We start from the raw sequence: 124,557 nt of genomic DNA, 5'->3' as shown, positions 1-124,557 counted from the left end.
TGCCAACTGTAAAGTTTGGTGGAGAAGGGATAATGCTATGGGGTTGTTTTTCAGGGCTTGGCCTAAAATCCTCAGTTCTAGTGAAAGGAAATCTTAGGTCCTCAGCATACCAAGACACTTGTATGATCAGTTTGGTGTGGAAGAACTTGACTGGCCCTGACCTCAACCCCATCAAAAAACCTTTGGGATGAACAAGAACGAAGATTGCAAGCGAGACTCTCTCATCCAACATCAGTGTCTGACCTCACAAATGCTCTTCTGGACAAATAGGCAAAAATTCCAACAGACCCACTTCAAAATCTTACAGAAAACTTCCCAGAAAGATGGAAGCTTTTATAGCTGCAAAGGTGGGACCAACTCCATATTAATACGTATGGATTTGGAATGGGATGTTACAAAACTCCTGTACGTGTAATGTGTAGGTCTCCCTATACTTTTGCCCATATAGTGTATGTGACCATTGATTTTACCCTTTACCAAATTTATTGAAACTGATCACTACAAAATTCTAAGGGCCATTAGATGGCTAGTCACTATAAAACATACTCATGTATAAACATGTAATCTACCAGAATTAACTGATAATGACATATCACAACCTCTGAACACTATGTGAGAGACATATAGAATACAATTGTACAAACATATTGCTCTACCTTTAAACACCTTTGTTTTAGTTACCATTTTAATTATTTTTATTATCTACTGTTACTATTTCGTTACATTACTATTTCAGTAATACCTTAGAAAGAGAAATTAAGGAGAAATCCTACTAAAGTTAAGTCCAGAATGTGGCTGTAATTTAAAGGGGAAGCATTGCTTTCACAGCCACAAATGAGAGCACAGTTGTGGCTGTGCTTGGAGCAGCATATGACATTAATCAGTCAGGACAAGTCAGGCTGTTAGCAGGCCATGTGCCTCTTTTCTCTGCTGCCCTGGCTCTCTCTGTTTCACTGGACCCTCTACCTCGCAGTGTATCCTACAGCCTCATACATCTCTCTGCATCTCTGTCCACTGGATGAGTAATTTTCACACAGATATTGGTCAAGCTATTGTACAAAATATATATTTCATTGAACAAAGACCGGTGAGACCTGTTTACAGGATATTATTAGAACCACCACATTACAAGTAGGCAAATAGGAATAGAATAGAATAGAATAGAATAGAATAGAATAGAATAGAATTAGGTAGAGCAGAGCAAAATCAAATACAGCAGACAAATACAATAGAATAAAATAGAGGGCAACAGAGCAGAATAGAGTAGAATAGAATCTAGCAGAGCAGAACAGAATAGAACAGAGAGGACTAGAATAGAACAGAGGAGAATAAAATAGAATATAGCTGAGCAGGATAAACCAGAGCAGAAGAAAATAGAGCATAACAGAGTTGAACAGAATAGAGCAGAGCAGAATAGAATAGAGCAGAGAGGACTAGAATAGAACAGAGGAGAATAAAATAGAATATAGCTGAGCAGGATAAACCAGAGCAGAAGAAAATAGAGCATAACAGAGTTGAACAGAATAGAGCAGAGCAGAATAGAATAGAGCAGAGCAAGGTATAATAGAGCAGAAGAGAATAGAATAGAACAGAGCAGAATAGTATAGAGGAGAATAGAATAGAGCAGAGCAGAATAGAATAGACTGCCCTGAGATGGACTGGTGACCTGTCCAGGATGTATCCTGCCTTCCACCCAATGACTGCTGGGATAGGCTCCAGCCCCCCCACCCCGTGACCCAGAAGGATAAGCGGCTTAGAAGAAGAAGAATAGAATAGAACAGAACAGAACAGAGGGGAATAGAATAAAACAGAGCAGAATAGAACAGAGGAGAATACAACCCCATTTCCAAAAAATTTGGGACGCTGTGAAAAATGTAAATAAAAACAAAATACAATGATGTGCAAGTCATTTAAACCCTATATTTCATTGAAAATGGTTCAAAGATAACATATCAAATGATTAAACGGAGAAATGTTGCCCATTTTGAAAAATATATGCCCATTTTGAATTTGATGGTAGCAACACTTTCCAAAAAAATTGGGACAGGGGCAACAAAAGGCCTTGTTGTTAAAAAGCCTGGTGTTTAATTGGCAACAGGTCAAAAACATGATTGGGTATGAAAAGAGCATCTCAGAGAGGCTGTCTTTCAGAAGTGAAGATGGGGAGGGGTTCACCACACTGTGAAAGACTGCACAGGCAAATAGTGCAACAATTCAAGAATAACGTTTCTCAACGTAAAATAACATAAAATAGCAAAGGACTTTTGCTTTTCATCATCTATGGTGCATAATATCAATAAAAGATTCAGAGAATCTGGACTAATCTCTATATGCAAGGGACAAGGCCAAAAACCAGCATTTGCTGGCCGCACTGCATTAAAAACAGATATGATCCTATAGTGGAAATCACTGTTTTCACTGTCTGTGAAAACAGTTCGTCGCTGCATCCACAAATGCTAATTAAAACTCTTAAATGCAAAGAAGAAACCATATATAAACAGGATCCAGAAACACCGCCACCTTCTCTGACCCGAGCTCATTTAAAATGAGGCGAAGTGGAAGTGTCCTGTGGTCCGATGAATCAACATTTGAATTTCTATTTGGAAATCATGGACACTGTGCCCACCAGGTAAAGACCAATCAGCTTGTTAGCAGTGCACGGTTCAAAAGCCAGTATTCATGATGGTACAGGGGTGCAGTAGTGCACATGGCATGGGTGATGTGCACATCTGTCAAGGCACCATTAATGCTGAGCGAAATATACATGTTTTGCCAACATATGCTGCCACCCAGACGACGTCTTTTTCAGGGAAGGCCTTGCTTATTTCAGCAAGACAATGTCGAACCACATTTTGCATGTATTACAACAGCATGGCTCTGTAGTAAAAGACTCCGGATGCTAAACCGGCCTGCCCGCAGTCCAGACCTGTCACCACTGAAAACATTTGGCACATTATAAAATTAAAAATAGGACAATGGAGACCCTGAACTGTTGAGCAGCTGAAATCCTATATCAAACCAGAATGGGAAAACATTTTACTTTGAAAACTGCAGCAGTTGATGTCCTCAGTTGCCAAACGCTTACAGAGTGTTGTTAAAAGAAGAGGTGATGAAACACACTGGTAAACATACCCCTGTCCCAACTATTTTGGAATGTGTTGTTGCCATCAAATTCAAAATTGGCATATATTTTTCAAAAAACAATTAAATTTTAGTTTCAACATTTGATATGTTGTCTTGGTACTATTTTCAATGAAGTATGGGGTTATATGATTTGCACATCATTGAATTTTGTTTTTATTTACATTTTGCACAGCATCCTAACTTTTTTGGAAATGAGGTTGTAGAATAGAACAGAACAGATCAGAATTGAACACAGCAGAACAGAAATGAACAGAATAGAATAGACCAGAGCAGGATAGAATAGAGCAGAATAGAATAGAGCAAAAGAGAACTTAGCACAGCAGAACAGACCAGAATAGAATAGAACAGAGGAGAACAGAATAGAGCAGAGCAGGAGAGAATAAATCAGAATAGAATAGAACATACCAGAATAGAGCAGAGTAGAATTAAATAGAACAGACCAGAATAAAATAGAGCAGAGCAGAATAGAATAGAACAGAACAGAGATGAACTGAATAGATTGAAGCAGAGCAGAATAGAGCAGAACTGATTAGAATAAAGCAGAGTAGGATAGAATAAATAAATATATAGAATAACAACAAATATCGACCAAATCTTCAGAGTGGCCTGAGTGGACACTTTCTTCAGTAACCTGTCCATCTTCCTTCTTGCTCTTTTCTTTTCCCGCGCCGTCCCTCGTGGAGCTCGCGCTGCTGTGGGCATGCTCTGTGATGCTCTCTGTCAGATGGCAGTCTCGTGACCCGGCAGCGCTCACTGAGCATGCTCGAGCCGTGGTGTGTTGTCAGGGAGAAAGCAGACAGCCAGTCAGTAAAGGCAGAAATAAACAGCGACTATTACCAGACACAGCCAGACACAGGGACCAGACACAGACAAATAAGCACACAGAAAAGCCTGCTCATAATGACACTCTCATAATGACACTCTCAGTAAAAACCGCCGGGGTCGTTTTGAACGGTTAAAGGCGCACAAAATACGAAGAAGCGTCACTGTTCTGTCAAGAGGTAAGGCTAACATTCACCTACAGGGTGCTGAACTGAAACGCTCCTAATATTCCTCATAGCTCCTCACAGTCCTACAGACACAGGCATCGGTGTCGACACAGGTGCACATTTTTATAAAACAATCAAAGGGGCAAAGCAAAGACAATGAATGCACTGCCTAAATAAACGTGATATATTAGATGCTTTGGCTCTTATATAGTTAGTTAGCTGCTTTGTTCTTGTCTGCTCGAGCCAGTATAATAGTCTACAAAGAAAAGAAAAAAAAACCTAAGCATTTTTCTGCCAAAGTGCTCATCAAACATGTGAAATGCATCTCCTTCACACAGAAAAACATCAACTATTTTTGATTTGTAGGAAATTAAATATGGTTATTTAACTGATTTCATTGTTCACGTATGCCCTTTGTTTGTGTGTGCCCCTTTCTTATATGTTATACTGATAGAATTATTTCATGTCTCCTGAAATGTTAAAAAATCTGGCTTTTAACATCTTGTCAGGATGGAAATAAGATAAATGAATCAATCAACACATAATTTTCTCCTTGCGTTTCCACAGGTTGTTTTGGGGACAGCTTTACTGAATGAATTTGACTGAATGAGAGTAATCTTCAAGCTGATCCTAATGCCTGACCTCATCTGAAAGTCTAAGACAGATCTCAGCATACTGTTTTATTGCAAACTTAACTTTCTTATTTCCTTACTGGATTAGATGGGAAGGGTGACAGAGACTCTCGGGAGCTGAAGTCTATGAACAGCATGGTAAGGAAATCATAACTATTGACAAATATGTCAAACATTTCAAATTAATTTTATATTTTATGGTGTTTTTTCATCTGTTGTTCATTGGTTTCTTAAAGACATATGAACAATTATATAAAATGAGGAATAACTTGGATAATTTAAGTGAACATTGTAGATCCTGTGATCCTAGACTTAGGATGTCCTACTGACACACTCACCTCATTGAGTAGATTAGTCAGGCAGGCTGAAGCAGACCATCAGGCATCTACTGAAGGAATGGATGGGGGAGGGAAGAAGAAGAGAGCAGTTGAATCACAGAGGGTTAAGGAGACAGAGAAAGCCGTAGATGTGTTAACCTGTCTCTAACCTGTGTTGACCTGTCTGTTTCTCAGAGTGTCAGTGAGCAGTGCTGGACTGATGAGGATTCAAATGGAGACAGTGACTGTGAGGAGTTGTTCTACGGAGCACAGGTAATTCTATGGCAAAATGTTAAATATACGGGCAAACACACACACACACACACACACACACATATATATATGCTGTTGGCTGATTTTTTTTGTTGGTGCACTATTCTCAGTCCAGCAGTGACACTGAGATGTTTAAAAACTCCAGCAGCACTGCTGTGTCTGATCTGTGATGTGTGTGTGTGTGTGTGTGTGTGTGTGTGTGTATGTGTGTGTGTGTGTGTGTTTATATATACATATGCTGTCTGGTATGAATGGCTTGGAAAGGCAGTTCATAATTATGCCTAAGCATAAAAGAATAAATAAGGGTTTAATGGTGGAACATCACTGGCATTGATTGCAGTTTAGTCCAGGATCAGACTAAAAGGGAATTCCCCCAGTTGTTTCAGTCATTGAGAATTATGTAGAAACTGCATTGAGTCACTCAGAGTTGTTTGATGTGAAATGGTTTAGGATGCAGGAGTCGCAATGTCTATAGCACAAATATAGCCATTTTGTTTACAATTCAAAAAGAGCAGTGAACCTGCACATTCTGATTTTTTTATATGTAAAGCTGATAATGGTGAAAAAGTGAGCTTTATTTGGATATTAATTCGCCTTACAACACCCTGCATGCACTTCTCTGCCATAACTGAATTTTAAAATGCCAAAATTATGTCTCAAAACTATCATCATAAAACAGTGTCTTAACAACACATTCGTAATCATTTTGTGTGATAACTCTGATGTAGCTTTTAGAAGAAATCAACTCTTCTCTGGTTCCTGTCACCACCACTCTAAACAATTCTGATTCTAAGTGTCTCTAGAACAGAGTGTTTCACATCACACCACTCTGAATGACTTTGATTACATGTTAATCATTTGATTAATCAACTTTCAAAAATCAGCAGAATTCCCCTTTAATTCATGTCTGAGAAACCAACCCTATAAGAGTACTTATACATCACTCATATCAATTCTGTCTTGAAAAAGCCAATTCCTTGCATTGCTTATACTTCACTCATATGCAGAGCTTTATAACTGAGGAATATTCAATGCAGGGACATTATGTTGCTGACCTGTATTGCCACCCTCAGTTGGATACAGACGTTGGAGCTGTGAAAGACATCTACTCTGACAGTGCTGTTTCTGTAAGGTACTGAAAACATAAGATATAGTTGCTAAACTATATATATATATATATATATATAACACTGTTATTATTAATGAGCAGAAATTAGTCATATAGTTATTAAGGACAACCTTCACATACTTTGAGTCTATATTGCTTTTACCTATATTGCTCATTTTGATCATAATCGCTGTTATTATGGAAATTAGGTGCTCAACTTGCCCCCCTTTTTTAGGGAATATGAGACGATTGATGATGTTGACATTGACCTACACATCAACATCAGCTTTCTGGATGTGAGTTTTTTGTTTCATCAGATAATTTACCTCCAAATGCTTCTGTAAGAAACATGGAACTAATTTGAGAAAATGGTACCACTGCAAATCTCTTTAGTAGAACTAATCATCTGCTCTGTTCGACAGGAGGAGATAGCTTCAGCCTGGAAAGTCAACAGAACAGAACCTATCGTTTTACGCCTTCGCTTCTCATTATCTCAGTACCTAGATGGACCAGGTAGGAATGCACATTTGTATGCATAAATGTTAGTGGTGTAAAAATGTGATTCAACTGCATCAATTTTAGAATAAATTAGAATTTAATACAATAATATTCAGTAAAGTATGTGCTAAATAAAATTTTGATGGGTATTTTCAAATAAACCTCAAAGGAAGGAAAAATAGAACCTTGATATAGTCTATATTACACTACATCATTCATCCAGCCACATTTGTGGTGTTCTCAAAAATTGTTCTGAATCATACCAAAATAATCAAACTGAATTGTATCTTGGTGAAATGTAACATTTCATGATACTTTGATTCGTTTCCTAAATCTTAATAAAATCCAATCATTGAGGGGTCAGAAATTTACACCTCTAATAAATGTGTGTACACTGTACAGCCCCATTTGTTGGGACGTTGTACAACAGAAAGCAATGATGTGCAAATCATTTCAGCTCTAAATTGAATTGCAAGTAGTACAAAGACAACATATCAGATGTTGAAACTGAGAAACTCTTTTTGTTTTTATTTTAAATATATGACCATTTTAAATTTAGTGCCAACAACACGTTTCAAAAAAGTTGAACCGGGCAACAAAAGACTGGTAAATTTGTGTAATGCTAAAAAACAACTAGTGGAACATTTCACAGTTGATTAAGTTAATTGGCAACAGGTCAGTAACATGATTGGCAATAAAAAGAGCATCGAAGAGAGGCTTTTAGGTCTTTCAGAAGTGAAGATGGGGAGGGGTTCACCTCACTGTACAAGACTGCAAATAGTGCAACGATTTAAGAATAATGTTTCTCAAAGTAAAATAGCAAAAAACTTGGGGATTTCATCATCTACGTTACATAATATTAAAAGAGAAATCTCTGTATGCAAAGGACATGGACGTGGCACTGCATTAAAAACACATAATTCTTTAGTGACAATCACTGCATGGGCTCAGAAACACTTCTGAAAACCACTGTCTGTAAACACAGTTTGTACCTGTATCCACAAATGCTAGTTAAAACTCAAATATAAACAAAAACACATATCATGCAAAGACAAAATCACATATAAACAGGCAAATCAAAATGTGAAATTCTTTTTGGAAATCATGGACGCCGCATCCTCTGGACTAATGAGGAAAGGGACAGTCTTCCTTGTTATCAGCGCACAATTCACAAGTCAGCATCCGTGATGGCATGGGTGGCTTGCACATCTATGAAGGCACCATTCATTCTAAATGACACTTACAGGTTTTGGAGCAACATAGGCTGCAATCCAAACAACAACTTTTTTAGGGAAGGCCTTGCTTATTTCAGTAAGACAATGCCAAACCACGTTCTGTACGTATTAAAACAGCATTGCTCTGTAGTAAAAGAGTCCTGGTGCTAAACTGACCTGCCTGCAGTCCAGCCCTGTCACCCACTTGGGCACATTATGAAACGAAAAGTACGATAAAGGAGACCCCGAACTGTTGAGCAGCTGAAAACGTATACCAAACAAGAACAGGAAAACATTTCAGTTTCAAAACTACAGTAATTGGTCTCAATTTCCAAATGCTTACAGAGTGTTGTTTTTTTAAATGTGTTGCTGGCATCAATTTCAAAATGGGCATATATGTTTAAAAAAACAATAAACTTTCTTAGTTTCAACACTTAATATGTTGTCTTTGTACTGTTTTCAATGAAATATGGGGTTTAATGATTTGAAAAGGGGACCGGAGGGTGTGTGCCAACTATCGGGGTATCTCACTGCTTAGCCTTCCTAGGAAAGTTTATGCCATGGTGCTGGAAAGAAGACTCCAATCGATAGTCGAACCTCAGATTGAGAAGGAACAATGCGGATTCCGTCCCGGCCGTGGAATAATGGACCAGATTTTCACCCTTTCACAGATTGTTGAGGGGGCATGGGAGTTTGCCAACTCAGTCTACATGTGTTTTGTGGACTTGGAGAAGGCTTACGACCGTGTTCCCCAAGATATCTTGTGGGAGGTCCTCCAGTATGGGGTGCTGGCATTAAGTCAAGCTCGTTCAGTGTTAGTGTTGGTCTCCACCAAGGTTGTGCCTTCTCTCCGCTCCTGTTCGTGATATTCATGAACAGGGTGTCAAGGTGTAGCCGAGCTCAGGAGGGCATTATGTGTGGAGGCTGTAGGGTGGCGTCTCTGCTATTTTCAGATGATGATGTTCTTTTGGCTGGATCGCATGGATGCCTCCAGCGCTCACTGGAGCAGTTTGCAGCTGAGTGTGAAGTGGTTGGTATGTGGATCAGCACCTCAAAGTCTGAGTCCATGGTCCTAGCCCGGAAAAGGATGGCATGCCCACTCCAGGTAAGGGGAGAAGACCTGCCCCAGGTGGAGGAGTTTAAGTATCTCTTGCTCACGAGTGATGAGAAGAGGGATCGTGAGATTGGCCGCAGGCTGGGACAGGCGGCAGCAGTAATGCAGTCGCTGTACTGGGCTGTAGTGGTGAAGAGGGGGCTGAGCCATAAGGCAAAGCTCTCTGTTTACCGGTCGGTCTACATCCCGACCCTCACCTATGGTTATGAGCTGTGGGTAATGACCGAAAGAATGAGATCGCGAATACAAGCGGCGGAAATGAGCTTTCTTCTCAGGGCTACACTGTACTTGATAAGGTGAGTAGCTTGGTCATCCGGGAGGAACTCGGAGTAAAGCCGCTACTCCTCCGCATTGAGAAGAGCCAGTTGAGGTGGTTTGGGCATCTGATCCAGATGCCCCCTGGACACCTCCCGGTGGGGGTGTACCAGGCACGGCCCACTGAGACGAAACCCCGGGGTCGTCCTAGGACCCACTGGAGGGATTATATCTCCAAGTTGGCCTGAGAGCGGCTTGGGGTCCCCCAGAATGAGGTGGAGGAAGTTGCAGGGGACAGGGTCATCTGGGATTCTCTGCTCTCCCAACTGCTACCGCGACCCTATCTGGATTAAGCGGTTAATTATGATGAAGGAATGAATGAATGAACGATTTGAAAATCATTGCATTCTGTTTTTGTTTACATTTTGCAGTGTCCCAACTTCTTTGGAAACAGGGTTGTGTGTTGGCTACATATATTTGGTTTTCTTTTTCTAACTGAGTGCCAGGGCTGCACAATACAGACATAAAATGCGATGTTTGATAAACCTGTTGGATATAATGAGGACAGTATGAGAGGCAGTAGTAAATAGTTAAATACTATACCTCTGACTGGATGTGCTGCAAGTACTGACTCTTTTTTTGTTGTTGTGTGAACAGAAATCTAACTAACTTCTCCTTTAAGCAAATTTAAATTTAAGAACCATTAACTTAAAGCTCCTTTAAGTTAATGGTGCCCTCTTGGGAGGGATTTGTAGTGTGTGAAACATAAGTGAGTTCCAGGAGGTGTTTCAATCTCAAGCAGTCAAGATTCCCTGAACAGCTGTTTCTGCAGTCAGGCTGCAAATACGAATAATGTGTAGATTTATTTTTTAAATATAGGTATATGTATATATACCTATATATATTACCCTTGATATGATGCTTTTTACCACTGAGAGTGAGCATAGTCATCACGTTTTAAGCATTTTTACAGGCTAGTTGTTTTTGGGCTGTGTACCTTTGTCTTTTGTACCTGGCTGTTTAGTCTAATATTTAAGTTACTTGCTTTGCCTGTGGGAGATCAGGGTTTAAACCCAGTGAAACTTTTTTTGGGCTTCTATTGCCACGTTCCTGCCAATCTAGATAACATGTGAGATAATTTCTGTCATTGCTGCCCTTAACAATGTGTTCCTCGTGATACCAATAAAAATACGATTTATCGTGCATCCCTATTGAGTGCATGACGTCTTTAATGATGTGTACATGTCCAATTGTTTTAGAGCCAACAGTGGACGTGTTCCAGCCTTCCTCTAAAGATGGCTTTAATCTTGGCATACAGCTTAAGAGGTAAACATCTTTAATACAATTTATCCCTGTCAGTTTATTAACGAGCACCTGAGATATTAGTATTACTTGACTTCATTAGTTTATTGAGGTTGTGATTTCTTATCATTATTAGGGTTATTATTGTTTTGTTATTAATGGTAAATGTTTATTTCTTTCTTGCTAGAATTCTTTCCTCATTCATATCTAATCAATGGAAGCACCTCAGCAATGAATTTCTGAGAGCTCAGCAGAAGAAGAGACACAGCTGGTTCAAGGCTGGAGGAACAATCAAAAAGTTCCGCGCCGGCCTCAGCATCTTCACACCAATAGCCAAGTACAGTTTCAACTCATTGTTCTTAAAGATCAACACTATTATAGTACATTCAAGGGATCTCATACAAAACTTTTTAAATGAGATCTCTTGAATGTACACTAGCAGTCAAAAAGAATGAATCAGATTTATATATGTCATATTTACTTGATGTTTAGTAGCTGTTTTTGTTGTGCTTGAAGGCAAATATCACACAAAAAAAATGTGTAGAGAAGACAAATTCAATAACAATGGATTGTCTAATTATTTGATAATAAGTTAATAATAAGAATTTTATAAGATAATAATAAGAATAAATACATTTATTCTGTGATTAATTAATTAATATCACTGCTTTACAGCCATTACGCACATTAAACTCACTGAAGGTAAAAACATATATAAAAACTGTAAATCCCTGAAGTTCATTTAAAAAAAAAATAATTAATGTAAGAAAAGGTAGTGTGAGGTGGTCATCAAGACTGGAGAAGGATTAGTGAGGATATCTACAATATCGGTTTCTCTCTGTTTCTGCAGGTGCCCCAATGTTCCTCTGATCCAGGGCCCCGGGGAGAAGGGCAGGGCTTCCGGGCCGGAGCCAAGAGTGACTCGGCTGATGAACCGCTCAGTCTCCTGCACAATGAAGGTGCCCAAAGGAGAGTTACTCACTTACGCGCCTAACGGACAGGTGAGATTATTAAAACTAAATTCTGTAAATTAATGACACTGTACAAAAACGGTTTCTCACATTATAGCATAATGGCATTATAGCTGTCAGTAATGGCTGTTGAATTATGACATTATGCTAGATGCAAATGTTTACTAAAGGACACATGCTAGCTACATATTTCTATACGAGCACATGTAAAGAACACAAAGCCTTTCGTTTTATGATTGACTCTGGGCCTGGTTTGGAGTCTGTTGTTAATAGTGGTATGGTGCGTACATGCATATAACGTGTGCCATCTTGCTTGGGATGTTTCTTCAGAGTGTGGTAGTCCCTGGCTCCAGGTCCACAGTGCAGATCACCACCAAGCAGCTCATTGAGCTCTTCTTCTCTTCACAAGCTCTCCTCCACTGCAAGAGTATACCTACTCTGGAATATGGCTTTCTTGTACAGGTAAATTATAGATTTTTTTCTGTTATATGCATGTACATATGCATGTACGTTTAATGCAGTAAATCTGTCTCTTTAAATCTAGATCATGAAATACTCAGAGCAGAGAATTCCCACTCTGAATGAGTACTGTGTAGTCTGTGATGAGCAGCACGTCTTTCAGAACAGCTCCATGCTCAAGGTACCCACCTTTGAAAGAAATTTACAGTTGTAATTTTGTATTCTAACTGATTTATTAATCCCTACCGCTACATTGATTAAATATGAAAACTGGAGATTGAAGCTCTTTTATGTCCTTTATATCTTTGTACAGTGTGTTCAGAATTATCCATGTATTTTCAGCTACAATGCAATATATCTTTTTATTAAGTAGCACTGCTGCTCCAAATTAATTCATAATTGGTCCGTAATTGGTGTCTGATGAGTTACCTGACTTTCTTTTGCTGTTTTAGCAAACCACGTCATTTTTGTTTGCACACAGTTGTTGTGGTGTTCACAATTATTAAGCAAAGCTTGAAAATGGGCAGAAAAAGAGATCTTACAGCAGAAGAAAAGAAGGTAGTGAAAGCTGTATCTGAAAACTATGGAGAACCAGATTTGCCAAATTGAAAAATAAATAAAATAAAAAAAAATGACTTAGTAAATTAATATATGAAGTAGAATTGCAAAGAATAATGATGACAAATCTAAAAGTAAATAAATATACATAACAATTAATATATTAATAAATAAAATCTTACATAAATGAATATGTCTGCATATATATATATATATATATATATATATATATATATCTGCATTTATTTATGTCTATTTCGTAATTTCCCCTTCTGACTAATTTTTGTATTTATTTATTAATTAAGCTACAATGCAATATATCTAATTAATTTTATTATTTATGTTTCTTTATTAACATTTTTCTGTTTTTCTATTAATTTATTTTATTAATTTATTTCCATAACTATTAATTTCTATATTTATTTATTTCTCTATTTATTTTTGTATTTCCTTGTCCTTATGCTAATAAAGGGGCTGTCAGTGAATGATGTCACAGCGTCTTAATATTCCTATTGGTTGATCGATGTCAGTTTCTGTAGATCGATTGTACATGTCTTGCTCTCTCAGCTGTAACTAAGGACACGACAGTACCGTAATGGCTTCTTACAGCAGCAGACAGTCAGAGATCTGAGAGTCTCGGCTGATCTGACTGAAAATGAAGGTCCGGATTATGTACTCTTCCGTCTGGAGGCTGGGGGGACAGTTTCTCCATTTTGCTGCCTCTGCTGATTCAGAGGTCGACCACGTAGTGTTCAGAACTTTGAAGGAGGTGGTTCATCGTCTTTTTCTGTAAAATTCAGATCAAACTCAGACATTTGGACGCCCTTCTCACATACTGCCTGTGGAAGCCATCGACAGTTATTTGTCGGCAGGTTTGTCTGTCCGTGCAGTTCTTTATGGAGTGAAAGAACAGTTTAATTAGCTCTTCTCCTCCTGGTCTTGATTGCTAAGCCTCATTATCATATGAACGAAGAAATACAGAAATAAATAAATGAATTAATGAAAAAATAAATTAATTAATGAAAAAAAATAAATTAATACATGAATCAATGAATAAAGTGAACAATTGTTAAAAATATAGATATGGAAAAAATATAAAAATGGCATTAATAAAACAATAAATAATACAGAAATAAATGAATTGAGAAATATATAACTGCAGAAATTTTCAATTTGGCAAATCTGGTCCTCCATAGAAAACGCCTCAACACTGGAAATATCAAAGTTAATTTAACGTGATCATCGCACATTAAGAAAGTTTCTGCAGAAAACTGAAGGTGGTCGGAAGAAACGTGTGGAATGCAGTTCTTGGAAACTTAAAGCTCGGAATCTCTGTAGAATAAAAAGACCGGAAAAAGAATGAAAAAACATCTGTGTCTACCAGCAAGAAAATGTTTGAAGCCTGTGGATTGAGAGAAATGAGGAAAACAACTCGCTGTAAAGTTTTCAATGATATAGCAAAAGATGAAAAAAATGCCCCAGTTAACAAAAAAACATAGAGAAATGAGAATAAAATAGGCTAAAAATACATGAAGACTAAATTCTCAAAGGTAATATTTACTGACCAAAGCCATGCAACATAATAGTTTAGACCATAGACCACATGGTTTGGCTAGTGGCTGGGTCATGAATGGCAACAACAAGGCGGTGGTGTTGTCATGTCATAGGTGTCATCAATGATGAACTTATTGGCTCTTTTTGTGTGCAAGATGGAGTGAAACTGAACTCAGAGGGTTACTGCACCTTGTTGAAGCAACAGTTCTTGCCATGGAGGAAGGGTTGTAATGCAAGAGTAAGGAAAACACTTATGTTCATGCAAGACAATTGCCCCATCTCATGCTTCCCACTCGTGAATGGTTCAAGAAAAAGGGGTTTGCTGATGACCAGATTATGGAGTGGCCTACTTCCTCACCTCACTTGAAACTATTGAAAATTTCTGGGCAATTCTGAAGCAGCAAGTTTATTCAGGTGGACATCAGTGTCAGCCCAAAGATGCTCTCTGGAGGGCAATCAGTGATGCTGCAAAAAGTTTCAGCAAAGACACAGTAAAAAAAAACCTCACCAGTTCTGTAGATGAGAGTCTTTTGACTGTTTTTGAAAGGAAAAGATCCTACATGATATATTTGAACATTATATTCGATTTGTGAAATATTATTTTCATCTTGTTTGAAAATTGTCTTATTTTTATGACATTTGCATAACTTAACATAAATCTTGCTGAATTTCCACATTAGCTGACATTGTTTTTATGCATTGTCTGGCATAATAACTGTGAACCGTGATTTTTTTTTGTTGAGTTTTAAAAATAGGAGAATACACAAAACGGTGCCAAAACTCTGTGAAAACTGGCACTTGCATGATCATTCTGAACACACGGTATTTGACTATGTTTTGTTTGTAGTTTTTAATAACGTGTGCCTTGTGCTGTTATGAAGGTAAAGGCAAATGGACAGTAAATCAGACAGAGTATTTAGATTCTACAGAGTCTAAATATTACATTTAATTCAAAAACAATTTTCAGTTCCATACGTAATCAGTTTTAGCACCCATGAGCCAATAATGATACTTGTTTTAAAGTTGTAGACTGCTGATTGGCTATGTAACTTGCACTCTGCATGCATGTTATTAATGTCTTCACTTGTTGATTAGTCTGTAGTCAGTTACAGTCTGTAAATATGCCCATGTCCAGCATCTCACATTCATTTCTGTTTGTAATTTAAAAGAAAGTTTTTAAAAATATTTTTCAGCAGGCAGTTTCAAAATCAATGTATGGGTATTAGTATCAAGACTGATACTGGAAAATTATAAACAATGCCAAGCCCTATGTGCATGCAGTGTAGTTAGGTTATATTTGCACACTTTATCCTTAGATGTTTAGCACTGTGTGAAAGTCATAGACCACTCTTCATGTATTTAATTTACAGTCAACACAGCCATTGAATACAAGTAATTCATTTTTCAGTGTAACGTGGCAGAATAACTCAGACGCTTGCGGTTAAAAAGAAAAAAAAGAGAGTGAGGCTTTAATGTTTGAGTCGTAATCCAAAATCGTGGTCAAAAAACAGGCAAAGGTCAAATCCAGCAGAGGCAAGCTACACGAATAGACAAACATAAGGCGAACAAAGTCCAAAGGTCAAAGGCAAAAAGGGCAAAAGTCAAAAACAGCAAACAGAGTCGAAAACCGGAAAATCACAACAGACAGAAGAAAATACCGCTCAGTAGCTCTTGAATAAGAGGCAATACCTCACATTGAACTAGACTAAAAGCCCGGGCTTTATACTAAACTAATTATATGAGAACAGGTGTAACCAGTTAATACTCAGGCGACAGAGAGCGGTGATTGGAGCGAGGTGGAGGGCTGAGAATCATGTGATTCCCCTGGGGGTTCGGGGAAATGGAGTCCCTAGAGACCTTGGAGCCTGAAGGATGTGTGACATTCAGTGTCAGGAAAAAGCAGAAAATATATGTTTAACAGACAATTAAACAGAATCCTCAACAACTAATATCAACATTTTTCAGTATTTAGTGTGTCAACTCTTTGGCTTTAATACAGCTTCCATTTGTCTGCAGGGATACTTTTCCACACTTCCAGTTCAGTCTTAGAAGTTGGTGGCATTTTCTGCTTCTTGTTATGCCAGTTGCAAATGTAAACTCATCAGTCTGTTAAACCTTACTCCATATCTCAGATGTCTAGGTTCAGTGTTCTAGTGCACATTGTCTCCTTTTTTCACTATGTTTGGTCTTAGACATTGTTTTTAATGGCCGTTTTGAAAGGAAATTAAATGAATGAAGAGTGGCTCTTGCACAGTACTGTTTGTTAGAGATGGTGGTATTTTTTAAATTATTTTGTCTGTCTTTGCAGCCTGCAGTGTGCACAAGAGAACTGTGTGTGTTCTCTTTCTACACACTAGGAGTTATGTCAGGAGCTGTTGAGGATGTGGCAACAGGAGCAGAGGTAGCACGTGCACACACACACACACACACACACACACACACACACACACACACACACACACACATACTCGGATACTAATAAACCCTAAAATGTTTTTGATGTGTCCTACTGTCTTCATGAAACTCTTCCTAACAGATGTTGGTGACAGTGTGTTGACTTTTGAACAGGTAGTTGACTTGCTGGTGGCAATGTGCAGAGCTGCCCTGGAGTCTTCCCGTAAAAGCATTATCTTTGATCCTTATCCATCTGTGGTTGACCCATTCGACCCCAAAGCTTTGGCGTTTAACCCTAAGGTACAGGATGTGAACTGACATCATGACATCATGATAGTATGACAGTTTACATAAGACTAATAAAGCCAAATTGATCTTAGTCTTTCAATCTATAATTCATGCTGATCTCTCATGTCACCATGCCTGCTTTTTCTTAATCTGCTGACAGAAAAGAAGCTATGATAGGCTGCAGAAAGCACTGGACGGCATCATGTCTATACGAGAAATAACACAAGTAAGCAGTGCATGGAACAGTGACAGCATAACATATTTATCACTGCCTTTTGTTTTGAACCAAAGACTGATATCATACTGCCATGTCCTTACAGGGCTCATATGTAGAGATAAAGAAACAGATGGACAAGTTAGATCCACTTGCACATCCTCTCTTACAGTGGTGAGTGATACTTGATGAATAGTGGCATCTGTCAGCATGATTTTGCCTTTAAAGCCCCAGTGGTATGTGCTTCTTGAGCTAATCAAGTTGCTCCAGGCATTTCTTTTTCACAATTTGTGATTCTTTGTCCAAGAACATTAATTTTTATGCTAGACCTGTCATAATTGTTACATAATTGCCTAATTGCAATTATTTCCGTTGATTGTGATTGTGAATTGGGTGCATTTTCATCATTTGAGGCAAATACATGCAAATAAAAGAAAGCAGAAAACACATTTATTGAAACCGTCATGGGGCTTATGAAAACAACAAAATTTCTAACTTCTGTCTGGTGGCTGGCGCTATAACATTTTAGAGGGCAGCAATGAGTAATGTTTTTTTATTTGAGCTCAAGCTGTGTCTGTTTTTAGTTGGAAGCTACAAAGTATCAGCTGATTGGAATCAAGATAGCTAATCAGTCAATTTAGTCACCTTAAGCTTGTACTTAGTTACATACAAAAAACAATAAACGACAACCAAATTGTTAATTGCAATTACATATTCACAATTACATGATTGTGACAGACCTAACTGACACCTACTTTGCTTTATAACTTTATAGTATATTCATAAATTGAGCTGAACCCTGTAAAGGCTAGCTCCAACGGTCTATGAATGGCTGTTGTTAAATAGGCACGTTTGTAAAAAGGCAAATATTAAGCCATTGTTAAAAAGTCACATTATGTTTTTAGTAAGAATAATTTTTTTCCTCTCTTTACTTTGCAGGATTATATCCAGCAATAGATCACATATTGTCAAGCTACCCGTAAGCAGGGTGAGGATATTTGTCACACCGCAGTGTTGCACCCCTCTAGTTATTTCCAATTATTAGACAAACAAAGCCTATGAGAGAATTTATTTTCCTCTTTTTTTCTCTTTCTTTTGATAGCAACTCAAGTTCATGCACACTACCCACCAGTTCTTGTTGCTCAGTAGCCCTCCTGCCAAAGAAGCTCGATTCCGCACAGCTAGGAAACTATACGGCAGCACTTTTGCCTTTCAGTGGGTATATTCCTATGAAACCTGTCACCTAAAACTCACTTCGTGTTGTAATTTGAATTTTTGTTGTATGCTGCATTTTCTGCGTGGTTTGATGTTTATCTCTCACTTTCTGTCCATGCCAATGTATACCAGTGGTTCCCATATAGAAAACTGGCATTCTATTCTACGAAATGGACTAGTTAATGCCTCCTACACAAAGCTGCAGGTACAGTATATCTTACTTTGACTTTTTGAACAGATAATATGGGTGTACTGAACAATCACCTGATGGCCAGAAATCTGCAGATTATGTGTGTTGGTGAATGTGCATTCCTGTTCTCTCTAACACAAGCTGCATGGGGCAGCCTATGGGAAGGGCATCTACCTCAGCCCCATCTCAAGTATCTCTTTTGGATACTCAGGTAGGAGAAACTTTGCCTGTGGCTACACATCAGATCTGCTCTGTGTACTTAAATGAACAGTTTGGCCAAAAATAATACCATGGAGACAAACAGAAGGTAGTAGGTAGTCTGAAAGTATGTTCTTATTGCTTGCTCAAAATCAGTTGATCAGGCTTTTTTCAAATATAAAAATCTCCTCCTATAAAACGTTTATACAACTCAGACTCAGTATTATATAAATATAATACTGAGTTGTACCAAAAAGATTGAAGTGAATTGAGCTGTGATGAAATCTGAGATTTCATTATGCATTGAATCTTTTGTCAGAGGTCAGATATTTACACGCTTGGTGCTGACTGTATAGTGCTGTGTAGAGCTAACTGCATTTTTGGTTGGACTGTGTATTTAAAAATATGGATGAGCTGTGATTTATGCCTGCAGTTGTAGTGCCATTTGGATTGTTCTATTGTATATCATTTATTTTGGCTCCCCCTCCTGGCTTCCACTGATATTGCATCTTGCATATGTTCAGCTTGACACTGGACAGCTCTTAAGTCTGGGATGTGTTTGTTTTTGTTTAGGAATGGGGAAAGGACAGCACCACATGCCCACAAAAGAGGAGCTAGTACAGCACTACAACAGAGTTAACACCATCTCACAGGTATGACCATTTATGTAGATACTATAGCTCAGTGCAGTGTTTTCTTTGTTCTAGAAAATGAATTGACTTATTGGTTAAATTACTAGTGTTTTGGACTAAAGGGACTAAAAGCTAATAAGTGGTTTTACATTTCCTTTTGTACTATTTGATTTCTCCCTTATTGCAGAGTCACCCAGTGCAGTCAAGGTTTCTTCAGAGTCGGAATCTAAACTGTGTGGCTCTTTGTGAGGGTAAGACAAGAAAGGCTATCATTTTGTCTTCTTACCAAATCAGTATTAGTTCTAATTAGTCCTAGTATTTCCAGTCAAAACAGTCATTAAGTACAAGGTATTCATTTTTCAGTGTTAAAAAACACAGAAAACATAACAGAAAAATACACAAAACCTCCAACACTAAGTATATTTCAAATCTATCAGTATTTAATTTGTCCACTCTTTACTTGCTTGCACTCTACTGCCACTTTAACTCCTCCATCCTTCCAATCTTAAAACCAACGAGTTACAATTGTGTCCTCCCAACAAAAGCTGTTCCCACTGTCAGTTCTCACTGACATTCTGTCCTCCTTCAAACAGACACTGACATTCACACAAGCAACTACACAAACACACCTTAGCTGCCCTGAACATTTCTTTCTCATGTGTATCTAAAATGGTTAAATGAGGTATCTCTGAGGAAATTAGACCATGTGCATAAGGAAAGGGAAAGTCAGAGGAAAATAAAGGAAAAACAAAACTTTCCAAAACTCAATCTCTAAAAATGATACAATGTTATTGAGAAAATGAGAATCTTAACAACCGTGCAAGACCTGGTAGATGTTCAAAACTGTCACCATTAGATAAACAGCACTTAAAGCTTTTATTTTTGAGAGAGAGGAGAAAATCAAATTCCACTATTACTTCAGATCTGAAAAAATCCACAGGTGTTACTGTCCATTCTTCCACTGTGAGAAGACAACTTAACACCATGAGTCTGAAAGGATGTGTAGCTGGCAATAAGCCCTTACTGAGAAAAGGAAACAGACAAAAAAGAAGAAAAAAACACAAAAACTGGACACCTGAGATGTGGAGTAAGGTTTTTTGGACTGACGAGTCTAAATCTGTAATTGGGATTATTTGGATTGTGAGAAGCAGAAAATGCAATGAACTTCTAAAGACTGAACTTTGGAGGTGTGAATAAATATCCCTGCAGATTTCTGGAAAAACTAAATGCAAGTCTCCTGAAAGGAATGGAAGCTGTAATAAAGGCAAAGAGTGAAAACTCTAAATATTGAAAAAAAATATGTTTAGTTGTTGAGGCTTCTTTTCTGTTAAATATATGTATATGAATATATTCTCTTTTTTCCTGACACTGAAAAATGAATAACTTGTGCTTAATGGCTGTTAGAATAAAACTGCATATTTGTTTACTTGTTGTTTATATACAGTAATAACATCCAAAGACCTCCAGAAACATGGAAACATATGGGTGTGCCCCGTGCCTGACCATGTCTGCACACGCTTCTTTTTTGTGTGAGTTACATTTTAATATCCAGCTATATTTTAATACTCTGTAGACAAATAACCTAAATGATTACAGTTCCACAAACTGTAATCATACTCACTGTCCTGTCTGTGTTGCACAGGTATGAGGATGGTCAGGTAGGAGATGCCAACATTAACACACAGGAGCCCCGAATTCAGAGGGAGATTTTGCGAGTGATTGGGACCCAGTCAAGTTGAAAGCAATGCTCTGACACTGTGACAGATTCAAATCTGAGCAAAGAGTGAAATTACCCCAAGGTTACTTGTCATCTTGACGTTACTGTGGCCAAATTACAAGGCGGATATGACAGAGCAATCAATTTTGAGAGGGTTTTATTTAATGAGGGGAAAGTTGTTGTGTTTTTTTGTATTTTTTCTCTTCATATGTTCTGTGTTTTACGTATGTCCTCTGTGTCATTACAAATCAATGAATCAGTGGTGCAGAGGCAGTCATAAGTCCCTCCCTTACTTCCACTGGGGGGCTCTGTTGCCAAGTAAAAGCACGAATAATTCCAATGCACAAGTCAGCTTTATTTTCTTTTCCCATGGTTCTGATAACTCCAACCCAAGATGTCAGTTGAATTTGATAAAAAGGTGCTACAAAAGACATCAGCGTGAAAAGGGTGCTGAAGTTTGTATTTCTTGCAGAGGCCTGCTAACCACACTACAGTTATTATTTATAATAATGACGAAAATATGTTCATAAATATGTTCCAGTATTATTTGGGTGACTATTTGGGTGTATTCTTTCTAAATTGACATCAAGTGCTGTTTGTTTTCTGATTACTTCATTCTAACAGTTTAATCTCAGCAGAATGCTGTGATTTCCCTTGAGCCTTTTTCTTCCTGCTTTAATTTTGTCACTGCCCTTTGTAACAAGCTTTTTCTATTTTTGAAGCCAGTTTAAGTGAAGCAGATGATTCAAGTCACATTCCTGAAGGGTTCATGTTCTGGAGATGGTCTGTGTTTTTAATGATGATGAAGATGATGAACTAGATAGCAGAGGAACCGTCTTCTGCAGGTTACGATAATCACTGAAACCTGCTGCACACTTCATCATAATTGTTCAGAAGCTGAAACTTATGCAATATCTGTAGCATCAAACACCAACCACTCAAAACCTTAATCTGGACTGTGCAGCAAACAGACATGCAGTGTATGTGTCATCTTAGCATTCTCTTGGTGGATATGGACATACAGTGAGATTAATAATCATGTGCTTTGCCTCTGAGGTGAGGCTGTGTTTGTTGGATATGGCCCACATTTGTATGAAAACTCTTTTTTTCAATAAAATAAGAGCATGATACTGAAAATGACATCTCACTTGTGTTAGGTTTTGTGAATATTTTACACATAGCTGGTTAAGCTGTGAATGGTCCCAGAAGGTTTGTCCTTCCTCAGCATGACCAATGCGGTTTGGGCTCAATTAGGCTTTTCCTGAGGCAGAAACACATCGTTTATAACAGTGCGTTACCCCCATATGAGCTCCACATCTGCCTCCTCCTCCTCCTTCTCCTCTACAAACCACTTCCACCCACTAGGGCAAATTTGGGTGGTGGGGGGGTCCTCTGTTGACTTATGTCATAACAGTTATGAATAGTACTTCCTTTTTCTCCCTAATTATCATCATGTTCATCATTATTGCAGTATTATTGCAGTGTAAAATATTTATAACAACATGCAGATCAGAATAAGAATTGTAGTAACCCAAAAAATGTTATTTTATTTTATTCTTTTATAAGCAGTTCTTCAGACTTTTGAACATCCCTAGTTTTGAGTAGTTTTTATTTACTCCTTTCACTGTATATGAGGGCCCCGACATTTTGATGGATGTCCTTTTTTCCTAGGTAGTTTCCTTTCTTTCTCCTATAGAATAACCAATAGGTGACAAAACACAAAAAAATTGTTTCTGAAAGCATGAAAATGATCTCATTATTTAATAGAACATGTGAATAATCATACAAGAAGCTTTTTCTCTGTGCTCTGCTGTTAAATGATAGAATACCATAGGAAGGGACCAAATCTAATTAGGCTACCATAACTGTATCTAATGTGAATATAACCTCATATCCTTAAAGATGATGTCCATAGGATTAATATAGCAAACCCAGCTAGAAATCTAAAAACTAGTTACTTGTTATTACCAGCCTACCTCTGAATGCGTTCTCTTTTGCTTTACCACTACAAATCAAGGTTGAACAGACTTCATTAAATTTGCTGCTAAGGGTGTTAACACCCCATCAGAAATTCTTTCCAGTAGTCCCACAGGGGAAATTGCATGTTGAGAGTGGAAGTAAAGCATGAATGAACATCGTTCCAGTTTTTCATCAGCGACAAATTGCTTCAGTAAGGCTCAGAATTATTATTAAGCAAATGTTTTGGTACAGTAGGGAAAATAGAGCTGAAAAGTACAGATGACATTGCAGAGATGACAGTCTTGTACATCAGTATTAGAAAAATACAATATTTGTATTTTTCTAATACTGAACCCTTTAAAGCTGTCTTGGCATAAAATGTTAGGTTTCCTGTATAGTAAGAAGTATACAGTGCTTCTTTTCACTTTTTAACTTCAAATGTGTCTTTAATGAAAGTTTCAAGTGACGCTCCACTTAGAAGATTAATGCCATTAAACTAACTCAATTTTGACTTCATTTCCACAGGGCACTGCAATCTGCCATGCTTCCCTTTGAGACCTAATTTCCTTTTAATTAAATTAATAAGAGTTCTAGAGAAAGCCACTAGAGAGGGCCTGCGGCAGAGCCTCTGTCGTCTGCCAGATAACAACTGACTGTGTGCTGTCTGTAGCACTTGATAAAGAAACTGAAACAGTGGTTGTTAAAATAGGATGCTTTTAATCTACAGTGATGTATTAGTATTAGTAAAATAACAACAACAAAATAAGGGTTTAGAAGTGCTTTGTGCTATGTAAGTATTTGAGTAGTACACTTACTATAAATTTCTGTAAGACTGTAAGATGTTCCAAATGAAGAGTTTCATTCCAAAATGCCATATATCTAATTGTAACAATACTGGATATAACACATTTTTGAAAACAATAACAATAAAGGTTATATACCTTTACGTAAGATAGCATTGTATGTATAAAGCCCAGTCCCTATACCCTGCATCATGAAAGAACTATAATGGCACTTCAAATATTTATATTTATTATTTGTTTGTTTTCTAACCAGGGTAATCACTTTGAGCCCTGGCCAAGAAGGCAGTACACAAAAAAAAAATTGGTGGAGGCCAACCACTCATTTCATAAAGTTCACAGTGAGGAGTTGAATTTCTAGCACCTGTTATAAATCTTAATACAGAATGATGAACAGAGTCCAGTGAATGTACCGTCTTTGAAGTATGCCTACAAAAAATATCACCATAATCTAAATAGGTTAAAAGGTAGCTTCCGCTGGTTTTCTCATGCCTGTCGAGTAACGCAAAATAATAATATAACAGTAATAATTAAACCTAAATAAATCCCAATTTTAACTTCTTTATTAATTGATCAACATGCAAGACAGGTTATCATCTAACATAAAACCCAAGTATTTATAAGATGAAACTATTTCTACTGGTCTGCCCAGCTGTGTGCAAATTTTTGGCAAAGATGATCTCTGTATCAAGAGTAACATATATTTTGTTTTTTGATCATTATGAACTAGAGAGCCTTAGAGAGAATAATCAAAAAATGCTTCCTGTAAATTCAAGTAAGCCTCTGCTGGTGATGGAAAGGAACAATAGATAATGGTATTATCTGCATAAGTGCATATCAGCATTTAAAACATTATTGCACATCATTAATGTATATTGTGAACAACATAGGCCCCAAAAGGGAACGTTGTGGCACCCCGGTTCCAATAGCAAGCTTCTCAGACACAAAAAAAACATCAAAATGCACAAGCTGACATCTGTTACTTTAGTTATTTCTGTACCAGCATATAAATAACATTGTCAGACAACCCAGTACTAGCCACTCAGGACAATAATAATCTTGAGATTAACAGTGTCAAAATCAATTGATACATCTATGAATAGTGTGGCACATGATTTTCTACTATGAAGAGCATTAATTATGTCATTGAGTACTTTTGTGATGGGTAAGTTCAGATAAATCATCTGAAAACCAAGGATCATTCCATCCCACCCATGTTGAAGCGTTCTCTCTTCTCTCCTCTGTTATAATATATTTAATCCATCTTTCGTCTACACTATAGTGTTCTAGCACTCAAAGTCAGAATCAAAGTCAATCTCATTGTCATTCCTTCTCAAAACAGACATGAGTGAGGGGCCAAATATAGTTCCTTTAGGACACCTGCTACAACGAATACAGTAAATACAATATATACAAACAATAAACTATACAAACTCTCTAAAATAGACTAAACAACTGTAGGCACAGGACCCATCAGAGACTAAACTAAACAGTGGACAATAGGGTGGGACAAGATAAAATGACTTAAAACGTTTTTGAGTAGGGTGGGTTATCCTCAATGTATCCTAAATGTCCTATAATTATTACACACTGTTAATGCTAAGCTAATAATAGTAGTAGTCGTAGCAGCATGTAATGAGATGCAGTGATATGGGAATTTTTGGCCAATGCCAGTGTTTTTATTTTCATTTCTAATTTAGAGATTGGGACTCAATCAACTTGTGCATTAATATTAGCTTGTATTTCTATGTAGTTACAAATGCAGTAAAATTAATAAAATGCAGATATTTAGCACCAGCGAAGAAGACAACATGGGAAACATGGAGCTTTAAAGGCGAATGCTCTTTTATTGAACGGGCAGCAAGGGAGAACCGGCGCTCAGCACTAACCAAGCTGCTGGGATAGCGGGCAGGTTACCAACAGTTCTCCTCCATGATAGACACCAACCACCCCACAGCCCAACACAAAATAGCACAACCAACAAGCATGGCACTTTCCGAGAGCCTCTTTGTATGGCCACTTTACATGGACACATCTCACACACACTTACAGCAGTGCGGACAGTGTAAGGACGCCACAATCTGTTACATTCTGCAAATAAACAGTAATTGTGCATTAAAATGTTCAGAATTTCTCTGTAGAGGATGTGTGAACTTATCTTCACTTAGAACAAACAACAAAACATGTAATTTGACCAGGAGCACCCAAACTTTTGCATACTACTGTACATCAAAGATCAGTTTGAAATATCAGCTAAATCAAACCTGCTGTTTGATGCCAGTCATTTTTAAGCAACTTTCTGCTGATACCGATATTATTTTACGATATTATCATGTATCCCTAGTGATGTAAAGTGACTGTGTGCAGTAGATGGGGCGCGAGTCCACTATGAATCCATAAAGTGAGGCATTGACTTTACTTGATTCAAATGTATATACATTTATATATACAATTTCATTTTCAGATGAACAGATTGTGTTAAATCAGCACAATTATTGCCAAAATTACATACATTGAAATACAATATTGTGTTGATGTAATATATTTCACTCATATGGAAATGATGTACACATTTGAAGCAAGTCAATTCATTACATCACTTTTTTTCCAGTGTGTCTGACCTTATTTTCTGCGTGCGTGTGCTCGATGCTTCCTCTAGCATACAGGCGGTGGATTCTGTGAAGCAGAACTGCAGAACTGTGTGCCCTTCTATTCTCTGATTGAAATCATCGCCTCAAGGCTCGAAATGCTACGAGGCCATACGGCTCCGACAGTGGGAGAGGAGGATACGAAAATAGAACTGGCAGACGGGACAAAATTTGTCTGTATTTTTTTTTTTTTTGTATGTCACAAAAGAATGTGAAAAAAGTTTCTTCTTTGCATATAAACGCTGGCCATACATTTCAAAGACAGATGTTTCACAGCTGAAAATTGTTTCCTGGCTGTGTTGTACCTTCATGCTTGGCTGCTTCTGTATTTGAACTCTCTTAATCAGTCACGCATGTTAATCATTTGCAGACACACACAGATTGACAGGGGCTCATCAACACGACCCACTTAAAGGGGAATTCAATGAAGCTTGAAGAATGTGATGTTATTTGATGGGGAAAGGGTTTAATGGTAGAAACAGAGCGCCTATCCCTTTAAGAGGTCCCAATGTCTCTCTCCAATCCCCCCTCCTGCCCCCTGTCCCTCACAGCCATTCACATGCTTCTTTAATGCATTTTGGTGAACTGTGTTCATCCCACATGCAGTCTGCCTCTGTGAGAGGACACTTTGAACATGAACACAGTTACTGAAGACTGGGACTAAGCCAGCTCTAAGACAGACTTTGACAATCCAACATGATGGCCATGTGACATCTATATGCTGAAAAGGTAAATATATCTTCTCAAGATAAACTTTACTTGGTATTAAAGCCTGTGATTTTGTAATGAGTGACTTCATTTTTTAGCAAGTGTTAAATGAGTTCAGTACACCCTGAATTATTGTGTGAAATGACTTGTGTTTGAAATGTGACACTCATCTGTAATTAATTAAAAGATCGTATAATTAGCCTGCCAGAGCATCTAAGCCAGAACATTTATCTGTCAATCATCTTTAATCTCTTTATTCTCTGTTGATGTAACTGTCCTCTGAGAGAAATTGAAGCACGCTTCAAAGGCGATTTGAGTGAGACATTGTAAATGGGCTGAGTATAAGCAATGTGATCAGTTTGCCTGAGCCTTTTTCTGCACGCCAAAAGCTCCAACAGAATGGTGCATGAAGTGTTCTCTAATATCTCTTCATTTTCTTACAGCCATTGAACACAAATGAATGAAAAACTGACCCCTTATTACTTTTACATAAAGAACAACATTCCAGATGTAAGACAATAGACTGTGTGTTGCTTCTTCAAAGCTCAGAGTTAAGAGCTCTTGAGAAACTGGAGAACTCCCTGTTCATCAATGGCTTTTCAGGAAGTGTTTGAGGAATCATTTTCCATCCTGCAGAAGATAAGGATCTGAGGCTGTCAAGTATGTTCCTGCCCAGCGGAGAGCTAACATATGTCAGCAGGCAGTCTTCCACATCTGTTTTTAACATCCACTCCTCTGCTACAAACATGACTGCAAGTCCAAATGCCTGCTCTACCAAGCCAGGACAAGGAGGATTCAGAAAAATCTCTTCTACTGGAGAGCCGAGTGCATGTCCAATCCCAGGAGCAGGACCTGGGGTCCTAGAGATGCGTGTTAAGGAGGGAAGTAAAATTCGAAACCTTTTGGGCTTTGCTATGTCTCGTCTGCAGGGGGAAGGACACGTGGTTCCAGTGACTCAGGTTATGTTTACTGGCATGGGCCGTGCTATCACCAAAACCATTACCTGTGCTGAGATCGTGAAACGTAAAGTCCAGGGGTTACATCAAGTGTCCAAGCTTCAGTACAGGACAGTGAGAGAAGTGTGGCAGAGCCAGGAGGATGAAGTGGTTCAGATGACCGTGCTTAAAAATGTCCCAGCCATTTACATTCTCCTCTCCAAAGAGCCGCTGGACCCACAGGAGTTAGGATACCAGTCCCCTGCTGAGACTGGCTCCAGCTCAGAGGAACAGAAAAGTTTAGATGCTACAGAGGTTTCTGGAAAAAGACCCTTAAGTCCCAGCTCTCAGGCGACCCAGTCCAGCATAAAAAGAACACACACAGAACCAGCAAATAATTACTAGTCTAAAAGAATTAAATGGGAATCAACTTGTACAGCCTAAAACATGCACTTTTCCTCCATTCGGTCTTAAGTGAAATGAACACATATCTGTGTATATTCCACTGGTGTACATTAGGATTATTAAAATGCTTGAACAGGAAAGATTAACCCTCCTATTATCTTTGGGATAAATTTGACCCTATTGAATGTTTAATGTCTCTAAATAAATGACAGATTTTTTGCTTCATATTTAATGACTTTCTCTAATAGGGACAACTGGGTAAACATAAAATGAAAATGGTGATTTTTTTTTTTTTATGTCCTGCACACATTTTGTACTCATCAGTATTCCTAAGGGTCAGTTTGACCCCAGGCTATTTTAGCTGTATGAAACATATCAACAATTTACACACGCTTGTTTTGGTTGTTTGGATGATACTGAGGTTGCAATAACATGCAATTTTAGAATCTTCAAAAAACTTTAGGGCCCTAATCTAACACAACGACACCTGTAGCAATGTGAGAACCACCAATAGTTTATACCATATGGGGGAGAGAAAACAGAACTCCCATCACAACTTTGATATTTCCCAGAGGTTTTAATTGCTGGGGTCAAACTGAAGATAACAGGAGGGTTAAGGCAAATAAAACATCAGTAAATCATGTAGTCTTTCAAAATTGTTTTTTTTCCTGAGGTTTTCTTCAAAAGAAAGAACCCTCTGTGTCCCGCAGCACTGAAGCGCAATACTGACCCCTGCAGGATCTTCTGCAAATTGATGATTTACCCAAATTCATCCAGCCACCAAGTGTAACTTCCAAGTAATATAAGATACTGTAACTGTATATGTGCACTGACAAAATAAAAACAACAAAGTCATGCTATACTTCTCCATGGATTTGAGTCATTTGAGTTTGTTTGTGATAAAGATTTTTGTTTTTATATACCTAAACAAGAGAACAATTTACCAACTGTGATTAGACAAAGGCAAGACCAGTATGTAATTTTAAGAAGCTGCTAAAGATTATAATGTGCAAAAGTCAGAGACCACTCGTAATTTATTTAATTTTCAGACAAAATGGCCATTAAGTACAAGTACAGGAAAAAAACAGAAAACATATTTTACAGAAAATTACACAGAAGCCTTAACAACTAAACATAATATCTAATATTTCAGTATTGATTGTGTCCACTCTTTGTCCTCATTACATCTTCTGTTCTTTAAGAGGCTTGCTTTCAGGGATATTGTTCCACACCTTCAGTCTTAGAAGTTGCTGCTTCTCACAATCCGAGTAATTCCAGACACATTCAGTGATGTTGGTGTCTGGATTCTAGGATGGTCAGCCCACTGCTCTGAGATTCTGATTACCTTGTTTTTACTAACTTTCTATTAATTTATTGCCATTATTGCTACTGTTTAAAATTATTTTTACTATTGCTGCTTATTTTACTTTTGATGGGTACTATTATTTCCATTGCCTTTGTACTTTATTATTGATGTTTATTTTATTTTTTACTGATGAGTCTGTGTGTGTATATATTTGTTTTTGTTTTTTTGTATATTTATACAAATGCATGCACACACACACACGTCTATATATATACATATATATATATATATATATATATATATATATATATATGTATATATATATATATATATATATATATATATATATATATAAATCTATCTAAATATATATATAAATCTATCTAAATATATATATATATGTATATTTCTATAAATATATATTATATAAAGCTGCTCATTATTATTATTTATTATTATTATTATTGGGTGTCTTCAAATAAATAATAATTTGATAATATATCCTATATTTTATAATATAACCTCACTTTTAAAGCGAGGTTACTTCCTGTGACTGTGATGTAGTAGCCAATCCTAGAGCAGGGGGCGGGGTCTGTCGGAATACGGGTGGAGAAAAGAATAAGGCTCGTATCTGGACACAGGGCCTCAGCCTCCTCCTCCACTCCAGCGGTACTGAGCTACCGTCCAGAGTCCAAGTGAGCCGGTGTCCAACCCGAGATCATGTTCAGAGCCGCCCTCCGCCTTTCATTCTCCGGTGCCCGGAGTTTAACACGTTCACGACCACAGTATACAGGTAATTATTATGAACATACGCTCTGAATAAAAGGCTGTGTTGTGTCACTCTTGGTTATCTTACCGCGAGGCGAACACCTTCATCCGGGCGCCTGAATCAGAGCTTGCTGAACGGTTAGCTGGTTAGCCTGCATGCTAACCACAGGTAGCCTAGCGAACGTGTGTGAAGTTCATAGCTGGCTGGGCTGGTGTACTCATTTATAACCCTTGCTGTGGTCGTATCTAATGTTTAAATTAAGTAACTGTGCCTCTTTAAAAGCGCGGGATTTGGTCTGCATGTTAGCCAGCGCTACGCTGGAGTTTGACTGTGTCCTTGCAATGACCCGTTGAGGATCTCAGGCCCAGCTGATCTGTGCTAGCCTAGCTCACTGTACCGGTCAGTGTCCTTGTTCATTTATAAGTTTAAATGCGTTTTGGACCCAGACAAGTATTAAAACGTGTTTTAACTGTAAAGACGTGGAGAATCTCTTCGCTTCTAAGACACGCTATCATTATTTTCATAACTAAATGCGCAAATCTGACTTAGCCAGCGGTTTGCTAGCTGACTGACTACGTGCTCTGCAGGGAAACTGTAATGAACAGCATGAAAACCACGGGCTGCGCAGCCGGGCTGAGCTGAGAGGTTGACATTACTGCTGTGGCTAATGCTACATATAGAGCTCGACTCACTGACCACTGGGTGTCTGAGCAGACTAAACTAGCAGCGTTTATCACTTGTTATTCACGCTTAGTTACGGAAACTAGCATGTTAGATTTATTGTTGTTCATACATTTAGTCTTCATGTTGAAGTTTTTTCTGACCTGTTTCAGAGGTCAGCTGTCCTGAACTATGAAACCTCAGTAGGTCAGACAGAAAACACTGGTCAGGTTCCATCTGGACGAAGGAATCAGTGTCACGAGTATTGTTGCCCTTGACTGATACGTAACCATCAGGTGGACCTGCAAAATGGAGTTGGCATTTAATGCACCTGTGGGGTCTTCATAATACGTGTCTACCTACAAATTGATTGCACTAGTTCTTGAAATTTGGGATGATAAAGCTTTATCTCCCAATGCAATGCGAATAGCTACAATTTAGACTGTGGGAAAACAAATGGAGTGAACATGTCTTGGTCAGTGTTTTTAAAAAAAAACTGCAGGTGAAGGTACAACATATTATGCCTAGCAGTGCCTGTCCAATTATTCAGTTGCCTATTCATTTATTAAAGAGGTGATTCAAAATATTTCTGTAGAATCCAGAATTGATGTAGGAGAAACCGAAAAGGGACGACAGTAGTGTTTACAGATGATATCAGTCTTTTGTTCATGCTGCACTTCCTGAAATGCCCTTAGATAAAACTGTAATGGTATAATTTTAATTTTATTTGTATATGAGTGATGCAGATTGGGATTACTGATGCAGAGCATCTTCCTTAAAACTTATAACAAATTCCATACAGTCATTTCTGTTACAGTGTATATGTTTATATTTAAAGTGAGCCCCCACCCGCTTTGCCATCTTTATTGCTATTATGCGAGGGTGTTACTAACTAGGGAGGATTCGGGCTCATACAAATTCGCTAACCGTTCCATACGATAAGCACACATACATATTCAGCCTGTACCAATTTTCTAATCAGTATTTCAGCTCTCAGTGCTTTTTGAATGAGGTGCAATACAGAGCAGCCAGTCAGAACAGTGCTCATTTACAGTCTTAAAGGTACAGTGACAGAAGCAGCCTGTTCAATTCTAAGGATAAAAAGAGATTGAAAAACAATCATGTAAAAAAAATTGTGCATAAAAATCACACAAATGTCATGTTTCCTTAAAGGAAAAATGCCTGGAAAAAGTTTGAAAAGTTTGATTGTATGACCTGACAGGGTTGATGGGAACCCTGCCACCCTTTCCATGAAGTGAAGGCACAGTCAGTTGTACTCACAAGCTTCCAGCCATAGTTGATTGCCCTGATTGCTCAGAACCCAAAGTCCTGCAGTAGTAGAAACTGTTTTGAGCTGCTGTCGCCCCCGATACCCCTGCCATATCACGCTTAGAGGCCACAAGGCATAACCTACTGATAACCTGTTATTTTTTCCTACATGCCATAAACATGATATATATATAGCGAGATGTGTGCTGGCATCTATTTACGGTACCATGCCGTCTTTCATTCCCAGTGTGTAAGTGTGACCTGAATCCTAGCTTTAGGGTGCAACTGTACTGCTAAAAGGTGCTTAGAGAACAACATTTACTAAAGACATGCAATTAACATAGTATGTTAGACATTTTTAATCTTTACTCAGCAGCAGAAGAACAATGAGCTATACCATATGTACATTTCCTGCTAAACCTCAGTCAATAACATTTAAGGGGAGATTTTTTTTTTTGGTCAAAGGAAAAATTAATAGTTCATTTCACATATGTCCTGAAGTTTTATCTGCTGTAATTTTTCTTATCTCAGGCAAAACTACAAAAATGCTCCCAGCTGTTCCACACAGTGGCATGGAACTTTTTGAAGCAGGATTGTTCAAAGAACTTGCACTGGCAACAGACAGGAACGTGTCTTTTATGCAGAGTGGTGTTCACAATAAAGGCACCATTGTTATATCAATGAAGCAAAGAAATATAGCTCTTTCATTCTTAGCTTTCTCATAATCTGACAACGCAGGAACCAAGTACCTTAAAACACGAACAATGGTTAATGTTTTGCTCCAAACCAGGTTTGTTCCTGCAAGCCAAGAATTACGAATGTAGCTAGGCTAGCTAGCTAACCACACATCATATTAACATCACTGCTTAATTATACCAGCGTGCCGCTTGTCTGCAGGCACTGCCCACATTAGCCGTTTTTTTCCTTAAAAAAACAAAACAGTAAGACGTGTTTTACAATAAATATTTTACATTCTCAAATCACTCTCACATTTTAGATTCTGTGTGCTTTTCATATTATATTACCTGCTGTGACAAGAATGCTTTCAAAGGCCTGAATGATCACAGTTAATGTAGGATTTTCATGTTTTCAAATATTTTTTTTCTCAAATACATGCAACATTATTTTATGACTGAGTGAGTGCCGTTTCACTGATGTTCTCTTGTATTGTTTCCCGAACAGCTCCTCTAGCTGCTCGCTGCTACTCTCATGGCAAACAGGAGACAGACGAGGAGTTTGATGCCCGCTGGGTCACCTACTTCAGCAAACCAGATATTGATGCCTGGGAGCTGAGAAAAGGTAGGTTCTACAGTATTTCAGCAAATTCTATCTTTGACTCTTGAGGTCAGGTAATAGGCATTTTTATCCTCTAAATAATTCTCTAACTCTGAATAGTGAGTTATGATTATCTTAAGTTGTTTCATATGTTCAATAAGTCCACTTATTTGATCGGTTCTACATCTCAGCACTATTACAATTAAGGTTTACTTGTTCTGTTTGTTTGTTTTATGAACTGTGACATGCTTTTCAAGTTGCAAGACGTGTTTTACTTGGTTTTGACTCCCTTTATTGCTCAAAACATTTTACCCAGATCATCCTGATCATCCAGTTTTAAAATGTGTCACAGGACAAAATGCAGCAGTTCAAAGCACGTTTTCTCCTATAGTTTATATGTTGTATCGCACACAATCATTTCTTGGAAAAATTTAAAGCAAATTCTTTTGACCGATGATCAACCATCATTAGTCAGCAATTAGTTGTCAACCATGAAACCTAAAATTAAGGACATAACCCATGAAAACTGCTTTTCTAAAACGATTTGTTGAGCCATTATAAAATATTTGATATACCCAAACTTATGAGTGCACACATCCACTGATTTCTGTATTAAATATTATGAGATATTAAAAAGTGATACTTGGATTTTTATGGAATGTAGTACATATGGGTGGGAACAGGTATAACGTGTATATGGGGAAAAATGGCCCAAAACGATTTTAAAAATGCTCCACATAAGTTTTGTTTAAACTGAGAGGCTGACAACGAGTTATATATTCATTATTATATCAGCAAAAACTTAAAATTGATGTCAAATATTTAATGGGCTACTGAAGTTCTATATTCTTAAAGTTATTCATTCATTCATTCCTTTATTTATTACTGATTATCATTGGTTGAACAATTGCTTATTTTTCAGTTTACAGTTGATCAGTTAATCAGTTACATCCTAGTTCCAGTGTGTCAGAATATCACAGACATGATTGTGTGCATTGAAATGATCAGGGAACCTCTGTATATCAACTTGGAAATACTTTGAATGGATAGAATTCTTTGCCATTCCTTTGGAGCTCCAACACTTGATGTGTCACTGTGGTAAATGTTGCTGTTTTCTCCCAGGTATGAACACGCTGATTGGTTACGACTTGGTACCTGAGCCCAAGATCCTGGATGCAGCCTTGAGGGCCTGTCGGAGGTTAAACGACTTGGCCAGTGCCATCCGTATTCTTGAGGCAGTCAAGGTTGGTGGAAAAATATTTGAAATGTTAAATACATTTGGCATCACTATAGATGTTGTTCTATCTCTGTGTTAACTAGGGCTGGTCCTAACAGCGTTTTACAGGCTTGGAGTACTAAATTGGTATTTCTGAACAAGTACTCGAATACTCCTTCTCAAAATCATCCTTAAAAACAATAATATTTACATTTCAGAATTTTAGTGTGTTAGTTTTTTTTTGTAGTTCAAAATATAACCAGTGGGTGGCAGCAATAAACTAATAGTGTGTACCAGTCCCGGAGCATATGAACTGAAATCAGACTTGAAGTAAAGCATGTAGCATACCAAATGGTACTTGGATAAGAATCACTATGCTTAAATATATCAGATGATTAATCCAACTGGCTGTGCCTCCATAATATACCAACCTCTTACCACACTGAGTGTTTTTCTTATCGTCTGATAATTTACAGTGCTTTGAGGTGAGGTGACATGGATACCTGGCATGTATTTATGATGCATATGGCTAATCCAGTTATAATTTATTTTTAACATTGTCCTTTAATGATATAATGAACCTTTACTGATTTTCATATTTCCTTTAATGATTAAATGTGTTACAGTTAAGGCTACATTGTTGTGGCTTAGAAAGGGCAAAGCGCCCAAATAATAAATAAGGAAAAGAAGACCAATGTATGAACAAATACTTTAAATTATTCAAATTATTCATGCCAGCCCTGGCATTAACCCTTTTTTATTTTAGTATATAAGCTATGTGATTGCTGTTAGTCCCAGAGTTATTTTGCCTTTTATTATTTTGCACATAAAACATGTACCACAGTTTTATACATTGTCATCTGTACATGTTTCTTCTCTGAACTTAACATAGGACAAAGCTGGGCCCCACAAAGAGATCTATCCCTATGTTGTCCAAGAGCTTCGGCCCACTCTCACTGAGCTGGGAATCCCCACACCTGAGGAACTTGGCATTGACAAAGCATAGACGTCTGCGAATGTGGTAAGCATTTGCACAAACCAGTGCAGCCAGCATTGTTATCTCTTAAAGCAGTGGTGTCAGACTCAGGTCCTCAGGGCAACCACCCTGCAGAGATTAGTATTTTCTGTCTTCTAAACCTCAGTATTAATCTCATGAAGGACTCTGTAATTAGCCGAGTTGAATCAGATGTGTTGTGTCAAATGAGGGAGACTCCTGAGAGTGCTGTGGACACACCCTGTCTTAAAGGAAGCGTTGTGATTTGAGTCATTGTTAACATGTCAGTATCTCTCCTCTGTCTTTCCCTGCAGAGTCTTCTGAGGACCTGTTGCTGTTGTTGAGAAGGAGTGGACCTCTGTACTTGAAGTCTCTGCCTCATGTCATGATATTTGTGTTATATTTAATTGGCCTTTATTATGTTCTTTTGCTTGTAAAATATTGATGGACTTAATAAAGGGAGATATATCTTTACTGAATCCATTTGTCTGTTTGCCCAGAAGCTCTTGTTTTCGATTTACTGCCATGAGTTCAATGTCACATCACACATCACATGAGATAAATGACCCTTGTTCAACCCAGCAATTTGTTTTTCCACTAGTGGGAAACTGTAATATTAGTTTCAGTGCACCGCGGCGCCACTAGGGGGCGTAACGCGAGCGCGCTTTGTCATTAGTAGGCTGACGCCTAGAAAACAACCGGTGGTGGCAGGTAAATGGACACCTACAACTGAGCAAATGAACGTTTTGACTCGCTGTACACACTGTTAAGAATAAAACTCATTAAGTTCATAGAGGAGAAGAGGAGGAATGTAAGTTACAGTTTCTGAATGTGTTCAAACGTTCAGCATAAAGCCGAACAACAACGGGGCCACAGCCACGTATATACAAACAGCCGTCGTATGCACATTGAAGGCGCAGCAGGGCGGAGGGGACGCGCGCCTGCTCGTCGTTGCAGGCGGCGGGGCGGGGCGGGCTCTAGCCGGGTGTTCATCAGGGGGGTTTGGCTCTGGGTGGAGGAAAGGCGAGGGCAGTGGGAGTCCCTTGAACGGCACTTCGGGAGCTGAGGTGAGCTCAGGCAGGCATTTCCCCTCGGCTGCCCCCTCCCTCCTCTGCTTTTAAAGAAAAAAAAAATCGATTTTTCCCAGCGACCACCGAAAGGCTGTTGCACTCTTATCGGGGACATTAGACACTCGGGTGGATGCAAACATTACTGGTGTACTGCTCAAGCGCGGACAGCTTTGTGAAAGAAAGAACGAAAGCAAGAAAAAGGGGAAAGAAACATCTAGGAAGGAGGGATGGTGGACAATTCCAGTAGCGGTGGCAGCAGCAAGGCGCAAATGGTGAGTCCCGACTGTTGGCCAAGATCCACGTTTCGGCGCAGTCTGATAAGAGCTGCCGTGAAACTGGATTCCTGGCCCTCGAGCGAATAGAAAAAAAAACAATGAAGGGGTTTTAAATCGAGTCACCGGGGTTTAATGTGTCAAAGCGCTTTTACGTTTGTGTTTTTGTTTAGTTGTTGTTTTTTAATTAGCCTGGACTGGTTCGGCTTTTATGTCGCCCAAATCCCCACGGGACACGTCATGATTTCAGTTTTGTGCCCCCCACCCTGTTTATACACTTCTGATAGACCCTTTAGTTACTCCACACTACAAGTTCGTCGTAAATTGGCGCTTCTGTAAAACTCTAAAGCAATCTTTAGTCTTGTTTTGTGTGAATCTCTCTGCTCCGCCGCTGCCGGTCGGCCGGTCGTGCTCCGTGTTGGTGTTGGTCACATTTAACTGTTGATTTTGGACGTGCGCCATTACTTTGGAGCAGCCGCCGTTCAAGAGTGAGCGCAGGGCTTCTACAGTCAAACTTACTTCTGTACCCGAGTTAAAACACGTAATTCCATGAATTAAGTAGATTTAGCCGAAATAGATTATTTAGCTCAATGTAAAGCGACACGGTGTTTTGGCCGGAAATCCGGTCATCTTTGCCAAATAGCCACCGTTCGGGTCAAAGGACACCCGTGCATTTTAACGTTAGCTGTTAAGCACACAGATTAGCTTTCAGTGAACGAGGTTTAACGTTTTCTTCTAGTCGTGTTGGTATTTTAAACCAGGTCACTCTAAATTTTCGTATATAAGTAGTAAGTCTCGTGAGAAAACCAGTTTGTGTCTCTTGAGCGAGTGCTGGTGAGGTGAAACGTTGAATGTGAGCCAGTGTGTCTCAGAAACATAACCCACTGATTAAACTGCGAGCAGTAATGCTGATGTTATTTGTTCCTCAGTCCATCTTATCTCAGGACAGCAGCCTGGCAGGAGCCTTCTCTCAGGCAGCGCTGGGCGGTGCGGCCGGCATCAAACTCGAAGCAGTTATGGAGCAGCTCCAGAGGCAGCAGCAAGCCAAGCTAGAGATGGAGCGAAAAGAGAGGCACCTCAGGGAGGCCCACATTCTCTATGCCCAGCAGCTGGCCGCTCAGCAAGCCATCATGGCTTCAGCCAGGGCCCAGGGTGCACCACTGACCCCTGAGTTCTTCAGCAAGAGCGCCCTAGAAAGAGTTCCAAAGGGCAGCCAGGGGCCTCCAGCCAGCAGGGTTTCTACACAAAGCAGCGTGGACTCTGTTCGGGAGGAGAACGAGATGGACAGAGGGAGAGATTCTGCGGGAGAAGAGGACGAAGAGGATGAGATGATGGATGGCGAGGAAGGCAGCGAGGATGAAGAGAATGAGGGTTTGGAGTTTCTAAGGAAGCAGAGCCTTGCTCTCCAGCAGGCCGGTGTGGGAGTTCCTCCGTATCCCTTCCCCGTCTACGCTGCCTCTCCCTCGGCTGCCAAAAAGCGGGCCCGCTCACCCCCACCCAAAGTGAAAGATGAACCAGAAGACAGCCCATCTCCTACTGAACAGCACTCCTTCACCACACCAAATGGCCTGGCTGACTGGAGCTTTGATGAGTCAATCAAACAGGTTTGTGTTATGTCTGTATAAATGTACAGCTAATTGAATTGGAAGTGACACTGTTTCAGACTTCTTGTTTAATCAGGCATAAAAGTGTGAAAGTCTGGGTTTGATAGATTCTTTGACTTCTAAAAATAGTGGAGCCTTTTTTATGGTGCTATGTAGAACCAATGTTCAAAAGTATCTTTAAAGAAACATGTAAAACAGGTGATAAAAGGGTTCTATGTAGAACCCTAAAATGGTTATTTGATTTGCAAAAATAGAGGAACCCTTTGTGGTGCTGTACGGAAGAAGTTTCTTTAAAGAACCATATTCACCAGGTTTTTATCATAAAGAAGAGCCATTTATTCTTCCGGATGGTTCTTTGAGTGTTGAGAGTTCTGTACATAACCATTGCCTTTCCTAAGGAACCAATGAACCGTTTTTAGGGATGATGAGTAGATTTCAGATGCAAATTTCACTGTTATTCTTTAATTATTCACATGCATACCACAGCATACAGTACATTCCCCAAAGCAATATTCATAACCATGCTTCTGATTTACCCCTTTTCTACTACATAATCATTTTTCTTTTTTTCACCTGAATATTCCTTTCTGTTTTTTACACTGTTGATCTTTTGCTATGAGCAAAACCACATGTGATGCTGCTGTTTCAGTTTTGTTAGTGGGCTCCTGTAAGAGTCAGGTGTTGACCTATTATGTCTTTAAATACCTGGAAAGTGTGCCGTTCTGGCAGTCCGCCCAGCAAACTGGGAATGTCATTCTCTCTTTCATTCATTCTTTTTTTTCTTCCTGCGTTCTCACTTTCCCTCTGTTGTTCCTGGCCCGTGGTGTTTTCTTGGAACAGACACTTGGCAGCGTAATGCTGTCTTGGCTTCTGTCCAAAGAGGCTCGTCGTCAGGGCCGCCAGACAGAAAGCAGAGGTGTTGTGGACGCGTGCCTCCGCCGCAGGAGACCAGGCCCTTTGGTTCACGCTTATTGACGTGGCTTTAGAAGCTGACCTGAATGTGCTAATATTTTGATATTATAAAGTTTTAAAATTATGTTATGAGAGTGAGAGATGGTATTTTTCTCTACATCTTTTGTCTGAAAACTTTAGATATATGATCTCAACACATTAAACATAAACTGGAACATTAAAAGCTCTCAGACATTGTTAGCCTGACCGTATTACATTTGTAGAATAAGGAATACACATGCATTAGTGCTTTGTCAGGCACTGGTTTGCTGAAGCCTACATTGTGTAGTTTGTGCATGAGAATAGTTGATAAATCTGAGAGAATTGTTTTATTTTATTATTATTTTTTTGTCCTTTTTTGTCTCCTGTAGCTTCTAAAATCTTGCAACAAAAAGCCTGTTTGTTTTGTCTGTAGAACTGACCTACTTCACATTGACTTAAGTTGACTTGAGAATTACAGACTTACAGACCAGATTTGGCAGTGCTTTTATGGAAAAAAATCCCACACTCTTCAATGCAGTCATGGCTTCCCTTTCATTTTAGACTGTTAGATACCTATGAAGATGTAAGTTCTCTTATTTCTCATAAAGCTCAAATATAAGACACATCGGTATAAGTTTAGTTTTAGATGTAGTATTAGTGAGCACACAGCTGTGACGCTATCATGGAGGGCAGTGAGGCTCCACGTTGATGGGCAGTGCTCTTATGTTTTCGTCACACCCAAGCCACTGTATATTTAGAGGCTAATGATGTGTGTGTGGGTGTGGGCAATAAAATTGCCTGTGTGCACTCTTAAAAACTTGCCAGCTGGATGTGGGCTTCATTATAGCTGGAGACGGTTTGACTGAGGTAGCTTCCACGGCTATGTTTAGCGATCCTATACAAGCACGTACAGTCTTGGCTGCTTTTTCCTCCTTGACGTCTCAAACCGTTTGTCTATATATATATATATATATATATATATATATATTAATATATATATATATATATCATTCACCTGAGACAAATGCTCAGATAACATCCTGTGCAACATTCCTGCCTAAACAGCGCTACAGAATGTTTCACTTAGCCATTTTTTGATCAATTACACACTTTATTCCATTAAAAATAATGAAATCGGTTGTGTGTCTTTTTTCAGCAGTGAGCATGTTGTGCAGATTGGTTATGGCAGTGAGCACAGCAGGACCCTTTGGCCATGTTGTTGTAAGAGAGAGAAAAACTCTGTTAATGCATGCTTTATAGAAGTTTGACCTTGTGGCTTGGCTCTGACATGGGTGGAGGGGAATTTATTGTTGACTGAGAATTTCCTTGTCTCTCTTTTTGTTTTGCTTTCTTTTCATCTTCCCTTTCTTTATGTCTGCTCTTTAGTATTTAATGATGCTGTGCTGTGGTAACAGTATCAGATTGCAGTATGTGTGTTGGGGGGGGTGGTTGGGAGAGGGAAGGGACTAGTTTGATGGCACCGACTACACAAAAGAGAACAGATGCCACAAATGGCATTTTCAAATGAGGGTGGGGGGTTGGCTTTTTGGAGCCTTTCACACTTAAATGGATAAGCCTCAGTCAATCGGCAAACACAGTCACGCTCAGAGACCATGGTAATGTTTACATATAATCTTAGCAAATAAGGGAATTAATTGGCAGCATAGAGATAAAAACAAGTTGAAGCCTGCTTTGTTTATAGTCTCCATGGGGAATGACCTACTGGTTTACTGAAGTCACGTGCACACAGCTCAAGGAATAGCCTTTCGGTAATCATGAGATCAGGCATTTCATTATGTGAAAGGCTGTGTAAGTTTATTGATAAATTTAAGTGTTTTTTCATACCCAGACAACTTCAAGGAATACTCGGCAAAATGCAAATTATTCTCAGTGAGGCTGTCTGATTGGTTGTCACCACAGTAGTAATGCTGACTGATGTTTTAGAGACTACATGACCAACACTGGTAGCAAGCTCTTTTACAATACCCCTTTTGTGGTCACCTAGCATGCTAATCTACTATGATTAATGGTGGTTTAATCAGATTCAGTGGACACTGGACCATGTGTGTGCTGAATTATACCCAACCAGTGTTAGCTAGTATGAGGTTGTTGCCTTTTTTCTTTGGATTGTGTGTAATCCACCTTCATGACTGTCAAGTTATACATTATTTCTACCTATTTTTATGCTACATAATTTAGCACTAGTAATAGCAACAAAGTTGACACATGAATGCTTTGGCTGCATGTCACTGCAATAACCTTGCTTGGTAGAGTTTCAGTTTCTGCTGTATTTAATAGAGGCTGTAACCGAGAGTGGAAGAATTGTGTACCCAAAGACAAAAGGCCCTTTCAACCCAAGGCGTCGATGAGATGTTGCCATGGTCCCTCGTTGGTTTCATAAGGTGCTCAACCTTCAAGCTTTATTTTCACACCGTTGAAGACTGGGTGACTGAATGGCAAGCTTCAGCGGTCTTTCCTGTGGTTGCAGAATGATCTTGTTTGTCCAACAGTGTTGCATTATTTAACAGTCACCTTAGCAACACATCAAGCTTGTGCTGGCAGTACAAGCCAGCTGGGTGCAATCAGTTTCTGTGAGCGTATATCATGGTTTAGTGTTGCAGGAATGATTTGTCACATAAATTATCAGTCGGCAGAAGACCTGGCGCCTTGCTTGTTTGGGTCTGTTTTGTTGTGTAGCTCCTTGATTTACAGTGTAGCTCCTTGCATGTATACTACATTTTGGCCTGTCGCAATTATTACATAATTACCTGATCAGTCATTTGAGCTGATAGCAGTTTTTTAAGGCTGATTGCAATTGTTTTCCACAGTGGTTAGCTTTCAGTCATACATTTGCATCACTTCAAATAGAATCTGAATGCAGATGCGCTTTCATCAGTTGGGTTGGGGCAAATACATGTAATTAAAGATATCATGGACCTTACAAAAAACAAAAATGTTGTAACTTTTGACTGGTGTCATAACGCCTTTAGAGGGCAGCTGTGAGTAATGTTTGTTTATTTGAACTTAATCCATGTCCGTCTTCAGTTGGGAGCTACAGGGTACAGCTAGGAAGCAAGATATCTAATCAGCTATTTTGGCCACTTTAGACTTTTACTTGAATACAGTGAACAATAAAAGACAATTAATTTGTTAATCACAGCTATTTGTTTCTAAATTAATCCTCAGCTAAAATTTTATGATTGTGACAGGCCTGCCTGCCTACATAAAGTTTTTGTGTGGTATAAACCGCAGTTTCATGTCAGATAGTTAAGCTTCAGATTTCATTGACCATAAATAAACGTTTTCGTTAAGAGATTTTAACCACGGTTTTGTCTTTCATTGTCGTCAGACACCATCTTTGTTTGGTGGTCCATCTTGATGGAGAGTTAGCATTGGGCCTTATTGCATGACAACTCTCCTGGGTCCTATGAAGATGTGATCACTGTCGTCAATGTAAAGTGCAGCCATCTGTGATATAGATCAGAGCCTGTTCAGTTCTCACATTCTGCACCTTGTCTGTCTTTGAGACTGACGTTTCTAGATTCTAGGCTCCAAATGTCTCCACTGGAAACAATGTAACACTGTGGGGCAGATTGAATGAGTCATTGTCCTGGACTTTTTCAGGAGGGTAGCGTGAACTTTGTGATTGGGCAGGAACTTTAAAGCCTGGTATTTGATAGTAAAAATCTTTAAAGGCTTGGAGTGAGTATGTGAAGTACGGGAGGGGTTTGGTGTGCGTCTGTCTAGATTGTCCAGCCCCACCCAAAGGAAACATTCCAAGTGGAATTAAGAGTTCCTTCTCTTGAAATGGTGAGAATTCCCACCGGGGGCCTGTGCATGAGCAGAGAATAGAGGGAGTGGCTGTGCTGCAGTCGTCCTATGATTTGTGACCTTTTCTAGTCAATTTCACTCGACGTGACAAAAGTAGTAACGGAGGGGGGTGGTAATCGAGCAGAAAGGTAGATGGGGAAGGGAAGGGGGGGGGCTGCTTTTTATTTCCCTGTCCATTTCCTTTACCTCTCAGCAAGTCTAGAATGCCCCCCCCCCACAAAACCCCTTACCTTCAGCGCCTGTCCTGACCTGCCTGAGGTTGTTTTCTCTAAAAGGTTTGGGATCCTCTCACCTCTGCAGAGAAGTAAATAAAGCAAATTTACTTGGATTTACAACAAACCTTTTGGTCTAATTCTGTGGTAATATCCAATTCTGGACATTTTGACTTGTACCAGAAAAAGAAACTGGCACAGTTTCAGATAAACATAATGAACCGGTACTTCTCAAACGGGACACATTATACTCGAAGACTCACTAAAATATAGCCTACAGTAAAATACTGCAATAATTCGGGTAATTCCAAAAAAAATCGGGATCTTTGTCTAAATTAGGTTCAGTGTATATTGTCGACAGCAGAGTCCTTTAGCTGACAGTATATTTTACATTAGATGCAAAATATTCTAAAGCCTTGATCATCTGAATGTTATCTTGAGAATACCTCATGTCCTAATGATGGTGCTGGGCAGTGATGGACCTGTGTGGGCTGAAACATTCACACCTGTGCCATTTCTTTGAAAGACAATCTGTTTTGTAATGTAGCGCCCAGTCTGTAGTCAGCCAGTGGATATGACCCTTGCCTCAGGCCCTACTAAGGCTGTTTGGTTCTAGACAAGCAGCTACAAGCTCCTCCATGGGCCTTTGTCTCTGTTGTGGCTGTTCACTTTTATGTAGCCAGGGAAATGACCCTATTTGTTTAAGGTGAAATTTAGCATTACTACATCTTAAGTTTAGAGTTTATAATTTCTGCACTGTATGCTTTGCTGTTATTTGCAGTTTGCTGCATTTTATACTTTTGAGTAAATGTCCTACATTTGTTATGTAAGTCTTAATTGACTGTATCAAGTTTAGCAACTGCTTTCACATCGCATGTGATGGCCCTCAGCCAGCTAAGCACACTGCCTCCAATAAAGAGGGGATCCTTTACAAACCCCCACCCCCCCCAGCCCCTCGGCTCCCCAGCACAGCAAGGTGCTGAATAAATGATTCTCTGACTTTCAGCAGGGAACCCCAGGACCAATTATTTGATTTGGATAAAAAATTACAGAGGCCCCCTTTTAAGCCTGAGGGCGTATAAGTTGATTTCAGTGGTATGGCTCATGGAGCAGCTGTGCTACTGTATGAACTCTCATCACCGTCTGGACACAAATGTTCTAATCCGACAAAGGGAAAGATCCCTGTGATTATGGGTAATACAGTACTTTAAAAGGGAAAAACGGATCTATTCAATCATGTATGGTGTATATTATATTTTCTCCAGTTAGAACACAACCAGACAACAGAAATTATTTTTCCTAAAGTAGCACAGCTGCTCCATTGGCTGTGTCACTGAAATAAATATTTAAATATATCAGTCATTTCTTTCAGGACGTAACCCTATATCTTCATATTTAAATATAATTTGAAAACACCAAGTGCCTTTTATGTTGTGTAGACATAAATAATGAACCATTAGAAATAGTCCAAAATTACTTGGGGGTGACATTAACTTCCAGTATAAGCTAAGAATGTTTCTTCAAAACAAGGTTTTGTTCCAGCAGCGATGATATGGTCTTTTTTTCAGTTTTTTTTTGGTTTTTTTTGGGGGGGTGGGTGCAGCTTTGAGTACAGCCTAAATTACACTTTAAAGCTGAAATTTAGTGTTGGAGTGCCTCGTATTAAAATGTTTGACACCGATACTGGTTTTGCTTTGCATGCTATATGAACCTTCCAGGCGTTAGCATTATGTCAGCTCCAGACTGCAGGTTCTTCATTTCCTCTAAATGCAAATACTGGCCATGCTTTACAGCCCACTGTAATGTTTGCATTGACAGCCAAACAAATCTGTTGGATTTTCAAAGTTAGATTCTTCTTTGTTGAGAAAGAATCCCAACTACGTGTTTCTGTGAATCAGCCCAGTGTTTGTTCTTATCGTACTGGTAATTTTCTCGCCAGAGCACAAACTGATTTTTTTTCTGGACTGATTAAATTCAAAGTGAGATCTTACCCATGTTTCTGGGTGCTGCATGTGTGTGCTCTTAACCACACAAAAACAGTACACTAGCATTTGTGACATAAGGTGTTTGTCCTGTCTCTCAGAGTAATTATTTGGCATGGTCAGTTGGGCTATGTGAGTTTCTATTGAGTTGAGAGGGGGGGAGGGGACTTCATTTCCTCCTGCTAACCCAGATGGTCATCTGGTTCCTCCTCTTGGCTAATTTGCCCACTCATCAATCAGTCTTCTATAATATGATTAGTAAGGCCAAAGCCTGACCAGTAAGCCTGATAACAGCTTGCAGAGTTTATAAATGTCTTGTGTGTCAGATAATGTTACGCAATCTGTGTGTGAGTGCTGTGTTACCTCAATGAAAGAATGTGTTGGTAGTTGCCCGAGCACGAAGGGAAACTGTAATCTCTGAGTAAAATGTATTTATGAATACAGCTAAGGGTTCTGTTTGGTTGTACTGAGCGCAGCAGCATTTAATGACATAAATACTGAAGGTCCTCTTGAGGTTATATAGTGTATATGTATACATGCATCTGGACATCTCCCTTACTCACACATCACAATACCACACAGTGTGTCTGCCTTCCACAGTTGCTCCCCTGCTGAGTGGGCTCTCCTCTGGGCCCAGCTGGTGTGTGTTAGCTGTAAACTCTGAAGATCTCGCTCTCTCTCCAGCTGTGATTCACTTAGCATATTAAAGAGGGGGATGGAAGGGAACTCCTGTAAAAGTGCTTTATTACCTCTCTGCCTTGACTTTTCCAACTCCTCTCAGATGAGCTCTGGGTTGCAGGCTAGATGGCCCGTAATCAGGCAAAGAGTATGTGCACCAAGGGACCCTTAGAGTTTATAAGTGCTTTATGAGCTCAGCCACGCCAGTGATGCAGAGCACTTAAAGAAAGTGATCATCAGACGGCTAAAAACCAAAGTCACCAAATGTCTAAATAATTTTAAATTTTATGTCATGGGATCATTTCTCCTGATACAGTTGTATGCCTCTGGTCAAATGACATCTTTTGATGATTTTCTCGGTGAACATAAGCAAATAAGCAAATCCTCTACAAAGAGCTCACATCTGCGTGTTTTAATCCGTAGTTACTAGAAAAAATGAAACAGAGAATATAAGTTTATATATTTTATGCTATAATTGTTATATTTAATGTTTTTGTGTATGTTGTTGTTGTTGTTGTTGTTGTTATTTTATATATATCATTAAGAACAGCAACAATCCCTGTAGAGGATTAAGTAAGAAAAGCTAATGCATGAATATGACATGAAAATTAATGAAATGAGCTTGATTTTGGGGATTGAGAAATGTAGCTGTAACTCTAAGTGTGCCTGCAGTTAGAACTCAGAAACTCTAGAAGTTTAGAGGTCACCACTAATTTTCTGTAGTTGACTTTTCTCCTTTTTGTTCTCCCCAGCTTCTGACTCAAAGCCCTCCCTTCCTATTGTGTTTTTTAGCTTTTTTTCTTTGCTATACTGAGGTTGTTTCCTCTTCATCACCTTCGCTTTTGAAGCTAAAGTTGTCTTTTTTCTCCTTACAGAATGGTAATGCAAGTTGGAATGAAGAAAGCGATGGCGGGAGAGGAAGAGGAGAGGCCTCCAGGGACTTTGCCAAGGTAAACAAGAAGATCCAAGAGTCATGGCTGTTAGGTTCTTATGCTCTTATCAGTGACACACTGACACAGTTTCAAGTTGTTACCTGAAGGGCCTCTGCTGCTCTGTAACAAACTCATGAAAAGACAAAACTAAAAAATCTTAAAGAGCAGTGTTACATTTACACCTAACAAGCTGGCTTAGGCCTCTAGGTAATATTTAAAGTTGTTAATATCAAAATGCTACCAAAGAATTTAATGTGAGAGATTTATTTTAAATATTGTGCTATTTTGTTTCTTTTGTAGCTTTATGAACTGGACAGTGACCCTAACAGGAAGGAGTTTTTAGATGATCTTTTCACTTTCATGCAGAAAAGAGGTGAGAACAGTTTTTTTTTCTTTTTTTTTAAATTAACAATTTAAAAACATTGAAAGATGTTCATTGCACAGCTTATTTTAGATTTTCAGAATAATCCTTTTTTCGTGGCAGTAAGGTGCATTTTCTGGTTAATCCAAAACTCTGCCAAAGTGTGAGCACTCAGGGAGCTTGGTGCCTCTTACATAAACCTTTGCTATAAAATATTCCTGATATTTTCAAACTTCAGGATAAATGAACTGTCCCATCTGCAACAATTAGGAGGGTTATTCTATTGTTGCGGTGGCAAACGGAGTACGAATGTTGACATGCAATTAAAGTGGAAAATGTAGCCTATTATTCTGAGTAACATCAGTAAAATTGTAAAACCACTGACAAAACTACTGTATTCTTTTTACATTCTGTGTTTTCCACCAACATGTTAGTTTTAAAGTCGGATTGTATCAGAACATTACAAATGTTACATTTATTCATTTTAAATATTCAATATTTTGTCATTTTATTCAGTTTTAAAATCCTTTGATGTTTCATAAGTAACACAACTGACTGCAATCTTTCTGTGATGCATGAAGCTGTCAGTATTTTAGCCAGAGTTTCTCCTTTCTGGCGAAGGAGATTTCACAAACTGTGGACTTCTCAAAGATTTTGAGAGATCCATTGGAGAAGTATTACAAAAAGACCCTACTTTTTTTAATGTCATATGTTTCTTTAACACCACCAGCAAAAAATCTTGAGTAAAGATTGATCACAATACAATTATATTAATATATATTTAAAGTATTTTTTTGTTGATCAATTTAGGAATAGAGGAATAGGACAAAAATACACAGACATCTGCTAATTGTTTTCAGGTTGTGCGACAGCTTTCGCCAGCAAATGGTAGAATGACTGAGGTATCACAAGAATCTACCACTCAACACTGTTACACTTGAACTTAAAGCCATAATACCAGAGCTACACATTACCCAACAAGTAATGTTTTTAGACAAATGGCTGTAAAAACAATTATACTTCAGCTTTCTTTGACACACAATATGCTCACTACTCAAACGGAACATAATATAAGGCTAGCTTCTGAGAGTTAGTTGCTCCTCGACTTAGTTAAGTGGAATCATATGTCCTGAGTCTGTGTGATTGTCATATTGTGACAGTGAGATGAGTCTGCCAACGTCATCAGACAGGCTTAGCTTTCAGTGACACGGCTTGACGGGGCTGTTAACCCCTTCTGTAGGATTTAAACTCAACCAGATGGGGAGCTGTTTGTGCTGCTCTGCCAACCCCCATCCCTCCGTGTGTGTGGGTGTAAGTGGGGGTGTCAAGAAGTGAGACCTGATAATGGAGGGTGGACGGCAAAAGTGTGATCATGCCAAATGTCTGTCGGTGGGGTCCAATCCTGGTGATTAATGATGTTTGTTTGACTGCTTTAGTGTGAAAGACATGGCAGTTGAAGCAGACACTGTGACAAACTGAGATGGGTTTCTAACAAACCTCTATTCATAAGTCATCGTGTTGTTCCTGAAAACTCTCAGGTAGCTAAATTGTGGCCCACTTAAGACAGGAAGCCAAGGGCTGGGGGTCTTATCTGTTCCTTTTCCCACACACACAAAAGTGGCCAGCATGATGGTAGAAGTGTCAGCACATGAAGTTATGTTGCCTGCTTTGCCTGTAAATTAATTAATACTTCACATATTAATTAGAACAAGGAAGCAGTAATTACTTAAAAGGAAGTAATCATACTCTCAGCCCATGATTTGATCATTGATACTAGGTTCACTATTCAGTATGTTTCCAATATTTGAACATTTGAATGAAGGAACATGATGACTATAAATCTTGTTGTTGTAAAACTTGATGTTCAAAGATTGTAGTTGCATTAAATGTCATAGTTAATATAATGTATATTCGCCACACTGCGTTGTCAGATCTCCACGGTGCACATTGTCACACATTTCTGTGTCACAGTGCATTGGTATACCTCTAGTTACTTATTACTTATCATAGTCAAGTCAACTATCTTAAATTTACAATCCTGTTTCCAGAAAGGGTGGGTTGCTGTGAAAAATATAAATAAAAACAGAATGCAGTGATGTGCAAATCATTAAAACCCCATATTTATTCAAAAATGAACAGACAACATATCAAATGTTGAAACTGAAGTTTTGTTTTTTTGAAATATATGCCCAATTTGATGCCAGCAACACATTTCAAAACAAAAGACTGGCAAAGTTGTGTAATGCTTCAGAATAGCACCTGGTGGAACGTCTCACAACTTAAGTTAATTGACAACAGGTCAGTAACATAATCGGGTATAAAAAGAGCATCCCAGAGAGGCTGAGTCTTTCAGAAATGAAGATGAGGAGGGGTTCTCCACTGTGTGAAAGACTGCACGACCAAATAGCACTGCATTAAAAACAGACATGATTCTGTAAGGAAAATCACTGCATGGGCTTAACACATCAAAAAACCAATGACTGTGAACATGTCTGCATCCACAAATGCAGGTTAAAAAAACTTTGTGCATGTATTGCAACAGCATGGCACCATAGTAAGAGTCCAGCTGGTAAACTAACCTGCCTGCAGAATCCTCCAGACCTGTCACCCACTGGAAACATTTAGCGCATTATGACTCGAAAAATTTGACAAAGGAGACCATGAACTGCTGAGCAGCTGAAATCATATTTCAACCAAGAATGGGGAACATTTTTAACTTTCTTGGTCTCCTCAGTTCACAAACGCTTACAGAATGTCGTTAAAAAAAGTGATGCAACACAGTGGTAAACATGCCCCATACCAATTTTCTATTAGAGTTTAAATGATTTGTACATTGTTGCATTTTGTTTTTATTTACATTTTGCACAGCATCCCAACTTTTTTGGAAACAAGTTTGTAATAAATGTTGGTTAGAGTTCCGTGCAATAATTCAAAGACACAAATGGGTCGATAGATGAATGCGTAGGATGAGATGGGGTTTACACTAAGATATGGGGTAATGTAATTTTACCATTGTTTCTCAGTGATTTTAGTCCCATCCAAATTTGCCATATTGGTCATTTTAACCAACTGCGCGCTCCTGCGGAGAAGATTTTGGCACCTTTCACCAACTAGAAAACAAACCATAGAATTAACTGAAGATTATATTGATCCTGTGATGAATTGACATGTTAGTAAAATACTAACATATACTGTAGGGAAAAAAACAAGTTTGTACTAAGCATGGCAGCACTGTAGGAAGTGTTTGAGTTATTTGTGTCAAAAATCTAGCCAATATATTTTGTCATACCTCAAGTATATGATATAAACATCAAAACATGTAAATGACAGAAAAAAGCTTGTTTTTCTGAAGCAGTGTTGAGTGTTGACTGTAAATTCCAAAGCTGTTAACAGTGCTAATAAAACACCACATTCATGTAAGACAACATTCTTATCGAAGTGAAGGTAGTGTGTAAATTGAGTAGTCACTCGGTCTCTGTAATGTATAGTAAGATTTCTTATCCTGTGAGAATCAGTCATAAACAGTGGACAACCAGTGGTAAAATTGCATTGCTCCACTTCCACCTTGGAAAACTGAACCCGTTCAAATAGTACTCATGACAAGTAATGCTATAAGATTATATGCTTTAACAGCAAACTGTATGCTGAGCAGTAGGCCTCTGTCTCTTGCTCTGCAGTCTCTGCTGTAGGATTAGCAGACAGTGTCTGTGCAGTGTCATCAGCTATTTGCTCTGATTTCTTGTAGAAACACAGCTTTTTTCCACTGTTTGTTCTCAGTTGATCATTTCAGAAACTTGAACCAGTCAAGCGTTGCTTTCACACAGATTGAAACACATGCACGTGCATGCACACACACTTCACCTCGATACTCATGGGCCTCTATGCATTGTCCTACTTGTCAAAGTCTATGAAACCTGATAAGACTGGAGGAGCATAGAGGCAGGGGCTGCAGGCCAGTCGGGTGAGGGATGTTTGGAGTGTGTGTGTGTGTGTGTATATGTGTGTGTTCACAGGGGGGCAGGTGGGGTGGCCACTTGCTCGGGGCCTGGGCTGGATCAGATAGAAGTGGAGGAGAGGTGGATTAAGGGGCCCCCTGTCCTTCTGTGAAAGATTAATGAGTCCCTAAAATGTAGGGCCCCACCTTTGATATGAGGAGAATGACAGACAGTGGAAAAGAAGAGACAATGGAAAGGCTCGAGACCATCAGCAGGGTATGAAAAAGGGAAGAAGAGTAGATGGGGGGTGAAGGAAATGGTGACTAGATAGAAGAGCGAGAAGCATAGTTTATGAAGGAGTGCTCACATTGAGAGCCTGCAAAGAATAAAAAGGAAAAGTGTATGTAATGTTTCAGCGAAAAATTGATTCGATTCCAAACACATGAGGAAGAGATGATGGACACTAAAATAATAATGTGCTTATTATCAAAGCCCCCCACCCAGACAGATATAGACATGCTTTTTTTTGGTGTAATAAGGTATCATACACATTCAAAAATATTGTGGAAAATTTTAAATGAATTAAATTCATTAATTTTCATTAGCATGATTGTGTTCACGTACAGTATTGCCAGTCAAACAGTAGCCAGGTTTCCACCCAGTCGTCAAATTAAATTCAAACAAATAACTGAAATGTCCCAAAAACTGATGCAGATTGTGTAAGATAATAAAACATCATGTTTTATAAGAACACGTATGATAAATATGGAGTCTACGGATACATCTTTTATGTTGAGCAGGTTATTGTTGCTGTTTTGTTTAATTTTACAGACAGAATGCATAACTGTTCAAGAATTGTTCTTTTACTGTGGAATGTTTTTTTTTTGTCTTTGGTAAGGTAAAGTCAAGTCTTAACTTCATCAGTCCACCAATAGCTGCTGCCTGCTACTGTTTTACTGAACTTCCCATTCACAGTATGGCAGATATGTTTCCATCATAATTTTTTTTTTATTGGCAAAAAACATATAAGAGTTACACTTGTCTTTGTGGAGAGTGCAGTATAGAGTTATTCCAGTTATTTCCCTGCTGCACACAAGAGAATGGGAGCATGTATTGTGCTGAGTTAATGGTAAGTGTGGCATGTCCTGTTTGTGGACATTTTGTCTTTTGGCCCTCCTGAGGCTTGTTATTCTCCTTATGTGTGTTTATGACATCCTGCTGAATGCACTTCCTCTGTGTTTTTATGTGTTCTGCTGCTCCCCCGCCCAAAGCGCTCTACACTTTTATGGTGACCCACTTGAGATTTATGCTCAGAAAGACAAGAAGATCCCTCTACCTCTTTCTTTTCCTCTACTGTGCACTTTCTGCCTGTTAGTTCTGTTTAAAGTCCACAGACACAGGTAGACTGAGCAGTCCCACACTTTCTCACTCTCTGTTTCTTGAGTTATGTTTGTGTAGTTCAGAATGTTGGGCTTTTTAAGCCACTGAAATGGAGAGGCTGTAATCAAACACAGGCACTGTATGAGTGTCACACAGTCAGATGTACATATTGGTAGATTAACAGTGACGTTTATGTGAACTCAAACTGATATTTGATGTATTTGTTGCACTCTGGAAGAGCATAACATTTCACTGATGTTGGGCTCCTGCACTATTATTATAATAGAATTATTATGTGATAATAATAATTATTATTGTCATTAACAGTTAAGTCACAATAAAATTAGTTTTGCTAAAAAAAAAAAAGACATGAAAAAGTAAAAACTGGAAAATGCTTTGCCTTAATAATGCAACCTTAACCTCCTGATATTAGTCTACCGACAAGAACTGAGATTTGTGCAGATTGAGTTTACAGATCAGGTGGATCGAGAGTGGCAGAAGAAAATATTAATAATTTCTTCAGAATGAAAGGTGTTTGTCATCCACTTCAGAAATACTTTACAAAGCAAGGAATAGCCTCCGCAATCTCTTACATGTAGATGTTATGATAGTTTCCAGATACCTGTTTACACTGGGGGGCGGTGAGAGGATATTACTTATCGTGCTCCAGAGTAGATCTGAAATTTGATGTGGGCCATGATGTGATTGGATGGATGTGGTTCTGCTGCTAATGTGTCCAATTTTGTGAATTGTTTGGGTGTGTGTGTGGGTGGGTGTGTGTGTGTGTGTGTGGGTGTGGGTGTGGGTGTGGGTGTGTGTGTGTGTGTGTGTGTGGGCCCCAGACGCTGACATAGTACTGTCAGGCCATGTGTTGGCTGATGGGGCTCTTTTAGCAGTAATCCAGATTCCCTTCCTTTTGTCTAGGCAAAGGAACTGCTGCTCTTTATGGATTTTTGGATTATGATTTGAGGTTGCTGAGGGTCAGCATGAGCATTGATGCAAATGTGACCAAAAAAGTTTTTTTTTTCATTGTCAAAGCAAGGATTCTTTTATCGGATGCTTGTTACTTTGATCTTGCAGCTGTACTCTTTGACTGGCCTCTTCACTGCATAGATTTTTTTCAAGGCTACATCTGCAGAAGTGATTAGTTCTGTACTTATTTTTGTCCAGAGCATACCACCAAATGATTAATTTTACAATTTATATGTTGTAGCTTTTCTTTTTCATATTTCCTAGGTAATCTGACACTGGGATTTTCTGTTTTTTTGTTATTTGTTTAGTTATATTTTCATTTTTCTGCACCTTTGCCCTATCTTTACTCCTTGGCAGTTTCTGCTGCCATCTCTGTCTTCCTGTATCATATGATGGCTGCAGGCATGTGTTTTGTCTTTCACATGTGCAGCCAATCAGTGCATATTTTGAAGCTGCAGTGGAGGCTAGAGCCTTTACAGTCCAGTTCTGTAAATGTAACCTAACCTACACCTACAGTTGGTTAGCTTTGCTTTAAATCAACAGGAAGAGAGTAACTAAGTCATCCTTCCGAAGCGGCAGGATGTTGGCATCAAACTTGAGCCCCAGCAATAAGAAACACCTTTTTTTTTTAGTTTGCTGAGTTTTGTCGCATTGTCATCTGTGTGTGTTATGCAGGCTTTTTGGACAAAGCTCTCTGCTCTAGGTGATAACATCCATTACTCTTTTTTAGGGGGACATTCTTTAGTTTGGAACCCCATCAGAAGTTTATTTTTTGTGATATTATAAATGTGACCTAAGCTACAACAAAATAAACACTACAAATTCCGTTGTATTTTTTCCACTTGGTTAGTTAGTTGGCAGCTTTGTAGTTAATAGTTATTTGGCCAAACAGAAGGTTGTTGGTGTTGTTGTGTTGTTGTTGTTGGTGTTGTTGTTGGTATTAGAGCACAACAGAAATAACAGCAAAATATTTCTTCCTGCTAATTGACTGATGAATATTGGATCAAATACCACACTTAGCGTCTGCCTGGAGTTGCAGTCTTGTGCATACATAACTTCTGTCATTCCCGTACCATAACCTTACCATTTACTTAAAATTTTGGGTATGTTTATGTATATCAGATTTAGTCTTTTTAAAAATACATTTATTCTTGCAAATATATGTCACATTCTCTTGTACCGGCATCAGACTTCACAATCCCGGGATCAGCCTTTCGCTATGGTCACTGTGTCCGATTAGGCAATCATAGTACCATTAATTCGTACCATGTCTTGGTCAGAGACTGGCAACACTACAAGTTACAACACCGACCAATCATTGTTCACATTCTTGAGGCAGTTCATAAATAGTCAGAGAGCAGGGTCAAGAAATTGTCAATCGGAAGCGTTATGTGTGATGCTGGCAGTTTTGTGCTCTGAAAAGAAAGGAAAGGAGAAAAAAAAACATTGTCGACCTGTTCCGTAGTGTGACCAAGAGGACTGTATGGGCTGTCAATCCCAGAGAGATTTTGAGGTAACGAATGTGTTAACATATCAAAAACATTAAATAAATGATGGGTATCGAAAAAGTTTGCCTCTATGTAACGAGATGCTATAAACGCTTTTGCTATTTCTCGCCAGCGTGGTACTCCCACGAGGAAACGTCAAGGGCGGGGTTATTGTTGCCACAGTTTAACGAACCTTTCCTCTATTGCGTTGTTCCATCTGACAGTTCCGACAGCAACGTCCCTCTTTCTCTTTACCATGTTTACATATGTGCGCCAGGCAGCACTCTGTCATCCTGTTGTTTAACAAAGAACGAGTTGCAGGAAATGTCAAACTAGGCAGGAAAATACAAAAAATTCTGACATACTAGTCTTTTCATCGGGGTGTCGTGGGGCATCCCAGACATATGTAGCATCGAAGTTCTTTGATTATGTCACACTGCAAGACCCATTCATTGTTCCCAACCCTGATATTCGGGACCGCTGCTGAAAATTTGCTGGCTGTGTCAAAATCGAATTTGTGTAGTCTGATCCTGGCATTACCACATGCCGATCTTAAGAAATAATTCATTTTTAGTGCAGTTCTCTGAAGATATTCCCACATCTCTACATGGTTATTTGTAGTTTACAGTCGAAGTGCTGGAGTTGTTCTTGATACCTAAACACTTCTGATTGAAACATTCTATTTGGGTCTTGTACAATGTCTTTAGCCACCATATCATCCAGAATGTCTGATCTGGTGTGAGACCATGCATTTCCTGTGCCCCCTTCTCCTTTCCTTTCACTTCAGCCCTACAGTAAGAAAGGCAATCATTGTTTAGGCCAGAGTGTGGTATTTCCTTCATCCAGTCAGCATCGCAAGGGCCTGCTATTGGTTCATTAGAGAGTAAAGGCCTCTTAATGTGGGCAGCTGTTTCCTCCATATATAGGGCAGGGGTCAGATCCACTGACCTGTTTTTTACTAGCAGGACGGACAGAACAGGGGAAGGGAAAGCAGAAAAGAGGGAATAAAGTGAATAAAGTACGCTAATTCTACTGTAAAACATTTCTTTTTGTGAAGTTCAAACTAATCTGAGAAATCTTGAAACTGCTGTTTTGCTCAACTGTTGATAAAATTTTGTAGTTGCAATGACATTTGGATTTAGCAGTTTTGTAGAAAAATAAATGAACTTTTATTTTGTATGTCATCATTCTTTTATCTAAATCTTACTATGTCCGGAAGTTTGTCCTGTTTTTTTTCCTCTCTCTCCCAGGCTTGTTAGTTGTGACTGATTTGTTTAAGGCTTAGCAAGGTCAGGTCCTACTTGCGCTAACGCAGTCTGTCAGGCTGAGGGGGCAGTTCTAATCACAGCACCGCTCTGCCTAATGTCAGGGCTCACTCTTTCATGTCATTAACCTTTCCTGTTTTATCCTAATGTCTTTTCCCGTTCATGGCTACAGAGAGGTGATCAGTTGCTTTTAGATAAGTATTAGGCCTTAGAAAAAGTTTTCATGATGTACAAAGTTGTGAATGGCTTTTCCACCACGTGTGAGCAAGGTCTTACAGTTATGGAACATGCCACAAGCGTTCTCCCTTGACGGTACTACTTCACGTCCCATACTTTTGACCTGTTTCTAAATCCCTAGCATGGTGACCTGGGGTTAACCCGGAGCTTGAGCCCGTTCACTGATCGTTTGATGAACGAGTAATGTCGTCCCCAGCGCTAAATAACTCGTTTTCAAAGCAAGACCTTGCTCCTGTCTCCCCAGGGAGTGCTGGGCCCTGTCTTGGAAGCCATGCGGTTTTAAATCACTCCGTGCTCTCTGGGTAAATGAACACGTCATGCCTATTGGCATACTCCTGAGAGGGGGCTTCAGAGGCAAATGAAGGCATATTGCTCCTGTTAAATCCCCACAGAAACACAGCTCAGATTCATCTGCCTGATGAAAGAATAAGGTTAAATATCATGGTTTGATCTTCAGAGGTCCTTTTTTGCTGTCTGCGCTAGATTTATTCTAGAGATACCTGTAGGCCACATTTCATGCTAGTCACCCACTTGTAAGAAAACAGACATTTGTTAAAGTAGTCATGATGAAATAGCTCAGCTGTTAGGAGTGTTTCCATCATCTGAAATGTCTAGTGACAGCTACCATTGGAGGCTCCTTGGAGTGCTTTTTTTTCTGTTTGCTCAGGAAGCATCAGCCCCCCATGTGATTACTTCAGAAGGAATATGTAGTCGCAAGTGATATGATGGTGATTCATACAATTATAACATACTGTATACTGTTTCCTGCGACATCTACTCTAATATTGTGAATTTGAGAGGCTAAACTTTAATAGTAGAAAAGGGTCTGTTTTTGTTTTTTTTTTTGTTTGTTTTAATGGGCCTTTTGAAAATGTGCAATAAAAAGTACCAGGAATCCAAAATACAATTTAGGGCAAAATTCACACATGGCTGTCTAAAGTCATCTCATCTCCTGTTCATCCATGTGGATGTGTAAATGAGACGGGCATAATCCTAACCTCAGCTCACCAGAGCTATTCCTGTCTGCCACACACATTAATTGGTTTTGTTCTGGGATTGGAACAGTGTAGGTATAGGTACAGGATCTCCTCCATCCCTCTCTCTCTTTCTGTCTCTCTCTCTCTCTCTCTCTCTCTCTCTCTCTCTCTCTCTCTCTCTCTCTCTCTCTCTCTCTCTCTCTATCTCTCTCTCTCTATCTCTCTCTCTCTCTCCTCATCTCCCCACACAGTAACTGGGCTAACAGAGTGTGTGTGTTTGGATTTAGCGGACACAATCCCTCCAAATGAGCTTCATTACACGGGCCTATCCACGCGTCCCCCTGCTGCTAGCACTCACGGATTAAAAACTTGCCCCAATCCCTGTTCAGCTGGGCAGGGTGCGGAGCACCCGGTCTCACATTGAACCTTTTAATTAATGCCTGGTGCAGCTTCTTACAGCATTACCCCTTCCCTTCTGCCAGCCACTTTCATGCTTAGCACCGCAGCACTCTTATATACAGGGCGGTCCATATGTAATTTGACTGACTGCTTTTTTGCTTGTTTTTCTTTTTGTTTGTTTTGTTTTTGGCCTGAGTTTCAGAACCTTATGATTAAAGTAAAACCTTGACTATTTAATATAAACATTGACAGTGCTCTGTCAGGCCTGTGATGTGGCCACTGCTAACTTTAGTGCTTGTGGTTTTATTATTTATTTTTTTGCCTTCAGACTTGTCTTCAGTATGTGAAATACATGTCTAATAGCGTTGAGGCTCAGCCTTGAAAACTGCATGCTTGCCGTAACAGTTGGATCTGTATTTCTGACTGCTTCCTGCCGCTGCTGTTGGCAGTCACATCATCTATAAAACCAACTGAGCCAGTTTCATTGCCCCTTCCACCATGCTTTGGGTCAGGAGCAGTCCCCTCCAGATTTCCTTCATCTTACTCTTACAGTTTTGCCCCAGTACTCTGAAGAGCTTTTATGTACTTGAAGGAGAAAAGGTATACATGTATAATAGATTACATGGACAAAAAATGAAATTAGGCACATTTGGCGTTTGGCACAGCTTTCACAATAAGCATAATTTACCATGTGTAGAGCTCAAAGTACTAGTGGTGGCCCGGGGCCTGTGCCTTGACTAGGGAAGTACAGATAGGGCAGATGTGTTGATGATCTGACGGACATTTATAAGACATAGAAATTGGGACTACATCTACTTGGATTAGCCGTACAGAGTATAGTTTCTGTGGTGTTACAAATGCAACAAAATAAATAAAATTCAGTGCCATTGAACGCCTAAACATTCTCCTCTTTTCTGGAAACAGTAAATACTCATCAAATGTCACTTGGAAATCTAAACATCGTTTTTTTTTTTTTGTTTGTTTGTTTTTTGTTTTTGTTTTTAAACCATTATCTGTCAATACTGATATGATTCTGGTATCATTGTGTATCCCTTGTTTCAACCTGATGCTTCCCCTTTGGGAGGACTGAATGACGCCAGCACATCCATGTTCATTTACCAACTTTTCAGTCCGTCTGGGCCTGCGTACGTTATATGACCAAACAGCTTCACAGTTGGGATGGGGTGCTTGGTAACGTATATGTCAGTCCTGAAAGCTTCATAGTCATTAAAAGAAGGGGGCTCCACCCTCCACAACTGGCTTTACTGCCACAAGGAGAGACAAAAGCATGGAACAATATAGAAATCTATGCTACACGTCACATCACGAGCACTTCACAACGTAATCACTTCTTTAGAATTTAATCTGACTCCTTGTTTTGTCTTCAGGTACACCAGTGAATCGTATCCCCATCATGGCCAAGCAGGTCCTGGACCTCTATAAACTCTATAAACTCGTGACTGAGAAAGGAGGCCTGGTAGAGGTGATCAATAAGAAAATTTGGAGAGAGATCACCAAAGGCCTAAACCTCCCCACATCCATCACCAGCGCAGCCTTCACCCTCCGCACACAGTAAGGATTAAAAAACTTTAACTGTGTAGAACACACCGTCATTGTCCCTAAGGCCCATTTGGAAATGTTTTGTTACAGGATCTATATAATTACCGTAAGGTCCACATTCACTCTATATTGTAATCCATAGTCAAATGTTTTGTCATGAACGTGTTTTGGTGTCTTGGCTGTTGCTGTCCACTCAGCAATGTTCAAAGTGTTTGTGCTTGAATTTGTGCAGTATCCTGATCTGTGTCCTTGTGTCCTCGTGTCCTCTCTAGGTATATGAAGTACCTCTACCCATATGAATGTGAGAAGAAAGGGCTTAGCTCTCCTGGGGAGCTGCAGGCCGCCATCGATAGCAACCGCAGGGAGGGCCGACGCCCTGGCTACAGTAATAGCCTCTACCGCTTCTCTCCCTCGCCGAGTGGGGGTGCCCCCCACCTCCTTTCCCCTCCCAAGATGCACCTGCCTGCTTCTGGACACAACGGCCTGCAGAGCACACCTACTCCAGCCCTTAAAAAAGGGACAGGTAAATGCGGCTGGATTTACACGCTGGGAATACAGCTTTCTCTGTTGAACAGCTTTGTTGGGCAGTTTAAAACCCCTGTCACAGGTCAGGCTCCATGATGGCTCACAGAACCAACAAGTAACATGATAGTTAAGCTTGCTAGTACCTAACACTGCTAGCTACTTGCTTTTGGTATCGACAACACAGTACCATGAAACTTTCAATTTAAGATAATCTGACGTCAACCGTAAAAAGTGGATAAAATCACACAGCGTGGCAACTTACAGGTGGCTGTTGGGATTGTGATGCCAATAAAATTGAAACTGCCCCTCCCTTCAGTCTCTACAGTGACTGATATTGTCCAAGGTTTGAGTAACTGCGAGAGTGAAATGTGCAGAGCAAACTAACAGCTCTGAATTAAAGTTGTCCAGGATCCTGTTAAACATGTGGGAGCTGAAGTTGGCTTCCGATTTGCCAGCTTGTTTGGGAATTTTCTGTTCCAGCTTAAATGGTGGTGCTTTTGCAAATGCAGACTTTGTATTTGAAGGAGGAGACAAAAGTTTACGGTATATCAGTTCTGTGTACCGAGTTCTCCTTATTCAACTATGTCAATGTAAATACGATTTTCAATTCTCTTTTTAAGAAATGGAACCATGGGGTTTTCAGTAACGTCACATCTTCCACAATTTGTCAGTGACCATTGTGTTTCCTTTTAGTAAAGTCAGTATTTGTCCTGTACAGTCATTGGACTGTTTTAGCAAATCCTGTTTGGGGCTTTAAATGCAATTTGCATCCAGTAGCGGCTTCCAGTAGTGACCCCTTTGCTGAACCTGCTGACATTTATTAAGATAAGTCGTTTGTATATGAGAAAGGGATGTTTTTTGCACAACTGAGCTATTGTGTGTTTAAGGGTTGAAGCGCCACCTGCTGGCAAAATACCAATATTTCTTATTTCTAGTTATCAGGATTTATTAAATTAATTAATAAAACTATAAACCTGGTATTAGATCATTTTAATGCCATTAGACAAAAGAAATGTACAGCATTTTTAAGAAAGCTGCGTATAAGGGCAGACTGTAGCAGGCAGGAAATGTGTCTGGGAAATGGAGCAGTTTTCCTGGCCTGCAGGGGCTGATTGGGAAAGGCCATAGTGTGAAAGCCATTAAGAGGAAGGTTTTCCTGAGGCCCTGCTGCAGGCAGTCACCTTAGGGGCCTCAGTTAACACATTATACATATGACTGCAGTTCAGCATGCTGTGCTTGACTACGTTGCCTAACTGTTCTCTTATTAAACTCATTACAATGTTATTTTATGGTAATGATGTAACACATCTTCAACCACATCTTCAATTATGTGATTCAGCTGTCAATTAAAAATGTACACGACCGTTCAAAAGTCTGGAATCATTGCAAAATTATTTTCATTAATATAAAACCAATTTTGCAGATATCTTGCAGATTTATAAAGTTGTAATATGGTGCTAACTTTCAGTTAAATATTAGGAAGCTTTAAATTAAGGAATTTTATGTGTCCTGAATAAAGAACAGAGCTGTGATTTCATTACTGAGAAAGCTGAATAATAGAGAATTTCAATATTCTTTTGTCTTTTGAAAACTGGTAATCAAATCTCAAGGCAGATAACTATTCTACCAGTACATTACTTAGCATTTAATAACCTTTTGTTCCCGGCATTTAAAATGCAAAATATTGACGGAAATATAACAGTACTTCTGGTATCTAGTTTTTTATTTCAGTCTACACTGTATGGTTTTATAATATAAAATAATTTAATAATATGACAGGTAATTCTAAACAGTATTGTATTTGTCTAATGAGCAAGCAGTGTTTGTTCTGAGTATTATTTAACTTTTAGCCCTGTTTGTATAAATTGGGTCTTCATCATTCTTGTTACTGTTTTGTCTGCTTTCTCAGTTCCTGAAGAGGGTCCTGCCTCCATGTTGCCAGGTCGAATCCCCCTGGCTCTGGCTCTGGGTCACCAGCAGCAGCAGCTGGCCCGGGCTGCCACCCTGGAGCAGCTGCGTGAGAGGCTGGAGACTGGCATGGGTGCTCCTGCTATGGAGGCGCCAGAGAGAAAGATGGCACGCTTGGCAGAGGAGCAGCAAAGGCTGCTGCAGCAGGCCTTCCAGCAGAACCTGCTTGCCATGGCATCACAAGTGAACCCTGCCAACCTCCGCATCAACAGCACCAGCACACGTGGTGAGTCTTCAGGCTTAAATTGCCTACGTTGTGGAAATTGAAATAAAATAATAATCTATAATAATAATACGTCTTCTCCCTTCCATAGAGGAAAAGCAGGATCTGTCTCTCAGTATCTCTTCCAGTGGATCGGCCAGTATCACCGTGTCCGTAGAGGTCAATGGGATTATTTACTCAGGTCTGTGACAGAACTGATACCATCGGAAAATTAGTCATAACCTGTTATAACCTGTGTTTAGCTGTGTTGTATTTAGTTAAGATTATTTTAGTTTTTATGCCTTTCATCACCATCCTAAAAGAACCTCGCCTCTCCAGAACGGTAACTTTGAGAGGAAGAGAAAACCTTTTTAACATTGATTAGTATTAAAAAGAATCTTGTGGAAAAAAAGGTCTTTTTAGGATAATGAGATTGCGTAATTTGCTTATTTAACCTTTTTGACCTCTTTTTGTACAGGTTCCCTGTATGCTCAGAAGTCTTCTGTAGCCATGCCTAACTCAGCTACATCCTTAAGCCAGAGCTCCACCCATAGCCCCAACATCGCCTCCTCCTCCGCCTCGTCCTCCTCCTCCAAGGGCCCTGGTTCTGTGGAGCCAGCTGGTGCTGTCTCTCCCTAGCTCCCAGCAGCCTGCCTAACTATAGTCTCCCTCTCCTGGAGAAGCACATCCTGTCTATGGCGAGTTTTTGGCCATCCAGTGGACTATCAAAGCCAAGTCTACCTCCTTTTGAGATCATTCAGGCTCATTTCTGCTGAGAGGGGCCTCCACTTACACAGAGTTTAGTAACTGCTCTGCCCTGTTGCAGATGGCCTGTGCCCTTTGCCACATGTCTGCTGCAAACTCTCTCAGGACTTGGAAGATCATGAAAATGATCATATCCAAAATCACAACAAAGACCTCAACTTAATCTTAATGAAAATGCTGTTATAAGCACATTTCGTGCTCCACACACGTTTAGTAACTGTACTATATGCCTTCCTCTATGCATACTCATCCATAGAATCATCTGTTTACAAATGCCGCTGCTAAACAATCATGGCAAAAATACTCTGCCAAAATCCTACAGTGGGCATTTAAACATTTTTCCATCAGTAGGTGTTCTTTTGTAATTATCTTATGCACACCAAGAGTGGATTACAGTGTATCAGGGCTGAGTACTCTGATTGCTGTCTGATCTATGAATAGAGGGTTTTTTTTTATTCATTTTGCTAGATTTCAAATGGACCACAATCCCATCAAGTGTTATTTGCAGTTGTTTTTGTTAGCAGTGGGGTCAAACTTTTTTTTCTTATCTTTTCTTTCTTTATTTAGTGTATTTTCTTGATTTGATTGTGGATTTGTTTATCAATTATTTTAGTTTCTAGATATACAGAAATATTCATTTGATTTTGAAAGAGTTTTGAAGAGTTTTGAGTATTGAAACTGCAGTTTACACAGCTTAAAGCATACATTTTGCTATTATAGACATTTTATAGACAACAGATTGGTCCAAAGAATGGTCTTGACCATAGGCACGACATTAGAGGGGACACCGAGTGTTCCACAAGTCAATCATTTAGATGGCGTCGGACGATCAGTTACAGGCTCATTAATATGGGCCCTTATTAGCATGTTATTTCCTTGGTATGTGGAGATGGTTTGAGGAATTGTTCAGATAGACTTTTTTGAATCAAACCAAGATGCAAAAAGGCACGATAATGCTGAAATCAAAGAAATTTCAGGGTCTTTGTTCATAAAGAATCTAAGAGTTCTCACGATGCATACTGATCCTGGTCACACTGTGCTAAAGGAAAAACAGGAACAGCGCTTTAAGTTTGGGGCTTTTTTTTGTTTTTTTTTGTTTTTTTTTGCATTCCTCCCCTTTCTCCTTGAAAATTGTCTATCTTTATTTGTTTCTTTGTTTTTCTTTTCTTTTTACTCTCTTATGACTTTAGACCTCAAATGCCTTTCCATATTGGAAAGCAAGTTTCTCAGGAATTTCAGGTTGATCTCAGTGGTTTTTACCTCAGCACCACAACGCCTCATGTCTCAAATGAACAAGGCTAGATATACCTCAGCGGGAGAAGTGAAATAGCTACCTCAAAATTACCTTTGTATTGTATAAGTCAGGATTTACCTCAGAATTAGCTCCAGACACTAGATAGTCAAATAAAGATTTTTTGAGTTTTATGAATTATCTCTGAAAGTACCTCTTATTAAATTCTGCTATGTTCTCAGGTTAGTAGTGGACAAAATACCTCAGAAATATGTACATAACTAACAACAACTTCCATGCAGTGGTATGAGAATTATTAGACGTTTATGATGATAAAGAGAGAAATCTCATATCAAGTGTTTCAGTTTTTTCTATAAAGACCATGTGTCAGTGGGATTGGGGTTGATCTTATTTCAATTCAGTCAGGTCTGTTCAGTACCTGATAAATGTAAATAGTGATGAATTTCAGTTTTGAATGGAGCTTTGTTGCATCTACATGATTCACTGAATTAATGAGATTCCCCCAAACCTTACAACACAGAGCAGTCTTCAGTAAGGGATGTGGTCAGGAGGTGATTTTGTTACCTCTCGAAGGACCCACATTCACCATCCCTACTTTGACATTTTGTGCTTGAAAATATTTCCTACAGATATGATATCTCTTACCTCTTTGACAGATAACTACACAGCTGAAAACCAAAGACCATCTCACTGTATTTCTACTGTGCTCTCTGGTGTTCTCACTTTATTTACACATGGAGCTTGACAAAGTGGAATTAAAGTCTGAGTTAATGCAACAAGTCATGTCGTTTGATCTTTTGTTAATGTTTGCAGTTCTGCAGTGGTTGGTTAGAGGTCTTGAATTTTTATTCTTAGATATTTACTGGAGTGTTAAAAAACTCCTTGGAGATTTTGATCTCGCTGTTCTTGGCTTACTGTTACACCTGATATGCTTTACCTTTATGAAGCAAGTCTCTGAAATTACACGCAAGCTTATTGTATGAAACAAAAGCAGAATGCAGTTCATTCTGTTTAACACCAAGAGGCAGTGTTACCTTCACTAGGTACACAGACAGTATCAGAGATTTGTTCAGCTGCTCACTGATCTGTGCACATGTTGCTCTTCGTACAGTTAGGTTTCTGTTTACACTATATCAAAAGGCCCTACATTTTTCTTAGTGGTTATTTTTTTCCATTTAATTCAGTTTTGCATCACCATTTTCCAAACTTTTTATTCTCTAGAATAAATAGACTGTTTCAGGTACTGTGCCTTTAAGACTGATTATATGTAAATGAGCCCTGTTCTGATAGGGCAGCCAATGTTGTGCCTCATTCATAAAGCAGTCTGGGCTGAATCACTGCTTATAACTTCGGCATGAATATTCAAGAGTAAACTACTCTGGATTGAACAGGGTGGATAAATGATTATTTTCATGACATTATAAAATAATGAATTCAAAACAGCCTGTTTTTGCACCTTTTGTTTCCATATATGGACTGTATGGACTGTGAAGTGAATAGTACATTTTGTAACCTTACCAGTGTTTACATACTATATTATTCCAAAAGTTTTTTTTATGATACTGGCCCTTTAAAAAAACGAGGTACGCATTAAAGAGCAAACATGATTCTTTTTCAGCGTTAAAACAATGCTTCACTGATTAAGAACAGTTGACACAAATTTCAGGCACACTTTATTTGGATGGTTCTCTGTAGATGATCTATAGATAATTAAACCATTACCAAACTTTCTGGTGATAGTTGATTATCAATAACATTAAGGTTCGGGTTAGGTTTAGGAGTAGGTGTAGGTTTTGCCTTGAGGTTAGGGTTAGGAATAGATTTAATAGAATCTTCCACACTTCAGGTTCCCTTGCGTTTAATAGATATTTAGTTGAACATTACGTAAAAATATACTGAGCATCTACAACGCATCTACAGTGGACCAAATAAAGTGTTACCCAAATTACCCCTTACCCCAAACAAAAGACATGTTTGTCAGTCAATCATGTTTGCTGTAATATTACAGGCCCCAATATACAACAACTCCTAATGTTTTTTAATGACTGTTAGTAATTATAATATATTTAATAAATATTCTCACTAATAAATGAGAACATGTGAATTATTAACCATTTGTTTAGTGACATTGATGCTCAACAATTATTTTGAATTGTAGAAACCTAATCATTAATAATACTTTGCTATTAATGATTTAGTTTTTGATACTCCTAAGCCCTAAAATATCTAACTCGAAAAATTACGTTTGCTTATTTCCATACTTGCTACTTTGTGATGCATAAAACTTTCCATAATGTTAATCATTATTAAGTGGTTCATATGCACCTTTGTAACAGTAATCATTAATTGTGCATTTATAAATATGTATTGTGCCTCACACACAAATATAATACATCCATGAAAAGCATTTACAGTGCTTTATTTGTACATCACTGAGCAAATAGTTAATAATCAATATTGTAGCACTTATTAATGCCAAGTAACATTTATATAATGAATAACTACCACTGACAAACTATTAGATAACAATTAAGCTGATATTTATGGAGTGTTACCAATTTTTTCTTTCAGATTTTTCCCTGAAAATCTGTGTAAATTACTGCCCAGCTACACTGGCAAGTTGTTGTTTTTTGTTTGTACTCATGGGCATGGTGTTTATAAAGCATTCACCCGCACTTGGCTACTCACTCTGATGACGTTAGAAGCTGCTAATGGAAGGGACAGCTGGCATGGATTGTGTTAATGATAACCCCAGCAGAGGAGGAGTGGTTCAGATTAGAAGGTGGGTAAATACAGGGCACTCATCCATATATGTGCCTGTGATTGATGTAGCATAACCCCGCCCACGTTCTACCTCTGCTACTACTTTTGGTCTTTCCGCCAATCCGTCAGTCAGTCTCTCTCTCATCAGCACAGGGGATTACTGCTTAGCTCATATAAACAAGCTGATTGAATACAACAAGCTTCATCTGGAGCAAAAAGAATGGATTTCCGCACCAAACACCAACATTCACATCAGGAAGGGAAAGATCTGTGTGGATGTTTGACATAGAGCTGATGTGAGCTTGTACCTTTGGTCATTTGCTCAAGCAGTGGTTCCTCAAGAGTCCTGTGAGAACCAATGATAACAGATGGAACAAGCACAGATCAAGTTGGAGAAAGACACTGGAATAGTCTAAAATTCATTGCTGGGCATATTTCGGGGTTGAAGGACTGAAGGATGTAGTGAAAGCACTGGACTCCAGCAGGGACAGCAAGTGTCTGCATGTCATCATGTCCAGTGAGGATGATGATTACTCCGGGCAGCCAGTGTGGCACTCTGTGCTGATCTTCTGCTGTAAGGGCATGATTGAGGGCATCATTGTTGTGCTCTTCATGTGGCTGCTGATTCAGGTGCTCTTCACTAAGCACCTGGAAGGTATGTCCTCGCCTCATGCTACCTTTTTAATTTGGGGTGAAATTAACAAAGCATCTCCATTCAGGAGTGCTGATTCTGGACCAGCGTTGTTTTGATTAGTCCTATAAGGAGTGTAGGAAATCTGGTCCTGGATCTGTTGTCCTATTTTGAGATTTGTGAAAACAGATCTTGTATTTCAAAGAGTGTAGGTTAACACAGAGGTTTAGCATACTGCAGAGCTTAGCGTTCTACATCATGCAACATGCCTGATTCAGCTAATTAGCAAAGGCTTGATAAGTTGAATTGGTAGAAGAGGGAAAGCATGAACCTCTGCAGGGTTGTAGCCCTCTAGGAACTGAGTTTGACACCCCTGGTTTAGTAGAAATGTTTGTTCGGTTCCAACTTATGATGGAGAAATAGACTGTTAACACTTTACTGAAGGGTAGCGTTCATAAGGCTACACAACACCTACATGAGCCCTTTAACTGACAACTGACACAAACCTATGTAGACATTTGTAAAGGCTTATTCCAACAAGTATCTGTTGTCATAACAATGTCTGATGTGAAATGACATGAAAATGGACAAAAGTAGCCTTTATGATGATGCTCGTTGTAATAAGCCTTTATAAAAGTTTATGCAGGTTTATGTCAGTTGTCATTAAAGGTTTATGTAGTTGTCAGGTAGTCCTACGAATGTTGCCCTTCAGCAGTGTTACCATCGAGGTCTTTAAACATCTTTTAGTCACAAACTAGTCTTTATTTCAAGAATAATGAACTGAATGTGGTAGTTACTCTCATTCTGACTCTTAAAACATTCAGTATTGAACCTTAGCCATCATTCTTCTATAATTTACTCAAGTGCACCATTCTTCATTTCTCTGTTGTTGCAGCTGTTAGAATTCTTTTCAAATTTTATAAGAGACATTTTAAGATATTTTGTCTTTCAATTAAAAAAAAGTATTTTATGCAGTAAAACACTGTGTAACTCTCAGTTCAACACTAAATCAACATCTGCACTCTTCCCTCTTTTTACTGCAGAAGACTAAATAAAAAGGTTGTTGTCTTTTTTTTGGATTGTGTTCTAATTGGGATTAGATTTCCTCTTTTAAGGATTACCGCAAAGCAGTTGTTCCCTCATTTAAACAGGGGCTGAGGTTGCAGATTAATATGCCATTCTGACGGTCATATCTGTTCAGTCCACCTCCAGATTCTGCTGGGAGTGGGCTTGGTGGTCTTCTGTTTGTCTCTTATCCTGGGCTGCGTCCTGTGCTGGCGACGGACGAGACAAAAACGTCCTGAAGACAAAGAAGACTCGGCGTCTCCCCCCCCACCTCCAGCTGCTGATCATGTGACCCTTGCCATAAGTCCCTCTCTCTCCACAGAGGCCACGTCCACCAAAGTGCAGTATGAGGAGCTAGAAGGGGACGTTCTCGACTGCCCATCAGCCTTCGCAAGCTCCACACCATCAGATGACGATTTTACTGCCATGCCTTTTGCCTCAAGACCTCGTGCTACCTCAGAATTGAATGAACAGCCTAAGTCCTGCTTCCCATTACGACGTCTCAGCTCACCAACCCTCTCCTCACCACTCTACAGGCCAGTGACCAGTGGGCGCTCCTCAGTGCCCTCCTTTCCCAAGCTTGGATTCCTGTCGAAGACCCACAGGGTGCTTAAGCGCCATTGCACTGTGTCAGGGGACACTCGCCCAAACAGTGAGAGTATACAGCTCACTACGCCAAGTCCAGTTTCCCTCTGCGCTCTCTCGGCCATTCAACCTCAAGGCCAGCTTGTTGAGAAACCTCTGCTTCCCAACTACGGTTCAAATTTAAGCTATGAAGACACAGATCCCTGCCTGCATTTTACCCTGACCTTCTCACCAGCACAGCAGACCCTTACCATCACCTTGCTCAGCCTTACAGGGACAATGCATAGGCTGGGAGAGTTGATGGTTCGGGCCAGTCTTGCTCCACTCTGGCCAGGCCTTTTGGAGATGTCTGACCAGCACCACAACCTCAGCTCTGACCTCCACAGAAAGAATCTGGTGCTTGAGGTCAGCACTTTAGAAGTGCTTCAGAGCTGTACACTCAGACTTACTGTGTTCACCCAGGAAGTAACTGGCACAAAAGCCTCCCTTTTAGGGAGCCTGGAAATACAGTGTGGGAGAGTAGACTGGATATCAGACAGACCCATCACTTGCACTAGACCATTAAGACGAATTCTGGATAATGTGCAGAGGGTAACGGTCACGTCAAATTCACCAGTGCTGTTCCCTGGATTGGATTAAGCCACAGGTTCCTGACCCTGGCTCTGGAGTGCCCTTTTCCCTGCACATTTTAGTGATTTCCTGCTCTAACACACCTACTTCAACTTCAGAAGAGCTTGTTAACCCCTCAAAGTCCTAGGGTTATTACAAACTAAGGCTTATTATTCAGTAACTACAGGGACTTCAATGCAAACTGGCTGAGCTATTCTTAGGTAATAGAAGTGTGCAATAAAACTTTGGCGTGCCCCTGGGCTCTGGCCATATAAGGGGTTAATTAGCTAGTTAAGTGTGCATAAATGGCAGTTCTGCGGGACCAGGGCCGGGAACTGCTCGATTTAGCTATACCGTAGTACTGTGGAAGCACTCCTCAGTATGAGGTCAGTGTTTTTTTTGAGCTAGTTGTTGAGTTGGTAACCAATTTTTTGTTAGTCAGAATGTGGATTCCCAAACTACAGGGGGAGACAGGGAGACCCTTGGGCAGCTCTTAGTCATGCAGTACTAGACTTTGGCCCATAAACTGAAAGTTGTGGCTGAAATTAAAGTATGCCAACTCAGTACACCCACACCACCATGTATCTGTCTCATATGACTATTTGATACATTCTTTAAATATCTCACTGTCCTCCTGGTTTCACTGGTCGTAGTATTATCTTGTTTTTATTGGTCATTGTGAAGCAAAGAACTGCAAAATGAGCGCACACGGAATGGCATTACATACAGGCATCAATATGCATATCATGGAAATGTCCTTCAATGTACTGAAATCATAAGCATAGATTGTATATAGCAAATGTAGCGCTGTCAGACTGTTACGCAAGAGCCTGGGTTTTTATCCATACTCTGCTTTTCAAGGGAGCGCCTAAGTAAGCCTTGATGTTTGCTTTTAATGTTTTGGATTAAATGACTGTCTTACAGGCTCTAAGTTCCACAGGAGATCATCTCATTTTTTAATGACATTGTAGTTTAATCCTCCAGACAGCAGTCCAATCCTTTCTCTTTCCGACGCTGATCCGCTCAAACCGCTGCAGTATGAAGCTGTCAACACGCGTTCACTAATATTTCCATCTGCACGTTTGACGGATGATCAAAATCTCGTATTATAGAACAAAATATCGGACAGCACTGACACGTATTTTCTTTTGAATGCATGTTTAATGTCTTGCAACAGCACATCCAGAATCCAGTATGTTCGGTACTGAATGTGTGAACTGTTGTCTTCAGTATTTGCCAAGCTTTTGAATGAGAACAAGACCCTGAATCCTGTGAAACTGTTATTTTTGTTCATGGAAATCATGGGTTAGAGCATCTGGCAGAGTATCCGGCTGCTCTAATCAGTTGTAGTAGTATTATAATTACTGTAATCTGTAATCACTCATTATTGCACTATAGGTCAGGAGTGGAGTGGGATGTGTTTTATATGACCCATATCATGATTAAATAGAGTTTGATGTAATACGTTATCATAGTTAAAATGTCCAAATGTCCCATTCAGTGTCCAGTTCATACAGTCCAAATGTGGAAACTGCCAAAAAGAAAAAGATCACAAAATGTCACAAAAACCAATTAGGTTGTTATATATAGGTATATTTGGCCTTCAGCAGTTTAGCCCCACCCTTTCACACTGAAGTTATAAGGAATGTTTCAGCCTGGTCTAGTTTTTTGAACAAGACACATCACAGAGCACTCAATCAGAACAGCGGTCATTTACATATATCATTATATACAGTCATGTAAAAGTGAATTATGGCTGTTACAGCATAGAGTGAAACACTCCTATGTTCTTTGACCTGTCCTCATTGATATTGCTCAGCCTCCCTATCATGTAGACAATTGCTGTCATGGTGATAAGACACTGCAGTGTGTTTTCAGCACAAGCCTAGCTTTATATATTTATTTATTTAGTTTTCTTAGTACTAAATAACTTACTGTGGAGTAGCTAATATGATATGAAATTCTTTACATATGCACACAAACATGGGCGTCACTTTGTGCTGAAAGGTGCTGGGGACAGGGATGGAGTAGGAAACAAAGTATGAAACATTGTGTTATTGATGAGAACCAGGTTCTGTTACACATAAAATACCTCCAAATTTTCAAATTTCTTCTTCCTCCTCTTTTTTAAGTGTTACGCTGATCACACTACCAAGGGGATTTACGTTTAATTCCATGTGCACTGTTGCAGTAGAGGATTGACAACAGCGCTAAAGCCATTCAGCGTTTTGGTTCTGTGATTATGCAGATAATGCAGAGCCGTCCTTCATTACTGATGATGCTTGCTGCATATGACCGACTGAAAAGAATAAAAAGAATCGTTATACTTAACACTCCTTAAAACTTCCGTGTGAATGGGCGAGGCTGCTGTAGAATGAATGGATTTATGTAAATGCGCTGATTTGGTGACATCACAAAAAAAAATGAATTCAAAACAGGCTGTTTTTCCATGTATGGTCTGTATGAACAGGGAGTGAATGATACATTTTAAAATTGTAACAATGTTTACATACACATCAAACTTTTATTTTTAGAAAAGAGAGTTTTAAATGATATGTGTCCTTTAAGCACTCCTTCAACCACATGAACTCGCCAAGTCCTACAAAGTCTGTAGAGGAAATACATTTAAACTGCAGGTTAGTATGATGAGCTAAACTAACTTTTCCTTTTAACATTAATACAGAACAGAGATGATGGGGACAAAAAAGTGATGAGGAAAGAGAGGAAAGTGAGGAAAGAGAGGAAAGTGATGGGGACAAAACAGAGTATACAAAGTGGTGAACTACACATACTTTTAGGTTCAACACCATTTCTGATTTTGTGGTCAAGAATCAGTTCGATTATCAATATTTTGTGTGTTTAAAACGTTTTGATTGGACAAGACATTTTAAGTGGTTTGGCTCAGACATTTTCGATGCCTGTCACATGACCCACTAACAAACTGAGCCACAAAAATCACAAGTCCTAGAATGTATGTGATTTCAGAAAACAGTCCAGTCATTTTGAGCATGAGTGCATGCATAGCATAGCAAACTCCCTCTCTTTGCTTATTTTACCCTGTTAAGAGCCATCCAGATGCCCAGCTTTGATCACTGGCAGCAGTTTCCATGAAATATTAATGGTTGGCTCATATGGTTTCTAGTGAGCCGGTACAGGCACTGAGCAGATATAAGATAATGTGATGAATTTAATCCTTCAGCAAATGATGGATCATCAGCTGAATATCTGCTGACCAGCTTTCCTCAGTACATGATACTAATGTCATGACCCTCATAGGAACAATTTAGAAAATCACATAGTAGTGTAAAAAAATACACAAAATAATGTGATAAAAATGGATTTAACTTGAATTGTTGTGGTATGACAGTTATGCAGATGCAAAAGTTAGGGTGCTCCTGGTCAAATGATGGTTTAGTGATTTTCTAAGTGTAAAGTGTACAGAGAACACACTTCTGCACATTTTAATACAGAATTAGTGTATTTCCTGAATTTAACATATTGCAAAAGTTACGACACATTTTATGTTTTATTATTTTCCAATATGTTAAACACGGCAAAGAAAGAGAAACTGTACAGTAAAATTTACAGAAAAGTGCCATATTTAAGTGTGTTCTGTGCAGAATACTTAGATAAACTCTTCCTCTGCATAAATAGATATTTATGCAGAGGAAGAGTAATTTATTTTCACTTAGAAATTCAACAGAACATGCAACTTTATTAGGGGAGCCCAAACATTTACACACGACTGTAAGTATCTATGCTGTTATATACATATATATATATATATATATATATATATATATATATATATATATATATATATATATATATATATATATATATTACACAGTTAAATTAGGTACAGTAAACACAAAGTTACTGCTTTTTCCAAAACATTTGAGTAACCTGGGTAATCTGAGTGTTTCTGCAACTATAAGTATTTTTGGCTCCAAACTTTTCAGAAAATGGACCTCAACAAAATAAAGTATCAGAGTCTGTAATACAAACAATGACATACAAAATTACATATAATTAAAAAAAATGACTCTGAGTTGAGTTGTCTTTACAAAACTCTGAGCTGTTATGGTCACAACTGATGTTTGGATTTAACATGAATAAGATAATTGTTTGAAACTAAAACACATTAGTTATAAGCACTATGGTAAAAACATCCTGAAAATACTGAATATGGAGAGCCAGTATTTACTTTGCTTTTCTAGGGGGACACCCAAATTAATTTTCCCATACTTTTGTCCCTGACACATTTTTAAAATAAAATTGCCTGAAAGTGACTTATCAACTATAGTTTTTGTTTATATGTTTAAATTTAATATTTATAAAATGTAGTTTCACTTGAAAATATTTTCTACGGTTCATGATAAAAACTTCTGGGATTTAAAAGTGCCTGTCACTGCAGAAACTATTTATATTTCACTATTATACTTATACATTTAAATAACTATCCAGTGAAAAGATGAGTGCAAATATGTGCGTTGGGTTTTACAGTCTACAATGAGGTAAGGGAACAATGAAACAAGCTGAAGAGATTCACAAAATCATAAGAGCAGAGACAAATGGCGTATTACTCTGCATCGGCAACATGCTTTATGTAAATGTCATGCTAATTGTTTGGTTTATGTCCCAATGACTGAGTGCAACAAGAGAATCATTTCTGTGTTAGTAAGTTTTATTAGACAATAAGAACAAACATCCCGCAACTCACTGTTCACCATGAGCCATGAGCACTGAGACACTAAACTACAAGCAAAATACATAGACATAAATCATCCATCATAATTTTGGCCTATAGAGTATGTGGAGCCCCATCTGAGATCAATCTTTAGTACTGGACATGTAATAAAGCCTCATCTATTGCCATAAAAAGTCTTGTTAAACTGTGCTGTTAAAAACTATGAGGCACTGCCTTTAAAGTGCATCTGTTGAGTTAATCACACACAGCACAGAGTGAGGTTTCCACACAGGTTATAAACTCAAATAATACATTCATTTAGTCAAGCACCACTTCCTCATCCTCCATCTCTGAGTCAAACACCTCCACCTGTCTGGCTAGGAATGTTCCATCCACACATAATGGGGGTGGATTCGTCATCAGAGCCTCCTCTTCCTCATCAATGAAGCCTGGCAAGCAGGGAGCAACAGTGTCCTCTCTACACCTTTCTGTCACTCTTACATCCTGGATCTGCTGCTGAGCCTTCAGCTTGGCTGTAAAGCAGAGAACATTAAATTGGCAAAATTCATATTGTATTAAATTCAACTGTATTCCGTACTTCAGTGGTACTGAAATGGACAAACACAGACACACAAACACAGTGCTGTCCACACAATTTCACAGTGAGTGATTCATGATCAAGGACCACTGAAATGGTGATGATTTCTCATGGTGATTGGACTTCACACGTCACCTTTGAGGAGATTTTCATTTCTGTCTTTAAGCTCTTCCATTTCCACACTCAGTGCTGACATCTGCTGAGGAGGGATACAGCAGAGATGTTGCTTTCATTGTCCTTAAGCTGACTCTGTTACTAAGGGACAGGTGCTAAAACAATCAACTCACATCCGGCAATCTAAGTGCAGAAGTGATGAAATGACCCTTTAGTACTAGATGCTCCAGATGCTCCTCTGGTGGTGGTGTGTGTGGGGGGGGGCTATCTATGTTTTATCCAGGGGCACTAAAGCCGCTTATGTGAGACTGTGCGGTTATCATCACACGGCATTAAACATCAGTTACCCACCCACTCCACACCAGCACTTTGATTAAGACATAATACAGTATTAGGACAGCTCAAATAAATCAGTGTCTGTCTGTGATTTGTGTTACATGTCCTGCTCATGTGTGCACAATAATTTCCCTAAATTCTCTAAAAAATAAAGTGAAAAATGAGCAATTCTGTGAATTCAGCATGCTAACTGTTTCCCAGAATTTCCCAGTTCTTTAAAAATCATCATCATCATCATCATCCTCACTTTAATCATTATCATCATTATCACCATTACTCACAACTGACCTCCTGTCTCAGCCGCCCCTGCAATCCTTTCTCAGAGGCCGGTTGTTCAGACTGAGCTCCCACTGCATTGGCTGCAGTGCTCTCTCCTGCCCCCTGCTGGACGCCCAGATCCTGCATGTGCGCCAGCTGCCTGTCACTGCTCAGTAAGTCTGTGGAATTCTGATTTGGGAAGAGTTTTGTAAAACCATTATAGTGTTCCATTATAGGCCTTTATCTGCATTATTACCTGTCATTATCAATCAAATCCAACACATTATTTGGTGTGCTGTGCTATGATTGGACCTACAAATGCAACAACAATGCAGCAACAACAATGCAGCAAAAGGTGCACTCAGCAGAAATGCCTACCTTGATGGCTTTAGACTTTGGGCCACGGTCCACCACTGAGGCAGCTCTTCTCTGGAGCACTGGAGACGCCTTATCACCCAGCTGCTCTCTCTCCTTAAACAGACTCTTCAGCTGTAGCAGAAATGGACACAGGTCAGGTGTCATGAAGGAGGTTCACATTTATCATATAAAGGAACTACATATTCTCTCATAAGGTGGTTCGTAATAGTGATGTCCATAAGTAGTTGGGCAGAGACACAATTTTTGTTTTTTGGCTCCAGCACACAACTGTTTTTTCTGTTGTTTTCTGCCTAGCTGAATCTAGGTGCACCATTGATTCTTGAATGAAAAAGCTAAAAGGCCTAAAGGAATTCTAGATTAAATTTACTAGGGGTGTTACAATACACATATCTTGAAGTGTAATCTCTCAAAAGTCTTCACCAATATTAAAGTTTAAAGTCATCAGTATTTTTTCTATCCCGCTTTTTTATTGGCCAGATTTCACGTCTAAATAGAACCACAGAAAAGACTGTAATCTTGATTCTACAGAGCTCTAATAATATAACCCACAGGTTTTGATCAGATAACTAAAAGATTTCAACCCCCCCCAGGTTCACAAACTGTATAATTTATAAGCTCTTCATAAAAAAAGTCATAGCCTAGTCCTTTGAGTATGAGTGTGTCCATAACATAAGCCCACTACCTGTCCGCTTCACTCTGAAAGAGCGCACCCAGCTGCCTAGTTCTGATTACTGATGGTGGTTTTTATGAAAGCAAATGAGAGAAGAAGAAGGGAATATTGGTGATACAGTTTTAAATTCCGATTTCAAATTTGACTTTTCTATACGTTTTGAAATCATCACATCCTTAGAATTTACATCTGGTTACAGTTTGCTAAACAAATGTAAATGCCTGCATTATTTGGACAAAGCAGTATGGTCCCATATGTTGGAGTACAGAGCCAAAACAATAAAAAAGAGCACTGTCCAGTTACTTATGGGCTGCACTGTGCATTACTTACTTGCTCTGTGATTAGCCTCCTCTGCTGGTCAGGGTCTATGAGATCAAAGCTGACTGATTTTGCTTTTCTGGTCACCGATGGTGATCCTTGCCATTCATTAACCTGGACAAAGAAGAAGTAAAAGTAAGCCATCTAAACCTTAGAGACAGACATATTTTGGCAGATGAATATTGAAAGAAAACATACCTGTTGGGGATGTTTAGGTGAATGCTGTCTCTGTAGAGCCAGATCTCTTTCCTGCTTCTGCTGCTCAGATGTCTTCCTGCACTCTATCACCACAATGCAAAACCACATCACAGTCACTGTTTCAGTCTAGAGTGTCACCCTTACCTTATATATGTTTATGAGAGTAGAGCCTGAACAGTTACCATCTAGTTGGGTTTTCAGGGAGTTGATGCCCTGAGTGTCTGGTTGATCAGTGCGCAGTGTCTGGTCTATCTTCAGCGCTTTAAGTCCAGCAAGCTGGATGAGGAGGGAGATGAAGAATAAGCTCGATGTTGTACTACGTACTATTAGACAGGCCAGTCTTTCAACTGAGGAAACATCACTGTTAATACTGTACCTCTTTCTCTAGAGCAGTTATCTTGTTTTGGGCCTCAGTTTTCTCTGCATCTTTCTGACTCATTAGATTCCTTAGAGTAAGATCCCTGGAGAGGCAAACCAAAACACAAATAATAGAAAACATCTGCTGTAGAAATAGACAACACAATATGGCAAGGATGAGAAAATATCACACTGATTTTGTAGAATATATCGCTGCAAATATTTCTGATTCGGAAACACTGGCAATACGTACACACCTTTCTTTCAGTTCCTGCTCTCTCTCTGCCAGCTGCTGCTCCAGTCTCTGTACCTCAGTGCTCTGCTGGGTCACCTATTATAGTAGGTATGAACTAGAGGATAACTTTCACATTCAGCACAATATTTTTCTCACTTACACATTCCACACCTTCCTTATCACTTAGAATTAAAGGGCTGAGTAGGTAGGTAGTCTTCACCTGGCCCCGAGCAGACTGTAGCTCCTGCTGCTGCTCCTCCAGCTCAGTGTCTCGGCTCTTCAGCATGTCCCACACTTTCTGCAGCTCAGCCTTCACCTGCACCAGCTCTCCATCCATCTCCTCCAGAGACAGCTACATCCACCATTACAGTTCCACAAACTCTTAAAATGGGTCCAGCACTCTACTACTAAATTTACACAATGACTTTATACAGTTGAAGTACACTTGTTTGACTGCAGAAGAGGAGAGAACTCAGAACTTTAGCTGGAGTTATACAGTGGCTTGTGCTCATCAAGGGGATGCCCAGTCAAATAAAAAGACTGGGCATCCCTTTGATGAACTGAGGGAGAACTAAGGGATCGAACTGCAGAACAGGGAACCAATGGGGAGGTGATGGGGTGCGAAAACTTCTCATGGAAAACAGAAGACAAGAGTGTCCTGCACTTTAGCATTTGTCTAGACTGCTTCACCTTGCACTTTTGTATTGTTGCATACACTATGCATGTTGCACTGGAGAAAACTGAAAGAAAACAGTGAGAAATCTTTTTTGTAATTCTGTTCCGGTGTAATGACAGTAAAGTTAAATTGTGATGAAGACAGCACAGAACATACAGGGTTTCCCATCAGTCTCTGCTGTAGACTCTGGCTTCTGCTTCGCTCCAGATCTAGCTGTTGCCTGCAGGCATCTAGTTCCACTCGCTCCAAAGCACCAGCTTCTTTCTAAATGGAAACATACAAACTGCTCCAGTTTTATATCATACATTTTACAGACAAATCCATAAATAGGCATATGGGAAATTCTACTGATTGATTATTACAATCTAGCCTCATTATGCAATGTTAGTGACTAGGGTGTACAAATGTATCAGTCTGAGGGTGGAGATTCAACTGCACTGATTTTGGAATGTACAATGCATACAAAAAACTGTTTTGTGTTGTCTACTCTACAAATATATTAATCGTAGTCACATTGTGTATAAGGTGTTTTTAAAAATAATAATTCCCAATCATATCAAACTTTAATATTTCATGATATGTGTTTCCTACAAATTAATATTCAAATAAAATTGTGACAGCGGAGATTCACACCCCTTGAAGTGACATATATAAAAATCTCCAAAATGGTAACTTTACAGAAGTACGAAGAACATTCTTAACTTTTAATGCAAGCTAATGTAAAGGAATTTCATTCTAAATAGTTATGGAGCATTTCTATCAGTACATTCAGCATAAAATGTTCACACAATATAAAGGACAGCTGTTGTTTTCAGATGATCTAGAAAACTAAAAACAAAATTTAAAATAGAAATACTTTTTTGTTTGGATGGTGATGATACGCTTATGTATGTATAGTGACGGTCAGATTGCTTACCTTCACTCTGCACAGCTCTGTCTCCAGGTGTGTTTTCTGTTCAAGCAAGCTCTGGATCTGATCCCTTATGAGGCACATATAATGTCAGTGAAAACACATACATCTTCACTTCCCACATAGACAACCACAACATCCTTCACACAGACACTCACTGGCTGTCCTTCAGCTGTGTCTCAAGCATCTCCACCATGCTGGCCATTCCTGATGCCTCTTCCCTCAGCTGAGAACACACAATAGGAAACTTTTGAACTGTGAAAAGCAAAGCTTCAGAGCTATGAAAGAGTGAATTCCGGTTAAATATGTTTTGATGATGGGGAAACAGCTTTTGGACACTTGTGACTCTACATAGCCTCCATTTCCTGCTGCCTTGGGTAATATTAAATCTGTGAACAGTGCTTACAGCCTCAGTATGCTGCTGTTGTTTCTTGGTCTCTTCAAGTTGCACCTGAGTGGACTGCAGTGTCATCGCCACATCCAGCCATCGCTCATTCCAGTGAGCTGCTACTTTCTTCAGCTCCTCCTTCTCTTTTTCTAGCTCCACCTCCATGCGCTGTAGCTCCTCCTCCTTACAGCCAAACTCCGCCTCCATGTTCTGCACTTTCTTTTCCAGGCCCTGGCTGTGCGTCTGAAGGTCTTGCTTCTCATGCTCCAAAGTTTCCTTTAATTCTCTACTTACATGAAATGAAAGTTATTGTTTACATAGTCTATTGTACGCAACAGAGTAAATACTGTCAACTATTTTGTAACTTTGTAAGTCTGACCTAAGCTCACCTGAGCTGATAGCATCTTTCCCTCAGTTCCCTGAGTTCTTCCTGATTCCCCTGATCAAATACATCTATCAGCTCCTCCTTCTCTCCAATTAGCTGCAAGCGCTCAGTCTCTAGAGCTGCAATCTGATTGGTGTGGATCAGCTTCTCCGCTTCCAGCTCATGTAGCTGCTTTAGCGTCACCTGAAGCCTCTCTGTGGCTGCAGCCAGGTCTGCTGACAGTTTCTCGTTCACCTGAGTGGAGGTTGATTCAGTCAAGCACTAATGCGCTAAAGACTTGGAAGAGGGTCCATCACAATGCATAAGGACACATAGTGTTATTTGCCGCTTTCAGACATGCACAGTGACCCAGAACCTTGCCAGACATTACCCAGAGGAGCTGTATGTGTGAACGCAAATGTCCAAATTGTATAGGACATTTTCCTGCCAGCCCCCTTGTACAAAGTCCGGATAATGTCCAGGTGAAGCCATGTGTGAATAGAGCAGGTAATTTTCCAGAGAATTTACAGTGGGCGTCTGGGATATTATTATTAAATTTATGTTGTATTAATGTTGATGCAAATATTTTCACGGATGAGTTGGTAGCCTTGTTCACCATATTTGATGTACTTTAAACAAAACACTGTGATGTCCACAACGTACATTTTGTGTCATTCCATGCCCCCTGCACACGATACCCAGGCACTGCCCTCCACCCAAACCACCAGAACGTGTCCTGTAGTGAGAAAGCGTCTGACACGTAAAAACTCTGGCTGCACCCTACATGTGTGAAAGGGCAACTCCGGATAACATCCAGACCTGATTATCCGGACATTTTCCAAAGTTCATATGTGAAAACAGCTTTTGACGCAAAGCACTGCTCCTATGAAGCACCAAAAGGTATCTGAGTGCTGAAAGCTCCCCCTTGTGGAGAATCTTCAGCCTGCGAAGTAAGTAAGTCTCTTATCTCACTGACTGAACATACACCAAGCCAATGTTCTTAAGAAATGATGGCTATTTAGTTTTGAAAATTGCTGACTGTGTGTTTGAAGGTGTTACATCAATGAACTCAGGATCTACAGGATGTGAAATTTAAGTTGTTGCACACAAAGCAAAACTACTTTTCCATTAAAGTGACACTCTGGCACTTTAAGAACAGGCCAGTGTGTAGATATGGGGTGAGTCTGGTGGAAGACTGACCTCTTTGGCTGAATGTAGTTCCTCCTTCATTAGTAAGGTGCTCTGCTGTTGTCTGCTGGCCTCGCTCTTGGCCTGAGTTAGCTCTGAGTGTAGCTCACACACCTGCTCAGTGAATCCCTCTCTGCCCAGCTGGGCTCTCTGCAGCTGCAGCTTCAAACTCTGGGTCCTCTGATGCAGGTCAGCCTTTTCCTACATGCACATCAGTACAAAAGCACCTTTTGTTTTGAGATTGTGATATAATGGTGGATGACGTTATGGATTCCCAACAAGGCTTGGTCTGCTTCTATTGTAGATAAATGTAGCCATCTATTAAACCATGTATAATTTACCCAAATAGGAACTCGATGTACCTAAAAAACAGTGGTGGTTGATGCTTTTTGGCACAGGGGAACACAGCTGGCGATAAACTAATGGCAAAAAGACTAAGCACTCATAAACTACTGTTCAAAAGTTTGGAGTCACTTGTCATAGTCATAAAGTTATATCTATATTTAATAATAACTTCTAAAATGTAGATTAAAAAAATAATCTACATACCAAAAGGTATTTTTTGAGGTGAACTCAATGTTTTAAGAATTCTGGGAACAACATGATATTATGAAGTGAAGTTTAAAAAGAGTAATTTGTTATGTAGATTTATGCAATAGTGCAAATCTGCCTTGAGATTTGATCAACACGTGAGACATTTTGGATATTAATTTATTCTGACTTAATTCTTCATATTATACACACATCTAAAATCTTTTGTGTTTTTTCTTTTGTGTTTTTGGGCATTTTTTGTTGCCTACAAAATCTGTGAGGTTTCACAAGACTATCGTATTAGAAATATTAACTGAGATCAAATGGTTTTATTAAAGACATTGATTCCAAACTTTTGAGTATCTATTTTCTAGGTAAAATAGCTTGTTAAACCATTTAGTGCCACGCTATGATAAAATGTTTAAGGGAAGTCATGCTTCCTGTGTAGTCTTAAAGCAACTACATGTCCTAAGAGCACTGGATGTACCTGCACCAGTCGGTCTTTATCAGCTAAAGCTGCAGACAGCTTCACTTTCAGGTCCTCTAGATTGTCCTCTAATCGCAGTGCTTTGGTGGAGAGCAGGTCTTTTTCCTGGGGAAAGTTGTTAAAGCATAGAGGGGAAAGTATGTGAAATATAAAACACCATTTACAAACGTGTTGCTTGGGCGTGGATCTCACCAGTTCCAGCTGGCCCAGGCGGCTTCGGCTCTCACTGAGCTGTTCCTGCAGCTTGCTTTGGGCCTGCATGGATGTGCTCAGCTTCTGCTTCAGCTCGTCAGCCTGGTTCAATGTCTTGTGGTGACCCTGCAACAAAAACAATGAGAAGGAATTAAACAGCCATTACTAGAGATGTTTACACATTTTTATTTTATAAAATAAAAAAATATATAAAATATCTTTATAAATATTCACTATTGAACATGTTCCTCCTCATTACTGCTAATAAATGTAATTTAATGAATTTTTAAGTAAACTAATTACACTAGTAAACAGTATGCTTAAAGATAACTGACTGACCTCTTTGGAGGAATAGAATTGCTTTAAAGCATGATCCCTTTCAGCTTCCAAGGTCTCTGCTCTCTCTTCAGCCTCCTTGAGAGCTTCTTTGAGTTTCTTCATCTCCTTCCCTGTCTGTTTCTGTCCCTGTCATTCCACACACAGTTCAAATTATCAAACATATCAAAATCTGCTTATAATTTTCGACATAAAATCATAAAGGCTTTCCTGAGACAGTTCTTAGAGAGATTTGAGAAGATCGTACAAGAGGCACCATTTGAGTATTTTGTACATGTGGAAATGTGTCAAATGTAAACAAAATATTGGGGATGAACTGATACTGAATTGGGGGCCAAAGGTTCCAATATTCTGCAATGTAAAGTTGTACCTATATTAGCTTTACAGAGAAATATAACATTTATTTCTGCAGGATTACAAAAGCAGTAAAATGAATAAAATGCACCAATGTTAGCATAGTTTTCCAGCGTTGCCTAAATATTCTGTTCCAGAATACAATAAATATGTAATCAAAAACTGTTTTGAAATATTTGCCAGATCTAAACATCTGCCCAGTGGCAATCATTTTTAAGCAAAAAATCTGATTCTGATATCATCATGAATCCCAAAAAAATTTTTTTAAACGTTTTCACATTGGCTTTGATATAGGATTCACCGAGAGGACAGTACGAATCAATTACTCTTTTTTTTCCCCTTTTCTTTCAATAGCACCTGAACAACGTTACCTCTCTGAGGAAGTCATCTTTTGTTACAGGCATTGTCTTGTTGAGCTGTGGGTTTGTTTGTGATGTTGAGCTTTGATCAGAGTTCCTTCTCCCCAGGCTAGATTTTATCTTCAACAAGTCCATCTCCAGCTGCACCACCCTTCATTCATATGCACACATAATAATCATTTTATACACATATACTCAAACAAAAATCAAACTTTTTCTTTAACGGTTACTGAACAACTGCTACTGCTACTGCTACTATTACTACTACTGCTACTGCTACTGCTACTGCTACTACTATAAGTGCTACTAAGACACTGGGTATTATCACTGTGGACTGTAAATCATTCAGTTGCTCAGTATAGAGGTAATGTAGTAGACTCTCTTTTAATGTCTAGCATGTTTACTTTCTCTTGCAGTTCTGACCGGCGACGGCTCTCCTCAAAGCGGCTTAGCTGAGCTGCCTCCTTCTCCTCCTCAAGAGCACTCAGTGCCTTTGTCAGCTGCTGTGGGGGAGAAGCCATGCAGAAATGAGAGGCTAAAGAATTTAATGAAACATTCTTGAAAGGTACTCTGTGTACACTGGTCCTACACAAAGGGAGTGAATACTGACCGGTACATTTCATCTTGAACCCTAGACTTACGATTATTTTTAATCCTGAAATATGATAATAAAGATTCAATATGAAAAACAAGTAATAATAAAGACATATTAGTCATTTTTCTAGTTTTCTACTCCAAAAAAATAAAGAAAGAAAGAAAAAAATAAGGTATTAAAAAAAAAAAATTCAAAAAGTAATACTGGACTTCTGAGAATCAGCTTTAAACAATGAGTGTTTTAGTCTAGCACTAAAGGGGCCTCATAGTCTTGTTAAAGTCAGCCTCCCCAGTACTGACCTTATGCTTAAGCTCCAGCAGCTGAGTGGTGCTCTGGCTGTGCAGAAGCTGGGTCTCCTTAGCCTTCAGGAGGTCAGTCTGGGCATCCAGACGTCCATGAGCCTCCCGGAGCTTCTGGACCAGCTCTGCCCTCCTTGTGCTGCTCTCCTCCAGCGCAGCTCGCAGTTCAACACCCTGAGAAGAGAGGGCTTGAGGAGCACCCTCGGGTGCTAGACGAGAGGCAGACTGCCATCTTCTCAAGCCAGCCGATTCACTCTGTTTCATCCCACACTGGCTGCCAACAGAGCTAAAACAACAGGATGGTTTGCTAAATGACATAATGAGTGACGGAGGAACGCTCTAAAAAAATAAAGGTGCCACAGTTCTATAGTTCTAAGAAGATCTATAGACACAGACAAAGAACTACTTTATGTGGAGGTTCTTTAAAGTTTAAAAAGGTTCCTCACACTCACATACCTACCCCATTTACAACAAGGATTCTTTAAATGGGTCATTCTACAGAAACGTTTTTTGTGTCTCTTTTGTGCGTTTACAGATATGTTATGCTTAAAAAAACGTGTTAGGGTTACAATTTTAAAGTAAAACAATGAGTTATTTTAACGATTACACCTTCTTCAGCCATCAATTTAGCAATATTGGTTTTTAAAACAAGTATCTAGAATTCCAAGCACGACGGAAGTGCTTGTCCCCACAGTCATGTGTAAAGGGTGAGGCCATATTTTGAGGAAAAAAAACACATTTTTCTGCAATTTTAACTACAATAATCTATACATGACTATGGAATATATAAATGAAACAACATAAAGAAAACAAATGCCAAATAAATATTATAAATATATATAATGAAAGTTGTTGTCCCCAGGAGTCGTGTCACTGGTGTTACTGCGTAATAAAAAATCTCTTATTTTGAAATAAAAATCACACCGATGACATCACTTGACTTGACTAGTTTCTGAGTCCACTGTTTTCTGAGTCCACTGTCTCTTTTCAGTTATCAGAAATGTTCTCATTTAGCTCATGATTTCATATGAAGCTTTTAGTTGAAGTCACTGGTATGACCTACTTTATTCTTAGGTAATTGCGAAAAAATAGAATACAAATGGATTAAATTACATATTTTAGTGGATATTCCATGACTGACAACATGAGGTTTGATGCTCTGTAGCAGCCATTTTGTAAAATGCATTTTTCATCAAAAATGTCACTGGTGTTACCTTTCTTATGTGTAACACCAATGAGGCTTGGTAACACCAGTTCTACAGCATAACACTGTAGAAACTCTAAAACAAAAAACCCTTTCTGGCACCTCTTTTTTATGAGTGCAGCAAACACTGACAAATGTTTGAACTCTGCAAGCCAACTAAATACTTGATGACAGTTCATAAAACTGTGTTGAAATTGATCAAGTTACTTTCTGTTGGATATCACAGGACAAAATTGCTGACCTGGTGCTGATTTTGGAGCGGTGACCTGATCCAGATAAACCCATACAACTCCATGCTGAGGACTTAAAGAACAATAGAACTCGGTTAGAGAGTAGAAAGGCTATAACAAAACTTTTTTTACGCAATTAAAGAAAGAATGCAATACAAACTATGGGCATTTTTCCCATTTGCTTTTTTGTTTATATCATGCACACTAATTCAGTTCCTTTTTTCGGAACATATTACATTTCTACACATCAGCCGTCTAGATTTTGAACTAGAGGTCTAGGTGCCTATTCAGTACTTACCCGAGATTTAAAGAGGGCATTCCCCCACAAATCAAACTCAGGGCTTAATGACCTGAAAGCATTCCGGAGGCTGTGAGGATTCAGGCTGTGGTCCCATTCCCAGTTGTCCCTGGCTGCCATTGGGGTAAAGGATCTTTCCACACCGCTCCACTTGGCGAAGATCTGAATGAAAGTAAGATATGCTGTGCTTGGTAGGATGTCTGGAGGCAGCTGTTTGAAGAGCACTGGAAGTTGTTGTCATTGCAGTTGGAAAGTTGGTCACTTGTTTTTCCAGTGCATCTCTGCCCTGTAATATTTCACACAACCTAGAGAATTCTCACACCCAGCATGCAAGATAACACAATGGTATTAAAAGAATACCTTGTTTGTTTGTTGTCTTCCTCCAGCAAGGTTAAGTGCACAATAGTGTATCTGTACAGAAAACTGTCAGCTGTCTCGAATAAGTGACATGAAGCTGGCTGTTGACTTACATGACGGATACAGGTTAATCCAGACAGAAACTACTTTGCTGTTGCCAAACCTAAAACAAAAATACATGATACAAATGAATAACAATAAAAGATTAATGACATCCTTTCAAAATGGCAATTTCACATATCCTGTGAGAAAATGAACAAACCTGAGCAGCAGGTTAGTGTTTACCGTCGCTGTCTTTGGGTACAACAGGTTTCCTCTCTCTGTCTCTGTCATTCAGTGCTTATGTCGCTGCACACTCTTCATTCTGCAAACAGGCTGTTGCAGCTCCAGCCTAGGCGGAAGGTATCCATGGTGATGGTCATATACAGAACACAGAGCGAGTGTCCAGCGTTCCTCGTGAATAATAAGCTCATGAGCTCAGCACACTGATAGTGGAAGTGGGCAGGGTTCCACACATAACTGCCAGGACTGTCTCACCAGTTCACTTCACAACCCTCATAAGGCTTTTACATTTAGTCACAGACTAGATACAGTCTGGAGCTCCATAACAGGTTCCACGAATCAGACATGATTTTAAAAATTGTGAGTGAAGGAAATGGACAGCCAGAAGAAGAAATGATTTCTGCTGTTTCTTAAAGTCACTTACGACATGCCCTTCAAGAACAGGGTTCTTTAAGCATTCTTTAGTAAGGGTTGGTTATACATACAACCAGCACAACTCAAAGAACCATTTGAATGCAATGTGAATGTAAATGGTTCTTTGCATTGTTAAGTGGTTCTTCTCCGTGATGTATATGGTTCTTTAAAAAAACTTTTTAAATGGTTCTATCTAGCACCATAAAAAGTCACACTGTTGTGAAAGAACTTTTTTGGTGCTTTATAGAACACTTTTCCCTAGGGGTGCAGGGTAATGGCGGACAGGACATGCTTTAACAATTAACTGGCAGATTTAGAAGTGACTGCACATTCACTGTGTTAAAGGTTGTGTGTGCTGTTTTATTTCTTCACATTGTCTGCAGTGAATGAACGGAGCATTTGAGTCAGGCATGTGTGCATTTTAGTATTTTTCAAGGACTCCTTCTTCATTCCATCTAGCTCATGAGCTACTTTGTGAATTCACTGAGAAAGATAACAGTAGCTACAATACAAGAGACATAGCAGGCCTAGGTCAGCTAATCCGAGGGATGAAACCAATGAACTGAAAGGAAAATGTAATAAAGTGTATGATAAAGCCAAAGTTAATCAAGTACTTTGATAAATTTTCAGTCTTTATAATGCAAAATGTAACACTGATCATCATTGTTTTGCTGATGGACTAATTGATGGGAGTGTTCAAGTAAAGCTGTGTTTTACATTTAAACCACAAAAGCTATCTTCCAAAAGTACAACCATATGTATGCATTGATTATCTAACTATGAGTAGTACTACATGTCTGCTCACGTGCCAAAATCTTAAAAGAAAAGTGATAGAATATTATAACAAAAAAAGAAAGGGTAAAAAAAAGGAAAACAAAAATACAGTTAAAATAAAATGGATCGAGAGCAAAACTGAACAAAGTTAATAAGGCACAGTGATTACCGAGACCGTCAGCTGATATGAAGAAAAATGCTGCGTTTGTGTGTGTTTCACGATTATGATTATCCTTAATGAACAAGATATTCTTTTAATAAGAGTGATATATCCAGAAAGGGGAAAAACAGTAATTGAATGGCCTTATTTCATCCTATGCAGCTGGGATGCTAACATATGTATGCACTGAGAAAGTTATCAGCAGCTACAACACGATAGCAGGCTTGGTCAACTACTCCGAGGGCTGAAACTACGAGAAGGGTATTGCTGCAGACCGGAGCCCTAAAGGGGAGGGCTGAGTTACGGACGAGAAATGGATTAAGTGATGATGTCGCTAAGCAGAAGCAGCCAAACCTTAACGTGTAATCTAGATGTCGTGAGAAGGGGAAATGCTGAGATCCGAGACCTAAAATTATCATAAGCACAAAACACTGAAGGTAAACAGTTTCCATTAGGAACCAAGTGGCTATGAAATCACTTTTTGTGAACAAGCAAAGTTTAGGTGGAGTCAGTGTTTGTATAAACTCAGAAAAAGACACGCCAGTCAGAACTGCACATATTTCTATATTGTGTTCATGTATTTACCCACAAAGTCAGGAAGAGTATGTTCTATCAGTTCTCTAATGCTGTTATGTGTGATGGTCTTTGTTTGCATGAACTCCGTCCTGCTTTACCTGCCAAAGAGACCTAAGCATGTACATATAAGCATGTACACATGCACACATAAGACAAAAGTAAGAACGACAGATTTCACACAATGTAGTGGATTGACAAATAAGACGTGACTTTTAAATGTAGTGGAGTTAAAGTAAAAAGTCGCCCAAAATAGAAATACTTCAGTAAAGATGTTATATATATATATATATATATATATGTGTGTGTGTGTGTGTGTGTGTGTGTGTGTGTGTGTGTGTGTGTGTGTGTAAGTGAAACAATAGTTATAATAATGTCTTGATCTGAAATAAGAAATTAGGTGATATTTAAGGCAACTTCAAAGCTTTAAACTGTCTTCCCACTTCTGCGTGCCTGAACAGTATGGAACGCCTTTTTGCACTTTCCTTCAAACCATTGGCTGATGCATAAAACGAGAGACAAGTAATTCACTCTTGTTATTGGCCAATGCAAGTTTTGATTGACAGTCCATCTCTGTTATATGATTGGCCGATGCAAGAAATGGTTGACAGTGTCTCCGCCCATTCGTTACGCCCACTGGTTCTCCGGACTGCAGATACATATAGCTGGAAACTACGGAGATCAAATGGAGCTGTTCGTGCGCTGCTACTAGGTGTCGCTAGGCGGCGCTTGTTTACAAGTATGTAGTCAGTGCTCGAGGAATCTGCGCAGGAAGCGTTGCAGGTGAACGCGCCTGGATCGGCTGTAGCAACAGTGGGTTTTGCGCATGCTTACTTACATAGTATGTGGAGTCCAGACTTACATCTGTCCCCTCATAACAAAATGAATAAGATAAGATGAGTGTGTGTTGTATTTTACATAGCTTTAGTGTATACTTAAAAATGTACGGCCGCTCTGGTGTCTGAGTTATTGTGTCAGCTCGTGTTACTCGTTCTCTACTTAAACCCGCTCAGATAGATCCGCTGTATCTGTGAGTTCACTGCCATGAACCGAGCACTGTTTACGTCTTTACGCCTCAGAGACGCGCATCTCAGAAAGCTGTTTTGTGTCCGACAGTATGTGCAGCACTGTAAATCAGAACAGGATATAATGCATTTTATCTCAGAAAACACAGAGATAGTCAGAGGTCGAAGTTTAACACCAGAAATCTCCTTAAGACTCTTTACAGCAAAGTGCCGTTTTTGGACTGAAAGACCAGAACTGTGGCCGTTTCCTGAACCCTTTTGGGCTATATATTGGCCTGGGGGACAAGCACTCGCCAGGTAATACTGCCAGCTTCACACACGTCTAACTACTGCACAGTTTAAGACAGTTCTATGCCCCTAATGTGTTGCAGGGCTTTTTGGACGGTTTAAGTTTTACAATACTCAATCCAAAAGCTTGCAAATTCACCCAATTCTTACCAGAGGTGGGTAGAGTAGCCAAACCCAAGATAAACTATTGTTATTTCAGTAAAATAAGGAGGCAGCCCTGGGCCTTATGGATCCATTTCTCTTGTCAGTACTGTGTCACCACCTCAGAGCATCAACAACGTTCCAGAAAGGAAAACATGTCCAGAAGATGGTCATTTAGAAGATATTTTAATCAAGATAATGATCTTGCACACAAGAGATGACTGGAGAGAAGGGCCAATTGTTCCAAAGTCCAGATTTTAACTACATTGAGAACATCTGGTCTTACATTAACAAATTAACTGGACTGAAGTTTTTCCACCGCTGACCAAATGTGGGAGGCCATTAAAAATGAATGATACATCACTGTCAGTTCTGTATGTAAAAGACTGTCTGCAAGTTTGGCCAAAAGACAACTAATTCTTTTAATCTAAATTAAAATCTGTCATAAGACTGTTTGTTGCATTTTACTTCAGTCTTCTCTTGTTTTTGTAACATTTTATTCATATTATTAAACTAACAATACAAAATTTCAGTTTAACTGAGTGAAAAATAGATTACTTAACTCACAAATGTACCTCAGTAGAAGTAAAAGTATCATCATTTGAAAATAATCGGGAAAGTACAAATCTATCAATGTTTTACACAAGTGCATGTAAACAAGTACATGTAACTATTTATCACCCGCCTCTGCATCTTACTGTGATATTTACTTTCAGGTATCTTCTAAACTTCCCAGAAGTATCAGCAGGTAAAAGAGTGCTGGATCTTGGATGTGGCTGTGGAGCTTCAGCTATTGCTGCCAAACTCAGCGGTGCTTCTCATGTGGTGGCCAATGACATCGATCCAGGTGAGATATGCTGGAAATTTCCTCAACCAATAATAAAGAATAATAAAGAAATCTTTATGTGTATAATATTGTGGAAGGTTTAGGATGTTGGACATCATTTTGCACAGCTAACAAAAAAGTTCAAACTTCCAAATGACCATTAATCTTTGTTGTTGTAGTTGCTGCGATTGCCACTCAGATGAACTGTGAACTGAATGGTTTGGAGCCACTGCCTTGTGTGACTGAGAACATGATCGGTTCTGAACCAGAGAACTGGGACCTCATCCTGTTGGGAGACATGTTCTATGATGAGACTCTTGCAGACTGCTTACATAATTGGCTGCACATGTGCATTAAGATTCACAGAACGCAGATCCTTATTGGAGATCCAGGACGAGCTCAGTTTGAGAGCCACAGCATCAAAAAACTGTTGTATGAACAGGCTCAGTTTGAATTGCCTGACTCAGTTAAAGAGGAGAATTATGGACTGACTAGTAGCACAGTGTGGTGTTACAGACCTGACTGAAAGATCACAGAAACACTATTTCTGAACACATTCATCTCTCTGCCTTTTACACTTTGTACAATACCTGAAAGAAATGGTTCAGCAAAAAATCTAATTTACACAATTCTCCACTTACCACATGTAGTTGATTGACCAAGACATGTTTAGAGTCCACAGTTTGATTCTTCAGTTTAGAACTGATGCAGTAAGGCTAAAAGTGCTACAACTCAGTAGTCACCAAAATAGTGTCACCATCATCAAACTTCTTTCATCCTGTTCAAACCGCATCAACATCTCCATTAAAGTTGCACAGATTTGTCTATGTGGTTTAGGATACACTATGACTTACTGTGACCTATAACAATGAACAAAACTGCAGGCAGCACCTTTAGACAACAGAGTCTAATTTACACAATTTTTCTAAAGACCATTTACAGCGAAGTGCTGTGAAGAGTGTTCACAAACCACCTCAGGATCGAGAATCATATCAATAAAGAGAGTATTTGTGATAATAGTCATCATAAATACAGAGGAATTTGATTAAAGATCTGTCCTGCTGTGTGAATACCAGCCCTGGCTCTGAAATGGCTGCCGGCAGCAGTGAAGTTCTGTTCATTTTTATAGTTAACAATAATGTGAGTCCTAAACACTGGCAGATCTGTGGGAGCTTAATGAAGACCTGGATGTGGTCTAAGCCTGATGAGAGAAGCTTATGGGATGCATTTTTACAGAAATAATTTGGGCAATTTGGGTGACTATTGAGTTCTAGTGTTTGTTAGCAACAGTGGCCTCATGGCTCCAATTCTAAAGAAGCAAAATTTGGACTCCAAACATTTCTTGGCTGATCGACTACATCTGGGGTAAATGTAAAATTAGGTAAATATAATTTTTTTGCTGAACAAATCCTTGTTAACCAGAACTTTTTTTAACTTGTTAGTTAAAATCTGTGGTCATATTAATGGTCATATAAAAGACAAAATTGTTTTTTCTTTCTCATAACATCAAAAGGTGCAGACTTTTTCCCACCTCTAGAACATCCTCTGCTGTTGGTTGTCATCATGCAGCAGGGGCAGGCAAAAAAATTTTAGCCAATAATATCAGGTTTCACATGACACCCTCACCGCCACCTTGAGAGAGACGCTCAGCCAGCTCAGAGACCCAATACTGTGTTTCACTGAGAAATTTGTCACGCAATGGAAGTAAGAGGCATTATGATTTCTGATTCATGCTGAAAACTCAAACAGTACTTTGAATTTAAAATTATGTAAATTAAAAATTACTTAAATTAATAAAGTAAAGTAATTAATAAAGTATAAAGCTTCTGTAATTATTGACACCTGCAGTTTAATTTGAACAAAACTGCAGAACTTTTTTAATTTTCTGAAAAAGGTTTGTCACAGTTACCCTCAAACTCACAAGATGTCTCTCCATTACTGTTGAAGAGGTGATACAAAGCATATTAAAGGATCAAAGGAAAAGCATCTTGGTGTGCTCTGGTGGATTCCAGTAAAATGCATGCAAGATACAAGGACAGCTAAAATGTAGTGGCTTCATTTGCCTTCTTTAGGTTACAGCTGGTGTAGGAGTGAGTCACTAAATGGGCAGCAGTCCTTCCACCTCAGTTCAGAACAGTTTCAACTCACATATGCCCTTATAATAAAGCATGTTTGTTACACTAAGTAAAATCCAAGACAAGATCCACAGTCCAACATTTTTACTGGCCTTTCTTGGATAATATTTACAGAGGTTCCATTAAGAAATAGACATTATAAAGAATTAAATTCACACAATAAATATACACTTTAAGCAACCTGAATTGTGAAGTAAATAACTATACAAAATGTAGTGTTTTACAAACTCACAAATATTAAGTATATTCACATCATGGAAATGACATCAGATCTACATGGACTTAATAAGGACTTGTTAGAAAGATGAGCAGATAATTAATGGTTTGTCTGAAAACAGTTTACATATGTGTATCATATGTTTCTCATAACTCAGACTCTACGAAAGTTCATGTGTTTACAAAGAACTTCAGCAGTGTTTTTTTTTAACCAGGAGCTAATTATGATGCGTATTGTTCCCATAGTAGATGCTTACTCAGTACACAGTCCAGGAGACATGCTGGATCTTATTTGGCCCAATAAGATTATGAAGCGCCTCCCTAGATTTATCTAAATGAGAATTCAAATAAATATGTTATAGTGACCTGTATTTAAAAAAAAACATACTGCAGGTCATTCAACTTTAAAGAAGATACATTTTCTGTTAGCCTTAAATGGTACTAAATCCCACAACATACCTGTAATACGTGGGCATCCATGAAAATTGAATATTCTGATGTTGGCACAGTTAGACAGAACAGCAGCCACAGCATTGTCTGTCAAGTTACGACATCGTACCATCTGTAACTCCTGTTTGGAAATAAACAAATTAAGAAGCAAATTTAAGAGGAGTATGTGGTCCAACATCATCTTCAGACGGTATTTCTCAGAGCAGGATTTATATCACACTACTAACATACTGTGGCCTTTCAATGAAGACTAAAATATGAATCATCATAGCCAATAATTTCCTCTGTCCATTTCTTACTAAGACCAGTCCATGTTCTCATTTGGCAATGACAAAAATACACCAATGCTAAGCACTGAACTAAAGGACAATATCAGCCACTTTCAAAGACTTTTGTTTGCTGTTCAGTGATTAAAGGGCCTGCGGCCAAAAATGCTAAAATGCATTTGATGAACACACTATAATGAGTACATACATTACCTTTAAACTTTGGCAGCATACTCCAGTTGCAAGACCCATGACACCCGCATCAGTGACCTGTTAGGAGCATTTCGAGCCAAGTCAAGCCAGTACTACTTCTAACAAAATCTAATTCTAGCAAAACTGGACAAAAATCTCTGAAAGAACACATCTTAATTTGAACAACCACTGAGTCCAATTGTGTTAAATCACAGATGCTCAACACCTCTACATCAAAAGATACAAAGTGTACCCAGTAAACATTTTGCACCCAGTCAACATTTATCAAAATGTTTACTGGGTGCAAATAAAATGTATATGTCATGCATCTGACTGTAGTTGAAACAATGTAAGTAGTCTGTCTTATTTCAGTCTATTCAAAGCATGTTACTTACCTCCGTCCCACCAAAATAGATGCTGTACAGAAACCTACAATTGGCCCCTATTTCAATTAAAGCTACATCGCTGACTGCAGAGCATTCCATGAGGGAAATGACCTCAAGCCATTTGCAGCTTCGGGCCAGAGCCTGAACTCCTGAATCAGTTACAGCTGAACATCCAGTAAGATCAACGACTTGAAGACAGGGGCAGTGGGATGCCAAGGCCTCCAGACCTAGAGCAAATATACCATCACAAATTTGTGCCTTGAACTGAAGAATCAACATAATTCTGCACTTTACTATTGGACAGTCGTTAATTTTATGTACCCTCTGAAGTGATGTGAACACATCTTGTGAGTATTATAGTCCTTAGTTGCGGACAGCGTATTTGTTTGAGTGCGGAGTCTGAAATCGTGCAGTTCTGCAAGTCCAGTGAGCGGATTCCTGCATGCAGGACCTGCAAACACAGGACAAGGTGCTTCAGAGCAGTACAGCTGAATAGTAAATACACATATGGAAAATGAATTAGGGATGCATCAATTTGGGAAATGTGGGCTGATTTCGATACACATACAATACACACATTTACTCAATCAATCAATCAATCAATCAATTAATCAACCAACCACAATTTCGACTCTGAAGTACATTGTGGGTGACATTTACAATGTAGCCAAGCAAATTTAAACAGGGATTGAAAAAGTTAAAATGAAATTTAATCAGTTAAAACAAATTAAGACTAACAAGACTATAAGTGAACAAGAAAAATGTATAATAAATAAATATAAATATTAAGTAATTGAAATAAAATAATGACAATAGCAAAATATAAATAATAAAAACAATAAATAAAAATAAATGAAAATGTTCTATTAGATGTAGAAACTAGGATCTACCTGGAATTACAAAGAAATACATTTTTCTAGAGGGTTACACATGCGGTAAAATGCAAAAATGCAGATATTTTAGCACAGTAACCCGGCCTCGCCCAAATGTTCTGCTCTTCCAGAGTATAATAAATATACCATCAAATATCGGCTGAAATATCGGACAAATCTGAACATTTTACTAAGCTGTTATCTGCTGATACTAGCGATAACAGCATGATATCATCCGACTTCATCGTTAAACGACAGTGGTGAATTAGCCATCGGCAGAAAGCCTCCTGCAGCACAGCGCAGTGACAGTAAGGGAGCGGTGAGGTTACCTGGCTGATGTTGGAGTCAGTGACGGAGCCCTGAGCCGTCATTATCCGAACCAGCGTGTCTTTGGCGCTACATGGCAACGTTTTAATACAGTCGCTGTACTGCTCCGCATACCGAGCCACACTCACAGCGCTCCTGGGGGGAGATTTGTTTTGATTCGGCAAGGAAACTCATATCTGTGCAGTTCCCTTATCCAACATTACAAAGCATAATAATGTTTACATCAGCTGAGCAGAGTAACTCACAGGTTTAAAAGAGAATCCACGGCTGCTGCCATCTCTTCGCACCCAGGTGGTGTTGATGAGGGTCACAGTGAGAATTTAACGTCAGCGTTACTCTCCACGCCGCCCGCCTGTCTGTCTGCCTACCTGTCAGTTTCACAGCCCTACGAACGGTGTAATGTTAAAGTCAGACAGCAGACACGCAAAAGCTTTGGCGTGAATTCATTTCCCTTTTCTAAATGTGTAAAACGGAGCCACTCAAGACTAGTTCAAGTCCGTGTGTTTACACACACCCACACTGTTTACATCGCGGGTATGCTCAATAGTGGGATGGACTTCCGTTCACGGCTGAGCATTATATTTCAAAATAAAAGTTGAGTGAAAAAGCATGATTTTCTAAAGCAGAGATTTAACGAGCAATCCAAAAAAGCCAAATGTTAAATCAGATGTAAAAAAAAAACTCCCCATATGTAATCGTAAAAAGACAGTAGACAAGAATAATGTTATGTTTCAGATAGCTCGTTATTTATTTATTTATTTAGAACAGAAATTTAAGTGGTCCTTCACATGAAACGCAAATAAAATTCATCCCTGTCATTAGGGAATTTAAGAGCACATACATTAAATATATTGTAGCATTGAAGCAGAAGAAATCAAGAAAACATTGTGCGTTCAGACAAATGCTTTTGAGGGTAGAAAACACACATACACAAAGAACCCACCCTCATCAGACACAATTCAATAAACAACAACTACACATTACAACAAAACCACACACTGCCCGTGGTGGACACTACAATACTTAATTATTAGGTAAACTAAACAAAGACTCTCAGTTTGAGGGTGATTACACTCGGCAGCACCACCAGGGATTTTGGGCCCCATGAGAAGTATCACACTGGACCCCGCCACGTGTGACCACTAGCTAGCACCTTACTGCACCTTATGCCTCTCATAATTCTGCCAAAATATTCAAGACGAACACAACTGTGGTAAATTATCGGATAACACATTTTGCTAATGATATATGACAACAGCAGCATAAAAACAAGTGTGGCTACTTACTAGCTGTAAAACAGACACTAATTAACCTAAAATTGCAAATATGATGCCATTTTTGTATTTTTATTACAAAAAAAACAAACAACACACAAGAGTTTGTAACACACATATACACTATATTTGAAAATGAATTGTGGAAAAATAATTACAGTGTTTGAAGTCTTGTCACTGAAAAGGATTTAACCATTTTTACACTTTTCTTAATAATAATAATAATAATAATAATAATAATAATTCCCACAGATACCCTGCAATTATGCCATGACATGAGATGTCATTCAGCACAATGCTGCTCACCTTCTTCAGTCGTGAGAAGGGCTCGTTCATTGATAGCAGTATGGGGATGAGACAGGGCTGGTTCATTGGTAGGGGTATGGGGATGGGCAGTAGGGCTAGTTTATTGGTAGGGGAATGGGATGAGGAGTAGGGCTGGTTCATTGGGAATGGGGATAGGGAGATAGGCCTGGGTCACTGGAAGGGGTATGGGGATGGACGCAAATATGATGCCATTTATGTATCTTTATTGGAAAAAAAACAAACAGCAACACACGAGTTTGTAAAACTCTTTTAAACTATAGTTGAAAATGAATTATGGAATAATAATTACAGCATTTGGTGTAACCATTTTTCTATTTTTCTTAATAATACTAATAATACTAATAATAATAATAATAATAATAATAATAATAACAATACTAATAAAAACATGGATCCCCTGCAATTATGCCATGTCGTGAGATGTCATTCAGCACAATGCTGCTCACCTCCTTCAGTTGGGAGTAGGGCTTGGGTTATTGATAATGGAATAGGGAATGATGAGACAGGGCTGGTTTGTTGGTAGGGGTATGGGGATAGGGAGTAGAGCTGGTTCCTTGGGAATGGGGATAGGGAGAAAAGTCAGGGTCATTGGAATGGGTATGGGGATGGGGAGACAGGGCTGGTTCATTGGTATGTGTAATAGGGAAACAGGGCTGGGTCTTGGCAGGGATATGGGAATGGGGATACAGGGCTGGTTTATTGGTAGGGGTATGGGGATGGATATGGAGATAGCGTAGGTTCATTGGTATGGGGATGGGGAGACTGGGCTGGTTCATTAGTAAGGGTTTGGGATGAGGAATCGGACTGGTTCATTGGTAGGTGTAAGGGGATGAGGAGACAGGGCTGGTTTATTGGTAAAGGTTTGGGATGGGGAATAGGGGTGGTTCACTGGGGAAGGGGACGAGAAGGCAGGGCTGGTTCATTAGTAGGGGTATGGGGAGACAGGGCTATTTTGAAAAGGAATTGTGGAAAAATAATTACAGCGTTTGGTATCTTCTCACTGAAAAAGATTGAATCAAGATTGAATCATATGGAGGGCTGGTTCATTGTAGGGGTAGGGGATTGGGAGACAGTTCTGGTTCATTGGTAGGGGGGGTGGAGAGACAGGACTGGTTCCTTGGTAGGGGTTTGGGGATGGGGAAACAGGACTGGTTCATTGTAGGGGGATCTGAAAACAGGACTGGTTCATTGGTAGGTGGATAGGAAAACAGGGCTGATTCATTGCAGAGGGATGAGGAGACAGGACTGGTTCATTGGTAGGGGTATGGGGATGAGGAGACATAGCTGGTTCATTGGTAGGGCTATGAGGAGACAGAGTTGGTTCTTTGGTAGCGGTTCTTTCTTGGAAAGCTGCCCACTACCTTTTGCAATATGGGGAAGTGTATCATGTTTGGCTCAGATTGTGACAGATGCCTTTTGTATAGTTAGAGCTCGGTACAAAAGGCTTTGATGTGCGCATATAGCTGGTTCACCACAGCATCTTTTCCTTGTAAGCTGGTGTTTGGCACATTCAAATACTTCGGAAAATATCCACTAACAATGCCATATCTGCCAGCAAGCAGGATCAGGCAGTTCCTCCTCTGGATGTCCCTTTTCAGTTAGAAACTCCACTCTAAGTGGCGACTGAGCCATTGGAGATTGTTGTGGTGAGTGACATTGCCATATTCGCCCTGGATATCTTGAAGAAACTGGCAGAGGCTTTGGTGCCTTGATTCAGTCATGATATGATCCAATTTTAGGCACTTAGCACACAGAGGCTGTTGGTGTATTAAGCAGGTAAGTTTAAGGGTGCTCCCACCCTGCTCATTCACTTTGATGCAAAAGAGTGAGGTTAATCCACTCTACTCACCCGTCATCGCTGGTATGTAGCCATTCTACTCAGTTTGTCCCAGCACAGTTTTGTGTCTTCAACTGCCAAATTGACAAACTGAAATAAATCCACTGTGGCCCTCTGACTCTGAAGATCCAGAAATGATTCAGTGATATTCACACAGCTGGGCAAAACCAGTCACATCCATACTTACATCATAAGCTGGTGAAAAACAGTCAAAAGCATGAATCCTTTCACTGTTTCCTAATATCTGATGACACATCCTCAGTTCTCCGGGCTGTAGTGTTACAGGTAAGACAGACGATCTTAAAGCCCTCCTTTTATTTTCAGGGGCAAATGACATTGACCACTATAGTTAAGCACTCTTTTCAAAATTCACCATCAGAGAAAGGTTTTCCATGCATAACAATTAGCATAGTCACCAGGTGTAGCTTTCAGGTGCTTAAGTTTCTCTGCCTCCCCATCTCCTGAATATTTACTGTTACGCCCACGCTTTGTTTCATAATGTCTCTTTATATTAAATTTCTTATTTACAACAGTTTCTTGGCATATGAGACACAAACATTTGCTGTGGCTCTCAATGAAAAAATATTCTGATTTCCATCTCTCTTGAAATGGCCAGTCCGCACTGTCAACTTTGCACTTTGCCCTTTGTGCTGTAGCCATCACTAAGTGTCATTCTGTAAATTTATTTGCAGGTTCAGTCAATGAAAATGGCTCATAAGTTTAGCTAACTTTCACCATCTGGAAATATTTCAATGTGCTGGTGGGGGGCCAGAACAATGTATTCTTAAGAGTGATGCTGCAGGCCACAGTTGGCCCAAGGGCCAGAGTTTCGACACCCTGCATGTAGTCATGAACTGAATCCAGAAGGTCCAGACTGAATTAACTACTGCTCTCAGTCTTGCTTTCTCTCCAGACACTGGACACAGCTAAATTTTAATAGGACTGCAATGACGGCAAATGACATTCATACTCAAGGGTATAATTATCCCTCTGTGAATCAAACTTTGCAGCATTTCTGTTGTCATAATGTCTTTTTAAAGCAAAGATATTGGAAAAGCGTCCAAATACTGTTCTTATAGTTATGCATATTCAGATTTGGTTGAGAGGCTTATGATTACAATCTGACTTTGTAAACCTTTATCATGGATTTACCAAGCAGACAATTGAGCTTATGATGAAAATCACTGGTGCCAGACATTCCTGAACAGCCGGCACTTCTACAACAAATCCAGCTGCTATTTTTGTGTTCAAAAATGACACAAAATGATACACAGTGTATGTTCAGCTTATATCAAGTATAGGCAGCGTTGGACAAAACACTTTAAAAAAGTAGTAATGGCTGAATACACTGTCCTAAATGTATTCAGCAAGGTATTCCATCACAACACTTACTAAAACGTACTAAAAAATAATGTATTCAGAAAACATTTAGAATACATTTACAATACATCTTGGTAAGAAACATGGGAACTTTTTTTTTTACACTTCATACTGCTCCTCGCTGTTACTGGTTGGCAGTGTCCGTGACTTGATTTATCAGTCTGTTCAGGCTTTAGCAGGAATTTCATTGTTTGTAAAGAGGTCCTCTTTAGAATTTGAACAAGCATGTTTTCCATGTTGTGCGCTGGCTCTGAAATAGTTCCTAAACAAGCATTGATGTTTCTTTTGAATACCGTATGTTATTTAGTTAGTGGGTAAATATTCTTAAAGTATTTTACCCAAAAATGTAAAAGGTAACTGTATTCTGAACACTGTCTAAGTATAACCTAGGCTAAATACAGATACTTAATTTTTGTATCCTAAGTATGTATTCCCAATACTTGCATTTAATTACATCCCAACCCTGTGTAAATGTAAAGGTAATTGTTTAGAACATTACTAATACAGTATACCATATTATAGCACTATTTAAAGTACATCCTTAAAAAAAATAAATAAATAAATAATAATAATAAATAATAATAATAATAATAATAATAATAATAATAATTCACTGATCCAACAACCCTGCATGAACCCTCCATTCTTCTGTTTGGAGTCCACTTCTCTCACCCCTTTAGAGAGCAGTCCTGGAATGCAGCTTTACAACTCTTGTGTAAATTGAAATATTTTTCAGACTCTAGAGGTCGTCAAATATACATACTACATGCAGGGTTATTACAAAATATTTTTATTGATGTCTCTCTAATGTCTAGCCCATTATTTTTTTTCAAGTAGTTTTCGGAAGCAATCTCTGCTTCTTTTCTTCATATCTTCTCTTGAACTGTTGAAATGTGCCAAGTGACACAGAGACATTTGAGGCAAGTGTAGATTTTAGATGTCCTTTCCTCCTGGGGCTGACACACCAGGCCCCTAACAATGTAAAAAAAAAAAAATTAAAAAAATGTCGTCAATACAAATGACTGGGTCAAACATCATGAAAAAAGATTACCTGGCTTACCCAATGTCGTCTTCTTCAGATTTCGAGCCTTAACATTCAGGCCTGGCATTTCTAGGTGGACCAAAGTCTAAGAAACCATACAATAAAAAAACCCTAAGAAGGCAAAAAACATATGCAGTACTAACCACACTTTGCGCTTGCAGACCGATCAGCTTCCATCCTGGTGTTACCATCTGTAAAGTTGAAAGATTCTGGGAGAACTTTGAAATCCAGTTTTAAATCCCTGTGTGACTCCTGTTTGCTTTTGCTAGAAGTGTGGGGCAACTCGTATGATGACTGAGTTGACTTTCTCTTATTTGCTTTCTGTCTGGTGTTAGGATTAATTGATGCCAATGTCTCCTTACGTTTTTGCTTTGTTTTATCCTTTTTAGTTGAATTGCTTTTATCCTTTGATTGACTAGCTGCATTTTTGTGTTGGTTAGCTATGCGTACAGTTTTATCTCTCATTGATTCCAAGTCATGTGTTTGCATGTCATCTTGATGTGACAGCAAGGTCCTCACCACATCAAATGCTGTTGAACATGCACCTGTTTTAATCCTTGAGGTACTTTCAGCATCACTTTTTGATTCAGTTCTTCTTGCACTATTCAGCTTCTTTAATCTGCGGTCGGTAAACATCTTCATGGGCACATGGCTGCTCCTCCAAGATTTTAAAATGCGTTGTTTGGTAGTCTGGCTCTTGTTGCTGTTTGCATAATTATTCAAACAAGGGCTCACTCTTACATTAATAGTTGCTGGAGGGAAATGTTCTTCATCCGAAAATCCTTTTTCCTTTGCACAACTGTTTGTCGTTGTAGATCTGTTATGTCTCAACTCGGATGATCCATATAATGCAAGATTTACTATCTTAGTCTCCTTCTGGAACTCAGTAGTTGTGGTCTCTCTACCATGTTCATCACACTGAAGATTAGCAATGTCTGTAAATGTTAAAGGTAAGGCCAAGTCCATCTGCGATGCATCACTGCTAAGATCGGAAATTAAATTAGCCTTGGATGCAATCTGACCACAAGGTGAGTGGCAGGTCCTTTTCTTCTGATAAGCATTAGGTCTGTGATGTTTTTCCTTCTTGAAAGCATCTGGCCCACATTCTGCAAGTGGCTTATCTGTCAACTGCTCCGATATTGCATTTGCTATTTTAAGGACATCCTCATAATCAGTGATGACATCCACAATCTCAATCTCATCCATGCTGGCATCACCTAGAATGGGTGACATTGGCACATTTTTTCCAGTCATGGTCATCTCCTTTATCACATCTCTACAGAAGACATCATTTCCAGAACTCAACTCTTCTTTCTCACACTTGCAAACCAAGTCAGTTGCATATCCTAAAACCTGGAACCATTTAGGAAAACAACAGTACTTCTGTAATTCCCCTGTGGCGTTGCTCTCAGCTGTACTTATTTTAGCGTCCATGTGCTCTTCATCCTCAGACATCTGGTCACATAGTTTTACAATGACTTGATCATTGTTTTCAGTTATGGTCTGTACAGAAACATCTTTTTGTATATTCTCTACCTCCTCATATGACTCACTAGCAGCAATTTTTTTAGCCATTTCAGAGGAGAGAACCTTTATTTTAATAAAAGCAAAAGGATCTGAAGAGTCTGAGGAGTTACCACAGTCATCTAATGGAGGAGTCTTCTCTGTTGCAGGGAGTTGGAGCAGATCGTCTGGCTTTACATGTACACAGTCATCACTCACAGCTGGTGATTGCTCATTCAAGGACACTAGCAAAGACACTTCGTTTCTTGGACTTTGATTTTCTTCTTCTGGTTTGGATGGTTCCCCTATTGCATCATAGCTCACTGTTACTGTTTTGCAGTTATCAGCAGTCTCTGTTGATGGCTTACTCAAGCACTCTAGCAAAGGCTCTTTTTGTCCTACTGTCTCTCTGATAGAACTAGTCCATTTAGTTTTAAGATCTGTCCTCACTGGATTGTTATTATCCATTAAGATACCGTCTCCAACACTTTTGCGTTTTTTTTCATGCACAGTTGGTAATGGTTGACTTTGTCCCAGTGCAAAAGACATTGCTCTACTTGATGCTTCATTAGATGCCTCTCCTTTATCATTTTCAGCCACATGCATGTTTTTCTGCCTCTCCACTACTTCAACATCTACTTCTGGTGCACTATGAAAAGTCATTAAGGATAACGAATGACCACATTCCTTGTTGTCATCAACTTTCTCATTAAGATTCGAAAAGGATGACTGGATCACCTCGGTTGGTGCAGAGTCATGTTTTAAGATGTGAAAGTGCTCTGCAAGTTGGTCAAATTTCTCTTTTGGAATTTCCTGTAGTATTACAGAATCTTTGGTTCCACGGTGAAGTTTGACTTCTTTCATGATGTTGGTATAAATGTCTGATCTTGCAGCCTCACAGAGTTTTCGATAATCTCCACCCCAATACAAGTTTATAATTGTAGTTAAAAATTCTTTGAGAAGGATCTCTTTCTGAGACTTTTTCTGCCTCCATTCTGAATTAATGACCAATGTTTGTAATTTCTGAAGAGACCACTTTGTTACAGGTACAGCAGACCACCTATTAGTTGACTCTGGGTCCATTCTTGTTTCTGTGCCATCATAACTTTTGTTTATTGCTGTATCAACAGCAATGCTCTGGTCCTTCACGTGGGATGACTGCACTGACTCCTTTCTCTCCACATGAATGCTACCAACAGGCATGGAGCTCAAACTTCCACTTTGGTTAGAAAGTTCCTTCGCTGTAACAGGACCCTCTGGCTCTGAACACTGAGAAAACTCAGTGGTCATTACTGATTCTGATGGCATTTCCTGAGACATATGAATTTGTGCCTCATTATCACACAAAGACTCATTTACCCTTGATTGTAACGGACATGAAAGATAACTATGATGTGACTGCTCATCTGGTACAGTTCTTGTTCCATGGCCTCCTTCATTTCCTTTGGTTGAGTCTTGTGAAAATTCAGCACCTGTTATTACATGCTGAGCTAAAGGTGCCACAACAGCAACAGCTTTCTGAGGAACATTCTTGTGATGATGATTCTCTTTAGGCAAAAAAGCACTTTGCTGATGAGCCTGCGCAGATATGGAACGAGCATCAAGACTGCTCTTGCCAAACTGTCCACTAAAGTGTCTTATGCTATTATCCAATGTCCTTGTGTACGAGTTATCTGGTTTGACCAGTTCATCTGCAGAAACAACATTTTCAGCAACAAATCCAAATCCAGTATTATCCTCACTCACTGTAACAAAAAACTGTTTTCTTTTGTGAGAAACTGATTTATGTATCCTGCCGACATTCTCAAACTTTGACTGAATGTTCAGGGCAGGCAATTTAAAGACTTCAGGGTGTTTTTTGCTACATTCAGAACCAAGGTCAGCTTGATGTGAAACACTGGGAGCAAAGTTAGCATGACCTGTGGCCTTTCTCTGTTGGATACAGTCCTTAGGCAAGGTTCTAACAGTATTTTCTTGGTGAGGCCAGCTGTGCATATTGTTGAGGTTCTCACTGTTCATAACATTCACATGTGCATTATTTCCAGAGGACAGTGCTGGATAACCAGGAGGTCTTTGAATTGAGTTGTCCCAGTGAAAAGTATTAGAGTCCTTCTTTCCTAAAGGGGACACCCATTCTGAATTATTATTATTATTATAATATCCCTGTGCTTTCATCAAAGTAGGCCTGGAAGTGTGTTGAGGTTGTGTCAACATCTGGTCACTCATGGCTTTCAGGCTTGGTGATGGTCTTGTCCCGTAACTTCCAAGCGTTGTTTGTTCTTTATGTGAAAGGCTTTGCTTGTCCTTCAGCATGGTTTCAAGTATTTTTCTTACGTGGTCAGAGGTGCAGTTTAGATGATCAGAAGTGCAGTCTTCAGATTCAGGCCTTGCCATTGTTTTTGGGACCACAAACAGTTTTCATTTGGTAGTCGTTATCTTCTTACCAAAAGGATGAATGCTGGTACAAGCTGGGGGGGAAGGGACACAAGATTAGAATTATTGTGCAAAAAATAACTCAAAATTGCTGAAGTCTTGCCACCAAGTCTTAGTTGATGCTCACTGAAAGGATACAATTCTTGACTTGTTCATGGAAAATGCAACTTGTTTAATAAATAAAAGGAACTCCTCAAACTTTGAGCCTTTTGGCTTAACATGAAAAACATCCAGCATTTTTTTGTATAACACGGCACTGAATGCATGCATTACACAGTGTTCTTCTGGGCATTTAAAAGTCAGAGGTGCTGGGTCACATTTCACAGGAGTTTTTCTGACCATGTCATATGTCTTTGTGTATTAATGTCTCATGTACAAAAAATAAATTAATAATAATAATAATAATAATAATAAATGATCCAGCTCGATGTTTAGGTCTCAAATGCAAAAATCAACATTATATTTTCATCAGTATGATGACAGTGGTTTCTAATTTCACTCATCCTCAGAAAACATGTAGTTTGACTGAGTTCTCTTTGAATATTTTCAATGCACTCGCAATCAGATTCACCCTTATGGGGAAGCAGTCTGAAGCGCAACCAACATTAAAAAACACAATACATTACTTTACAATATATAACATGCTGTGTTTCATCTCAAATGAACATAAAATCATACCCGAAAGATTGGGATAATTTTCAAAATTGAATGACACACCAGTTTCATAATATGAGCATGTTACCAACGTTCTGTCCTGTGGTGAGACTGGAATATCACTTTTGCAGTGTCGTGGTGTTTGACGCTCTTATAAATATTTCATAGATAACACATGGAACTCAGACACTCCGAAAACATCTTGTACGAAGGCTTGGCACACTGCATGCCAGTTAGACTTTTTTGTTTGACTCTGCACCATGATAATGACATATGCCATAATAATCCTGCAGGATCGAGGTGGCTGCATTTTCCAGGGCCAGGCACTGCAGTTGTCCTCAACAGGCTGTGCGAGTTAAGAGATTGATTGATGATGACAAAGTTTAATCCTCATGGGCTAGACCCCATGCATCAAACAGAAGGGCTGTGGGCCAGATCAGACCCACGGCACAATCCTATCCGGCCCACAGAATTTTCATATTCTATCTATATTAGCCCATTTCACAATGTGCTGCACTACAATGCCCAGCATGCATTGCAACATAACGTACACTCCAACCATCCTCTCCCAACAACAATCTATGGGACAGAGGTTACACAACAGTTCTACCACACCAGTCATCTCAAACACACAAGTGTTTCAGCTGCAGTCCAACTACTATAAACACCTAGCTAGCAAGACATGTCTGTCTCATGAAAGAATACATTACAGACAAGACTTTTTGAGCCGCACAAGGAAAACTGACTTTACCATTGCTTTCCATGGAATGCCACAGAGCTAAAGGATGAAAGATGGCTGTGTTATGTGTACAGGTACACAAGATCTGTAAGCCACTTCAAATTGCTCAAAATAGGAAGATGCAAAATCAAGAAGGAAAATCCATACTTCATCTCATAATGAAAATATCCTTTGAAGAACTTTTCCTCTGGAGAGCCACGTGCAGAAGTAACAATTCGTGTTCTGACCCCATTTCTTTGCACAACAGGGCAAACAAACAGTCTTGACTTCACTGTATGAGTTGCTGTCTGTAGCACACTGCTCAACTCTGAGGGGAGAGATTTTGCTGCAAGGGCCTCTGTAAATCAGAATAAGTGAAAAACATGGGGAGCTACATCATGAGCCACTGCCATTAGTCCTTTGTTTTTCCCATCATAGCACCTGTTCCGTCTGTGCACACACCAACAACTGTCCCAGCACAGACCCATTTCGTCCAGTTTGTTAGAGTTTTTCAAAAATAGATCTCCTTGTGCAAATTCCCTCCAGTGCACAGCAAAACAACAGATCCTCGAGCAGTTTTCCCTCATCGCAGTAGCGAACAAATACAAGCAGTTGGGATGCATTTGAGATGTCTGTTGACTCGTCCAATTGCAAAGAAAATTTTTTTCTGCCCTTGAGTCTCTTTTAGTTGACATACACATCGTTTGCCATCTCAGCAACACAACGGCTGATGGTGTTATCAGAGTGGAATTTTCTCAATGTCGCTGACAAACGTAGCTTCATGCGTATTTCTAGTATTAGCCACGGCTGCCGAACAAATGAGTGTCTCTGCAATCGTATGGGGCTATTTTGCTTTGGCAATCAAATATGCCACTTCATATGAGGCAGTCAGCGCTTTGACAGTGTCTGCGGTTTGGCTGATCATTGTCTGTTTCTGAGCAGCCAACAATGACTCTGCGATGAGAAAAGTCAACTGGCTTATCTTTTAACGTCAGACGCTTGGTATTAATTTCACAGGTTTTAAACGTCATTTGCAAGTACCTCTGAACATATAACAATGTATTTTTCATTTAGTATAATGCATGTAAATCCATATTTTATGTACCTTTCATCACACTGGCATTTTGATACAACCAGGCCTTTGGAATTAGCAGCTAGCTTTTTCTGTTGTTGTAGGCCTGCACTTGATGTGGATGGCCCATTGGCATCATTGGGGTCAGGATGGATGGCCTCAGTTGTGGACTCCTTGGCTGAAACAACGCAGTCATTGTTTTTTGCCACTCGTTTCAACCGATTTATCTTCATGGTTAGCTCTATTTTTAAATTTTGTTAGCCACCGGTCGATTTTTTCAGACTGTGAGTTGGAAAACAGTAGACAATTTTACTAACCGATACTGTGACTGATTTAAGTCACAATTATTTACTATAAATTATTTTGGCAAAGATGTCCAGAGCATTCACTTTTTCCGGCTTGAGGTTTGAATGCTAAACATAGTGTTCTAGACTGCTGGTTAGTTGTGGCTGTGCTGTACACAGCATGTGGGTGTTTGGCTGCTTTTGAATAGTGTAACTCATCTTCAAGCAGTACAGGCTGCTGCTATTAGGTTAAATTACCAAATTTAAAGCTTAAGACAATGTTGTGGATAATGTAAGCTATATTTAAAGTTCAATTTGAAAACTACACTCTTTCAAATGGCAATTTTGATTTAAAATAGCTTAATCTTTCAGCTCTATAATATCAGAATATGAACATTTGTAAACACACCAGAGGTATGAACAATAGGTCACAGGAGTGAGGCCAGATGGACTTGTTACCACAGACACTCAGATTTTCCCGAGAAAAATTCAATGAGGAAACATAGGGCCATTGAAGCATACAGTGCCCTCCACGAATACTGTCAGCCCTGGTGAGCATGAGCAAAATAGTAAAATATTCATTATATAAGAGCATTGCAACCACCAGGGGTGAGTTGTACCTCATGTGAGTTTAGTGAGAGTTTAGTGGTGGTGAAAGAAGAGCCAGGCTTGGAAGTGCCCTGCTAGCTCAACAGCTAGCCGTCACTGTGTGCCATCCCCAGCTTCTGTGATGTTGCGATCTGGGTGCAGATGTAAACAAAGACGGTGGCACCCATGTGCAACATTGGTGGTAAGCGTTAAGACTCCACAGGCATCCAAGTTGTTTGGATGGTCTGATTAACAGAAAGCCCTGCAGCTGATGCCTTGTTTAACTGATGATGCATTAGCTTACCTGCTATTGCTAGACCCTAGTGAAAGATCTGATTACAGTGCATTGGTCAGGGCACGCCGAAGATTTTTGGGCTGTGTTTCTGGCCCAAGCTCCTTCGATCTGAACTGTGTAACCTCCGAAAAACAGGCAGGGGAACCATTAAGAGCCCTAGCTAATGATACTGAAACTTCGGTTAGATAAGCTTATGCTCACATCATGTCGCTGCATGTTCACACAGAATTTGCCCACATCCACACACACGACTTGTCAGAGGCCTGGAGTTGGCACTGGAGAGAGAAATGGTGTGAGCAGCTTCACAGTGCATGGATGTAACCAGTTCTGCACTCAGAGCTGTGGAGGAGTCAAGTGTGTCACTGAAGCCTGCATGGGTGGAGAAGATGACTGAACTGATACAAAGATTGGCCATACCAACAGCCACACAGACAGAGGCACAAGGCCACTGGTGCTGGACATGCAGCCAGCCAGGATGTCTAGCTAGGGCTTGTCCATCGGGGTGAAGTCAGCAGTAAACATGCCAATGGTCACAGTGAAGGGGACACTGCAGGCCCCTACATCCATGTTCCACATGTCCCAGATGAACACTGCCCTAGCCAAAAATAAAAGCACAGGTAGCAAACATCCATATCAGACTTCTGCCACATGCCCATCAACACTGAAGAGGTTCCTTACACTGCTCTGGTGGATACGGTGTCAAGAGTCACACTGGCCTGTCCAGAAGTGGTACCTGTAGAATTTGAGTTGGAAGACACGGCAGTTCATTTCTGCACAGTGACCAGTGAGCTAGCACTGATGAGGAGGGGGTGGCGATGCTCAGTCAGGGGCAAGAATATACGCCACTTAAGTCTGGATAGCTGAGGTGCAAGATGTGAATTCTGGGCCTGAACTGTTTTGAGAAACCATGGGTGCCAATCGGACAAAGAGTGTAATGTTCAGCTTCAAAAGGTGGCAATGTTGTAATGTCTGGCAGGATATAGTGGTTTTCATCTTTAGACATGAGAAGCAGTTAATGGCTATTACCGCTGTCCCCAGGAGTTAGACCCAAGGAAGCGTTTGAACACAAATAGAGGGTTATAGCATTTTAAGGTCCTTGTTTTTAGACTTTGTAATGCTCCAACGTTTGAACGCTTGATAGAGAATGGTGCTGGAGGTTGGTCCAGAACAGGAGTGCCTCGTCTTCTTGGGCGACATACTGGTGCATGGAAACTCATTTGACTCAGGGCTGAAATTACACCCTGGGAGGAGGACATTCCTGAGCAAAGAATGGACATTCCAGAGGCATCGCATAACTGAACAGAAACAATGGAAAAAAAAAAAAAATTCAGAACTGGTCTCTTCTTACAGGAGGTTTGTATGCATTGCTGCCCCCTTGTACAAGTTACTTCAGAAAACACAAGAATTCAACTGGTCAGAAGACAGTCAGTCAGCTTTTGAGGTCTTAAAGCAAACCCTAACAAATGCACCTGGTGCCCTAGACCCTAACCAACCCTTTGTTCAGGATACACATGCCTGCAGAGAGTGGGCAGGTGTAGTACTTTCACAGAAATAGCCAGAGAGAGAGAGAGAGAGAGAGAGAGAGAGAGAGAGAGAGAGAGAGAGAGAGAGAGAGAGAGAGAGAGAGAGAGACTATTTCAGCAAAATTTGCAAAATGGAACAGAACTGAAAATGGAATGCTGCATCACCCCTGCAGGAGCTGTTGGTTGCTGTCTCAGCCATCAGGCACTTGTACCACCTGCCTTCCTCTATGCTCTGATCATGACCTCCCTGCAGTGGCTGAAGATCTTCAGAGAGCCAGAAAGGCAGGTAGTCTGTTGGCTGGAATACAGACCGCTGCAGACCTACAAGTTTACCATAACCCACCATGCAGGTTGTGGCTGCAGGAGGCAGTTTTAAAGGCCATGCATGGCTCTGCAGGGTCCAATCATTTCAGGGTCACAAAAACACTCTGCCAACTGAGAGTTTGTACTAGGGGTGGCTGAGGCAGGATGTAGAGAGCTTCTGCAGGAGGTGCAACCTGTGCATAACAGGCAAAGAACCTCAATGGCAGTCCTAGGCCCAGATGCAGCAGTTTCTGGAGGGTGAATCCCTGCAGCAGATGGGAGCATGGGGCCAGTTCCCATGCACCACCTGTGGAAACCATTTTGTGCTGACCAGCATGGACTTCTTCACAAAATGGCCAGAGGCCTATGTGTTGCAAGACCAGGAGGCTGAGATTGTCGTTGATGCCTTGGTGGAGGGGATGTTCAGTACGTTTGGGGTCCCTCAGTCTATTCATAGTGACCAAGGGCGTAAGTTGTGTAGAGTGTTTTCCTTCATGTGCCAGCAGCTGGGAATCAAAAGACCCACACCACCCCTCTCCACCCCCAGAGGTTTAACTACACCCTGGCAAAACAGCTAGCCATCCTAACATCACATCAGTATGACTGTAGAAGGTGAGGCTAGGGGCTGCCCCTGAGTGTGTGAGCAGTGAGACAGGAGGCATGAGCTGGGGAGTGAAAGAGCTGTTAGAGAAGAAAAAAGTCTGCTTATGTATGGCATAGCTGTGGCCAAGAACAGCTGGAAAATAGAGCACCACGACATACAAAAAAAAGTTATGTCTCTTAACAGTAGGAAATGCTACAATATTAACAAACCTATATTTAAAGTACAATGATTGAAAGAATAAACCTAACCCACTCATCATGAAAAATACTTCTCAAATCATTGTCCCATAATTATTGGCACCCTTAGAAATTATTGATTAAAATCTAATTGAAGGACATTTCCATCCATATTTTATGTTTTAAAGCTCACCTGAGCGTTAGGATCACTTAAATGCTCAACCATTACTGTTTCACCGGGGTATAAATATGAGGTGACACACAGGCCAAATTCTCTTAGCCATCCATCACTATGACAAAGACCAGAAAATGCCCACGTCCACCATAAAGGTGATAATCAAGAAGCTTATAGCAACTGAAGATGTTAAGAATCTGCCGGGATGAGGACGTATCTTTGCTGACACCATGTACAGTGGTGTCAGCAAAGATTCAAGTGGCCAAAGAATCCCCAAGGATTACAGCCAGGGAATTGCAGACATTAGTTAGGTCTTGGGGTCAGAATGTCTCCCAAACTACAGTCAGATGCCACCTACACAACCACATGTTGTTTGGGAGGGTTGCTAGAAGAAAGGCTCTGGAGTCAAAGACCAACAAACTCAGGCACCTACAGCTTGACAGACATTACTGGAACCTTCAGTGGGGCCATGTTCTGTGGTCAGATAAGACAAAAAATAAAAAGAGCTTTTTGGCAACAAACACCGAAAAGGTACAGCTGGTGTAGACACAAAGACAGCCATGCAGAAAATTCTCTCATCTCCACTGTGGGGTATGGTGGTGGATCTGTAATGTTGTGCAGCTGTTTTTCTTCCAAAAAAGAAAGCCGTTATTTTCTTACATGCACTTTAACGATAGGGAAGTACTGCCTTTTTTCTGTGAAAAAGTCCAGTCTTTTTTCTGGCTGTTGATGTTGTGAACAACATAACTTCACAACTACCAATTTACAACTTTTTTGTTTTTCTTCTTGTATGTGGCATTCTTTATGAGCGCCGTTTTTTTAATTCACTAATCAACTTTCACCTTGAACTATTACTTACAAATGGCCCAATCAGATAAGAATGATTTTACACATCTGGTTATTCTTCATCAGCTGAAAAGAGGATTTTCCTCCAGTGCTGTTTTGGCAGGTGCATTTTTGAGCCAGTCTTCAAGAGGTCCTGAACAAAACGTTCATTTTAAGGGGCAGAAGGAAAATGGAACTACTGTTCAAAATCTGCGTTAAGTTGATAAGCTAAATAACACCACCTTGGTTATCTAACATAACCACCTTGGTTATCTAACACAGCTTAGTGAAGTGATTTCCCATGTTCCTTCTGTGAATGAGTTTTAAGCCTGTGTCCAGGCTATGGTCAATATACTCAGAGATAAGTGCACTTATTATGGATGTGTATGGAGTTTTTGTATATTAAATAAAAAACTGCTAAAACACAACAGCTAACTTATCTTTGTTGTCTGCAGAGGATTCCGAAAGCACCAATATTGAGTTAGCAGCACTAAATCAGCTTAGCCAATCTAGGTATTGATAACTGGCAGTAATTGTCATTTTAACTCAAATGTTTCACTTTTTTTTTTATTTACAATTTTTTAAACAAACTTTTTTTTTTAATGTTCAAGTTGTAAAACAAATATTTAAATATGCTAGGAATTTCTGTTTGTTCTCCCTTGAAGATTTGGTAAGTGCATCAGAGCAGCAATACAGAGGCACACTTCATTTAATGCAAGTCAGAATGGCCCTTTTATACAAGGTCGGTTATGGGAAGAATAAATGATTGACAGTAAAAAATAAGAAGTCACACAGTGTTCCAGGTACAGGGCACAGTTTGAGTCAGATATTTATAGATTAAAGGAAGTTGCAGCTGTGCAGGTCACAGCTGCCAGAGAGGAGAGAACATGTGCTGAGAGACACAGGATGTGTCACACAATATGTATATTGTGTTTTAATATTGGTGTGGTCACAGGACAGCTTATTTTACAGAAATCAATTGTCCTTTTTAGGAAATTTATTGCAGTCCCTTTCTATTGTACTCTAGGATGTATACAGTAGCAGAGTACAGCGGTATTGTTGGTTGGCTTACCGATTTAACTTGCCCCAAAATAAAGCTGTTACCTTCTTTCAGCTAAAGGAAGCATCTGTTAAATGTTCAGATATTTCTTCTTGTATGCTCAAATATAGGTAAAAACCATCTCTATCTAATGGTAAGTGAGTGAGTATTATCATCATCATATTCAGCCCAAGACAAGAGCCAATTTGGGGAGGAGTTGCGATGGTATAACTTGGTTAGACATACAGACTCTACTCTGCCTCTTTGTTCGTTCGAACAAGTGCACCAGACACTGCATTTTTTCATGCATCAGTGTCACTGCTAAGCTGAGAGTAGTTCACACCAAAATATCCAGCCAAGAGCAGCTCTGTGGTCAGAAACTTACCAATGATGTGCTAGAGCAGGAGTAACCAAAGTCAGTCCTGTCCCATCACATCCCACATGGTTTTGTTCACTGCCTTTTCTAGCACAGCTAATTCAACATCCCAGCAATGCCACTTCTTCTGACAACCAACCACAGTACCATGCCATTGAAGTGTTACTGCTGCGCTGACAATATTTTGTGGGCAGTCTTCCTGTAGTGGTCCCTTTTCATTTATGAATGAGGTAGAGGGTGCCTGATAAATTGTGCAACAACACATGGGCTACAGTTAGTAAGTGTAAATCTACAAGGCTCACATCCTGTTTGTTGTTAAGTGTAGCTGATAAAATGGCCAGTGAATGTAGGTTAAAGGAACTGGCAACTCCGTGTATAAACTAGGAAAATGGACCTTGTGTCAGATGTTTAAATGCTGTAAATAGTAGATTGTTTTTTATACAGTCACATTTGAAATTTGCTTTCAGGGTTTCTGAAATAACGGGCACTATAGTAACATTCTTTTACAACTGTTTTTTTTTTGTTTGATGCCAAGGCTACAGTCCAAGACCATCAGAAAGACTGGTGTAATGGATGGTGGTTCTAGTGTATGTTGTGAAATTAATGTGGATGGCTTCCAGTATATGTAGTGAAACCTCTTGGATTTCATAGCAGTGAGCTCACAGCTGTGCAGGTGGTTTCAGCAGCAGCTGGATAAAGCCATTCAAGTTCATTGTAAAACCTGTTGCTAATTTAAGTCAGTTGTGTGCCAGATTTGTTGCATTTGTTTGCGAATATATGCAAGTTTACAAAAAAAAACTTGTGTTTAAAAGGGATAATAACTTCAGGCTCAAGCAGATGGCGCTGCACAAGAATGATCGGGCTATAAATACCTGTGGGGTGTGCAACAAGATTCACAGATTGAGAAGATGTGGTACAATGCAGTGAATGTCTCGTCTGATGTGTGGAAAATGGGTCACGCAGCAGATGATAATGATGGCAAAAAGGAGCGATTGCATTTGGGCGTGCCAAAGGCCATAGTGTGAAAGAAGTAGCAGAATTTGCAGGTGTATCAAAGCGTACTGACAGACAGGTCTATCAGCAGCGGCAAAAATCCCAGTTTACAGGAAATTCTTGTCAGAATTGTGTCTAAAAGACAAAACTGATGGACAGGGACTGCTGGTGTATTTCGCGGCTTGTGAATAAAAATCGCTTCACTTCCAGGCAAGAATTGCTTCTAGAAGTCAACACAGGTCCTTCACAGCCCATTCCTAAAAGAATACTCCACAGGGAACTGCATACCATGAACATATGGAGCAGAGTGGCACGCAAGAGGCCTTTGCTCACTTCTACTCACAAAGTTGCCCAGTTGCAGTGGGTGAAGAGACACAAAGTAGTCTGTTCTTAACTGGAAACATGTTATCTGTTCAGATGAATCTCGTTTCTGCCTGTCTGTGATGTGATGCTAGCCGCCGTGTTCATTGTAGACCTCGGGCAGCCTTCAATGAGGACTGCACGCAAGCTGTGGTTCAGGCTGGAGGAGGCTCTGTGATGTTCTCGGGGTGTTTCACTTACACAGAAATGGGTCCCCTGATTGAGGTGACAGTAAATTTGAAACACAATGCCTACAATGAGCTGCTGGACAATCACATTTTGAACTCTGAGTGGACAAGTCACTAAGAATTCTCTCTCACTTGTCATTTTGAGTATACTGTACTCACTAAAAACAGTACATTTCCATTTTCATTTCTCAAGCAACTCCTATCATTTAAGGCAGACACTGATTTTCTCTCAAACTCTTACCATTCACCTACACCGAACAACTGTTCAATCTCAGACTCTTAAAAAAAAGACTTCACATGCTGGGTTCAGTAGAAAGAGAAAAAAGGTTTCAATCTTTATTCAGGCTTAGCACAAGGCCTTCATCCATTCCAGAATCCAATGCAAATCTCAGTATACAATGTTCACACTTTTGTACAATTTTCAGGGGTGATGAGGTAATCACCCCTCCCTCTTTAACATTCCATTACCTTTTGGGTACAATTATGTCCAAATGACAAATGTTATTATTATTATTTTTTTTAAAGGAAACTTATCCCCCTTGTATCTTGCACCACCAAGCCCTTATACAACCGCCTACACAAATTACCTACACAAACCAGCCCTCTTGTGCTCAAGGTTCAAAAGTTCACTTAAAGAGTAACCACACCCCACTACTTTCAGCTAACTCCACCCGTGGCTCAACTTGCTCAATGCTCACAATTGGCAGGGGCCCCGTTGTGATGTATGGATTTGGAGGTGGGGTTGCAAAGGAAACCGTGTGGGCTGGTGTCAGAAAAATCAGTATTATACTCTATGCTAATGATTGAATTACCATATATGGTTATGTTTAAGTCAAGAACTCTGTAGGTAAAGGAGTTCAGACAGAGTGCACTGCGTACACTGTGGGGTCAGATAAAGGGCTCTCCTGTCAGCAGTAAGTGAAAACAACAGTACGCAAAAGGGGAACTTGACCTTTGGGTAAACTTGAAGAAACGGGATGTGTCAGGTAATAGATAAACAGAAGTTAAAGAATAGTTCAGCTGAGTAAGAGTAAAACGTACATTTCCAAAGATATAAGACAGGGCATGACCCAAAGCGCTTTGAGCATTACATTCTAGACTTGATTCTGTGTGTAACTGCTCCCTTGCTGCAAGAATAAAAGCTTCAAAGACATCGGTGGTCTCAGGCTGATTATTTAAAGAAGATTTCTCTTACAGCTGGGCTGCTGTGTTTTTAGAGCTAGCATACGTTAGTTACCAGAAACTATGGAGAGCGACAGTATCAAACAGCACTTTTGCAACTGAGAGGTCTTATGAGGCTGAAGCTTTTTCCTCTACTACTATCCCCATCTTCGACAAGGGAAGGTGTTTCTGATCAGGCAGTGCGTCTTGAGCCTTAACAGTGAGAGTCACTGACTCCAGCCACCAAAGAGTTAACATAGTGCCAGAAGATGATTAGCAGCGAGCGGCAGAGGCGCCAAACAGTGGAACATTCTATTCAGCAGGTTCATATTCGATATAACCTGAGTCGTGATTTCTTAGATGCCCTGAATTCTGAATGGATAAAGTGGATTTCTTTGAACACTATGTCTACGTTTCATTCAGTTTGACATCAAGGTCGCAGACTGCATCACTGGTCAGCCAGGGTTTGCTGCAGTGGCCCCTAAATCCGTACGTTCTGCAAGCTGTTCATGGCACTTACCGGTGTTACATCCGATTCAGCTCCCACTCAAATTCAAGTTCCCCTGTATAAAACGAACCCTCTGTACGCAAACTCACTGAACAGACATCAACGGCAAGCAACACTGGAACTACGGAAAGCGGGAAAAAGTTCAAGAACGGCTGTATGGACAAAAGGTTGACAGAGTCAGTAACAGTGGCCATTTAACGGTAACTTTTCCTGAACCGTTTCACTTTCCGGAGTTCCCGTGTGGCTTGCCATTGATGTCTGTTCAGCGAGTGAGTGTGCCCGAGGGTCTGAGTTGTAAAGGAACACGTGAATTGGACGGCAGCTTTATAGCGACTCACAAGAATCCTCATTTAATCAGCCCAACATCTTTATTACAAACTAAGCTTAGATTAATTGTGTTATTTACAGTTGGTACTGACAGCTGGCATATCGCAGCCTTGTGAGATGGTGCTGAGGGTGTTTAGCTCAGCGCGAGAGTGTTGTTACCTCCTTACTCTAGTCTCTTATGTTTTTATATTTATGAGCACAGCACGAGCAGGGTGTCATCGGGGGCGGTAACGTTGTTTGACTGATTTGCATACTGTGACGTTTCATGGTATTTTGGTACTAAGACGCATCATCCGCACCTATAGCAGAGTTGAACCAGAGGGGCGCTGCAAAAGTGGAACTGACCACAATAAAAACTATATTTTTACAGTTTGGAAAGACATGTACACATTTTAAGCAAGGCTAGTATGTTTTATTATTACAGAGCAGTGCATTTCAGCTGTTAATAAATAAAAAAAACCTTAGGGTGGAGTTACTCTTTAAGAGCTTCTGCTTACAGAGTTTCTGGTACTTTCCATTCTTATGTATCCCTCTTCTCGGTAAATCAAATCAATGATATTCTCTTTATTCATTAGGTTGGGATTATTTTCACTTTACTACATCACTCAATTAAAAGGGAACTCCACTGATTTAGCAAAATAACATAATTATTCAATGGCTTAGATGTAAAAATCATTCAGATTGGTTTGGTGTGAAAAGCATCTTTCTAGAATAATTTGAGTCAGAATTGTTCACCTTATAGTACTAGAAACCAGACGTCTGAACCTTTCAATGGCTGTAAAAGCTACTACACGTCACTACATGAAATGGTTATGAATGCGCTGCCTGATACCTGAGACGTTGTTTTATGATAGTTTTGGCCTAAAAATGTATTTTTAATGTAAACTATTACTCCAGGATTACTTCTGTGTTTCCTCTCAAAACTGCATTCAAGATCAGTAGTTACTAGCCTGTAGCTACAGCCATTCACCGCAGCCAACACCAGCAGCAGCTTTGTGTGCAGTTTTTTACAGTTTTCTTACCTATTTTGGAAGACGGCAGAGTAGGAAGTCTTTTTCCAAAATGTCATAGCACCATAATAGTTTGAACCAGAACACACAAATGAGTTACAGCGGCTTGAAGAAGACAGAGTCAAAACGGAGAGAGAGGGACTGAACTCTACTCTGCTCACTGGTTTATGAGGTAGGACAGCGAGGCACATTTTATTTTATTGCGTGGCCAACTTTAGACAGTCTGTAAGCTAGCGGCTAACAGTGATATATGCACGGTGGCTAATGACGACTGACTTATTTCACTCACAAACAATTCTTACCTTGATTCCAGTTTCTGTGGTGGAAAATACAACTGCTGCTCCCTCTGTTTTCTTTAGCAGCTGGCATTTGAAGAAATACACTTTGCATTTTTTCACTGGTCTTGAACAGTCGTTGTCGGTGAAGCGGTCACTACAAACCCCAAGTCTGAAGAACTGTTGTACTTTGCTGGTTTTGAAGCTACACAAACATACCAAAGTGATCTATCGCAGCTCATCTGATAAATAAAAATTACTTACACAAACTGAGTTTTGCTGACACCGTGCAATACAACACTGCCTACCCAAACAACACAAAAGGCGTGCAGGATGGAGAAGTACATGCAGGGAGATGCAAGGAAAAATATAGTACCCAAAGAAAACTTTTTTTTTAATTCAGCACTATACCATTTTCAGCGTGACATAAAAACTTACAAGACACATGCAAGTTCACTGGTCATTTTGAAAGGCACATAAAATGCTATTCAAAAATATCTGCAGCGCAGACATAATGACGTTTGGTACTATTACTACAATGGTGAACAACTCTGATTCGGTAAATTGCTCTATAAAGGCGCATTTAACACCAAACTACTCTGAATGACTTAGGCCCAATCCCATTTCTTCTTTTTACCCCTACCCCTTGTTTTCGAGTGTCACCCTTACCCCTTGGAACGGAGTTACAAAGGGTAATGTTTGAAATCTTGTCCTACGAAATGGGACAACCCTCAAATTAAAAAAAACAAAAAAACAAAAAAAAACAAAAAAAAACCCACACATCGCTTCATTAACAGGCTACTAGTGGTGCTCTGTAGGTGACCTGGCCCGTCTTCAGTGACAGCAGAAGGGAAAGTTCAGCAACCTCGCCGCTGGGCTTTAGTCACACTTAGGGCATCATATGCTTTCAAAGAGGGGGTATAAGACAATTATTTATTATCACCCACCGCTAATTCTTTGGTGATACGAAGCTGAAGTCAGCTATTCTTGTTCGAATTTTCCTGTTCCACCTTAAATGGTGCAGCAGTTACATTCTGGCGCTTCAGGCGTCAATCCTGCCGGACTATTTAAAAAAAAAAATTAGCTAGCTAGCTACCGAGACGTTAGCATACTTTTAGGGATTTTTTATGCTTGTTATGAAGAAAACGACCATAATACATTGAAACGACATTAAACTACGATAACACAATGGATATCGTAATTTTATAATGGAGAAAATACTTGGTCGCTCGCGCAGCCATCTTGCCGGGGTTTTCTTTTTTTTTCCATAACACTCTGTTTGGAGTGTGCCTCTGAAAAACCTCCGTTCGAAGGGCCATATAGCCCTATCACTTCCCCCTACCCCTCTATCTCTACAAAAATTGGGACACCCTAACCCTAGATGTGAACGCGCAAAACAGAGGGCTAAGTGGGGGCTAAATAGGGGCAAGGGGTGAAATGGGATTGGGCCTTAGTTTACATCTAAACCACTGAATGATTAAGTAATTTTGCAAAATCGGTGGAATTCCCCTTTAAATGATAGCAACTAATTGCAAGAAAATAAGTAATTAAATTTTTTAAGTACAAATAACGTGAGGGTTCACAGCAAAGCACAACATGTTACTAATACACAGGAAGTGTTTGTTTGCTTAGCTGTGTCTCAACTTAGAAATGTGTCAGAAAGAGACGAAGGCAACCCGTCAAAATAAAGAGTCTAATATCATCAGAACCAAAGCTCACCAGCTTTCACTGAAGCTGCACTTCTGTGGGCTAAACCGAGCTGAGCTCCAGCTATCGAGTTATTGAGTTAATAACTGTTCAAAGCAGCTTTCCGTTGCTGAACACTACACATGACATTTAAGCGGCGTGTGTAACTCACAGTGCCTCGAAGAAAGAGCGGGTTCTCTCGGTAATCCTTATCGAGCGCTGTGGTCTTTAGTTCAGCAGTGAACCTCATCTCGACCCCCACACTGAAGAGAACGAGGAAGAAAATGTTGGTCACAGGGAGAGAGAGCGCGCAGATTTATCCAGAGCAGTGCGCAGACCCCGCCCACTCTCTCAGAGAGGGACCCTTCTGTTTTGCCCGTCTGGAAAGTGTCGTGGAAAACCTGTTTACTCCTTATTCAAAAAAAGAAATTATTGACACCAAGGGTGGTAGAAAAATGAAATAATTTATTAAAGATTTAAGATCCACAAAAGTGTGAACAATAAGCCTGAGTTGGTCTTCAGAGCAACAGGGAAATCAAACCTCTCTTTTATACCGTACTGCTGGGGGTGGGATGATTTCCTGTTAACGACCTGACCCTCACTCATCCCTCCAAATTACCTCACATAAAGAACATAGTGAGTCTGACAGCCGTTGTCTATCAGTCACTTGCATATTTACCCTTTTCTGAACTCCATTATATCAGTGATGAACACTGGCCTTGACATCTTTTATCATCTGACTACCATTATTTTCCAGACAATGAGTGATATATTTTTAGAAAATCACTGGGCTCAGCTCTAAGTTACACTGACTCCATTCATTTCTACCCTAGTTTATGGGCCATTACATATTTTCTTAAAATCATGGGGCTATGCCCCTGATTATGTTGATTCACATATCTCAAACGTTATTCATGAGTCTTAAGCATTTTTTACTGTACCAAATGTTTCTATTGATGGTACAGTAGATTAAAGCAATAATTAAGGCACTTACTCTATCTTACACCCTTGAAATAAAGTAAAATGAGGTGGGGGGGTGTTTAAGAGCATAAAGAATTCGAGCAGACATGAAAAGTAATAGGAACTAAACTTAAACGGAGGCATTTTATACATTTCTGAGCAAATGCAGTCTCTGTGGGCCCACTTTTCAAATTTAAACTGGACACCAGAGCAAACTTTTTAGTCCAGGCCTCTTGAGAACACCACCACCACCCCAGGCCCTGAGTAGTCAGTTCCATGATTACCCCCCAGCTGCACACCTTCAGTGAGTGGAAACAGGGCTTTCCTCAAAAATATACTTGTGTGGGTGATTTTAAGGGTGTCATGCTGATGGTGTCACTTCACAGCAAAAAGGGCCTGGGTTTGATTCTGTGGACAGGTGACCAGGTTCCTTTCTGTGTGGAGTTTGCGTGTCTGTGTGGGTTTCCTCTCAAAGACATGCAGACAGGCCAATTAAAGATACTATATTGCCCCTAGACGTGAGTGTTTGTCTGCCCTGTGGTGGACCGGCGACCTGTCCAGGGTGTTTCCTGCCTTCCAAAAAAAAAGTACTGGGATGTGCTCCAGCAACCCAGAAGCATAAGCGGCATAGATGGTGAGTGAGAGAGGACGAGGAAGATAATTGAAATAGGTAAATCAGTATGTCCAGGGGTGTGGCCCCATGATTTTTGAAAAAAATTATACATTTGGTTTATAAACGATGGTATAAATGTATGTAATTGGTGTAGCTTGGAATTCCGCCAAGTTATGTAAGCATGAAAAGTAAAATAGCAGTGGAAAATAATGGTTAACTAGCTGATAAGATGACATCAGTGTTTGAAGACCTGGAACAAAGCCAAATAGAAAGAAAAAGGAATTTATTGCTGATATAATGGAAGCGAACCGAAGCAGAATATGCCTCTAACTAATAAATAATGGTAGTCAAGGTTAAATGAAATAATTGAGGAGGAGTCAAGTGATTAGTTCCTCCTCATGTCAAAACTGCATAAAAGGAAGTCTGATTTCTCTGTACTTCAGTTGCTTCTCGAGACAACTCAGATTAACATTCATGCTTTAGTCCAGGCATGTCTAACGGAGGATCTGTGCTGCGGAGATTAACGTTTACCCTCATCTAACGCTTTCAGTTCAAGTCCTTGCCAATTAGCTGATGAGCTGAATCAGGTGTGTCTGAGGTATGTTTGAGGTAGCGTGCTGAAGTCTGCAGTGTTTTGGCCCACCAGGACTGGAGCTTGACATATGTGCTTTAGTCTTTAATAAAGGATTGTGATTTTTCTGCTACTCTTGGTTTTGAAAGTGCTTTATTTTGTTAATTGAATCAGGACTGATTGTCAGTACAGATAATCGAGTAGTGTGAGCAGATAAACAAGTCAGTCTTTCACATCATACTAGTGGTAGCCAAGTGGAAAGTGAGGTGAGTCAGCAGCCTGAAGGTTGTGGGTTTAATTCCCCAGCTGAGTGGTTATCTCTGAATGCCCCTGCTGGCAACACTCTGTTGCTCCTGGACTAATCTGAGCATGTTTGGGCAGCACAATGATCAATTTCCCTTGCAAGTGTCTCAGTAAAGTACAACAACTAGCTGACTTCTCTACCCCCCTCGACTTTGATCAACAAAGAAGGGAAGGAGGAAGGTGTTATTCAAGGCTGCTCTGCTTTTCCACTGATACAGTTTAACTACTCTTGGATCATGTTGTGCAGTGGATGTAGCATTTGGCAATGAGATTCAGGAACCAAAACACACCATGA

At 39.6% G+C, this 124,557-nt stretch overlaps 8 protein-coding genes across 14 annotated transcripts; 5 read left to right on the top strand and 3 right to left on the bottom strand.

The window, feature by feature from the left end:
* The first annotated feature begins 3,925 nt into the window (after positions 1-3,925).
* parp6b (poly (ADP-ribose) polymerase family, member 6b) lies at positions 3,926-22,376 on the top strand. Of its 6 annotated transcripts, XM_036576188.1 has the most exons (23): positions 3,926-4,145; positions 4,854-4,903; positions 5,278-5,355; positions 6,393-6,487; positions 6,699-6,759; positions 6,886-6,976; positions 10,804-10,870; positions 11,034-11,183; positions 11,697-11,847; positions 12,148-12,279; positions 12,362-12,457; positions 16,697-16,789; positions 16,957-17,082; positions 17,231-17,296; positions 17,391-17,458; positions 18,224-18,272; positions 18,387-18,499; positions 18,632-18,704; positions 18,831-18,900; positions 19,461-19,540; positions 19,707-19,770; positions 20,964-21,048; positions 21,162-22,376. In XM_036576188.1, exons 2-23 carry the CDS (start codon positions 4,892-4,894, stop codon positions 21,256-21,258), a joined length of 1,917 nt encoding a protein of 638 aa, XP_036432081.1. In that variant the 5' UTR covers positions 3,926-4,145; positions 4,854-4,891; the 3' UTR covers positions 21,259-22,376. The 6 variants fall into 6 exon arrangements, 4 of the variants coding, with proteins under 4 accessions (XP_036432081.1, XP_036432080.1, XP_036432078.1 ...); XR_005007495.1 differs by lacking the exon at positions 18,831-18,900 and having other exon boundaries at positions 21,162-21,243; XM_036576187.1 differs by having other exon boundaries at positions 6,429-6,487; positions 18,387-18,704.
* Positions 22,377-27,238: 4,862 nt separating this feature from the next.
* rpp25a (ribonuclease P and MRP subunit p25, a) lies at positions 27,239-29,531 on the top strand. Its single transcript, XM_036575468.1, has 2 exons — positions 27,239-27,372; positions 27,795-29,531. The coding sequence occupies exon 2, from the start codon at positions 28,014-28,016 to the stop codon at positions 28,689-28,691; it is 678 nt and encodes a 225-aa protein (XP_036431361.1). The 5' UTR covers positions 27,239-27,372; positions 27,795-28,013; the 3' UTR covers positions 28,692-29,531.
* A 1,082-nt stretch (positions 29,532-30,613) lies between these two features.
* Positions 30,614-36,659, top strand: LOC118811748 (cytochrome c oxidase subunit 5A, mitochondrial). The gene is made up of 5 exons (XM_036576184.1): positions 30,614-30,790; positions 33,878-33,994; positions 35,093-35,214; positions 36,079-36,207; positions 36,495-36,659. Exons 1-4 carry the CDS (start codon positions 30,718-30,720, stop codon positions 36,190-36,192), a joined length of 426 nt encoding a protein of 141 aa, XP_036432077.1. The 5' UTR covers positions 30,614-30,717; the 3' UTR covers positions 36,193-36,207; positions 36,495-36,659.
* Positions 36,660-37,203: 544 nt separating this feature from the next.
* arid3b (AT rich interactive domain 3B (BRIGHT-like)) lies at positions 37,204-65,749 on the top strand. Its single transcript, XM_036576183.1, has 9 exons — positions 37,204-37,522; positions 38,452-39,126; positions 47,638-47,712; positions 47,995-48,067; positions 60,096-60,279; positions 60,540-60,790; positions 62,702-62,986; positions 63,075-63,164; positions 63,441-65,749. Exons 1-9 carry the CDS (start codon positions 37,478-37,480, stop codon positions 63,599-63,601), a joined length of 1,839 nt encoding a protein of 612 aa, XP_036432076.1. The 5' UTR covers positions 37,204-37,477; the 3' UTR covers positions 63,602-65,749.
* A 9,549-nt stretch (positions 65,750-75,298) lies between these two features.
* Positions 75,299-87,917, bottom strand: LOC118812720 (myosin-11). The gene is made up of 27 exons (XM_036577829.1): positions 87,815-87,917; positions 87,556-87,715; positions 87,196-87,357; positions 86,909-86,970; positions 85,464-85,749; positions 84,966-85,072; positions 84,582-84,720; positions 83,860-83,985; positions 83,521-83,646; positions 83,329-83,433; positions 82,323-82,511; positions 81,148-81,377; positions 80,777-81,044; positions 80,529-80,596; positions 80,377-80,440; positions 79,617-79,724; positions 79,005-79,136; positions 78,807-78,880; positions 78,569-78,653; positions 78,375-78,468; positions 78,193-78,275; positions 78,007-78,108; positions 77,007-77,117; positions 76,648-76,817; positions 76,208-76,217; positions 76,056-76,119; positions 75,299-75,855 (listed from the first exon to the last, which is right to left on the bottom strand). Exons 3-27 carry the CDS (start codon positions 87,313-87,315, stop codon positions 75,641-75,643), a joined length of 3,138 nt encoding a protein of 1,045 aa, XP_036433722.1. The 5' UTR covers positions 87,316-87,357; positions 87,556-87,715; positions 87,815-87,917; the 3' UTR covers positions 75,299-75,640.
* A 2,657-nt stretch (positions 87,918-90,574) lies between these two features.
* On the top strand, positions 90,575-93,851 carry etfbkmt (electron transfer flavoprotein subunit beta lysine methyltransferase). Its single transcript, XM_036576182.1, has 3 exons — positions 90,575-91,077; positions 91,926-92,056; positions 92,215-93,851. The coding sequence occupies exons 1-3, from the start codon at positions 90,800-90,802 to the stop codon at positions 92,559-92,561; spliced, it is 756 nt and encodes a 251-aa protein (XP_036432075.1). The 5' UTR covers positions 90,575-90,799; the 3' UTR covers positions 92,562-93,851.
* A 49-nt stretch (positions 93,852-93,900) lies between these two features.
* On the bottom strand, positions 93,901-97,400 carry amn1 (antagonist of mitotic exit network 1 homolog (S. cerevisiae)). The gene is made up of 7 exons (XM_036576181.1): positions 97,125-97,400; positions 96,882-97,014; positions 96,002-96,131; positions 95,690-95,907; positions 95,316-95,372; positions 94,846-94,957; positions 93,901-94,717 (listed from the first exon to the last, which is right to left on the bottom strand). The coding sequence occupies exons 1-7, from the start codon at positions 97,154-97,156 to the stop codon at positions 94,644-94,646; spliced, it is 756 nt and encodes a 251-aa protein (XP_036432074.1). The 5' UTR covers positions 97,157-97,400; the 3' UTR covers positions 93,901-94,643.
* Positions 97,401-99,960: 2,560 nt separating this feature from the next.
* si:ch211-106e7.2 lies at positions 99,961-122,114 on the bottom strand. 2 transcript variants are annotated; one of them, XM_036576178.1, is made up of 4 exons: positions 121,988-122,114; positions 102,883-106,710; positions 102,749-102,808; positions 99,961-102,669 (listed from the first exon to the last, which is right to left on the bottom strand). In XM_036576178.1, exons 2-4 carry the CDS (start codon positions 106,634-106,636, stop codon positions 102,527-102,529), a joined length of 3,957 nt encoding a protein of 1,318 aa, XP_036432071.1. In that variant the 5' UTR covers positions 106,637-106,710; positions 121,988-122,114; the 3' UTR covers positions 99,961-102,526. The 2 variants fall into 2 exon arrangements, with proteins under 2 accessions (XP_036432071.1, XP_036432073.1); XM_036576180.1 differs by having other exon boundaries at positions 102,758-102,808.
* Positions 122,115-124,557: the final 2,443 nt, after the last annotated feature.

The sequence above is a fragment of the Colossoma macropomum genome, unplaced genomic scaffold, assembly GCF_904425465.1.
Source record: "Colossoma macropomum unplaced genomic scaffold, Colossoma_macropomum, whole genome shotgun sequence".
Taxonomy (NCBI): domain Eukaryota; kingdom Metazoa; phylum Chordata; class Actinopteri; order Characiformes; family Serrasalmidae; genus Colossoma; species Colossoma macropomum.
The sequence above is the reverse complement of the archived record's forward strand: the minus strand, read 5'-3'. Positions and strand labels throughout refer to the sequence as shown.

What these genes read in the sequence shown, in the direction of transcription:
- parp6b (XM_036576185.1), top strand. An exon ending in TCAGTACCTAGATGGACCAG is followed by an intron (nt 6,977 to 10,803) that starts GTAGGAATGCAC and finishes CAATTGTTTTAG; the next exon opens with AGCCAACAGTGGACGTGTTC. An exon ending in ATGTGGCAACAGGAGCAGAG is followed by an intron (nt 16,790 to 16,956) that starts GTAGCACGTGCA and finishes ACTTTTGAACAG; the next exon opens with GTAGTTGACTTGCTGGTGGC.
- arid3b (XM_036576183.1), top strand. Translation starts at nt 37,478, where the DNA reads ATGGTGGACAATTCCAGTAGCGGTGGCAGCAGCAAGGCGCAAATG. An exon ending in TTGATGAGTCAATCAAACAG is followed by an intron (nt 39,127 to 47,637) that starts GTTTGTGTTATG and finishes TTCTCCTTACAG; the next exon opens with AATGGTAATGCAAGTTGGAA. An exon ending in CAATGGGATTATTTACTCAG is followed by an intron (nt 63,165 to 63,440) that starts GTCTGTGACAGA and finishes CTTTTTGTACAG; the next exon opens with GTTCCCTGTATGCTCAGAAG.
- amn1 (XM_036576181.1), bottom strand. Translation starts at nt 97,156, where the DNA reads ATGGCAGCAGCCGTGGATTCTCTTTTAAACCT. An exon ending in TGTTCACATCACTTCAGAGG is followed by an intron (nt 95,908 to 96,001) that starts GTACATAAAATT and finishes TATTTGCTCTAG; the next exon opens with GTCTGGAGGCCTTGGCATCC. An exon ending in TGGATGCCCACGTATTACAG is followed by an intron (nt 94,718 to 94,845) that starts GTATGTTGTGGG and finishes ATTCTCATTTAG; the next exon opens with ATAAATCTAGGGAGGCGCTT.
- rpp25a (XM_036575468.1), top strand. Translation starts at nt 28,014, where the DNA reads ATGTTCCTGCCCAGCGGAGAGCTAACATATGTCAGCAGGCAGTCTTCC.
- si:ch211-106e7.2 (XM_036576178.1), bottom strand. Translation starts at nt 106,636, where the DNA reads ATGGCAAGGCCTGAATCTGAAGACTGCACTTCTGATCATCTAAACTGC. An exon ending in GTCTGCAAGCGCAAAGTGTG is followed by an intron (nt 102,809 to 102,882) that starts GTTAGTACTGCA and finishes TGGTCCACCTAG; the next exon opens with AAATGCCAGGCCTGAATGTT. An exon ending in GACGACATTGGGTAAGCCAG is followed by an intron (nt 102,670 to 102,748) that starts GTAATCTTTTTT and finishes TTACATTGTTAG; the next exon opens with GGGCCTGGTGTGTCAGCCCC.
- LOC118812720 (XM_036577829.1), bottom strand. Translation starts at nt 87,315, where the DNA reads ATGGCAGCCAGGGACAACTGGGAATGGGACCACAGCCTGAATCCTCAC. An exon ending in TGCTGGAGCTTAAGCATAAG is followed by an intron (nt 85,073 to 85,463) that starts GTCAGTACTGGG and finishes TCTCCCCCACAG; the next exon opens with CAGCTGACAAAGGCACTGAG. An exon ending in CCTGAAAACCCAACTAGATG is followed by an intron (nt 78,276 to 78,374) that starts GTAACTGTTCAG and finishes TTGTGGTGATAG; the next exon opens with AGTGCAGGAAGACATCTGAG.
- LOC118811748 (XM_036576184.1), top strand. Translation starts at nt 30,718, where the DNA reads ATGTTCAGAGCCGCCCTCCGCCTTTCATTCTCCGGTGCCCGGAGTTTA. An exon ending in TTCACGACCACAGTATACAG is followed by an intron (nt 30,791 to 33,877) that starts GTAATTATTATG and finishes TTTCCCGAACAG; the next exon opens with CTCCTCTAGCTGCTCGCTGC. An exon ending in TGCCTGGGAGCTGAGAAAAG is followed by an intron (nt 33,995 to 35,092) that starts GTAGGTTCTACA and finishes GTTTTCTCCCAG; the next exon opens with GTATGAACACGCTGATTGGT.
- etfbkmt (XM_036576182.1), top strand. Translation starts at nt 90,800, where the DNA reads ATGAACCGAGCACTGTTTACGTCTTTACGCCTCAGAGACGCGCATCTC. An exon ending in GGGGGACAAGCACTCGCCAG is followed by an intron (nt 91,078 to 91,925) that starts GTAATACTGCCA and finishes ATTTACTTTCAG; the next exon opens with GTATCTTCTAAACTTCCCAG. An exon ending in GGCCAATGACATCGATCCAG is followed by an intron (nt 92,057 to 92,214) that starts GTGAGATATGCT and finishes TTGTTGTTGTAG; the next exon opens with TTGCTGCGATTGCCACTCAG.